The sequence below is a fragment of the Homo sapiens genome, chromosome 14 (genome assembly GCF_000001405.40).
Source record: "Homo sapiens chromosome 14, GRCh38.p14 Primary Assembly".
In the NCBI taxonomy this organism is placed as follows: domain Eukaryota; kingdom Metazoa; phylum Chordata; class Mammalia; order Primates; family Hominidae; genus Homo; species Homo sapiens.
In genome coordinates, this window is record NC_000014.9 from 24398401 (window position 1) to 24537951 (window position 139551).

The window sequence follows — 139551 nt, forward strand, 5'->3', positions numbered from 1 at the left end:
CTTCAGGAGGGTCTGGGCTGCCCGCCAGCTCCAAGCTGTCCCTAGACTTCAGTGGGGGGTGGGGAGTCAGTGCTGTTACCCTTTCCTTCCTGCTTGGTCTCCAGCCCAGAGTTTCCTTAGGCCCCGGCCTCCCTGGGCTCCCCACCCTACTCTACCTTAACCCTTTCCTCCCAGGGAAGGAGTGGCCGAGGTCCCCGTTCTCTTGGGACGCCTGGGAGAGGCTGTTGGGGGTAGGGGGGAGGTGGGGGTAAAGGGGAGAGATCCTTGTTCCAAATCTCAAAAAAGGGTGCCGGAAACCAATCCTCCCCTCCTTCCTCTTCCCCGTCCTTCCACTAGCAAGAGGGGAACGTGGAAGGAAACTAACTTTGACCCCTGGATTCTGGCTCTGGGCCCAAAACTTGGGTGGAAGGCAGAGGCCTCCGGGACCCTCCCCGCCCCCTCCTCCCCCCCGCCGGCTCCCCCGCCCTCTCCTCCGCGCCCCTTTAAGCTATCCAGCAGACGGAGACAGAGTTGATCCAGGAGGGGCTGGCAGAGTGCTGGAGGGGGAAGGCTGGGGGCGGAGGGAAGGGCGGCAGGAGCCCGACCGGTCCCACCCCTAGCTACAACCCCGGGCAGGAAGAGCTCGTCGCGGTAGCAGCGGTCGAAGGGGACCAAGCTCCAGAGGGCGGGCGCCCGAGCCGTGCGGGGTGGGTCCCGCCGCCTGGAGGAAGGAGGCCGTGCGGGGGGCGCGCCGCGGGGAGGAGGGGGCGTGGCTTAGGCGCCTGGGGCTGGGGGCTGGGGCGCCTGCCGCCCCGAGACCCGGGTGACACTATCGTCTCCTTCGTTCCAGGAGCGGGCGGGGCAGCCATGCTCCTGTCTGGGGGCGATCCTCCGGCGCAGGAATGGTTCATGGTGCAGACAAAATCGAAGCCTCGGGTGCAGCGGCAGCGGCTGCAAGTGCAGCGCATCTTTAGGGTCAAGCTGAACGCCTTCCAGAGCCGCCCGGACACCCCCTACTTCTGGCTACAGCTCGAGGGGCCCCGAGAGAACATGGGCAAAGCCAAGGTAAACAGCTTCTCCCCACCCCCACCCATCTCTTCCAGCCAGATCACTCTCTCCCCTTCCCCTGGGGAGATGGTGGTCCGCAGAGACACCACCCACCCTGCCCCCGCCTGGATTTGGCAGTGTGGCAGGCAGGTAGTGGGCCATCCTCCTGCCTCGCCAGATCAGCCTGCGCTCCTTCCATGCCCGCTTCTTCCCTCTGGTTCCTTCCTTTCCTGCCCCACCCCTTCCCTACGTGTCACCTCTGTCCCTCAAGTGCACTGAGAGCACCTCCTCGGTGTGTGTCCCCCATGAGACTTCCCTGGCCAGGGCCCCAGCATCAGCAGTCCCACTTTTCCATCTGGGGAGCAACTCAAGGCGCTGTATTTCTGTGGCCTCTGCAACACACCTCTTTGTTCTCCACCAAGACTGAAAGGCCCAGGTCCTTCTGTCTCCTTTTAAGTCTCCTTAAATCCTGGGCTGCCCCTTGGAGCCTCTGAGTACTAGGACTGGAGGGGCCTTTAGAGATGCTTCTAGAGTGATACTGGCATTTTACAGATGAGGTACTGGTGGCCAGAGAGGGTAAGGGGCCTGGCTGAGTGCTCAGAGTCAGGTAGGTGAGGTGGTGGGGGTTGGACCAGAACCCAGGGCTCTGGGCTCCCTGCCCCACACTCTTGATGCCACTCAGCTTCTTGCAGGGGTTCAGAGTGGGGTGCAGCCCTCTTCCCAGATTCCCAGCCCTTGGAGATGGGTGGGAGTCTGGGAGGAGGGCTATGGGTTTTCAGATGAAAGGGCTTGCTATGTGGGGCTGGACCTTGGACAGGCCAGATCACAGTGCGCCTCTCTTGCAATCTCCCTGGCTTCTCTCACAAGCTTTTCCTCCCCTTGGGCCTGTCAGATTCCACTGTCCCCCAAGGTTTACCTCTTCCCTTAGATTCCTTTATCTTACTTCTTCTTTGTAGGAATGCCACAGCCTCCCTCTGCCCCAGACCACCTTCCCCTTCACCACGCACACCTACTGCAGATGGGTTTATACCTATATCTTAATTGGTCAAGGCCATGGGTGGGGAGGCCCAGAACTCGGCCAGCCAGCCTGGTAGGCAGGCAGGCTGGGAAGTTCCTCCCTCAACCCCTCTGTGGAGCTGCTAGGTCAGCAGTTTTTCCAATTTTGACAGAGGTGCTAGGAGGGGGAAGGGGTGTCTTCCCAAAGAACATATGTACTGGAGGCCTTGAGAGGAAGACATTTAGAAGCCGGGGTAGGGTAGGCTAACAAGAGGAGTGTTTTGGGTTCTTTGGGTTCTTAATCTTTTTGTTACTTTGAAAGGCAGCAGCTCACCCTCTTAGGGGACTCACACTTTCTTTTTCTTTTTTTTTTTTTTTTGAGATGAAGTTTCACTCTGTTGCCCAGGCTGGAGTGCAATGGCGTGGTCTTGGCTCACTGCAGCCTCCACCTCTGCCTCTTGTGTTCAAGTGATTCTCCTGCCTCAGCCTTCTGAGTAGCTGGGATTACAGGCACGTGCCACCATGCCCAGCTAATTTTTGTATTTTAGTAGAGATGAGGTTTCACCATGTTGGCCAGGTTGGTCTTGAACTCCTGGCCTCAGGTGATCCACCCGCCTTGGCCTCCCAAAGTGCTGGGATTACAGGCATGAACCACTGTGCCGGGCCAGGACTCACACTTTCGGAGGTACCCCCGCCACCCCCTCCTTGCTCAAATCCTGGATTGGCTTCTCCAGGCCTACCTGCTCCGTCTCCCTCTGCTGCTTCAGGGTTCTTCGGACCGCAGATCTCACACCTCAGGCTCCCACTGTAGGCCCAGCTAATGGAATCAGTGGCTCCCTTGATTCCTAGCCCTGTTCCTCCACTCCCCCTTTGTCTTCCCTTTGGGAAAGGCATTGTTGAAAAGTGGGAACCCAGCGTGAGGGGATTCTGGGTAGCTCCCTGCCTTATTTTACACAATGACCATAAAGGAGACTTTGTTGGCAATTTGGAGAAGGAGGACAGGGAAGGTGAGGGGCGGGGGGGGTTAAAGTTTTGTCTCAGGGGTTAGGGGATCTGGGTTTGATATGCTGTCACCAAGTTACAACCAAGATAGGAGGGGTATGGTGAGGAGAGTTTGAGACTGGGGTTTGCTACCTGTTAACTATCTGAACTGGGTGATCAGATCAAATAATTTATCCTCTCTTGAGCCATTTCCCTCATCTATGGAACAGACTATAATAATACCTGGTTCATGAAGAGTTTGTGAGAGTCTGCTGAAATCATGCATGTTACAATACTGTTATAAAATGTGGAGAGCTATAGAGTATAGATGTTAGCTACTATTGTTTTTGACTAGCTGCGTAACTTTGAGCAAGTCCTTTTCCCTCTCTGAGTCTCGATCTCCCTGTTTGTAAAGTGGAAGTCTTGGATTAAATGCTGTCTGAGGTCCAGCGATCTGACACATGAACATTTCCCAAGTGTAAGGATGTCTTGTGGTTCTCATAGGGAGGCAGCGTGGCTGGCCCCAATCTCAGCTGTAGGGACACAGAATCATGCACTTTGTTAGTGGCATACTGAACATAGGCCAACAGGCAGAGAGGACTCTGGGAGACTACAGGTTGCAGGACTGGGGGAGGGCTGATGGTGAGGGTGGCTTGTTGGGGTCTGAGGGGAGGAGGGGTCGAGAAGGATACAGGCTCATCTAGAGAAGGGCCTGAGTGTGTTTCTATGTGGTTGGTTTCTCAGGAAAATCTCTGTAAATCTTGAGTGCTTTAAAATTGTTTTGTTGTGGTGGGATTAAAGAACACTGAAGACATTACTGTGAAACACATACCCAGGCAGCAAAACAAACACTGGGGAGGCCTCTCTGAGGTGAAATCAGTGAGTGGAGAGGCGGGTTTTAGTAATGATCAGAAGAGGCCCGGGACAAGCCCTGCTCCACCCTTCTCCCCTTTGGCAGTGAGGTGAGGATGGGGTGGGCGGCAGAGAAGAGAGGTGACCACTGCGGGAGGTGATGGGGAGCCTAAAGGCAGTGGTGGTGGGCAAGAGTACCTTCTGGAGACTGGGTTCTGGAGCTCTGGGACAGGGTGTGGCCTGCTGACATCTGGCTTGGCTGTCAGATGGAAGTTGAACTATCTTTGCTGCACACTAACTGTGAGCAGTACCCTGAGAGTTGGTTGCGGTCAGTGCCTGGAGTTGGCTCCTATGGACCCACTGTTAAAATTTCGGGAATTGTGCAAGTGAGTGGAGGAGTATTTACAGCCATGGTGGGAGTATTTATGCCACAGAAATTGGCAAATGCGACAAATCAAGGTTACCCCCCACCCCCAGCTGATTGTTAAACATTTACCAGGACACCTGCTTGTGTTGTGGGCACTGAATACTTCTTTTTCTTTAAACTTAAATTTTCTTTTATCAAAGTAATACACATTTGAAAAGTCCAATTTTACCAAAAGGCTTAGAAGAGCACACAGAGGTTCCCTGCCCCGGCCCTCCCAATTCCTCCTTCAGTAACCATCCCCACTGACAGTATTTGCTCTGGCATTTACGCATCTCCACATTTCTAAAAGAATATGTAGACACTATTGTCTTTTAATTAATTGACGTTTGCTGCTATCTTTTTTTGGTCCCATTATCGTATGTGAGGATTGAGCTCCCTTTCACGGCCAGCCCCTCTTCTCAAGATAGTTCTGTTTCAATTACCTGCTAAATCTACGTTTAGCATTGCCTCATTATGCCTTGCACATAGCGTTCACATCGAAGCACTGAAGTGTACTATGATTTTGTTTTCTTTCTTACTTTTTGGGTTTTACTGAGGTCATTGAGGTTAAGCACTCCTTGTTTTTCAATTTGCCTTTCTTTGTACCTATTGTTAATTCTTACCACTTCCAGTAGCCTCTCAGTACAGTTTTCTACAAGGTCAGTCTATCAGTTCAAGGTGTTCTTTTGGTTCTAAATTTTTTCTTGGCGCCGTCTCTCCTGTCTGGTCAGTTGCTTTCCAGGCTGACACAGCTGTCGTTCTTGGCATCCTTTGCCTTTTTTCTTTGCTAGATACTCATGTCCTGGACCTTGAAACTTTTTCTTTCTTGGGTTGATGGAACACATCCCTCTGTAGCCTCAAGTTAAAAAGATGGTGCAGCAGCAAAGTGTATGCAGATGCCTGCTTTCAACATGCCTGTCTCTTGAGTCATACCCTCCAATCTGAACTAGCTGTCCTGTGTAATGACCATTGTCACCCTAAAACAGTGCCTGGCATGTAGTCAAGAATTATTTGTCGAATGGATGAATAAATTCTGAGATTTCTCTTCACCGTCATCCTGGAGATGGTCTTTGCTTCTTTCTTACTTGGTTTGCTGGAAAACTGCTCTCCAGTGGCTTCCCGGGAAAAGTTTTACAGGAGGAAAAATGCTGAGGTTGCATGTCCACGTTGCATAGCCAAAGGATATTTGATTGAGAGCTTGGCTGATATTGAATTATAAAAGGAAAATTATTTTCCTTCAGAAATGTGAGGGTTGTGCTCCATTTGGAGGAGCCTGAAGCTGTTCTGGTCCCTGGTCATTTGTGTGAGATGTTTTTTTCTCTGGAAGTTGTCAGTTTTCCCCAATGTTCTGCAGTCTCCCAGTGAGGCCCCTTTGTGCGGTTCTGTTTTCCTCCATTGTCAGGCACTCTTGTTGTACTTAGGGGGCCTTCTATCTGGACACTCATGTTCCTCAGATCTGGGAAATGTGGGGAAGTATTTAGTCGATGATTTCCTCTCCTGTGCTATCTCTGTCCTCTCTTTCTGGAAGTCCTCTGCTTTTCTTATGTTTTCTCCTCTTTTTCAACTTTAACTTTTTGTTCTGCTTTCTGAAGATTTCCTTAATTTTATCTTTGAAGCCTTTTCTTGGGTCTTTCATTTCTGCCATCAAATTTTTAATGTCTAGAAGTCACTTATATTCTCTCTGTTAAAAAATAGTATCCTACGCTTTTTAAATCCAATTTGAAACGTATGTATTCTATTCTTGTTTAGTGTCTACCATATTCTTTGTTACCTCTCTGAGGATAGAAATGATAGTAAGCTTTTTGAAGTTTTCTTCTCCCCCCTAGTTTCTCTTCTTTCAGGTTGCTTTTTTGTTTTCCTGTATGGTTTGTCCTCTGTGTTTCACATTAGAAGTTTTCCTCACAAGCCTGATAATCCTTGCATGATAAAGAGTGAAGGACAAAAAGCTGATTGGGAGTGGAGGCTGTGGGCAAGACTTGTTGGTTTTGAGCTTGATTGTACAGAGATTTGCAGGTGCTGTTGGTTAGGGACCCCGTTTTGTGATCTTTAAGTCTCTGCTCTTGGGCTGGCCAGGTTTTCCAGAATGTATGCCTGCTTCCCTGGCCTGGAGGGTCAGGGTCTGGCTGCCAAGCAAATCTCTGAGTGGGAAGAATGAGTTTCTCTGCGTTTAGCTTGCATTGTATACATCATTCTTTGGCCCTCCTCACTCCCTCCATGTTTTTTTGTGTGGTGCTCACACCTTCGATTATGCTGATCAACCTCGACTCCTAAGACCTTGTTTTGTACTCCCTGGAGAACAGCCCTCCAGTGAGCGGGAAGCTACTTGCCAAGCCTGTGTGTGTGTGTGTGTGTGTGTGTGTGTGTGTGAGAGAATGTGTGTGTGTGAATGTGTGTGAATGTGTGTGAATGTGTGTGTGTGTGTGTATGTGTGTTGGGAGTGGTTGGGCTCCCAGATCTAACTGCTCCTCAAAGAACCTGGTTTTTCATGTTCCCCTTCACTTCCAATTCCAGAGTTTCTTGTTGTTGTTTTCTGAGCCTTTTGAGTATCCTGCAGTGTAAATTGGGGTGGTTCTGGAAAGTAGACAATGAATGATAACTGACTTATGAGAAAGGAGAACCCTAAGTTAGGTGTTAAGTAATAAAGCACCTTGACAAGTACAGAATAATATTAAAATATGTCATATAAATGCTTTTATTTAACTTACAAGTTGACTAACGACCTGTGGGTATTGGACAATATATTCTTACAAATACAGTGCTCTTTTTCTGTGTCCTTTTCTATTCTTCTGTATCATCTTTCTACCTAGTTGTTAGTTGTTCCTGCCTCTTCTTCTCTACTTTTTCTCCTCTTGGAGGAAGAAGGTCTGGGTTGGCTTTAGGCAGGAAAGCTGTTCAGGTATTTTCAGGCTGTAAATGCCTGTTGTTTCCTTATCTTCTCTCCCTCTACAGTATAGACGGCATCATGGTGAAGACCCCCGACTGTGGAGCTAGAGTGCCTGAGTATCCCAGCCTACTAACTGTGTGATCTTGGACATATGGCCTTCCTTGCTCATCTAAAATGGGGATAATAGTATTTCCTTAAAGGGCAGAGAGAGGAATAAATAAGATAATGTGTGCAAAGTGCCTGACACATAATAAGCTCTCACTAAATATTAGTTCATATTTATTATTTTAAAAATTATCACAGTTCCTATATATTTCTTAATTTTAAAATATCGGGCCGGGCACGGTGGCTCATACCTGTAATCCCAGCACTTTAGGAGTCTGAGGCGGGTGGATCGCGTGAGGTCAAGAGTTCGAGACCAGCCTGACCAACACGGCAAAACCCCATCTCTACTAAAAATACAAAAATTAGCCGGGCATGGTGGTGCACATCTGTAATCCCAGCTACTGGGGAGGCTAAGGCAGGAGAATTTCTTGAACCTAGGAGGCGGAGGCTGCCGTGAGCTGAGATCACTCCAGTGGAAAAATTCTGGTATCAGAGCCTCTAGCTGTGCCACTGTACTCCAGCCTGGGTGACAGAGTGAGACTCTGCCTCAAAAAATAAAATAAAATAAAATAAAATAAAATAAAATAAAATAAAATAAAATATTGGACAGTTGATGGAACCATAAATATTCTAAGCTCTCTGCAGAAAGAGAAAGAAGCCACCCATAATCTTCTTCCCCAGCACATCTCTCCATTTTTCATGTTGTTTTCCGGTCATTGAAATGGGGGTGCCTGGGGTGGGGGAATATTTGTTAAGGTCTGAGACAGCCCACACCTGCTCAGATTTAACCTTGCTAGGCAGTGGGACCAGATGAGGTTGGGGTAGGAGGGGTTGGCTTGGGATGTCCATCAGGTTTTGAGCTGGTTTTGAACTGATTGAAAAGGGGTTAGACATGTATTTCAGGCTCTGAGGAAGAAGTTGCAGGTCTGTGGCCTCGGCCAGGTGGAAGAGGGACACGTAGGCCTGAGCCGGGAAAGATGGCCCGGGGACTGAGCAGAGGCACCTGGGTGGTCTTCAGGATCGCTGCTGGAGATCCAAAATGGAGTATGGGACTGCCAGGGGAAAGCAGGAAGAGGGATGAGAGGGATGACTATCAAAGAAAGGGGATGTGGAGGGGCATGGGGGCATATGAAGTCCACATGGGGTGGCTGATTGGAGCGAGAGCTCATGGGACCGCACAGATGGAACTCAGCCAGAGTGGAGAAACCCCAACCTCGCCCACCCCAGCCACTGCTAAAGATGGCAAGTGTGTGCCCTGTGAGCTCTGTGAACTCTAGGACTTGGTCTGCCCAGAAAGCCAGAGTTCTTCCTTCTCTTTAGCTATTGTGTGTATGTGCGGGTGCAGGGGTTCCCCTGGACACTGGCCCAGTGGCTTATCTCCTGCTCTGTTGCCTCTGGGCAACAGAGTTACTATGATTAGGGGTACAGGTTGTGCTAGAGGCATTCTGGAGGGGGATGAAGCTCGAGTCTCACATGATTACCCTGTAGTCACTGTGGTCTGCCAGAGGAGGTGGAAAAATTTCTAGTATCAGAGCCTCTAGCTGTGTGCCCTTGGGCAAGCTGCATAGCTCTTCTCAGCCTGCAAAATGGGAACAGGCTGTGCCAGGTGTCATCCTCAGTACTTTCTGCGTATTAATTCACTGAAGCTTCAGAGTGGCCCAATGAGGCAGGAACTATTACTGTTCCCATTTTACAGAGGAGGAACTGCAGGCACGGGGGCAGGCGTGTTGTGTGATTAATAACTTGCCACAGGTTGCATAGTTCCTAGCTTATGGAGGGTGCCCAGTAGTGTGCAGCCACTTTCTCCCCAGCTGTCACACAATTCAGGAATGCCAGACTGGGACTAGACCTCAGGAGCATCCAGTTTAACCTTTCTTTTTCTTGGTGAAGAGACTGCGGTGCTGAGAAGGTGATAGATGCCCCACAATTAACCTAATCAGTTGAGGTCGAGTTGGAGCTGCAACCTGGGTTCTTTCCCTCCTCTCTCCCAGGCTTCCCTGTTCTGTTGGTGTTCCCTGGAAAGAAATGGGTGTGTGAGGGTGCAGGACCAGGGAGAGAGTGGCTGGCCATGGGGGAGTCATTTGGCTCATGGTGGATGGGGGGTGGTAGTGGTGGGGCCACATGGTTAGTGAGGGGCTGGCCTTTTGGGTGGCGAGGGCAGATCCAGGGGCAGGCCCCCAACGGGCTGACTTCATTGTGTTCTCCCCATTGTGCCCAGGAATACCTGAAGGGCCTGTGCAGCCCAGAGCTGTGGAAAGAGGTTCGCTACCCACCGATCCTGCACTGTGCCTTCCTTGGGGCCCAAGGCCTCTTCCTGGACTGCCTCTGCTGGAGCACCCTTGCCTACCTGGTGCCTGGCCCCCCTGGCTCCCTGATGGTGGGCGGGCTGACTGAGTCTTTCATCATGACACAGAACTGGCTGGAGGAGCTGGTGGGGCGACTGCGCTGGGGCCCTGCCCCTCTGCTGACCCCCCGGGGGATCTGGGAGGCTGAGGTGACCCGGGCCTTTGGGGCCCTGGTCTGGATCCGTGGTGACCAGCATGCAGGGGACCTACTGCAGCTGCCCCCAGCGGTCCAGGAGCTGCTGCTGAGCCTGGTGCGGGATGCTGCGGGCAAGGAAGACATCATCGAGTGGCTCAGCCGCTTCGGCATCTCTGACTCCCACTCCGATCCGGAGGTTCTAATCTGCCCTCCCCAGCAGCAGAAGGAAGCCCCAGCCATGGTGTCCGTGGGAGAGAGTCCTGGACCCTTTGTGGACATGGGGACCCTCCAGAACAGGGGCCCAGAAAATTCAAAGAGATTATCTAGCCTGGGAGCCACTGGGTCCCTGATCACAGCCCAGAGCACACCGCAGGAGGCAGCAAACCAGCTGGTACGGTAAGTTCTGGAGAATGAGCCTGGCTTCTCTGATCCTACCCCTGCTCCCCTACCCTAAGGAAATAGTAATAGTTTGGGACCAAACTGGCCTTCCACCTTTTCAATGAACTTGGGCTTCCTCCAGGGTCGGTTCCAACAACCAAGATGGTATGGACAGTGCTCAAGAGGAAGGGACAGTGCAAGCCACCAGCAGCCAGGACTCCACGAACCACACACAAGCCTTGTTGAAGCAAAGGCAGGTCCAGAAGATAGAAGATAAACTCCTCTTCCAACCTCCAGTATCAGCCCTGGGTGTGTGCCCACCCTGGAAGGCCTGGACCCCGGGGCCAGCCTTTGGGCCATTGTGGCCGGGGGCTATTGCTGCAACCTTCTGGAGGATCAATGAGCTGCATTCTCTACATCTGGCCTGGCTCCTGTCCCAGGCGTGCTTCAATTTCCCCTTCTGGCAGAGACCTCTGGGCCCCATTCAGTTGAAGCTGCCAGGGCAGAATCCTTTGCCCTTAAATCTGGAGTGGAAGCAGAAGGAGCTGGCTCCTCTGCCTAGTGCAGAAAGCCCAGCTGGTAGACCAGATGGGGGGCTGGGAGGAGAAGCAGCCCTGCAGAATTGCCCAAGGCCAGAGATTTCCCCAAAAGTTACGAGTTTATTGGTGGTCCCTGGGAGCTCAGATGTAAAAGACAAAGTTAGCTCGGATCTCCCACAGATAGGGCCACCCTTGACCTCTACACCCCAACTACAGGCTGGAGGTGAGCCGGGGGATCAAGGGAGTATGCAGTTAGATTTTAAGGGACTGGAAGAGGGACCCGCTCCAGTGCTGCCAACAGGGCAAGGGAAGCCCGTGGCTCAAGGGGGGCTGACAGATCAGTCAGTACCTGGAGCTCAAACAGTGCCTGAAACTCTCAAAGTGCCCATGGCTGCAGCAGTGCCCAAAGCTGAAAATCCCTCCAGAACTCAAGTGCCATCTGCAGCTCCCAAACTGCCTACATCTCGAATGATGCTGGCAGTGCACACAGAGCCTGCAGCTCCCGAAGTGCCTTTGGCTCCAACAAAGCCAACAGCTCAACTGATGGCCACAGCTCAAAAAACAGTTGTGAATCAACCAGTGTTGGTAGCTCAAGTGGAACCCACAACTCCAAAAACTCCCCAGGCTCAGAAGATGCCTGTAGCAAAAACATCACCTGCAGGTCCCAAAACACCCAAAGCTCAAGCCGGGCCTGCAGCTACAGTTTCCAAAGCACCTGCAGCTTCCAAAGCACCTGCAGCTCCCAAAGTACCTGTGACCCCCAGAGTCTCCAGAGCTCCCAAAACACCTGCAGCTCAGAAGGTGCCCACGGATGCAGGGCCAACCTTGGATGTAGCCAGACTTCTGAGTGAGGTCCAGCCTACATCAAGGGCTAGTGTCTCCTTACTGAAGGGCCAGGGGCAGGCTGGAAGGCAGGGTCCCCAGTCCAGTGGCACCTTGGCCCTCAGCAGTAAGCACCAGTTTCAGATGGAGGGGCTCCTGGGGGCTTGGGAGGGGGCCCCAAGGCAGCCACCTCGCCACCTGCAAGCGAACAGCACAGTGACCAGCTTCCAGAGGTACCACGAGGCCCTGAATACACCCTTCGAGCTGAACCTGTCAGGGGAACCTGGAAACCAGGGGTTGCGGCGAGTGGTCATCGATGGCAGCAGTGTGGCCATGGTGTGAGTAGTCACGGGCGTGGGGTGGGCTGGGGATGCTGTGGACCTGGGGCAGGGCATCCCTGGGGGACAGAATGTGGGCATCCCTTCCCAACCTTCCTATGGGCGACATGGGGAAGAGATGGGAGGGAAGTGGTCCATCCATGTTGAATGGCTCCTGCGTGCCAGGCAGTGTGCATGGAATCCTCATAGCAGCCCTCAAGGGCAGGTTTCTGGTTTCCCTGTCTGATAGATGCTGAAGCAGGCTCAGAGGTGGGAAATCTTGCCCAAGATCCCTGAGCCAGCAAGGGGTCCAGCTGGCCTTTTGGCTCAGATGTGTCCACTGCCAAGGTCCATGCCCTTCCCAGGCCAGCTTTTAAACTTTTAGCCCAAACTTCAAGGCCCAGCACAGATTTCTTTTCCTGACTCTGCTGGCCCTTAGCGATTGCCCTTCCTCCACAGTACTTACTGCTGTAGAGGTGTTAGCATAAACATGTGCATGCCACATAATTTGCCACATGATAGAGTAGTTATCTGTGCAGAGCACACTCCCAGCACACTGTCGGTGGCCAGGGAATTTTTGTTTGCTTTAAGCCCTCAACTGAGCTCTCTGAGTGGAGGGGCTGCCTTCTTCCTCTTGCCCTCAATGTCCCTACACACATGCGTACACACAGGTACATGCACACACACACACACATGCACGCGCACACACACAGAGTTTCTGGCAGTGCCCTGCACCAAGTAGGTGCTCACAGAATGTCTGAGTATGGAGGGAAGGGGAGAGGGCATCATTGGTGTCCTTGGTGCTGGCATTGCTTGCTTGCTGCCCCAGGGCTGGCTCTGAGGGAGGAGTGGTGAGGCAGGGTCTTTCCTTGTCCCACGACCCCACAGGCATGGCCTGCAGCACTTCTTCTCCTGCCGAGGAATTGCCATGGCAGTGCAGTTTTTCTGGAACCGGGGACACCGAGAGGTCACTGTGTTTGTACCCACCTGGCAGCTGAAGAAGAACCGGAGGGTGAGAGGTGAGGTGTCCCCTGCCTGCCCAGCCTCCACAGTGTCACCAAGCTTTCTTCTCTCTGCCTTGCTGCCCCGACCCTCTGCCACCCCAGAGTGGCCATTTCCACTTAGCCCTCCCTTGACCATTTCTGTCTTCTGCCTTTCACCCCCAGAGAGCCACTTTCTGACGAAGCTACACTCGCTCAAGATGCTTTCAATCACACCCTCCCAGCTTGAGAATGGCAAGAAGATCACCACCTACGATTATAGGTGTGCCGGTCCCCAGGCCTGCCCTCCTGGGCTCAGGGAGTTGGGCCTGGCTGGTGTGTCAGGTGGAGTCCGGCCTGTCTTCTCTGGGGAAATGGAGGCAAACATGTTGGGGGTGTCGGTTGTGCAGAGGGTGGGGTGGAGCACGGGCATCTGTCAGCAGAGGGATGGGCACATTGAGGAAAGGGCTTGAGGTTGGCTCTCCCCAAGCCCGGAGTTGTTTCTGACTTTGGGACTCTGGAGTCCGTCTGCCTTAGCTAACAGGCATTCTTCCCCCATGACCTGTGAACATCAGAGAGGTTCCCCAGGGTTTTGGGTGCCCGTTTCGGTTGAGGCTCATGTCTCCAGACTGCTTTAGTCTTTTCCTCCCTCGGAGCCCCGGCACTGGTGGAGGTCTGTGCATGGCTGATGTGGATGGAGCCCTGGGCAGGGCTCTGGAAAAGGAGAGCCCTGAATGCCTAAACCCTGAATGCTTGCCTGCTTGTCAATCCTAAGCGCCCACCCCTCAGCATGGCTGCAGGACCTCTGTGCTCAGGGGAAGCCTGTGACCCTGCCTCTCTTAGGGCAGGGAAGGCCCTGGCATAGTCACTGGTCCTGGGTTGGAGTTGATGCTGGGCGGACAGAGATCTTGGTTTCACATAGGCAACTCTCATGCCAGGCAGGGAGAAGTTCTGTTTCTCCACACTCTTCCCAAGACCTGGCACCCAACCAGGCCTGGGAAGGGCTGGGCAGAGAACCTCACTCATCCCTCCTTGTAGAGCTGGTCCCCTCCATTGAGTCTTCAAGTGCCTTTAAGTTCAGGCGTGGGTTTGATGGAAGATGGCTTTTCCGCAGACCGTCCCTCTGCTGGGCACTTGAAGAGTAGCATGCTTTGGGGAGCCCGAATGGAAAGTTTCAGGGACTACTGAGAAGTAGGTAGCCTTTGCTTTCTTTCCTGGTCACAGCCCTCTTTAGAGGAGAGGTGATCCTTGGAAAAGTGGATTTGTTTATTCAGGTATGTGTGCTTATATGTGTTAGCGTATATATGTCTGTATGTCTTGGCATGTATATGAATATTATGCATTGGTGAAGCATTATAATGGAATATTTGTGTGTGTGCTGTGTGGCCGGCACTTACCTAGACACTTAAAAGTATTATCTCATTCAGTTTAATCCTCACAGCAACATGGGGTAGGTATTTTATCTCTGTTTTACAGATGCAAAAAACGGAAGCAGTAAATACACCTGTGTGAATGTGGACGAATGTGAGTTTCTGTGTCTGTGCTTGTCTATGTATGTGCCTATGCGTATAACAGGGGTGTGTGTTTGTATATACAGCTGGGAATGCGTGCATCCAAGGTCACCCTTGGATGACCTTGATCCCTATCAGTGATCTCACATGGCTGCATAGAGAAGGGGATGGGCTCGGGGGTCCTGGATTTCTGAGTAGGAAGGGCAGTGTCTTTGTCTGACACACCTCAATGTGAAGCTGCAAGTTTATTTTCCCAGATGACCCAGGAAGTGAGGGGGCTAGTTACTGGGTCATTAGTGACTTCCCCTCTCCCTGCAGGTTCATGGTAAAGCTGGCAGAGGAGACAGATGGCATCATTGTCACCAATGAGCAGATTCACATCCTGATGAATAGTTCCAAGAAACTGATGGTCAAAGATCGGTAAGATGGTCCCCAGAGGCTTGAGCCATTCCTTCCCCTTGGATGTCAGGCAGCCCCTGGCATGGGAGGGATTAGGGCTGGAAGAGAGGCCTTGGAGTAGTGCCCACCAGCACCTGCCAGGATGTGGGTCTCAGCGCCATGGAGAAGCCAGGCGACAACAGGGTGTGGGTGGGTCAAGGGCTCACAGTGACTGTGCCTCTTCTCCCCCTGGGCCCAGCTTGCTGCCTTTCACCTTTGCGGGGAATCTCTTCATGGTGCCTGATGACCCCCTGGGCCGTGATGGCCCCACCTTGGATGAGTTTCTGAAGAAGCCAAACAGGTAATAGGTCAGACCTCCCCAGCCTCCCAGGCCCTCCTGGGGCTGATCGGAAACTTCCCCTTAGTGTTGGCCAACATCTAGTGCGTAATAATGATCAGAGTGATCTGACTTTTTCATGTCTTTATACTTGTGCCACATGTTTATGTGTTCATAAACCACTTACAGTAGGTTTTAATACATATATGAAAGCACATATGTAGAATGTAGTTTTAACATTCTACATGCATCCTTCCAAACTGGCATTTGTGCTCAATGATTTATTAGTTTTTTCAGATGTATCCTATGCTAATTCATGTAGCTCTGTTTAATGGTCATATAGTGTTCCATTACATGAGTACCCAATAGATTTTTCTGTTTTCTTGTTGAGGGCCATTTGACCACTTCCATTATATGCTGTTGGGTCCGAGGCTGCAGTGAACAGCCTTGCTCTTATTCTTTGTATCCAAGGGAAGCTGTGTCTAGAGTATTCACCAAGTAGGATTTTTTTCTATGTTTATCGTCTCATTCGATCCTCACAACTTGAGTTATATGTAAATGACCACTGTCTTCATTTTATAGATGAGGAATCTGTGACTCAAGTGACTTTTCCAAGGTCACATTGCTGGTGCCAGCACAATTGGTTTGCAGTAACTTGGATCCTCTGCTGCCCACCTGCCAGTTCCCTAGGCCCAGCAGGGAACCTTTGTCAGGATCTTCTGGGCAGAGCTCTGCTTCCTGGGGCCAGATCCCCCAGTCTTACCTTGCCAATTTGGAAAAAAGTGATGTGGATGAGGTTTGTCTGCTGTGTCCTCACAAGCTCCTTGTCAGGCTCTCCTTCACTTTGGTGACACTGCCCCCCCTTTTCCAGGATTGCTCATCCTGGGTTAGGCTGGAAGCCGCCAGTCATCTCTTATCAAACCACTGGCTTACAGCTAGTTTAAATGTTACTTGGTCAGTGAAGTTTTGATTGGATGAGTCTTCAAGGCACAAATGAACCTCTAATACTGGGGGTCTGGCCCATGCATGAGGTAGAGGAAGTGTTTATAGGCAGGGGCCCAATTGTGCCTATGCCATGCAAGTTGTTGGCACTTGGCCCAGCCTCAGGACACTTTGGAATGGGGTTTCCACAGAGGTGCTTTCCCTTTGGAGGATTGCTCACGATGGGGCTGCCCTTCCCTCTTCCATCTGTTTTGGTGTAGGTTGGACACTGACATTGGCAACTTCCTGAAGGTGTGGAAGACCCTTCCTCCCAGCTCAGCCAGTGTCACTGAGCTGAGTGATGACGCTGACTCTGGGCCCCTGGAGAGTCTGCCGAATATGGAAGAAGTCAGGGAAGAGAAGGAGGAGAGGCAGGATGAGGAGCAGAGACAGGGGCAGGGCACACAGAAGGCGGCTGAGGAGGACGACCTTGACTCTTCGCTGGCGTCAGTGTTCAGGGTGGAGTGCCCGTCCCTTTCGGAGGAGATCCTGCGGTGCCTCAGCCTCCATGATCCCCCTGATGGGGCCCTGGACATCGACCTCCTGCCAGGGGCAGCTTCTCCCTACCTGGGCATCCCCTGGGATGGAAAGGCTCCCTGCCAGCAGGTTCTTGCCCACCTGGCCCAGCTCACCATCCCCAGCAACTTCACCGCACTCTCCTTCTTCATGGGCTTCATGGACTCCCACAGGGATGCCATCCCTGACTATGAAGCCCTAGTGGGCCCCCTGCACAGCCTCCTCAAGCAGAAGCCTGACTGGCAGTGGGACCAGGAGCATGAGGAGGCCTTCCTGGCCCTGAAGCGAGCCCTGGTGTCTGCCCTCTGCCTGATGGCCCCCAACTCCCAGCTGCCCTTCCGCCTGGAGGTGACCGTGAGCCACGTGGCCCTGACGGCCATCCTCCATCAGGAGCACTCAGGGAGGAAGCACCCCATAGCCTATACCTCAAAACCCCTCCTCCCTGATGAGGAGAGCCAGGGCCCCCAGTCAGGGGGTGACAGCCCCTATGCTGTGGCCTGGGCCCTCAAGCATTTTTCCCGCTGCATTGGAGACACCCCGGTGGTCCTGGACCTTTCCTATGCCTCCCGGACCACTGCGGACCCTGAGGTGCGGGAGGGCCGCAGGGTTTCCAAAGCTTGGTTGATCCGATGGTCCCTCTTGGTTCAGGACAAAGGCAAGAGGGCCCTGGAATTGGCCCTCCTCCAGGGCCTGCTGGGGGAGAACCGCCTGCTCACCCCCGCGGCCTCCATGCCTCGCTTCTTCCAGGTTCTGCCGCCTTTCTCTGACCTGTCCACGTTCGTCTGCATCCACATGTCGGGCTACTGCTTCTACCGTGAGGATGAGTGGTGTGCTGGCTTTGGTCTCTATGTTCTATCGCCCACCAGCCCCCCTGTCTCCCTTTCCTTCTCCTGCTCCCCTTACACGCCAACCTATGCCCACCTGGCAGCCGTGGCCTGCGGCCTGGAGCGCTTTGGCCAGTCCCCACTCCCAGTGGTTTTCCTCACTCACTGCAACTGGATCTTCAGCCTCCTGTGGGAGCTCCTGCCCCTCTGGAGGGCTCGGGGCTTCCTCTCCTCTGATGGGGCTCCACTCCCTCACCCAAGCCTGCTCTCCTACATTATATCCCTCACCTCTGGCCTCTCATCCCTTCCGTTTATCTACCGAACCTCCTACCGGGGCTCTCTGTTTGCTGTGACAGTGGACACCCTGGCCAAGCAGGGTGCCCAGGGGGGTGGGCAGTGGTGGAGTTTGCCAAAGGATGTGCCAGCCCCTACAGTGAGTCCCCATGCCATGGGCAAGAGGCCCAATTTGCTGGCATTACAGCTGAGTGACAGCACCCTGGCCGACATCATTGCCAGGCTGCAGGCTGGGCAGAAACTGTCTGGCTCCTCACCGTTTAGTTCTGCCTTTAACTCACTCAGCCTCGACAAGGAGAGTGGCCTGCTTATGTTCAAGGGAGATAAGAAGCCCAGGGTCTGGGTAGTCCCGACGCAACTCCGGAGGGATCTGATTTTCTCTGTGCATGACATTCCCTTGGGGGCCCACCAGAGGCCCGAAGAGACCTACAAGAAGTTGCGTTTGCTGGGGTGGTGGCCTGGGATGCAGGAGCATGTGAAAGATTACTGCAGGAGCTGCTTGTTCTGCATCCCCCGAAATCTCATAGGCAGCGAGTTGAAGGTTATTGAGTCCCCATGGCCCCTCAGGTCGACCGCCCCCTGGTCGAACCTGCAGATCGAGGTGGTGGGCCCGGTCACCATAAGTGAGGAGGGCCATAAGCATGTACTTATTGTGGCTGACCCAAACACCAGGTGGGTGGAGGCATTCCCCCTGAAGCCCTACACACACACGGCTGTGGCCCAGGTGCTGCTTCAGCATGTGTTTGCAAGGTGGGGTGTTCCTGTGAGGCTGGAGGCAGCCCAGGGGCCCCAGTTTGCCCGGCACGTCCTTGTGAGCTGTGGGCTGGCCCTGGGAGCCCAGGTGGCCTCCCTGAGTCGGGACCTCCAGTTCCCCTGCCTGACGAGCTCAGGGGCCTACTGGGAATTCAAGAGGGCCCTCAAGGAGTTCATCTTCCTGCATGGGAAGAAGTGGGCGGCCTCCCTGCCTTTGCTGCACCTGGCCTTCAGGGCCTCCTCCACTGATGCCACACCGTTCAAGGTCCTGACCGGGGGTGAGTCAAGGCTCACGGAGCCCCTGTGGTGGGAGATGAGCAGCGCAAACATTGAAGGGCTCAAGATGGACGTCTTCCTGCTACAGCTGGTGGGGGAGCTGCTGGAGCTCCACTGGAGGGTGGCTGACAAGGCGAGTGAAAAGGCCGAGAACAGGCGTTTCAAGCGGGAGAGCCAGGAGAAGGAGTGGAATGTGGGTGACCAGGTCCTTTTGCTGTCCCTCCCCAGGAATGGCAGCAGTGCCAAATGGGTGGGTCCCTTCTATATCGGGGACCGGCTGAGCCTGTCACTCTATAGGATATGGGGCTTCCCAACCCCAGAGAAGCTGGGGTGCATCTATCCCAGCAGTCTGATGAAGGCCTTTGCCAAGAGTGGCACCCCGCTGTCCTTCAAGGTCTTGGAGCAGTGAGCGGGAGCAGCGGGGGTGCCCCCTGCCCCAGGGCCGTGGGTTTCTGCTGCTAGGCCTCCCCCTGTCCCAGCAGTGCTCTCAGTCCACTGGGGGCCCTCAGTTGTGCCTTTTGTAGAGAACTTGCTTCATAAAGCTTTGCTGAATTGCCTTGAACTAGGGACCAGCATCCCCATGGAAACATCCCCAGTTTGGGGTACTTGGAGAATTTGCCAAAGGCTGTCAGATATGGGTCCCTGGCAGTTTTACACTGGGAAATGGAGTGCTCCTCTAGGCTATACCAGGCTCAGTGTCTTCTCCCCAAGTATCCTCTTTCCCCTTCACATGTAGGTGTGTGGTGGTGTGCACACACACTCACGAAAGAATCTATCTTGGCCATGAAACTGTGGCTGTTGACCTTGGAATTGGAACCACAGTCCTTTCCCATACAGAAACCCCAAATGTGGGCTCCTCCCTCCAACCTGTTCTTTTGGGGACCCTTTGCCCTTAGAGCTGTCACAGATGACATAAGCCTGGGCAGGCTGTGGGGAGGCCGCTGCCTCCTAGCCTCACGGTCAGCTTTCTCAAGCCAGGTGTGGCCTGCACAGCTCTCAGGGCAGGGCTGGCCATCCTCCCAGGCCTCAAGGGCAGTGTCTTGGAGTGGGAGGATGGCCAGCCACAAGCCACCAGCTTGTCAGCATGGGAAGGGCAAGGGGGAAATGGGTTGGCCTACCTCATTTGACTCCAGCCAATGGAGACAATTCCTGACCCCTGCTTTGATGGTGTTGACCCCACAGGAATCAAGGATCTTGATGCCAAGTGTGGCATCTCTATCTGAAGAGCTGCTTCTGTTAGACCCAGGGGCCCCGGCCTCTGTTTTAAGGGGGCAGGGCGTCTGCAACAGGAGTGGCACACGGTGAAGTGCTGGCATGGCTCTACCTCCCAACCCCTCCCAACCCCATCCCAAAGCCTACAGTCCTCTGCTCCTTCTACCTCCACTGTATCCTGCATCCCAGACCCTACAGATTGTGTGATTGCTTCATCTGTATCACCCCCCGAGTCCTGTGGACCTGCCTTCTGTGTAGAGCAAAACCCAGGCTCCCTCACAGCCATTCTTTGCAGAGATCACCCTTGCAGTGAGTGTGAGTTCCTTCCAGGTGTGTGCGCGTACACTCACCCTCTGAATTGCTGCCGCTGCCAAGGAAGTGGGCTCCAGGTGAAGGCCAGTGCCACGTCACTCTGGCTGGCCTTCTTAGTAGTTTCATTTCTCCGGAAGCTGAGCCAGTCTCCTGGTCTAGCCCAGGTTGCCAGAACGCTTGGCATTGCAGAGTGCTAGAGCCAGTGGAGAACTTGCCAACTTGATTGTTTTACAGCAGAGGAAAGAGGATCACAGAGGGAAAATGATTCACCCAAAGTCACACAGCAAGTTCATGGCTGAGCTGAGACCAGGATTAAGCTTCCTGACTCCCAGTTCACCATGAAAAGGGTTCTGGCAACAGGTTCAAGCTGGAGAATCCTTCAAAATGCTACACCCACATTCTCTCCAACTCTTCATCTCCCTGATCTTCCAGACAAACTACCTGGATGTTGCCCTTAAACCATTTCTAGCTGTTAACCCTGTCCAGAAAAATGATTGAGTGATAGCTGAGAAGTGGAAAGTGTGGGATTTTTGGCAGGTGCTCTCTTTCCTCCGCCCCCCGCGCCATTCTTTCTCTTCCTCCTCTCTGTAATGGTATGTCCAGCCTCACTCTCCCTCCCTGGTGCTGTATGCGTTCCCCCTGTTAGCTACATTTGTGATCACATACCCTTCTTTTAAGTGAATTTTTTTCATTTGATTTGTCAATAAACGAATCAAACTGGAGCTGATGTCCAGTTCTTTGTTTAGCTTCAGTCTCAATTGTGGGAATGAGGAGTGTGGGGCAGTCATGGGGTATGGCTGCTATATGTTTCCCAGATAAACTTGCAGATTTGAAGAAAAGTACCTTTTCCAGACCATCTGCCCCAAGCTCTTACTGTACAGATGAAGAGACCAGGGCCCAGAGGGTGATATGCTTAAGGCTCCATAGCTGCTTCATGGCAGGGCTGGAAGGAGAGTCCCACCTCTGGGCTTCCAAGCTGGTACCCTTGGCAGTTAATGTCTTGGAAGTGGGCAGGGTTGGAATGAAAACGAGTGATGAGGCAGGGCACGGTGGCTCATGCCTGTTATTCCAGCACTTTGGGAGGCCGAGGTGGGTGGATCTCTTGAGGCCAGGAATTCAAGACCAGCCTGGCCAACATGGCGAAACCCCCTCTCTACTAAAAATACAAAAATCAGCTGGGTGTGGTGTCAGGCACCTGTAAACTCGGGAGGCTGAGGCAGGAGAATTGCTTGGACCCGGGAGGCGGAGGTTGCAGTGAGCTGAGATCACACCACTGCACTCCAGCCTGGGTGACAGAGTGAGACTCCATCTCAAAAAGAAAAGAGAAAGAAGGAAAGAAGGAAAGAAGGAAAGAAGGAAAGAAAGAAAGAAGGAAAGAAGGAAGGAAGGAAGGAAGGAAGGGAGGAATGAAAGAAAGAAAATAAATGAATGATGAGAGAATGGTGTTAGTGCTGAACCAGCTTCATTTTACTGGAAAAATTATAGACCTAGGTTTGCATCTATATTTGCTACCTATGCAGGCTGTTTCCTGAGGTCTCAGTTTCCCCATCTATAAAACACAGGGTAACAATTCCTAATTTATGAGATGGTTCAAGGATTACATGAAATAATCTGTTTGAAGAGGCCAGTATGGCTTGGGATGGAATAGCATTCATCATATGTAGCTAACATTACTCTTCTTCCTGCCCTGGGAACTCTTGCTGGTCTCTCCCCTCAGGATCAGAGACCTTCTTAACCCAGGCCAAGCTTCGTGACTTTAGGCCTTTGCTTTTTGCTGCCTTTCTCACTTGCCCGGGGTTCTGCTCAGCACTGGCTGGCGTACGGGTTGGGGTGGGAACCATCCTTCCTGAGAACTCCCCAGCTCCTGTGCATACCATTGTTCATTCAGTATTTATAGGACACCTGCTATGTGCCAGGCTCTGCCTAGGTGTGGGATGGCTAACAGGTAACAGGAGTGACACGGTCTCTGCCTCTTTGCAGCCCACAGTCAGGTGAGGGAGACAGACAATCCAACAAACAAATACAGTTCAGGGTGGTAAGGGAAACAATGTGGCCTAGGAGCCCATGGTGCAGGGGCCTGGGGTCTCAGCCCACATGACAGTCAGAGAAGCCTTGCCTGAGCCCCTTCACCAAAAGTAATAGGATTTTGCCAAGCCACCTTTCCAGTCAGCCTTCCACTTTAGAGTGCTGACCCTTTCCATTGCTGACCTGTACTACAAACAATTTATTACTTTTGGTTATTACTTTTTACTCTAGATAACTTTAAGCAAGAATCAGATTTTACTCACGCTGGCTTCTAAGTCCTCTGACAGTGAGGTTTTTCTTCTTTGCTGTTCAACAATCTACCAGGTCTGAACAGAAGTTTGAGATTCCTCCTATTTTTGGAGGGGTGAATTAAAGAGTTTTGTCCATGGTAAAGCACCATGGACGCTCTAGGCAACCAGTCACTGCTTCTCTGGTTTACACCATCACAATTATTCCTTCTTATTTGGGCCCTGGCAGGAGGGCTTCCCCAAGTCTCTAACAGAGAAATTACAAAGTTGCCAGTATCCAGACAATCCCATGACATAAGCAAACAATAAAAATAAAGAATATTCCTATCCCGTGCCCCTGTTAAAACTTACATAAGCTATCTGGTGAAGTTGGGTCCACCTAAGCCTTGCTATACCATGCTTTCCTAGCAAGTATTTACTAAGTCCATGTGTTCATGAATGAAAGTGAACATACCTGGAAGACAAAAGCTTTGTAACAGGTAAATGGCTACAACAAATAAAAAATCCTACCTGCTTTTAAAAGACTGTCCAAGAATCCCTGGGACAGGTCCAATTTTTAACTTGTTTACTAAGTCATCTGATAACAGTAACTTACATATACTGAGTACTTGCTCTGTGTTGGGTACTGTTCTAAGTGCTTTCCAACCCTGTGGGGTGCATACAATTAGTATCTCCATTTTATAGGTGGAAGAAAATGAGGCACGGAGAGGTGAAGTAACTCACTGAAAGTCATGTACAACCACTGAGAGGCTGGATTTGAGCACTGACTCCTGTGCTCACCTTCTTTTCTTTTCTTTTTTCTTTTCTTTTTGTCTTTTCTTTTCTTTTTTTTTTTTTTTTGCAACAGAGTTTTGCTCTTGTTGCCCAGGCTGGAGTGCAGTGGCACGATCTCGGCTCACTGCAACTTCCGCCTCCCGGGTTCCAGGGAGTCTCATGCCTCAGCCTCCTGAGTAGCTGGGATTACAGGCGTCTGCCACCACGCCTGGCTAATTTTTGTACTTTTAGTAGAGACAGGGTTTCACCACGTTGGCCAGGCTGGTCTCGAACTCCTGACCTCAGGTGATCCACCTGCCTCGGTCTCCCAAAGTGCTGGGATTACAGGCATGAGCCACCGTGCCCAGCCTCTGTGCTCACCATCTTAACCACCATACTACTGCTTCTGACACAAGTGCATTCATTTTGTTGTTAGAATTAGTCTCCCCTCGCTTAATCTGTGGTCTCTCCATCTGTTATTAATGCACTACATAGAGTCCGCTAAGATGTCTCCATTAAAGTTTGGTCCTCAGTAAGATGATTCACAAACTAAAATGGATTTACCTCCGTTGGGTCCAAGAACTATTCTCTTGGTCCTGATAAGTTTTGACTGAAATGCTGTACTCTCTTTTTCCAAAGAGTGCCATTTCCCCTCAGCTAATAAGTGGTGATATTTCTTAGGTCTGTACATTCTTGCAGATGGTGAAAAATGAAGTAGTGGAGATTCTGGGAGCTGAATTGTGAGGGATCTCGAAAACCATGTTAAGAAATATGGATTTCATTCTGAGGCCCACCTGGAGCCCCCAGAGGGCCTTAGGCAGTGAAGTTTATTTACACAGATCACTAAGGCTACCGCAGTCTGGAGAATTGAAGGGAAACCACAGGACCAGTTAGGAAACCACAGGACCAGTTAGGAGGCTTTCATAGAAATCTAGCTAAAAGATTGTTAGTTTGAGCCAGGGCAGACGGAAAGAAACGAATGGAACTGATGGATGTGAATGACTAGATATGAGGGTTATGGGAGAGGGAAGAATTAAGGATAATGGCCATTTTTGGTTTGGGCAACAGGGAAGTTCCGTTTACAGATATAGAGAACAAGGGCGAGAGAACAGATTTAGGGAGGAAAGACTATAATTTCAGGTTTTAGCGTGTAGACTTGAAAGTGGAATATTCAATGTATGAGTCTGAGTTTCAGAAAGGGCGATCCTGGATAGAGATAACATTGTCAGCATATGGATGGTCATTTGTGCCTTTGAGAGTGTCTTAGGACCAAAGAATGCTAGGGCAGAACCTTGATGAAAATCAGCACTTAAGAGATGCAGGGCACAGGCAGAGAGGTGGAGGAAAACCAGGGAGCGTACAGTCAGGGAAGTCGGGGCAGAGTGCTTCTAGAAGGAGGGTATAGTCAGCAGGGTCAAATGTTAGAGACAGACTGAGTGACAGGAGGACTAGGAAGTGTTCACCAGCTTCAGTAACACGGAAGTTATGAGCCATGGCTGAGGGCAGTTCAGGTGGAGCAGTGGAGGCCATAGTTCACCGGTGATTACGAGGTGTGCAAATCGAGAGTGTAGACATTTGTACTACAATATTTTGCTTTAAGGAGGAGATGAGCTGACGCCAACTACCTGCAGGAATAGATAGAGCTGAGGATAACTATACCTATATCTACAACTACTTCCATGCCTATCTTCTCTTAGATTTAAGAGACTTGAGCTCCTAAACTTTAAGAGCTGCTGAAGGGAAGGAGTGAGTAGAAAGGAGAGTGACAGATGACAGGATGTCTGGAGGAAACTGGATCCAAGACTGGTGGATGAGGATAGCAGCCTTGACAGGAGGAGGAACTCGTCTCCCACCGAGACAGGCAGGAGGAAGCAGAGATGGGGAGGAAGGTGAGTTTGTAAGTGTGGTGGTGGGCAGGGTCCTGCTTGGAGTTTCTGTGTTCTCAGTGAGGTGGAAGGTGAGGCTGTCTGCCGCTGACCATGGGCCATGGGAGCAGAACTGGTGGGGCAAAAGGCTTAAGGAGGGAACAGAAGCTGGCAGTGGATTCTGGGGAAGATGAGGGGCAGCTGGCAAAGGAAACCAGTGAAGAGTTAGAGGATTGAGGATTATAGGATTGAGGACCAGATGTGGCTGGAGGCCATGGATTTAGATCCACATTGAATCCTTCATCAGTGGGACTTCTCTGTAGGAATCAGCTGCCAGGGCATGGGCATAGGGAAGGTGAATAGTTGGAGTCTGTTGTTAGGATCCTTAAAGTCTGAGGAGCTTTTGGTACCTGGAGAGGACCACACACCATCACCTGTGCTTTATTTATTGTTTAATCTATTCACAAACCTACTGAAGGAAAAATTGTCTAAATATTTGAACACGATTTCTATAACCAGCAAATCAAAATCTATACATTTAACAAGTTAAATGATTTAAACGTTGATTAAAAACAATCAAATCCTCCTAAATATTTCAACTGAATCACTAATATGTCAGTTTCTCTAAAAGCTTCATTTTGGTAAGGGACACATACCATTATAAGGATTATAAAGTTTATAACACCTATGCTTAAATCCACTATAAAAATGGGTGGTAGACCTGAGAGACATTATCTCAGCTCAGGGCAATTTTTGAATTTAGATATCTAAAATAAAAATATATCTCAATGTAGATCAAGTTTTGGATTATTAATCAATGAATTTTTGGTTGGGACCTGGGAATTGGTTCACCTTCTAAAATGATTAAAATCTGAGCTGGTATTTATCTTGTATATATCATGGGAAATTTTCAAGCCCATACGTTTTCCATGCAGTGGTATTGTAGCTGCATGCCTTTTCTCTACATGATGCCATCTTTGAGTTTAGTGACTCTGATATGCAGATGTCCTGAAGATGTCCATGCCTTAATCCCTGGAACCTGTGAATATGTTATGTTACATGGCAAAACGAACTTCAAATATGCAATTCAGGTTGTGGACCTTAAAATAGGGAGATTATCCTGGCTTATCTGGGTGGGCCTAATCACACGAGTCCCTAAACTCAGAGAACTTTCTACACTGAAGTCAGAGAGATGTGGTAGAAAGGTAGGCCTGAGAGATTTAAAGTGTGAGAAGGACTTGGCTTGCAGTTGTTGGCTTGAGAATGGAGGGGGCTAGGACCTAAGTCCTACAACCGTAAGGAACTGAACTTTAAATGAGTTTAGAAGTGGATTCTTCCCCTCCAGTAAGGAAGGCTGCCCTGCTTATACTTTGCTTTTGATCTTGTGAAACCCTGAGCAGAGAAGCCAGTCACGTTTTGTTGGACTTCTGACCCACAGAAACTGTGAGGTAATAAACAGTTGTTTTAAGCCACCAAGTTGGTAGTACTTTGTGGCCAGATGTGGTAGCTCACACCTGTAATCAGATCACGTGAGGCCAGGAGTTTGATACCAGCCTGGACAACATGGCGAAACCCCATCTTTACTAAAAATACAAAAAATTAGCTGGGTGTGGTGGCTCGCACCTGTAATCCCAGCTACTCGGGAGGCTGAGGCATGAGCATTGCTTGAACCCAGGAGGTGGAGGTTGCAGTGAGCTGAAATTGCACCACTGCACTCCGGCCTGGTCGACAGAGCATGACTCTGCCTCAAAAAACAACAATAAAAAACAACTTCTAGTTGTCTTCCCCAATAGCTAATTTCCCCTTCTTCCTTGTTATAAAACTCCCAACTTCTGGCTGGACATGGCTGCCTGGAATAAACACTGTAGCTCCTAGCCAAGCTCCCTGGCTTGGTGAGCCCGGGTGACTAAATTCTACTGAGACACAATCAGAAATATTGGTGCATATTTCAGAAAGCTTCTTTCAAGGAAAGAGATGTGTTGTTTCTTCCTTCCTCCTTCCTGTTAGGCTGATGTAATGTCTGGAGCTCAGGGAGCCGTCTTGGGTCATGAGGTGGCAAGCTAAGGATGGTAGAACAAGACAGAAGACTGGGCTTTCAAATGATCATAAGGCTGCCATCCATCCCTGGACTCTTATTTACAGATTTTTCTATGTGAGACAAAAATGATTTCCTATTTTGTTTAAGCTATTCTTATTTTGGGTTTTACTGTTACAGCCAAACCTACTCTTAATCATTTTGCCTAATTAATATCTCATTATAATTAGTGGGGTAATACAGAGGATCCATTTTCTAGGAGATGAACGATCAAGCCTGAGCAGTGAACAGTTGTCTTTTGGACATCTGACTAATCCATTGTCTTATAACACGCCATTGGACTGTTTTTCTTCTTAGTTGCAAAATATACTCAAATAGTTCCACCAGTATCTTTCATTCTTGGCACAGTGCCAGATCTTCTTGGAATTATTCACAGTTCTCTGTACTCACCCCTCCCTACTTACATAGATAAAGAAAAACAAATGTACCTTGCAAATAGACAAAATGCCTACTATATTTATGTTCTTGTACTTATCACGACTCACTAAAAATAGCCTATATTCACTCTTCTTCACTCAGCATATTAACTACTTTTTGTCACACTTTATAGTGACTTCTTCCTTTTTGAATATCATTGCAGGTACATGGATTTAAAAAATTCACCTTGTTCCAATTAACTGTATTATTTTCCTTTTGATAATCAAATTGTCAAAGCATGTCAAGTGGGAGCTTCTTTAAATTGATTCCTTTGCCTTTTCAGCTTTACTTTATACATTTAAAAAGTATCTTTGCTTTCTGTCATCAACAACATGTTCTGGGCCTGGAGTTACTTAAGGTGTGCAGCTATTCTCCAAGGAACCTGAGGGTTTTTGGTATTTTTTTTTAATGGTGACTAATATCTGAAGCAAAGATCCAGTTTCTAAGAATGGATATCAGATTGTTCCTGATGTTGTTTTTAGGATTAGTGACAGTTCAAAAAGTTATTTCTTTTCAAAACCACAAATTCACCTTGGTATTTCCTATTTAACTCAAACATTATTCAACTTTTAAAATGTAATTTTAGTATACAGTTTGATATTTATTTTCCTCTGCAACATACCTACTTGTACCTGTAACACCCGATCCAAACTCCAGAGGCATCTTCTCCTTAGTAATTCTATAGTGTCTCACTGACCACCATTCTCTAGTTGTTTTATTGATAGATTCATCCAGGCTGGGCCAATGGGACAGCGGGATAAGAAAGAGAGAGGGAGGGTTTAGCATACTGGCAGGAGAGGGTCTGAAGGAATGAATCATGGAATCCCAGGTAATAGGAAGCCTAAGGAGGAGAATAAGACAGCACAGATCAGGAGAAAGAGAGATAGTGGGGATATGCTGGAACAGGTACAGTGAAGATAACTCAGTGAGAGAGCTGGGAGGAAGGAGGCAGCAGTCAGAGTGTGGAGGGACTAAAGTTCAAACTTCAAAGGTGGAGCAGTTTCAGGAGGTGGCCAAGCAAGAGGATGCATGGTTATCGATGTTTTCCATGGTCCACTTCCAGCTCTGTATACCTGCTCTCAGCTCTGCTCTCAGCCAGAGCAAACACACTCACCCTAATCTCAGGTGGGGAGGTAAGGGCCAGAGTCCATCTGGGATCCAGCATAGAAGGACAGCCAGGATTGCTACCTGCTGGCTGCTCTGCTATACATGCAGAATGTGTACCATGTTCAGTCTAGACAATACACCCTCCTTCCTTCCTCACCAGCCACAGACTCCAGGCCCTTCCCACCCTTCTGCCTGTGGCTGAGCCTCCCACCCTAGCCCATACGGTGCTGGTTCAGCTTCTGACGGTGCTGGCTGAGATCCGTGATGCTGGCTTTCCTCACAGGAAGAAGCCTGCAGGGTACGCTGAGGCTTGTCCATCTGGGCTCCTGTGGGGGCCTGTCAGGCTCACCTGCGCCACCTGTCCCTGATCAGCATTGAGCAGGAAGCTGGGGTGGGGGAACCGGAGGAGCAGAGGCCGCAAAGTAGTGCAGATCTTCCTTCTTGCCAAACCTTGCCCTGATCCTAGGGCTGCAGGCAGGAACAGATGCAGCAGGTGGCTGGGAGGGTAACTGGGGGTGGGTGGGTGGAAAGGCCTGGTCTGGAGATGCCACAGCTCTACTCTTCTCTTAAACTTGGGTGTTTGGCACAGGGTCCCATGCAAAGAGGTGGGATAGGAGCCAGAGGGAGTCTCTCTCCTGCCTCTGCTGTTTCTGGGGCAAGAGAGGGCAGAAGAAAGTTGTCAGGGGCTGGATTCTTGTGCTTGAAAGACTTGGGTCCTCAGAGAGGGAAGATGAGGAAGCCAGAGAAACTTGAGTATTTCCAACCACCCAGTAGATTCCCCCGACGCAGGCGCAGAGACACTCGGTCCCCAGGGTCCAAGGGCAGTAGCACAGAGCTGGTGGCTGCCTCCCGGGTCACGTCAGGATCATTGGCAAAGGCTGAGATGACAGGCCACGTGTTCAGCATCAGGCTCACCTGGGGAGGGGAGCCCAGTTAGCCCCCATTCCCCAGCCCTTAGCTCAGGACCCCCCACTTTCCCAGGAGCTTCCTCTTGGGAAGCTGGGTTTTAATGGGCTCTCCCGGGAGGGCTGAGGGGCGGCCAGCATTGGACTCTGCACATCCTCCACACTCAATGCAAGGCAGGCCCATTCCTCCCCTGGTCCTGGCCTCCAGGACACAGGTCAATGGAGAGTCCACCCGGAGGTCAGCTGGGCTCCCCTTCTTCCCCCTCCCCACCCTCCTGAGCCGGGGATGGGGGCCAGTGCTGAGGTCACCTGGACAGTTTGGCGGTTGTACACCTTCACCACATGGAACCGGAAGCTGTAGACACCCCGGACAGGGGCTACGAAGGAGCCAGAGGCCCGGTCAAAGCCACCGCCCTCGTTCACCAGGACCTGGGGGAAGCAGAGCCTGCTGAGTGGGGCTCAGGAAATGCCCATGGCTCAGGGGTACCATGGGGACTAGGGGCAGGGGCAGTGAGTAATGAATAGAAGGAGTGGCAAGTAGGAGTGAATAGGAGTGAACAGATTCAAAAGAAATGGTGAGAAGGGGCAAGGAGAGGGCTGCGTATGGGTGGAGGGAGGGGAAACCGTCGGTGGGGTGGTGGGGCAATAGGCCAGATTAGTGAAAGATGTAGGAAGCTGTTTTCTTAAAGCCTCAGAGACAGCAAAGTGGGCTTGGACAGTTGCTTCCAGGTCCTTGCAGGGTCTTTCCAGGTCCCCTGGACAGGGGTAGGGGGATTACCTGGTCGAAGTAGATGGCCCCACTGGTGCCATTGCCGGTTTCCCCTGCTGGCTCATGGTGGTGGCTTCGGACCGCAGCAAATGCCACTCGCCCAGGGGGTGCCTCTCCCAGGGCTGCTCCCCCGGGCCCCCCTGCAGCAGCTCGGCCAGGCTCACAGACCACCAGGCACTCCCCCTCCAGCAGGACGGGCTCTGACCCCTCCTGGGCCCACCCGGCCCCCAGGGCCAGAAGCACCAGAACCAAGGGCAGCCCGGGACTGTGTAGGGGACCTGGTAGCCAGTGTGGCTTGGCTCCCAACATGGCTGAGGGGCTCTGCAACCCACAAGTGCCCCGGTCTTCTGCCCCTCTTCTGTTTCCGCTCCTCTCCCTGGATTCTCACCGCCGGCACCCTGATCGTCTGCCCTCTCTAGGCTCGCTGAACCCCCTCTCCATACCTGTGTCCCAGCTCTGTCCTGCCTCCCACTCTTACTCCTGCTGTCACTGCAGTTCCCTCCTCCTTGGCAGAGCATGCAGTGACAGCAGTTGGGCTTTGGGAGAGAAAGGAGGGATGAAGCCGCCTGCCCACTGGACGGGAGGGCTGCAGCCAGAGCTTCAGGGCAGCCCTGCTGGATGGGACAGCACTGAGGGCTGGACCTGGGGGGATGGAGAACATGGTATGTGTGTGTGACGGGTGTGACAGAATGTGTGAGTGTGTGCATATGCCAGAGGCAGCCCCTCAACCCCTTCCTCCTACTCTTCCTCTCTTCAAAATCCCCCACAAATCAACAGCCCTTCTTCGTGGCATCTTTCCGTTTGTTGGAAGAAAGGGGTACTCCACCACGGGTACCCTCCGCCTCCCGCCTCCCGCCTACCCCCTCCGCCACGATTGCTTTGGTGGAAAGTGCTTGGGCCTAGAGCACCAGTGGGCCAGTCACGCTGCCTCTTTGGTCGGCCACATCTTTATTCGCGGGAAACAACTTTCAACGCATGGTTCCCCTTTCCGAGAAGTAACTGCGCAGAATGCGCGAGGACCCTGAGGGCCGGGAGACAGACGGGAGGGCTGGTGAGAAGCGCAAGGGGCGAGCCCTGGAGCCGCCGAGGGGACTAGGCCGAGCGGGCCCGTCGGGGCCTCTGGGCGCGGCGGCGGGGTTGGGAGGAGGGCGCGCAGCCGGGAGGAGCTGGGCTGACTCCGCCCCAGGCCAGGAAGTGACTCAAGAAACAGTTTGCGTGCGATGTGGACAAGAGAGGTCCCCGCTGGGTGAGGAACCCGGGAAGGCCCGCCCAGATTCGGGCCCCCTGCCCTTGTCCCCTGGGCTGGGGGCGCGGGCAAAGCGGGGGCCTGGCGGGCGCTGAGAGGACCTGAAGCCGGCGCGGGCGGCGGAGGCGGTAGGCGCGCCCCTCCACCGCGCCCGGGAGCGGGGAGCGGGGGCCGCGGTGCGGAGTAGGCCCGGCCCGGGGTGGCTGCCCCAGTCCGCGGTGGGCGGGCCCGGCCCGGCCCGGCCCCTGGGCCCTGGGCGGTGCTCCTGGCCCGACGGAGAGGGGCAGCGGACGGCTGGGGGAGGGGTGGGAGTGGCTTGAACCTTGGAAATGGCAGACCAGGGCCCCCAGAGGACAGCCTAGTTCAATCCCCTGCTGAGGATTCGTCCTTAAGAAGCTTCAGAGTGCCCCAGGAGACTCCTTCTGGCCTCCAGGCCGAGCTGGAGCCCCCCCACCCTTCTTGCTCCGGACTGTGGTCATCCTTTTCCAAAGCCCAGACGCCCACTCTCGATAGACAGCCTTGTTTACCGGGACTTCCTCTCCGGAGAGGCCTGCGTGACATACACCCTCCCTACCTCCAGTGGACTCAGATGCTTGTCACCTCCTGGGGCTGTTTACCAGAGCCTTAACTAGGTGCGACCTGTTGATAGCTGGTGTAGTCCCAGGAACCAGGATTTGGATGGAGGGTACAATGAGGCTCTGAGCTGCCTTCTCCCCTTCCAGGGCTGGGGGCAGCAGCCATGCCTACCTGGGGGGCCCGCCCCGCGTCCCCAGATCGCTTTGCGGTGTCTGCGGAGGCTGAGAACAAGGTTCGGGAACAGCAGCCCCATGTGGAGCGCATCTTCAGCGTGGGGGTGAGCGTCCTTCCGAAGGACTGTCCGGACAACCCCCACATCTGGCTGCAGCTGGAGGGCCCCAAGGAAAACGCCAGCAGAGCCAAGGTGAACGCCTTCTCTCCCCCATCCCTCCAGGCACCAAGGACGCTTTCCCCCAGGGCGGAGGAGAGCAGGGCCGAGGAGAGCAGGGAAGAGGAGGGGCCTGGGGAGGATCTCCACTTCTTGGTTGTCTCACTGGCAACCTCAGTGCCCCTGAGTTTTGAGGGACTTTCCAACTCTATATTTGTTTTCAGTTTCAGCTTAATTTCTTCTGTGATGGCCCAGGCTGGCAAAAATCATTCTGTGCTCTTTGGGAGAATAGAGATATCTGGCTGAACAAGTTGGCCCCACCAAGGAATGCACTGTGGGGTGGGAGGCTGGGCCACATTGCTTCCTTTGGGATTAGGCTGGGGTTCCAGGATGGCTCAATCATGTACCAGCTTTGTGATGGGAGTCTCAGTTTCCTTATCTCTAAAATGGGAATAACATCATGTGGATACTCCAGACATCCTGGAGCTCAGGAGCGAGCAAGGAGCCAGGAGGGGTGATCTGGGCCAGTTAGTTTACTTTTCCTGACCTTCCCTTCCTCCCAACCAGGAGTACCTGAAGGGCCTCTGCAGCCCAGAACTGCAGGATGAAATCCACTACCCGCCCAAACTGCACTGCATCTTTCTGGGAGCCCAGGGCTTCTTCCTTGACTGCCTGGCCTGGAGCACGTCAGCCCATCTGGTGCCCAGGGCGCCAGGCTCACTGATGATCAGTGGCCTGACTGAAGCCTTTGTCATGGCTCAGAGCCGGGTAGAAGAGCTGGCAGAGCGGCTGAGCTGGGACTTCACGCCAGGACCATCTTCCGGAGCCTCTCAGTGTACTGGAGTGCTGAGAGACTTCTCTGCCCTGCTGCAGTCCCCGGGGGATGCCCATAGAGAGGCTCTGTTGCAGTTGCCCCTGGCTGTCCAGGAGGAGCTGCTGAGTCTGGTGCAGGAGGCGTCTAGTGGGCAGGGGCCAGGAGCACTGGCTTCTTGGGAGGGGCGGAGCTCAGCCTTGCTGGGTGCTCAGTGCCAAGGAGTGAGAGCTCCCCCTAGTGACGGCAGGGAGTCCCTGGACACTGGATCTATGGGACCCGGAGATTGCAGGGGAGCAAGGGGAGACACTTACGCTGTGGAGAAGGAGGGAGGGAAACAGGGTGGTCCCAGGGAGATGGATTGGGGGTGGAAGGAGTTGCCTGGGGAAGAGGCGTGGGAGAGAGAAGTGGCCCTCAGGCCACAGTCAGTGGGTGGAGGGGCAAGGGAGTCAGCACCCCTGAAAGGGAAGGCCCTGGGGAAGGAGGAGATAGCTCTGGGAGGAGGAGGGTTCTGTGTCCACCGTGAGCCTCCCGGTGCCCATGGCTCCTGTCACAGGGCAGCTCAGTCCCGAGGAGCCTCCCTCCTCCAGCGGCTCCACAATGGGAATGCCTCTCCTCCGAGGGTGCCCAGCCCTCCACCTGCACCGGAACCCCCATGGCACTGTGGAGACCGGGGTGACTGCGGAGACCGGGGAGACGTGGGGGACAGGGGAGACAAGCAGCAGGGCATGGCACGGGGTCGGGGGCCTCAATGGAAACGAGGCGCCCGAGGGGGCAACTTGGTGACTGGCACACAGCGTTTCAAGGAGGCCCTGCAGGATCCTTTCACCCTGTGCCTTGCCAATGTGCCTGGCCAGCCAGACCTCCGCCATATTGTCATTGACGGCAGCAACGTGGCCATGGTGTGAGTACCTGGTGGGGCTAAGGGCCTAGGAGAGGGAGGATATGTCCTGAGGGGCTGGCATTGTAGCCAGGGTGCCAAGCCCCTCCTCTGGCCGACCCCCTCCCACTACAGGCATGGCCTCCAGCACTACTTCTCCAGCCGGGGCATTGCCATTGCTGTGCAGTACTTCTGGGACCGTGGTCACCGTGACATAACTGTCTTTGTGCCTCAGTGGCGCTTCAGTAAGGATGCCAAAGTCAGAGGTGAGTTGGGCCTGGTCTTCAGTGTCCCAGGATAGGCTCTGTTTCCACTTTGAGGAGAACCCTATTATGTTCTTTTTCAATAGAGAGTCACTTCCTGCAAAAGCTGTATTCCCTCAGCCTGCTCTCCCTCACACCCTCACGAGTCATGGATGGCAAGAGGATCTCCTCCTATGATGACAGGTACTTGCTCCTCTCCTGGCCCCAGGCTTGATATTGAAGGAGCCCTATGGAAGACTGAGGGAGAGAGAAAAGCTCCTGGTGGTTTACGCTGTTTCTAAGCCTTGGTGGTGGGTAAGGGGCCAGTTATTCCTCTGTGTGCCTTATGATTGGGTAGGTAAACCTGCCCTGCAGGTGTGATGAGATGAACTGTAGACAACCATGTTTGTCTATTCATCATTCATCAAACAAAATGATACCTTGTATTTATATAGTGCCTTACTGTCTAGAAAATACTGGTTTAGTGGAAAGGTGGGAAAGCTGGTTACATAAGTAGCTGACAGATGTCTTCTTATAACCTGAATTTCCAAACATGCAGAGAAATTTCCCTAACATTCTGGAAAAACCAGAGTAAAGGTCAAAATAACAAGTAAAATGGAGAAACACAACGCATGAATAATAGGACTGTACAAAACATGGTATAATAGAAAGATCACTGGATTTAGAATTGGAAGATCTGAATTTGAGCCTCAAGTAGCACTACTCATTGACTTTGACTGTGGAACTTTTCTTAGTGAATTAACCTCTTTGTCTCAGGGTCCTCCTCCATTCATTTACCCTCCTTGTGAATATACGAAAAAGATAAGGTATGTGCTTGCCTTGCTCAAGGTGCTAGGCAAGAGTACAGTGACATTCCATCCTAACTTTGCACAGACCTACTCAAGTGTGGCAGCGGGTATATCTCCAATCTACAGTCGTGGAGACAGAGGGTCAGAGTGGTTACCTGTCTTAGCAAAGGGGAATTAGACCTCAAAGCTGCCAGATGGTTTGAATGAAAATACAAGGCACACTTCTACCATAGTCTGCCTAGGTGGTGTGAGAAATGAGCAGATTTTAGAAAGCCAAGTTAAAAAATTTACAAGTTCTTTATTCTCTAGGACATTATACAGTTTTTAAAAATTAGTTTTTCCAAACCATAGTGATTATATACTTTGTCTTTTCAAACACTTACCTTCTATTCCTTAACAAGCAAATGGTATTCTACAAAAAAGCAGTTTACGTTCTCCCAATGTTATTCTATTTATATCTAGATGTCACAGATTACCCAAGATATGGAATCTTCTTTCCACACCTGCATTGAAACAGAATTGAAACTGAAGATTGAGTTCGTTTTAATGAATGTTAAAGGCATGTGTCTGCCCAGTTGTGTGGGACCTGGTTGGCAGATAACATAATATAAATTGGGAATTCGCCCAGTAACAGTGAATAAGCACAGTGGTACACAGCGTAGGCATACGGAATGAATGTTGCTGAACAACATACTGTGTAATGCGATCATAGTAAAATATGCTTAACTGGAAAATACCATTTGCATACCATAAGTGTACCATATAATTTTTTTTTGGTTTGTTTTTGAGACGGAGCCTTGCTCTGTCGCCACGCTGGAGTGCAGTGGCACGATCTCGGCTCACTGCAACCTCTGCCTCCCAGGTTCAAGTGATTCCCTTACCTCAGCCTCCCGAGTAGCTGGGACTTCAGGTGCATGCCACCGTGCCCAGCTAACTTTTTGCATTTTAGTAGAGATGGGGTTTCACCATGTTGGCCAGGGTGGTCTTGATTTCCTGACCTCATGATCCGCCCACCTCAGCCTCCCAAAGTGCTGGGATTACAGGCGTGAGCCACCAAGCCCGGCCATAGACATTTGTATGTCATTCCCTTAATTTGTTTCCCAGACAGAAGCTCAGAGCCTGATATCTGTCACACCTAATCCTGACTCCCAGTTCCCCCTATACCACACTATCTTTCAAATACTGACTGCTCACTTAGTACTAGGTGCATGGCCTGCAGGAGGAGGTGGGAACACTGGGAACAAGATCTGATTCTTGACTAGAGAGCCGAAAGAAACCATAAATCAAACACTACAGGAACTCAGAGGGAAAGGAGCCCCATTCTGGCTGGGGTTTTGTGGGAAAGGAGAGATTTGTGAGTTTTTGTGTTGAGAAGACTGGGATGGGTTGGATCTCTGTTTCTAAATCTGTTAAAAAGACCACCACCCATCACTTCATGAGTCCTACCCTGTCTTGTGGAATCAGAATTACTGAATGGAGCCCAGGCATTTTTTAAAAAAGTTCCCTTGGTAATTCTGTTCCTTAGCAAGTCTTGGGAAGTGCCTTCCAGATAGAGGAAATAGTTGGAGAAATATGGAAGTCAGCATAAGACATATGTGGAGAGCAGAGTGTAATCTGATTATTGATTTTAGCTGGAGTTGAGAGTGGGTTAGGGAATATTGGGAGAGATAAGGCTGTAAGGGTGATTTGAGCTGGCCTGTAGAAGGCCTTAGCTGCCAGGCCTGGGTGTGTGGACTTTATTTGGTAAATAAAGGGCAAGTGTGGAAGAGTTTTGTGTAGGTGATAAGCATGCTTTCTTGGGGCAGGGCAGGGGAGACTGGAGGGTGGGTGAGTGGTCAGAGGCGGGGACCCCCTTGTTAGGAGGTTATGCATAATCTCAGTTGCAATATCTGAATTACTGGGGTGGTAATGGTGGGCCTGGGAAGGAAGGGAGCAGAGCACAAGGCTTTTCAAAGGAAAGGCATGTTGGATTTGCAAGGGATTGGTTGGGCAGGGTGGAAGACAGAGCTAGATCTTACTGTTTACTAACGAGGCACAAAGTGTTGGGTGAAGGACTATGGTTGGCAGATAGGATGCTACTGGGAGACCACCTTGGATTCATCTTTGTTTCCTCTCTAGGCCATGGCACTTGCATCTAGTCAGTTGCCTGTAGCTGGGTCAAGGTGAGGTAGGGGGCCAGATCTCCATCACCAGAAGTGGCCTATGGGAGACAGTAAAACTTCTGGGGTTGGGGCCTTGGAGAGTCCCAAATGGTTGCTGTGGTTTTTACTTTTATTTTTGTAGATTTGGGGGATACCAATACAGTTTTGCTACATAGATATATTGCATAGTGGTGAAGTCTAGGCTTTTAATGTAACCATGATCCAAACAGTGAACATTGTACCCAGTAGGTAATTTTTCAACCCTCTCTCGGTTGCTGTGGTTTTGGAGACAGGTTCATGGTGAAGCTGGCTGAAGAGACAGATGGGATAATTGTCTCCAATGACCAGTTCCGGGACCTGGCGGAGGAGTCTGAGAAGTGGATGGCAATCATCAGAGAACGGTGAGGGAGCCCTCCCGCTGAGAACTGGGCACAGATGCAGATGTTTTTCTAAAGCCAGCTCTGCTCTGGCCATGGGGTGAAAACTCTGGGAAGGAGGTGAAGTTTTCTTGAAGGATGGAGCCAGCAGCTTCTGGTGATACTGGTCTCGGTTGTCTGGGAGGTGGGCAAGGGCCCCCTCTGTGACCACACATTATCTTTCGCCATCCAGCCTGCTGCCCTTTACCTTTGTGGGAAACCTCTTCATGGTACCTGATGACCCACTGGGGCGAAACGGCCCCACCCTGGATGAATTTCTGAAGAAGCCAGCCAGGTAATCAATCCCCTAGACTACTTACAGGCAGCCCCCACCCCTGGCCCTCTCTCAGCAGGCCCAGAGACTTGGGTGGAAGTGTGACCTCAGTTTGGGCCAGCTTAATTTTGCAGTGGTTTGAGTTGCATTGGCCTTGGCCTTTATAAGCTTCCCAGGGGATCCTGACATAGAACCTCCTTGCTGGGAGGGAAACACCTGCTTCCTGTTTCTCTTAATCAGCATGTTTGATGGAGTTATTTGGAAAATGGTTGCTTATACTGACAGCCAGTTGTATTCAGCATGCCTTCTGCTGACCATTACATAAGTGATTCATTTAGGACTAGAACTAGATCATAATAGTGGCAGAGTTCACCCTGTTTCTAAAAGAACGGCCCATCTTCCCTTCAGAAGTGGGTTGATACTGCCACTCAGTGGTCAGCTTCAGGAACTTCAGGATTTCTCCCCCAAAGCCAGGAATAGGCAGGACAATTACGAGAGGGGTGCCCACTAAGATCTAATTTCCCCCCCAGGATGCTCATCAGCTCTTTTTGGTCTGTTTCTTCCCAGGACACAGGGGTCTTCTAAGGCTCAGCATCCTTCCAGGGGCTTTGCAGAACATGGTAAACAGCAGCAGGGGAGAGAAGAGGAAAAAGGTAGTGGTGGCATTCGGAAGACCCGGGAAACAGAGCGGCTCCGGCGGCAGCTGCTGGAGGTGTTTTGGGGTCAGGATCACAAAGTGGACTTCATCCTGCAGCGGGAGCCATACTGCCGGGACATCAACCAACTGTCTGAGGCCCTGCTCAGTCTTAACTTTTGAGCCTCACCTGCTTGAGTGGCTGCCGCCCTGTCAGCTCCAGCCGCCTCCAGCTCAGCCCTTTCTGTGAGAGTCCCTCTGCTGCTCACTCTGATCCAGAGGCACCCTGAGTTGGTGCTTTGGATCAGGGAAGCCACTTTGGGACAGGTCCATAAAGTGAACTGATCTTACCGAGTCAGGACCTCAGCCAGCTCTCAAGAGGTTCTGCTCAGCCTTAACTTCTCAACTTTGCCTTAGCACAGGGTTTCTGTAGGGAGTGGGGGCTGCTAGAGGGGATTAGTTCCGGAGACTGAGACTGTTGGCTCCACCTCCAAGCTGAGCTAGGGTGGAGGGCAGGGTGGGCAGGAAGTGACAGGAAGTTAAGCTGTTCCTCTCCCTGGCTGCTGCTCTGGATGGCCAGAGAACAAGATGCTCCCTTGCTGAGCTCCTGGGAGCGTGGAAGGAGATGCTAGGCCCTGGCACAGTGTTATGTGGACTGGGCCACGATAGGGTGGAGTGAGCTAGTGAAGAAGGCAGAGGGAGACTTGGCTTCTGGTCTCAGCTATGCCTGTTTTGTGACCTTGATTGAGTTGCTTGGGCTTTACTTCTGCCTACAAATCAGGGGTAAAAATACCTGTTGGGAGGAGAAATGAGAACATAGAGGAAAGCCTCTTGGAGGAAAGGTGCTTGGACCAAGTCTCAGGTGTGTCTGCCTGTGGCTGCACAGGCTCTCTAACCGAAACCTCACTTTCAGAGAGATGTGGGTCCTTTGTCTCCAGGATCCACACCCTAGATTTTAACACTGCATTCTCACTATAACGTGCCCTATAATGGCTGCATCCCTTTTGAGCAACCTCCAAAATCTACATTTACACAGTAGGTAAATTAGGGATGACTGCATTATCAAAATACTCTCAGGGTTCCTATAAATGGCAGCTCTCCTGTTGTATTCAGGTGTTGTTTACAGACTAACAAATGTGTTGGCAAATCCCTGGTTAGATGCACTTCCTGGTGTTGAGATGAACACGTCGATTTTTCACCAATCGATGAAGCCATGCTCTGCAATGACAATATTAATGTGATCCGACCCTAACATTTTCTCTATGGAAGACGTATGTTGCATAAAGCAAGGCACACTTCTGCTTTATGTGTGTGTGTATGGGGATGGGAGGACTTAACGGAAGTTGAACCAGTTGGTTCTAGATGAACCAATTATCTGGAAAATGAAAGAACCAGAGTTGGAAGGCACTTGACTGGCCACCAGACCAACTCTGCTGTTACTGACATGCTTTCTTCACCCTGATTCCTAGAGGTCATTGCCCTGGATCTGCTTGAAGTCCTCCTGTGCCAGGGAATTTACTATCTCCAGGGTAGCACATTCCCTGTGTAGACGGTATTAATCAGTACTCCTTACTTTAGTGCAGCCTAAAGTATGCTTTTCTGTTACATCCACCTTTGAGGCTGGTCATACCTCCAGGAACAATACAGAGCCAGTCAACTTCCTGGAATCCAAGACCAGATAAAGAAGTAGGACAGGTGCCCCTGGGTTCTGTTCTGTGTGGGCCTGTGGGGAGTCTCTAGACAAGATCTTTTCCAGGCCCTGACTTCTGCCTCCCTCTGAGTGGCACAGGGAGTTGAATACTGCATGGCGAGTGTAATGATGATGGGGAGGGTCCTTGTGTCCTCACCCCTTCCTTTTTGGTGATTTACACCACTGTACCATACTGACCCAGGCTGGGGGCAGGTGTGTTGGAGACAGGCTGGTCAAAGAGGTGACAATGATTAAGAGATAACCCAGCGGTCCCTGAGAAGAGATTGGTTAGTATGGCCTGAACTGGTGGCTGGGGGAACTGTGTCTGGTCAAGTTATGGCAGATGTCACAGCTTTAGGTAGGTAAAAAGGGTCCTAGATGAAAACCTTGGAGTTTTTTTTTTTCCTGATAGGGTTGTTTATACTTCTTGATTGGTTTCTTGCCATTTTCACTTTCAGTGATGGTGGGTGTGCAGTAGACCAAAAGTGTCTTCTGCCCTTTTGTGCTAAGGGCCCTGGTTGACTGAGTGGCCCCAGTCAGATGAGAGGCAAGTCCTAAGCTTCTTATAGACAGGGATGTTGACTTTGTTCTGCTGCAGCCTGATAAACTGGGACCACTGTGTGGTTAGTAATGCACTTGCCATTTGGTGACACAGACTGAAGGCTATCCTACACCTGGGCCTTACCTCTTCCTCTACTGGCATCCTAATGGCACTCTGACAGCATCCAGGGTGACTACAGGGCCCATTGGAAATGGATCATCATTCTCTCTTCTAGTGTCTATCTTTATCATAACCTGATGTCCCAAACTTGTGACAAGTTCTTTTGGCAACTGAAGGACCAAGAAGGGAAACGGTGATGAGAGAGACTGCTCATTGTAACTTTCAAAACCCCGTCTTTGGGGAAGAATCATCTAGGGTGACATTCCTTGAAGTAAATCCCAGGAGAATCTAGGCCAAAGAGATGAGCCAAGGTTAGTGAGACAATTTATTTTTATTGCCTAAACTGCAGAGCATTCTCTACACAGCGTAAAGGAGAAGTGGGGCAGCTGCAGGACATGTAGAGAAACCAAACTGGGAAATCTTACAAGGAGTTGAAAAGATTAATGTCCCAACCTGATGAGATTACGGCCTTGAGACAATAAGGTGGAGCAACAGAACAATGGGAAAGAGGACTGGGAGAGGAATCTAAGAACCAGATGGCTTCAGCTCTCTAGAGGAGCTGAGCCTATTCACAGTGCCTAACCTGGAAGCCTGTGAGGAACAGGCCTCAGGCCCTTGCCACGACCTACTTAGGCTACAATTTCCTTTAAGGCAGCCCCTAGCTCTGGGAAGGAATACTGGTAGCCAGTGGCCAGTGTTCGCTGTGGGATCACCTTCTGGCCCTCCAGCAGCATGATGGCACGCTGTCGCCCAAAGACAGCTTGCACCACAGCGCTGGGGAGAGGGATGAAGGCTCGGCGGCCCAGGGCAGCACCCAAGGTCTGGGCAAACTCAGCATTAGTGGCGGAGGATGGAGCCACTCCATTCAGGACCCCGTGCACGTGGTTTGCTTCAAGGGCATGGGTCAGGATTCCTGCCAGGTCCCCGATGTGTATCCAGGGGAAGAATTGGTGGCCTGAGCCGATGGGGCCCCCCAGGCCCAGGCGAAAGGGCAGCAGCATGTGGCCCATGGCACCACCCCCACGGCCCAGCACAACCCCTAGAGCAGGAAAGAGGGAAGGTACAGGGGTCCTCTCAGCCTTGAAGGAGCCCACTGCTCCTCCTGGTTTCTGTTTCCCCTTCCTCACTCTCCCCATGCTGACTTGGCTCTGTAACAGAAGTGAGCAGTATGGCTGTCTTTAAGACCTCACACCTTCTCATCTGCAGGTTGGCTAGAAGTGGTGGCATCCTCTCACTCTGTAATTGTAATCTCAGCTCTCCTAATCCCATCACTTCCCCAGCCCAGAGAAGACATTCCAACCCTGTCTGATACCCAGGCCCGTTTCTCACCTGAGCGCACCACCACCTGGCGTGTAGAATCTCCAGGAAGCCTGGCTGCAGCTTCCCATTTGGTTACGAGGTTGGAGAAAAAGTCAAAGTCCCCTCCTGGGCTGTCTTCATCATACTCCGCAGTCAGACTGGGCTGGTAGTAAGCTGCCGGTGGAACACAATCATTTGCCCTGGGTGTCCTTGGTCCTGCCTGGCTCTCTGTAGTGGAGGCTCCCCTTGGCCTCACCTTCTCTGGCCCTTAGGATCTCCCCATTTGGAGACAGAGCCATTTGGATATTTTCCCCTTGAACTTCTCCATGACCTGAAGCGTTCCTTCCCTGGAGGAACTCTGGTTGCAGGGCTAAACTTAGAGGCTGCTAGAGTGTAGTGGTTAAGAACAGGAACTTGGGTACCAGGCGCCTGAATTTTAATCAGCTCCCTCATTTATTAACTCTCTGACTTGATGCAAGTTACTTAACCTCTCTGTATAGAATTTTCACATCTTTAAAATGGGAATAATAGTACCTACCTCATAGGGTTGTTGTAAGGAATAAATGATAATAAGCATAAAACACTTCAAATAGTGGCTGGTGTGTATAATTGTTTGCAATTACTTGGTCCCAAAGGTGACCAGGAACTCTGTTCCTAAAGAACTATGGTGTGAGAAGTAAGGGACTTTGGGATAGGTGGACTTTTCCCTGGCATTGAGTGATGCCACTCCCCACTGTTTTTTCAGGGTCTCAATTTCTTAGTGAAAGTACACAAAGGTTAGGAGAAACATGCATGGATCAAGGGCCTAGGAAGTCATTTTGCCTGGAAAAGACCAGTGCTCTGGTGTGTGCATAGCTACAGAGGTCTGAGTTACCCCGTTCCCCTGGCGAATATAAGGGGCTGGTGATTTGGGGGGCGTACCTACACCTGTGACTAAGACCCAGGCCTTGGGGGGTTGTGGGGCTTTGGTGATGGCTTTAGCCAGCAATTGGGTGGTCTCTAGGCGGCTGCCGATTACCTCTTTTTGGAAGGTTTCATTCCATCTGCAGGAGAAACATGGGAAATAAAAAGCCACTAAATACATAAGTGCACATATCCCTCTCTCTGTCTTTTCCTGGGAGCTATTTCATACCAATTTCTTGTAAAGCCCTGAATTTCGGCTTAAGAGAAACAGTCAACGTCTCCTGTAGAGGGAAAGGGCATTCATTTCCTGGGCATCCTGAGTTATACGTGAGGACTTAAGCCAATTGGCTGACTGGGTGGAGGAGCAGGTGGGGGTGGAGGAGTGGAGCAGAATGAGTAGTCTGGGATATCGGTTTAGTTCGGAATCTGGGAGCTCCATTACCCATAGCTCACAGGTTCTCATCAGTGGGGCACTGTCCTCCCTGTGCTCTAGTGGGTATCAGCTTTAGGGCCCGGGCTGACCTTCGGAGAGGGTTGAGGATGTTCTCTCCGGCCAGGTTGACGGCGGCATCGCAGCTCGGCAGCCCCGATGCAGCGAGCTCATCCTGTCGGAGAAAGCACACAGTGCCCCTGCCCCGCCCTGCGCCGCCCAACTCTGCCCTCCCACCCGCTTCCAGAGGATGGACTTACCCACGTGATCCGGCCGGGCCCGGGCTTTCGGGAGACCAACGTCACTTCGTGGCCTCTGGCATTCAGCAGCTGGGTTAGGGCTGTCCCAATGAAGCCTGTCCCGCCACCTGATCGGAAAATACAAATTGTTTATATTCCCGTGGAGTTGGGGTGGGGGCGCCTTCCGTCCCCGCTGTGGCACCCTCTTCCGGCGCCATCCCATCTGACACCAGGCTTCTCCCCACTTATCCCCCTCCTCGCGATGCAGAGGTGACACAGGTCACAGGGATTAGGGAGATTCGGCTTCTCGGGCTAGGAGGCCAAGGCCAGGTTGCCTGTGCACTAGACAGTGCCCTCCCGGAAGCGGATTCCCAGTCCTCAATCTCCGACTAAGCCCGCCCAGCACTCTCCCTTTCTGCCCTCCCTCACCCACAAGCACACGCATAGCGACTAGGACCTAACGCGCCTGCGTAAAGTTTAGAGTTTACCTCACCTCAGACGCGACTACGACCTCTCTGCGCATGCCCCTTTCGGGAAGCGCGTTCCAATCGAGGTCGCAATCCTGTGCGTGACCCTTCTCGGCGACCCGGAAAAACTTGTAAATATAGGCTGGGTGTTTCAATAGCAAGCGAGGTGGGAGGGATTAGACCGATGGACCCGGAAAGGGCGGAGGAGGGAAGGCTTTAGTGTAGAAAACCAACCAAACCAAACCCAAACCAACAAAACCCTTCACCTAAAACCCGAAGCTACCCAGACCTCAGAATTTTGGATGTCTATTAAGTTGGCGGGTCAGTAATGCAAGAGAACCCTTCCACCGGTAATCTGGATTTCTTTCCACTCGGCCAGTTTTTTCTTCTCTCTCTTTCCGCTGGAGCCTTTCTATCAACATTTAAACATTCCAAAGATCCCCCTATATTAAAATAAGCCTTCTCCAGACCTGTTTTTCCTCCAGCTAATATTCTTTTTTTTTTTTGCCTTCATAGCCAAACTTCCCACAAGTGTGGTTTCCATTTTCTACTTCTTACTTCACTCCTATAGGGTTTGTGCCTTTATCATTCATTTCCTCACTCTCCAAGAACATAAGTTTCCCATGTGTCACCAAATCTAATCCCTAGTTTTCAGTTAGTTTTCTTGACCTCTCAGTATCAATGGGCACCTGCTGATTCCTTCCTCCCTTTGAAAATGTTTGGCTTCAGTGAAAGACATTCTCTTCTCGGCTTTCTCGTACCTTTTTTCAGTCTCTGATGCTTGCTCCACCTCTGCTAAGTTCTTAAAATATTGGTATTCCTCAGAGCTGGATCCTAGGACCTTCTCTTTCCAATCTGCACTTTACCCTAGGCATCTATGCCTTGAATTCAGTTACCAGGCTTTAACAGAAGACATCCCAAATCTCCTATGCAACTCGGATCTCTCCTCTGAGCTCCTAACCCCTATAAAAACTTTTCACTACACATCTCTTCTTGGACGTCTGAAACCCTGTTGATTTTAAATACTGAATCTCTCCCAGATTTATCTAAGAGGGGTCTTTGAAAAGTTCATGGAAAATGTGTATTATGCTAAAAAATACATAGGTTTCCAATTTTTTTTTTTTTTTTTTTTTTTTTTTTTTTTTTTTTTGAGACGGAGTCTCGCTCTGTCGCCCAGGCTGGAGTGCAGTGGCGGGATCTCGGCTCACTGCAAGCTCCGCCTCCCGGGTTCACGCCATTCTCCTGCCTCAGCCTCCCAAGTAGCTGGGACTACAGGCGCCTGCCACTACGTCCGGCTAATTTTTTGTATTTTTAGTAGAGACGGGGTTTCACCGTTTTAGCCGGGATGGTCTCGATCTCCTGACCTCGTGATCCGCCCGCCTCGGCCTCCCAAAGTGCTGGGATTACAGGCGTGAGCCACCGCGCCCGGCCCCAAATTTTTTTTACACCAAAATAAACTTGTACTAACTTGTTATATAACATGTCTGAACAGGATCTGACGCACTAAGAAGGCTAGACAGTTTGAAAAGAGCCCCTATCAAAGCAACCTGAATTCTGCTAAAATTGAAGCAAGAACAAACATGGAGTTTCTGGTGAAGAATGATGAAATTGATGCCTTATGAAAAGTTTATGAGGACAATGCCCCAAATAAATCATCAGTCTACAAATGCATAACTCATTTTAAGAAACGAGGAGATGGACAAGCATGGTGGCTCATGCCTGTAATCCCAGCACTTTGGGAGGATTATGCACGAGCCTCTCTCAAGCCCAGGAGTTTGAGACCAGCCTGGGCAACATAGCGAGACCTCATCTCACTAAAAATTTAAAAATTAGCCAAGTGTGGTGGTGCACACCTGTAGTTCCAGCGTCTTGGGAGGCTGAGGCAGGAGGATTGCTTGAGCCCAGCAGTTCAAGGTTGCAGTGAGCTATGATTGCACCACCGTGCTGCAGCCTGGGTAACAGAGTGAGAACCTGTCTCAACAAAAAGGGGAGGAGATGATGTTGAAGATACAGATAGTGGCAGACTATCCACATCACTTTGTGAGGAAAAAAATTCATCTTGTTTGTGCCCTAATTGAAGAGAACTGACAACAGCAGAAACAATAGCCAACACCATAGACATCTCAGTTGGGTCAGTTTACACAATTCTGACTGAAAAGTTACAGTGGAGCAAACTTTCAACTCGATAGGTAACAAAACTGTTGTACCCAGATCTGCTACAGTTAAGAGGAGAGCTTTCAGTGGAAAGTTTAAACAAGTGGGGTCAAGATCCTTGATATGGCTTTGTGACCTCACCCAAATCTCATCTTGAATTGTAATCCCCAGCTATTGAGGGAAAGACCTGGTGGGAGGTGATTGGATCATGGGGGCAGTTTCCCCCATGCTGTCCTCATGATAGTGAGGGTGTTCCCATGAGATCTGATGGTTTTATAAGTAGCAGTTTCCTGTGGGCTTTTCACTTACTGTTTTTCCTGCCACCATGTGAAGAAGGTCTTTGCTTCCCCTTTGCCTTCCACCATGATTATAAGTTTCCTGAGGCCTCCTGGGACATGCGGAATTGTGACTCAATTAAACCTGTTTTCTTTATAAATTACCCAGTCCCCAGCAGTTCTTTATAGAAGTGTGAAAACAGACTAATACAATCCTGAAGCATTTCATCAAAGAATTGTAACAGGAGATGAAATATGGCTTCACCAGTATGATCCTGAAGAAAAAGCACAATCAAAGCAATGTCTATCAAGCGGAGGAAGTCAAAGCAAAGCAGACCAGTCAAGAGCAAAGGTAATGGCAACAGTTTTTTTAGGCTACTCAAGGTATTTTCCTTGTTGACTTTGTGGAGGACCAAAGAATGATAACATTAATTTGCCTATTGAGAGTGTTTTGGGAAAGTTAGCCAAAGCTTTAGCAGAAAAACACCTGAGAAAGCTTCACTAGACAGTTCTTCTCCACCGTGACAATGCTTTTGCTCATGTCTCTCATCATACAAGAACAATTTTGTTAGAGTTTCAATGGGAAATCTTTAGGCATCCACCTGATTTGGCTCCTTCTGACTTCTTTTTGTTTCTTAATCTTAAGAAATTCTGTCAAGGGCACCCAGTTTTCTTCAGTTAATAATGTAAAAAGGACTGTATTGATGTGGTTAAGTCTCCAGGACCCTCAGTTCTTTAGGGTGTACTAAATGGCTGGTGTCATTTCTTACGAAAGTGTCTTGAAGTTGGTGGAACTTATGTTGAGAAATAAAGTTTATATTTTATATTTTTTAATCTTTTAATTGATTTTTCCACAACATTTTGAAATTTCCTCATATTTCCCTCTGTCTCTGCCATCACAATCGTCTTATGAGTTATTCTGTCTTGTGTAAATATCTGCAGTAGTCTCCTAGTAGGTCTTCCTGCTTTTGCATGTTTCTCCTCTCCAAACTATTTCACACATTGCAAGCTGAGTGATCTTTGAAAACCATATGAGGGGAACATTATAGTGGCACGTATAGTTTAAAAAACTCCCAGTTTAAAATTCCTGGATATGCTGGATAAAATTAAACATACCTCCATTTAAATGTATTGCCAAGTTAGCTAGAAAAATAAAAAAATCCCAGAAGCCAAAAAATGAAATGTGTCTTGGGACTGAGGTTATGACAAAGATTATTTGCTTGGCCAAACTTTAGTCAGGCTTCTGAACCTTCTAGGCTCATTTGTACACCTCTTTGTAAAATCCAGTTTTCGCAAAGAGCCTTGCTAAGTCAGTTTAGCAAGAACCCCCTCAACCCTTGATATCTGATCACTCTCAATCTCTGATCAGGCCCCTCATCCTTCATCCCCTAGGTGATGTCTGATCACCTTGGCCTATCTTCACATGAATCCCGTTAGTTTGGGTTAGCCAGAATCCCTCTTACCCTTGATATTTTTCTCTTACTAATTTTTCATCCACTGACCCCCACCGTATTCGTTGGCTATAAATTCCCACTTGCCCATGTTGTTTCATACTTGACCCCAATCTCTCCCACTGCAAGACCACATTGTAGTGGTACCTGTACCTATTGTGATGGAAAGTCTTCCTTACCTTACTCTATCAAGTGTCACTGAATAATTTTCTTTAACAGGTATTTTGTGACTTTTAGTTTCAGTAACCCAGAGGCTTGGGTGACAGGAGACCATGCCTGAGATCGAAGCAAATTTGGGACTGAGACCCCTGGATAAAGCCCTTGGGCTGTGTTCTCAGATAAAAAGTAAACTTTAAAAGTCCACCTGGTATCAAAGAACATGGCCTGGAAACTTGTTTCTCTAGGCTTTGCTCTTGTCTAGGATTGGTTGTCAAAAAAATTACCGTTCTTTGAGAAGTTGTATCTATTGTCCTGTCCGCCTGCATATTTGTGGTTTGAATTAATTGTTACCTACTTGGCCTAGAAAGCTCTAACCCAAGAATTTAAATTAAGTGTTCCAGATAGAAGACATAAATCTTCCCTTGGTTTGGTTTCACAGGATTTCAATAGATAAAATCCTGCCAAGCATAAACATACAATACAAAATTACAAAACACACAAGGAAACAAAGCACTCTGAGGGTGTCAAATAAAATCAAACCAAACCGAAACAGAAAACAGCAGATTTAGACAAAGATTTAAAGTGTTAGAATTTAGAGGTATAGAATATAAAATTACCAAAGTTTAAAACGTTTAAGAAAGAGAAGAAATTAAAAACATGAGAAAGAGACAAGATGCTATCAAAAAATACCAGCAGAATTGATAAAAGAACCAACCTGAACTTTGAAAAATTAAAATTTTTTTAATTCAAAAAATTTTTTATTGTACTTTAAGTTCTAGGGTACATGTGCACAATGTGCAGGTTTGTTACATATGTATACATGTGCCATGTTGGTGTGCTGCATCCATTAACTCATCATTTACATTAGGTATTCCTCCTAATGCTATCCCTCCCCCCACACCCACCCCACAATAGGCCCCGGTGTGTGATGTTCCCCACCCTGTGTCCAAGCATTCTTATTGTTCAGTTCCCACCTATGAGTGAGAACATGCAGTGTTTGGTTTTTTGTCCTTGCGAGAATTTGCTCAGAATGATGGTTTCCAGCTTCATCCATGTCCCTACAATGGATCATCCTTTTTAATGGATGCATAGTATTCCATGGTGTATATGTGCCACATTTTCTTAATCCAGTCTATCATTGATTGACATTTGGGTTGGTTCCAAGTTTCTGCTATTGTGAATAGTGCCACAGTAAACATACATGTGCACGTGTCTTTATAGTAGCATGATTTATAATCCTTTGGGTATATACCCAGTAATGGGATTGCTGGGTCAAATGGTATTTCTAGTTCTAGATCCTTGAGGAATCACCACACTCCCTTCCACACTAGTTTCCACTCCCACCAACAGTGTAAAAGTGTTCCTATTTCTCCACATCCTCTCCAGCACCTGTTGTTTCCTGACTTTTTAATGATTGCCATTCTAACCGGTGTGAGATGGTATCTCATTGTGGTTTTGATTTGCATTTCTCTGATGGCCAGTGATAATGAGCATTTTTTCATGTGTCTGTTGGCTGCATAAATGTCTTCTTTTGAGAAGTGTCTGTTCATATCCTTCACCCACTTTTTGATGGGGTTGTTTGATTTTTTCTTGTGAATTTGTTTGAGTTCATTGTAGATTCTGGATATCAGCCCTTTGTCAGATGGGTGGATTGCAAAAAATTTTCTCCCATTCTGTAGGTTGCCTGTTCCCTCTCATAGTAGTTTCTTTTGCTGTGCAGAAGCTGTTTAGTTTAATTAGATCCCATTTGTCTATTTTGGCTTTTTTTGCCATTGCTTTTGGTGTTTTAGACATGAAGTCCTTGCCCATGCCTATGTCCTGAATGGTATTGCCTAGGTTTTCTTCTAGGGTTTTTATGGTTTTAGGTCTAACATTTAAGTCTTTAATCCATCTTGAATTAATTTTTATATAAGGTGTAAGGAAGGGATCCAGTTTCAGCTTTCTACATATGGCTAGCCAGTTTTCCCAGCACCATTTATTAAATAGGGAATCCTTTCCCTGTTTCTTGTTTTTGTGAGGTTTGTCAAAGATCAGATGGTGGTAGATGTGTGGTATTATTTCTGAGGGCTCTGTTCTGTTCCATTGGTCTATCTCTCTGTTTTGGTACCAGTACGCTGCTGTTTTGGTTACTGTAGCCTTGTAGTATAGTTTGAAGTCAGGTAGCATGATGCCTCCAGCTTTGTTCTTTTGGCTTAGGATTGTCTTGGCAATGCGGCCTCTTTTTTGGTTCCATATGAGCCTTAAAGTAGTTTTTTCCAATTCTGTGAAGAAAGTCATTGGCAGCTCGATGGGGATGGCATTAAATCTGTAAATTACCTTGGGCAGTATGGCCATTTCGATGATATTCATTCTTCCTATCCATGAGCATGGAATGTTCTTCCATTTGTTTGTGTCCCCTTTTATGTCATTGAGCAGTGGTTTGTAGTTCTCCTTGAAGAGGTCCTTCACATCCCTTGTGAGTTGTATTCCTAGGTATTTTATTCTCTTTGAAGCAATTGTGAATGGGAGTTCACTCATGATTTGGCTCTCTCTTTGTCTGTTATTGGTGTTTAGGAATGCTTGTGATTTTTGCACATTGATTTTGTATCCTGAGACTGTTGAAGTTGCTTATCAGCTTAAGGAGATTTTGGGCTGAGACGGTGGGGTTTTCTAAATATACAATCATGTCATCTGCAAACAGGGACAATTTGACTTCCTCTTTTCCTAATTGAATATCTCTTTATTTATTTCTCCTGCCTGATTACCCTGGCCAGAACTTCCAACACTATGTTGAATAGGAGTGGTGAGAGAGGGCATCCCTGTCTTGTACCAGTTTTCAAAGGGAATGCTTCCAGTTTTTGCCCATTCAGTTTGATATTGGCTGTGGGTTTGTCATAAATAGCTCTTATTATTTTGAGATACATCCCATCAATACCTAGTTTATTGAAAGTTTTTTGGCATGTAGGGCTGCTGAATTTTGTCTAAGGCCTTATCTGCATCTATTGAGATAATCATGTGGTTTTTGTCTTTGGTTCTGTTTATATGATGGATTACGTTTATTGATTTGTGTATGTTGAACCAGACTTGCATCCCAGGGATGAAGCCAACTTGATCGTGGTGGATAAGCTTTTTGATGTGGTTTGCCAGTATTTTATTGAGGATTTTTGCATTGATGTTCATCAGGGATATTGGTCTAAAATTCTATTTTGTTGTTGTCTCTGCCCGGCTTTGGTATCAGGATGATTCTGGCCTCATAAAATGAGTTAGAGAGGATTCTGTCTTTTTCTATTGATTGGAATAGTTTCAGAAGGAATGGTACCAGCTCCTCTTTGTACCTCTGGTAGAATTTGGCTTTGAATCCGTCTGGTCCCGGACTTTTTTTGGTTGGTAGGCTATTAATTATTGCCTCAATTTCAGAGCCTGTTATTGGTCTATTCAGGGATTCAACTTCTTCCTGGTTTAGTCTTGGGAGGGTGTATGTGTCCAGGAATTTATCCATTTCTTCTAGATTTTCTTTTCTTCTTTCTTTCTTTCTTTTTTTTTTTTTTTGAGACGGAGTCTCACTCTGTCACCCAGGCTAGAGTACTAGAGTGCAGTGGCACTATCTCAGCTCACTGCAAGCTCTGCCTCCCAGGTTCATGCCATTCTCCTGCCTCAGCCTCCTGAGTAGCTGGGACTACAGGTGCCCGCCACTATGCCCGGCTAATTTTTTTGTACTTTTATTAGAGACTGGGTTTCACCATGTTAGCCAGGATGGTCTCGATCTCCTGACCTTGTGATCCACCTACCTCAGCCTCCCAAAGTGCTGGGATTACAGGCGTAAGCCACCGCGCCCGGCCTAGATTTTCTAGTTTATTTGTGTAGAGGTGTTTATAGTATTCTCTGATGGTAGTTTGTATTTCTGTGGGATCAGTGGTGATATCCCCTTTATCATTTTTTATTGCATCTATTTGATTCTTCTCTCTTTTCTTCTTTATTAGTCTTGCTAGCGGTCTGCCTATTTTGTTGCTCTTATTGAAAAAAGCAGCTCCTGGATTCATTGATTTTTTGAAGGATTTTTTGTGTCTCTATCTCCTTCAGTTCTGCTCTGATCTTAGTTATTTCTTGCCTTCTGCTAGCTTTTGAATGGGTTTGCTCTTGCTTCTCTAGTTCTTTTAATTTTGAGCTTAGGGTGTTGATTTTAGGTCTTTCCTGCTTTCTCTTGGGGGCATTTAGTGCTATCAATTTCCCTCTACACACTGCTTTAAATGTGTCCCAGATATTCTGGTATGTTGTGTCTTTGTTCTCATTGGTTTCAGAGAACATCTTTATTTCTGCCTTCATTTCGTTATTTACCCAGTAGTCATTCAGGAGCAGGTTGTTCAGTTTCCATGTAGTTGAGCGTTTTTGAGTGAGTTTCTTAATCCTGAGTTCTAGTTTGATTGCACTGTGGTCTGAGAGACAGTTTGTTATAATTTTTGTTCTTTTACATTTGCTGAGGAGTGCTTTACTTCCAACTGTGTGGTCAATTTTGGAATAAGTGCGATGTGGTGCTGAGAAGAATGTATATTCTGTTGATTTGGGGTGGAGAGTTCTGTAGATGTCTGTTAGGTCAACCTAGTGCAGAGCTGAGTTCAATTCCTGGATATCCTTGTTAACTTTCTGTCTCGTTGATCTGTCTAATGTTGACAGTGGGGTGTTAAAGTCTCCCATTATTATTGTGTGGGAGTCTAAGTCTCTTTGCAGGTCTCTAAGGACTTGCTTTATGAATTCTGGTGCTCCTGTATTGAGTGCATATATATTTAGGATAGTTAGCTCTTCTTGTTGAATTGATCCCTTTACCATTATGTAATGGCCTTCTTTGTCTCTTTTGATCTTTGTTGGTTTAAAGTCTGTTTTATCAGAGACTAGGATTGCAACCCCTGCTTTTTTGTTTTCCATTTGCTTGGTAGAACTTCCTCCATCCCTTTATTTTGAGCCTATGTGTGTCTCTGCATGTGAGATGCGTCTCCTGAATACAGCACACAGATGGGTCTTGATTCTTTATCCAATTTGCCAGTCTGTGTCTTTTAATTGGGGTATTTAGCCAATTTACATTTAAGGTTAATATTGTTATGTGTGAATTTGATCCTGTCATTATCATGTTAGCCGGTCATTTTGCTCGTTAGTTGATGCAGTTTCTTCCTAGCATCGATGGTCTTTACAAATTGGCATGTTTTTGCAGTGGCTGATACTGGTTGTTCCTTTCCATGTTTACTGCTTCCTTCAGGAGCTCTTCTAAGGCAGGTCTGGTGGTGACAAAATCTCTCAGCATTTGCTTGTCTGTAAAGGATTTTATTTCTCCTTCACTTATGAAACTTAGTTTGGCTGGATATGAAATTCTGGATTGAAAATTCTCTTCCTTAAGAATGTTGAATATTGGCCCCCACTCTCTTCTGGCTTTGAGAGTTTCTGCTGAGAGATCCACTGTTAGTCTGATGGGCTTCCCTTTGTGGGTAACCCAGACTTTCTCTCTGGCTGCCCTTAACATTTTTTCCTTCATTTCGACCTTGGTGAGTCTGACAATTTTGTGTCATGGGGTTGCTCTTCTCGAGGAGTATCTTTGTGGCATTCTCTGTATTTTCTGAATTTGAATGTTGGCCTGCCTTGCTAGGTTGGGGAGGTTCTCATGGATAATATCCTGAAGAGTGCTTTCCAACTTGGTTCCATTCTCCCTGTCAATTTCAGGTACACCAATCAGACGTAGATTTGGTCTTTTCACATAGTCCCATATTTCTTGGAGGCTTTGTTCATTTCTTTTTCCTCTAAAATTCTCTTCTTGCTTCATTTCATTCATTTGCTCTTCAATCACTGATACCCTTTTTTCCACTTGACCGAATAGGATACTGAAGCTTGTGCATGCCTCAGGTAGTTCTTGTGCCATGGTTTTCAGCTCCATCAGGTCATTTAAGGTCTTCTCTATGCTGTTTATTCTAGTTAGCCATTCATCTAGTCTTTTTTCAAGGTTTTTAGCTTCTTTGTGATGGGTTCAAACATCCTCCTTTAGCTCAGTGAAGTTTGTTATGACTGATCTTCTGAAGCCTACTTTTGTCAGCTCGTCAAAGTCATTCTCTGTCCAGCTTTGTTCCATTGCTGGCGAGGAGCTACATTTCTTTGGAGGAGAAGAGGCACTCTGATTTTTAGAATTTTCAGCTTTTCTGCTCTGGTTTCTCCCCATCTTTGTGGTTTTATCTACCTTTGATCTTTGATGATTGTGACCTACAGATGGGGTTTTGTGTGGATGTCCTTTTTGTTGGTGTCGATGCTATTCCTTTCTGTTTGTTAGTTTTCCTTCTAACAGTCAGGACCCTCAGCTGCAGGTCTGTTGGAGTTTGCTGGAGGTCCACTCCAGACCCTGTTTGCCTGGGTATCACCAGCGGAGGCTGCAGAACAGCAAATGTTCCAGAACAGCAAATGTTGCTGCCTGATCCTTCCTCTGGAAGCTTTGTCTCAGAGGGGCACCTGGCTGTATGAGGTGTCATTTGGCCCCTACTGGGAGATGTCTCCCAGTTAGGCTACTCAGGGGTCAGTGACCCACTTGAGGAGGTAGTCTATCCATTCTCAGATCTCAAACTCTGTGCTGGGAAAACCACTGCTCTCTTGAAAACTGTCAGACAGGGACGTTTAAATTTGCAGAAGTTTCTGCTGCCTTTTGTTCAGCTGTGCCCTTCCCCCAGAGGTGGAGTCTATAGAGGCAGGCAGGCCTCCTTGAGCTGTGGTGGGCTTCACCCAGTTCGAGCTTCCTGGCCACTTTGTTTACCTAGTCAAGCCTCAGCAATGGCGGACGCCCCTCCCCCAGCCCGGGCTGCCGCCTCACAGTTCAATCTTGGACTGCTGTGCTAGCAGTGAGCAAAGCTCCATGGGTGTGGGACCTGCTGAGCCAGGCATGGGATATAATCTCCTGGTGTGCCGTTTGCTAAGACCATTGGAAAAGCACAGTATTAGGGCGGGAGTGTCCCAATTTTCCAGGTACCGTCTGTCACGGCTTCCCTTGGCTAGGAAAGGGAATTCCCCGACCTCTTGTACTTCCCGGGTGAGGTGATGCCCCACCCTGCTTCAGCTCACACTCTGTGTTCTGCACCCACTGTCCAACAAGTCCCAGTGAGATGAACCCAGTACCTCAGTTGGAAATGCAGAAATCACCCGTCTTCTGCATCGCTCACACTGGGAGCTATAGACTGGAGCTATTCCTATTCGGCCATTTTGGAATGATCCACCCATGATGATTCAAGTTTTAAAATTCAGTGAATGTTTAAACATCAGGGAATAGATTTAGGCATTGGTTAAGAGAGGATTAACTAGATGTGAAGAAATTACCCAGAATGCAACAGAGAAAAAGAGATAGAAAATGTAAAAGAGAGGGTATGAGATGAGGATGATAAACTGAGAAATTATAATTCTTCTATTTGGTGTTCCAGAAGAGAGGAGTCAGAGAAGAGAACAGAGAAAATATTTGATGAAATAATAGCTGATTGTTTTCTAGAATTAAAGAAAGATATGAATCCTCAGATTCAGTAAACAAAATGAGTTTCAAGTAAGATAAATAAAAACAAACCCATACCTAGTTTCATCATAGTAAAACTGGAAAAACAAAGAGAGATGTTAAAAGTAGTCAAAAAGAAGACAGATTATCTATAAAGAAATGCCTTTTTTTTTGAGATGGAGTCTCTCTGTTGCTCAGGGTGGTGTGCAGTGGCAGGATCTCAGCTCACTGCAACCTCCACTTCCTGGGTTCAAGTGATTCTCCTGCCTTAGTTTCCTGAGTACCTGGGATTATGGGCATATGCCACCAAAGCCAGCTAATTTGTGTATATTTAGTAGAGATGGGGTTTTGCCACGTTGGCCAGTCTGCTCTCCAACTCCTGACCTCAATTGATCCACTGCCTCAGCCTCCCAAAGTGCTGGGATTACAGGCACGAGCCACCATGCCCAGCCTAAGAAATAACAATTAGACACCTGACACATCAGCTGCAACAATATCATCTAATGGAATAATATCTCAAGCTTGAAGAGAAAATAATTACCAACCTAGAATTGCTTACCAACACATTATTCAAGAATGAAGGTGCCGAGACCAGCTCGGTCATGGAGACCCTAACCTGGCGGCACTAGAGGAATTAAAGACACACATACAGAAATATAGGGTGTGGAGTGGGAAATCAGGGGTCTCATAGCCTTCAGAGCTGAGAGCCCTGAACAGAAATTTACCCACGTATTTATTGACAGCAAGCCAGTGATAAGCATTGTTTCTATAGATTATAGATTTACTAAAAGTATTCCTTATGGGAAACAAAGGGATGGGCTGAAACAAAGGGATGGGCTCTGGCTAGTTATCTGCAGCAGGAACATGTCCTTAAGGCACAGATTGCTCATGCTATTGTTTGTGGTTTAAGAACACCTTTAAGTGGTTTTCCACCCTGGGTGGGCCAGGTGTTCCTTGCCCTCATTCCAGTAAACCCACTACCTTCAGCATGGGGGTCATGGCCATCACGAACATGTCACAGTGCTGCAGAGATTTTGTTTATGGCCACTTTTGGGGCCAGTTTATGGCCAGATTTGGGGGCCTATTCCCAACATGAAGGTAAAACAAGGATACTTTTTAGACAAGCAAAAACTGAGAGCATTTGCCACCATCAGACTTAATATACTTTGTCAGGAAAAAAGGAAATGATCTGAAAAGGAAAATGTAAGATGCAGGAAAATAGTGATCAAAGGAATTGATAAAGTTGATAAATATAAATATTTACTATATTAAGCAACAACAATAATGTTTAATTTGTGGGTAAAAATTAAAAATATTAGTCACCAGTAATAGGTAGTAAGAGAAATATTTGACTGGAGTTGAATTGTTATGAAAAATATAGCAATACTGAATAATGTTAAACTTTGTTAAATGTAAATTTAAAAATTAAGGCTAAATATTGCATATTAGAAGTAAAGTGTGCACTTCTAAATCAGTAGAGGGAAACAATTGAATAAGATAATCTAATCAATTTAAAAGTTATCAGGAAAAGATAAAAAGAGGATGCTTAGAAAAAACTAGAAAGGCCAAAATAAGATAACAGAAATAATCAGTAACCATAATAAATTTAAATGGAGTAAGAAATTAAATTAACTAGATGTATCTGGAATTACAAATTTCAAAAGAAGTGAATCTCACAACTATAATGTTAAACAAAAAAGAAGTTGCAGAAAAGTACCTACAATATAATGCTATTTACCAAGAGATTAAAAGTATGCAAAATTATACTTTTTTTTATTGAGGGGCTAAATATATTTGTAGTTAAAATAAAAAGAAATGCAAGGGAATGATGATGATGGGTAGAATAGTAATGTGATCAAGGAGGAGTACCCTGGGAAATTTAACTTCTTATTTCTTAGGGTGTATTCATTTTATTTTTGGTATATCTGAAATATTTCACAATATACAAAAATGTGTAGTGGATTTAAGATATGTTGTCATATTTCAGATGTATGGAAAGATAACTTTATTTTCTGTAGTTGAACACAACTTGCTCATAAACATTTCTCATTGGAAGTGGTATAAACTTAAACTCATCCAACAAAGTTAATTATCATTTCTAGTTTAAAACTTCTCATATACTCAGTTTTCTCTGGGTAAATTCTTAGTCTTTCAGCATGCCTTGTCCCTTTTCTCCTTTCCTTCTCCTAGCTAGACACCCAGGTGTAGCAGGCCCTTTGGCAGGCACTGTTATGTAGTCCTCAGTGCCTGCTTGGAAGGGTCTCATCTCCTTTGGCCTTTGGATCTTGCCTGCTGAGATCAGCTAAGGCACAGCTGGTTAGGCCAGACCTCTGGGCAGTGTTTTGGCCACTGCTTCTGATACCCATGGCTCTTGCCTTGATATCAGAGTTCCACAGCATCTGCTGGATGATGAAGAAACACTTGGCTTGCCTCTGGCCAACAGAATGGGATGCATGGGCCTTGATGAGGGTCCCCTCAGGCTCACCTCTTGGTAATTTTTCACAGTCATTACTGCTCAGGCACCTTATTGTGAACTAGTTATATGTTGCTGTTAACAAATTATCTCAAAACTTAGTGGTTTGAAACAACAATAGTATTTATTATCTTTTACAGTCTTGTGGGTTAGGAATATGGTAGCAGTTTAGCTCGGTGGTTGTGAGGTGTGGCTCACAGTCTCTCATGAGGTTATACTCAAGATATCAGCTAGGGCTGCAATCATCTGGATACTTGACTGGGGCTGGAGGATCCTCTTTCAAAAAGCCTTGCTCACATGCTGTTGCAGGAGGCTTCATTCCTTGCTGATTGTTTCTCACCATGTGGACCTCTCCACATGGCTGCTTGAGTATCCTTATGACATGGCAGCTGGCTTCCCTGGAGTGAGTGATTCAAGAGAGTGAGAATGAGGAGAAAGCTTCAATACCTCTAATGACTAATCTAATCTCAGTGTAACATACAGTTACTTTTATCACAATCTATTTGTTAGATGTGAGTCACTGAGTTGAAGGGGTGAGAAATTTGGCTGTAAAACTTTTAAAGGGAATAGAGTCAAATAATTTGTTGGCACATTTTAAAACCAACACAAGCTCTGTGCTGCATTTAGGGCTTCTCTGAGATGCTTGTAGACTCTCTCAGTTGTGCCTGGGAATTGTGGTACAATCCTTGTTATTTTTAGATGCCTCTTTTACCTCTCCAGGTTTTCAAGCATCTCTCCTTACCTCCCTAGCTAGGCTCCTTCTCAGAGAGTTCAGGCAGCATTTATAATCTAGTTATGTTCTCTCCAAATCTTTTAGCTCCTTCCCTAAGCCCAGGGAAAGCTAGGTAATGGGCAACTGCTCTGACATCATAGCCAGTTTCTTTCCTACCCTCTGATTTATAAAACAAATTCCATGCTTGGTCTTCTCTCAACAAAACCCTTGCTCTTGAATTTCCTCCTTTCCAGGCTATTAGTTAGATATGGAATAAAACAACTTGCTTTTGAGAGTCAAAACTAAGGCTTGTCGGATTTGTTCCCTTACACTGCAGAGGGAAAAGGAAGTACTGAGAGGGAAAATACGTTGGGTAATATTGCAAAGCAAACTGGCTTTATACATGGCTAGATCCAGGTGCTTACATAATGTCATCAAGGATCCACATCTTTTTAATTCTCAGCTCTTATTTTTTGTTGGTTGACTTCATTCTCAGGAAGATTTTCTCCCTTTAGAGTGAGAATGAATTCTTGGCTTCTATTTCCAGCAGAGTAACTATTTCTCTTAATTCCATAAAGAATGTCAGAACTGACTCTTCTTGGACTGTTATGGGTCTCGTGCCATCTCTGAACCAACTATTGTGGCCAAGTATGGAGTTTTCTGCCTGGCCAGGCCTGAGTCGTGTGTCTACTGCTGGACCAGGGGTGGGGTAGCCCCACTCACTGTCCTCCACTGTGGAAACCCAGCTGAGCCCCTGAGGTGTTAAGGAACTCCTCCTCTCTTCAACAACGTTGACATTCCTTCCTTTCTCTCCTGGCTATGTCTTTCCTTCCAGTGAGCTGGGAGTTGTGCTGTAGAAGGTGAGAGGTGAGTGGGAGGGTTCCACTAAATTACATGCCTTTTAGAGTATAGATTTAAGAGGGTGGATGTCCATCAATATCCTCAAGGAGGTGAGATGGAAACCTCCTGCAGAGCTTTACACCCCTTGCGAAGAGGAGGTACATAGGGACAGAGCTCCCATTGCAGCAGCCAGCCCCTCATCTCCAGGGAGGCTGATGGAGAGCAGGCTCTGTCTGAATGTGTTCAGCTTTCCATCCAACCTCCTTAAAGCTGTCGTTCTTCTGGGTTCTGGGGATGGGTGGGTCAACTTCTCTCATCCTCCTCAGCCTCTCCTTTAGCAACTGAACTATTTTAGTTAAACTTTTTGCAGCTCTCAGAGTCCATCTGACACTTTGGAGGTTAAAACATTCAAACCTTAGACAACAAGACATGAGAAATTTTCATCTGCACATCTGGGCTTAGGGGCAAGTGCAGCTGGCTTTCCCTTTGGGAAGAAAAGGCTTCCTCCTGGGTCTGCAGCAATCACAAGTACTTTGAAATGGGACTGTTTTCCTCACAGCTGCTTCCTGAAACAACAAAAGGAGCTGAGCTCAGTCAACCTCTGGGGCATCAGGCCAGCCCTGCGGGGCAGGATAAAAAGTCAGAGAAGGATCCTGGCTGCTTCTTCAGCTTGGGCCAAGGCAGAGTGGGATGGGGGATTTGCTGGTGACAAGTGCCTCTGCCCCTTCCCAATGCCACCTGTGTGAATGTTCCCTGCTTCATTTTGTTGGAATAGATTTTTGTGACTTCTCTCAGGCTCTGAGATGTTACTTGCCAAATGCTATTCACATAACCATTTTACATATTTCTGTTACTGTATGGTAGAACCAATCAACTAACCAATTAATCGACCAACCAACCAAAATCCTAATTCTGGAGACACATTGGATAAAGGATCCTAGAAATCTCCCTTCCTTTTTATAAGATAGTCTGCTCTGACCTCAGGGTCTGGGGCCACAGGAACAGCATTCCTGAACCTCGATGTCTGTGGAGATGCCAGGTCTTCTCCAGGGGCTGCACCTTGTCTTCTTCTTTTTCCCTTCCACTAAGACTTTTAGATGCCCCCATCCCTAGTCTGACCCCTAACCAGACATCTGTTCCCAGTGGGACCTTTTGTAGGAGCTGAGAGACCTGGCCAGCCTCCAGCATCAGCTCCGTACCCTCCGTTGTTGGCCAGGACCTGCTGTGGAGAACAAGTGCCCTTGAGGTCTCTCTGCTCTTAGTTTCCAGGGCAGTGAATGAGAAATGCCCTCTTACATACTCTGACAGTGCTGGGGAGAGAAAGCTAAATAGATAGATAGATAGATAGATAGATAGATAGATAGATAATGATGTTAGTCTTTGGCCAGGCTGGACCTGAGAGGAACTGTTTAGCATGAGCAGCTCTTCTTGCACCACCAGAGGCTTCACCAGCCCAGCAATTCCATTTCCTACTCACTCAGAGGAAGGGCTACTGGCTGCAGTCTCTTGCCACTGTCTGGCTCTGTGCTGTAAAATGGCCACTGGGAGGCTTCTCCTGGGTCTGTTTTCCCCTGGCCCCAGCACAGGCCCTTCTGAAATTAATCTATGGAGAATGTATTTCTCCATCTCCACTGTGGCTGTGGCCCTTTCCCTACAGTCTACTCAGCCCCACATGAGTTGGGGGTAGTGGGAGGCTGGGCTCTGGGGAAGGGACCCAGGGAGATATGAGCAGGTGCTTGCAGGGAAGGTCAGCTTTCTCCAGCTCCTTTCTCATGGTAGACACTCAATTACAGGGCCTCCCAGGTGCTGGATAGCTCTGTGCTGGCAGAATGCTACTTCTCACACCCCTCCGCACAGCAGAGATGATGAGGGCTGGGCCTGATTTTCTCCCTGCACTCTGATATAATAAAGTTGTTGTCACTAGGACCTATTAAATCAGGCACTCATGGTAGTAAATGTGGAGATCAGGCAGCTTGGAAATCCTCAGGCACATGTGCATGTGGATGCGTGTGTGTGTCATGAAGACACAGGATAAAGTCTGTTGTCTGTGGCCCTGGGGGATTGAGGCAGTGATCACCAGAGCTGGCTTTATCTTTGCGTTCATGCGTCTTCTACCCACTCAGCTCACATTTCGTTATACCATTCAGCAGTTGGCAACCTGAGGGGTTCCTAGGGAGGGAGATGTAGGCTAGTCCATCTTCTCCTCCATGGATCAACATAGGCCAGACCCAGCTACAGGAGGCTGGACCACAACCAGCATGAAATTTTTGCTGAGTTTAGACAGAAGGTCACTACGTCACTGAGGTATCTCATTGAATACTTGATTAGATAGAGAAGGAGATGATGGAGAAGAAAGAAAGATGACAGGAGAGGATAAGGGGGTGGCCATGACAACAGAGGAAGAGAGAGGACTCAGAGGTTGTCCCCAAGGCTTAGACTCTAAATAATTAAGAGACAGCCCTGGGCTCAGTATCCAGGTTAGATCTGTGTAGGATCCCTGGGGCACTGAAGTTGAGGATGTAACTAGTGGCTTGAAGGTGGAGTTGAGAGGTTCAGGGTGCCTGGTGTGGATTGTGGGGATGAAGGTTACAACCAGGACCTTTTATGGACTGTTCACAGGACTCCACATCCAGGCAAAGGCCAGAGTATTGATTCTTAGATGAAATGCTGTTACACAGCATGGGGACTTCACTTTTTTGAGACTGAAGAACTTTGAGGGGAAATAAAATCTCTGAAGAGAAGCTAGGTTCCATCTACAGAGGTAGCATGGCTTAGTGCCTCTCATCCATTCTGTTGAAACAGCTCTTGTCAGTGACCTCTATGTTGCTAAATTCATTGATCTCAGATCACCACATACTTTGCCTCTCTGCAACATTTGTTTCAGTGGAAACACTTTCTTCACTGGTTTCCAGGACATGATTTGTCCTCCTCTTACCTCATTAGCCACAGCTCAGTCCCCTTGGCTGGCTTTGACTGTCACCTGATCTCTAAACATTGGCATACTGCAATCTTTGTCTTTGGGCCTCTTCTCCATGTAGGCTCACTCCTTAGTATGAATCTCAGGTTTTTGAATAGTGTCTAATGAATCCCAAGTTTCTGACTCCAGCCTGAATATTTTTCCTGAATTCTAGGCTTAAATATCAAACTACCTACCCAATGTTTGTATGTGGATGACTAATAGCCATCTAAACTTAACACACCCCATACCATTCTCTTGATTTCCATGGCCCCAAACTTGTTCCTTTGCTGGTTCTCCCAGTCTCAGCAAATGGCAGTGTAGTTTTCCCATTTGCTCAGGTCAAAATAAAAAACTTGGAGTCATCATTAACTCCCCCTGATCCATGAGCAGGAATGGTTGGATTTATCTCTAAAAGAAATCCATACATGCAATAAACCCATAATTAGGTATCTCACCATGTTCACTACAGCTACCATCTGGTACAAGTTAATGGCATCTTTGTCTGGATCATCATAAGGGCCTCCTTACTGGTTTTTCTGCCCTAACTCTTGCTCCCTTAGAATTTATTGTTCACTTGGTAGACGGAGCGATCCCTATAAAAACTTAAATCAATCATGCCACTCCTCTGCTCAAAGTCTTCCAATGGATTCTGGTTTCAGAATAAAAGCCAAAGATCTTATAAGATCTCAGGGGACCCTTGAGACCCCCAGTGATTTTGTCCTCACTTGTCTATATGACCTCACCTCCTGCCTGTCCTGCCCAAGTCACACTGGCTTCTCAGTATAGCGTGACAAACTTGCTTCTGCCCAGGGCCTTTTTGCTATTCCCCTGCTTGAAATGCCATGCCTCCAAATAGCCACATGGCTCTCCCAGACCTCACTTCCTTCAGGTCTCTAATCAAATGTCTTATTAGACATTATTGACCAGCATATTTAAAATCGGTTTTCTTCCTCACCTTTGGAACTTTGTTTTTCCTTCATCCTGTCTTATGTTTCATACCACTTATTATCGTCTGATGTATTGTGTATTTACTTGTTTGTTTGTTACCTGTCTCTTCTCACTAGAATGCAAACTCCACAAGAGCAGAGATTTTATTATTATTATTATTATTATACTTTAAGTTTTAGGGTACATGTGCACAATGTGCAGGTTAGGTACATATGTATACATGTGCCATGCTGGTGTGCTGCACCCATTAACTCGTCATTTAGCATTAGGTATATCTCCTAATGCTATCCCTCCCCCCACTCCCCACCCCACAACAGTCCCCAGAGTGTGATGTTCCCCTTCCTGTGTCCATGTGTTGTCATTGTTCAATTCCCACCTATGCGCGAGAACATGCGGTGTTTGGTTTTTTGTCCTTGCGATAGTTTACTGAGAATGATGATTTCCAATTTCATCCATGTCCCTACAAAGGACATGAACTCATCATTTTTTATGGCTGCATAGTATTCCATGGTGTATATGTGCCACATTTTCTTAATCCAGTCTATCATTGTTGCACATTTGGGTTGGTTCCAAGTCTTTGCTATTGTGAATAGTGCTGCAATAAACATATGTGTGCATGTGTCAGAGCAGAGATTTTATCTGCTTTGTTCACTCTTCACCCCAGAATTTTGGAGAGTACCTTCATTTTGTAGATGCTCAATTAGTATTTTTTGAGTAAATGAAAGAATGGTGGTTGAGAGTGCAGGTCCTGGAAAAAGATTCCCTGAGTTCAAAGTCCAGATCTTCTCTTTAACAACTGTGTGATTTTGGGCAAGTTTCTTAACCTCTCTGTACCTTAGTTTCCTTACAGTAATTGAGGATAACAAGTACCTGCCTCATAGAATTGCTATGAAGACTAAGTTAATACATTTAAATCTCAGATAAGTCCACAGCACATAGATTTGATAGATGTCAATCATCATCATCATCATCATCATCATCATCATATGAAATTATTAGCTGGGGTGTTAGAAATATAAGAAGAGACAGAATTTTAGAAATCTGGGAGAAGTGAGAGGATGCAGAACATACGGATGGGATTGGTGGAAGCTTTGTGTGGCAGATTGTATTTTTCGAAGACACCTGCAACAATATCTCAGTTTCACATGCTATTCTGGAAACTTTTCACTCCCTATCAAAAGGTAGAGCGTATGTACTTTCCCTTCAAGTCCAGATGGGTATTTATGACTGCCTCAAGTGATGTAACTTCCAAGACTAGGTTATAAAAATGCCACACACTTCGAACTTGTTTTCTTGAAATGTTCACTTTTAGAACCACCCATCATGCTATGAGAAAGTCCAAACTAGCCCATGTAGACAGACTACATAGGGAGGCTATATGGGTGTTCCTGCTGACAGCCCAGCTGAGGTCCTTGCCAACAGCCAGCATCAACTGCCAGATGTGTGTATGAAGATGCCTCTAGATGACTCTGGTCCTTGTTGAGTCACCCCCAGCCTTCAGGTATTCCCACATGAAGCACCAGGCTTCATGGAGCATAGCCCAGGTGTCTCTGCTGTGCTCTGAAATTCCTGGACCAGGCAATCGATGAGAATAATCCTGTGGTTGTTTTATGGCACTAAATTATGGAGCAGTTTGCAGTACAGCAACAGCAATAGGGTACTCAGGTTCAACTGTCAAGAGACCAGTCAACAGTGTAGCAAATAGATAACAGGCAAGAAAAGCCACACAAAACCAGGTGTGAGAAGTGGTCCTATTTCATTGCTTGGTCACGGATTACTGAACAGGAGATTTGAAACCCTTAACGGCATATCTGATCAGCAGGGGTTTAATGGGAAGAAGATGATTGGAACATAATTCCAGAGTAAAAGAAAGATATATGAACAAGCAGATGAGGGTAAAGTGGTCCTGTATGTGAGGAAGGCATAAGTAATTTTAAAACAAAAATTTATAAAATATCTATGGGAGGAAATTACATTTTCATGTGAATCTGAAAATCACACTCACATATAATAAAACATTTGCGATTTGATGATGCAATATACTCTTGGAGGTTGCTTGAGAAGGCAGATTGTCAGATGAAGTAAACTTGTGTATTTATTGGCTTACTAGAACATATTTAGCATCCTTTTTTGGGAACCACTGAGTGAGTGAATGAGGTGGTAAAGTATACTTTTATTTTTCAAGATTGAATGGATAAAACAGTGAAACATGAGTGTAAAAAAGTGGAGGTACTCTTTTTTCCTTTTTCTCTTAATATATATGTATTTTTTTTTCTTTTTCTTTTTCACACCTGGCGAACAGGAAATAGTGGTGCTCTTTATTGTAGATCACCTGACTTGTCCCAAAGACTGAGTAAAAAATGAGATGATAGAAGCTGTTAATTGAATGCAAACAGTACTACTTGATGAAACAAATGGTGGAAAATGCCTTATTATGATGGAAATTAAAGGTGATGTTTTTAAGATCTGGGGATATAAAAATAGACTGGCATATAAACCAGGCCAGGTGTTAGCTATAATTCTTTTAGCAGTGGTGTTTATGCCCAGTTAAATTCAATATCCTCATGGGAGAAGGGAGATAACTGAGATAAAATAGGCAAATTAGTTAATGAAAAATTGAAAAATAGAATATGAAAAGGTAATAACCCATATGAGCCAGGTAAATTACAGACACAGTGGAAGTTCAAGAAATAACCATTTCTGGATCAATATTTTCATGTACTTAATATTTTTTCCTTGGTGATTAATAGCATAATCAAAGAGGCTGTTATGGGTAAAAATATGTCTCTTAAAATATGGTAAAATTGACAAGGTGAGGAAAAAATGAGGTCACTGAAAAGTGTTAATTATAAATTAGGAAACCAAAAATTCTCACAGGGACTGAAAACCAACTTAAAAAAAAAAAAACCAACGTACCAAACTTTTTTTTTTTTTTTTTTTGAGACAGGGTCTCTCTTGCCTAGGCTGGAGTGCAGTGACAAGATCACAGCTCATTGCAACCTTGACCTCCTGGGCTCAATCGACCCTCCCACCTCAGCCTTCTGAGTGCCTGGGACTACAGGTGCACCCCAGCATGGCTGGCTAATTTTTGTATTTTTTTTTTTTGTAGAGATAGGATTTTGTCATGTTGCTCAGGCTGGTCTCAAACACCTGGCCTCAAGCGATCTATCCTCTTCGGCCTGGAAAGGTGCTGGAACTACAGGCATGAGCTACCATGCCCAGCTCAAACCAAACTTTTAATTGCAGCATGGTGCTCTGCTAATGTAACTCAGTGAGCAATCACAAAGTGAACACATCCCTGTTACCACCACCCTAGTCAGGAAATAGGACATCACCACATCAGAGGCCCCCCGACAACCATGTGCCTCATCCTAATTCTTAACATCTCCACCCTCACCAAATGTGACTGCCATCTTGACTTTTAACACCAAAGATTAGTTTTGTTTGTTTCTGTTCTTTATATAAGTGTGCTGACACAATAGGTCTCCTTTTAAGTTTGGCTTTTGCTCCCCTTAACATTATGCTTGTGAGATTCATCAATGTCATTGTAATAGCAGTTAATTTTTGTTGCTGGGGAGTATCCTATCGTATCACTGTACCATAATTTATATGAATAAATAAGTAGTATTTATTCATTCTACTGTTGAAGGAATTTTGGGCTGTTTCACATATCATGCTATAATGAATATTCTTGTTCATGCTTTAGGATGCAGAGATTTCTTTTGGGTGTGTTCTTAGGCATGAATTGATGTCATAGGATATGTGCATTTTCAGTTTCTCAGCTGATACTGAGAAAGTGAAAAGTGACGGAGCTGTTAACGGCACTTCCTCTAATAGTGTAGGAGAGTTCCAGTTGCTCTCCTTGTCAATATTGATATTATCAATCTTTCTAACTTTAGCTATTCTAATGAGTGCATGCTGCTATTGCTCATGGTTTTAATTTCTAATTTTTTACTGATGAGGTTAGTACCCTTCATATATTTATAGTTCAGTTGGTTATCTTACTTTTGTTAACTTTCTGTTCAAGTCTCTTATCTGTGTTTCATTGAGTTGTCTGATGTTTTTTCTTATTGATTGATAGGCACAACTTGTAAGTTCTGCATGTGAGCCCTTTGTTGATATATGTGTTGCAAGGATCTTCTCCCATTCTACGGTTTGCCTTTTTCGCTCACTTAAAGGTGTCTTTTCATGAGCAAAAGTCCTTCTTGTAGTCTCATTTTTAAAATCGTTTTTCCTTTAAGGCGATAATTCTCAATGATAGGGTGAGTATTTTTCAGGCAATATTTGGGACATACTGAGTATCTATCATCTATCTATCTATGATATCTTTCTATCTATCTAATCTATCTAAGATATCTATCTATCTATCTATCTATCTATCTATCTATCTATATGGTTTTTTCCTTGTTGTTTATCTGAGATTCTAATTGAATTTGGCATCTTGTTTTTTCCTCCTAAATCTGGTAACCATACCCAGGGGACATTGGAGAATGTATTGGAGAAACTTTGTTGTCATAACTGGGAAGTGGTGGTGGGGAATCGGTTGGTATCCCATGGGTAGAGGTCAAGGATGCTGCTGAACGTCCTACAATGCACAGAACAGCTCCCCACAACAAAATTGTATCCAGTTTGAAATGTCAATAGTGCAAGGTTGAGAATCTTGCTTTAAAGTTAGTGCTTTTTTATGTGCCTTGAAGAAATCTATCTAAACTCCAAAGTTTTAAAGATATTTTTCTATTGTATCATCTCAAAGTTTTATTGTTTTACCTTTCCCATGTAGATCACCTGGAATTAACTTTTGTGTGTCTGTGAGATAGGGGTCAAATTTCATTTTTGCTTCTAGATATTCACTTGACCCAGCAATATTGATTGAAATGACCATCCTTCCCACTTCTCTACAGTTCCTCCTTTGTCATAAACCAAGTGTTTATGGATAAAGGTGTTTGTTTCTGGTCTCCATTCTGTTCTATTGCTTTAATTGATTGTGTTTGCATCCACACCATATTTTACTAATTACAGTAGTTTTAAATAAATCTTGGCATCTGGAAGCAATCTTTTTTTTTGGCCTTTAAAACATTTATATAAATGTCTGGGGTGCAAGTGCAATTTCATTACATGCATATATTGCATAATGGTCAACTCAGAGCTTTTAGGGTATCTAGTACCCTAATAACCTACACTGTACCCATTAAGTAATTTCTCATCACGGGAGTATCTCGATTGGATTTCCTCAGAAACAGACCCTGATACAAAAATTTGAGTGCAAATAGTTTGTTTGTGATGTGATTCCTGGAAGCACTGATGGGTGAGTGAAGAAGTGAAACAGAGAAGGAAAGAAAATACAGGGTGTTTCAATGAGCAAATTACCTCTGTGGGCACCTGGGGATTTATCTCACCCAGGACTTTTGGAAGATGGTGTGGGACATGTCTCAGCACTGTTCCACTAGAAGGAACATGAATGAAATAATGAAACTGGGTTATTTATCCAGCAATTCTCATCCATAATGGGTTAAGGCAACTTTAGGGGCATTAACTCTCTGACATTTCTTGTCTGCTGTGTAGTCTGGCTGAGCATGCTCTTGTGGCCTGAGAAAGCTTTTGGGGAGAGTTGTGGAAGATTGGCATAAGAAGCTTTCTGTAGAGGCTCACTTTGGTGAGCATTGATGATACGTTGGCAGGACACCAACAGTATCACCTACCCTCCACCTTTTGAAATGGTCTGATCCAGTACCTCACATTGAGTTCATTTCATCTTGTCACTGATTGTTCAAGGGGGTAGCCATTTCAATTTATAATAAAACGGTCTTATAAAGGGAAGTGTATTACTCAGGGTTCTCTAGAGAAACTGACCCAATAGGATAGATATTATTTGTAATACACAGAGAGAGAGAGAGAGAGACAGAGAGAGAGAGAGGAGAGAGGAGAGAGGAGAGAGAGATTAAAGAATTGGCTCAAGCTGTGGAAGCTAGCAAGTCTGAAATCTGTAGGGCAAGCCAGCAGGCTGGAAATTCAGATAAGAGTTCAAGAGTTGATGCTGGAGTCTTGAATCTGAATTCCTCAGGGCAGCAGGCTGGAAACTCAGGCAGTATTTCTATGTTGCTGTCTTGAGGAGAATTCTTTCTACTTTGGGGAACCTCAGTCTTTGCTTTTCAGGTCCTCAACTTATGGGATAAGGCCCACCTATGTTATGGAGGATAATTTGCTTTACTTAAAGTCTACTGATTTAAATGTTAATCACACAGATTCATTGCAATCCCTATAGAAATACCAGTGACATTTTTCACAGAAATAGAAAAAAATCCTAAAATTTTTATGCAACCACAAAAGACCTCAAATAGCCAAAGTAATCTTGAACAAAAAGCACAAAGCTGGAGGCTTCACACTACTAGACTTCAAAATATACTGCAAAGTTGAAGCAACCAAAATAGCATGGTACTAGCATAAACAATAGACACATAGACTGATGGAACAGAAATGAGAGCCAAGAAATTAATCCACGTAACTACAGCCAACTACTTTTTGACAAAGGCACCAAGAACTCTCATTAGTGAAAGGACAGCCTCTTCAATAAATGGTGCTGGAAAAACTTGATATCCATATGCAGAAGAATGAAACTAGACTCCCACCTCTCACCCTATATGAAAATCAACTCACAGTGGATCAAAGATCTAAATATAAGACATGAAACTACAAAACTACTAGAAGAAAACATAGTGGAAACACTTCAGGACATTGCTCTGTGAAAAGATTTTATGAATAAGACCTCAAAAGCACAGGCAACAAAAGCAAAATAAACAAGTGGGATTATATCAAACTAAAAAGCTTCTATACAGCAAAGGAAACCCTACACAAAAGGAAAAGACAACAGAGTAAAAATACAACCTACAGTATGGGGGGAAATTTTTGTAAACAATTCATCTGACAGAAGATTAATATCCAGAATATACAAGGAACTAAAAATCTCAATAGCATAAAAAAACCCACCCCAAAATGATTAAAACATGGGCAAACGATCCAAACACAGACAGTTCTGAAAAGAAGACAAACAAATGGTCAACAAATATTTAAAAGATACTCAACATTGCTAATCACCAGGGAAAGGTAAATCAAAACCACAATGAGGTATCATCTCACTGCAGTTAGAGTGGCTATTACCAAAAAGACAAAAAATAACAAATGCTGGCGAGGATGTGGAGTAAAGGGAACTCTTATATACTGTTGGTGGGAATGTGAACTAGTACAGCCACTATGGAGAAAAGTATGGAGGTTCCTCAAGAAACTACAAACAGAACTACCACATGATCTAACAATCCCACTACTGGGCATTTATCCAAAGGAAAGGAAATCAGTATATTGAAGAAACATGTGCATCCCTAAGTTTATTTCAGCACTATTCACAATAAGCCAAGATATATAATCAACCTAGGTGTCCAACAACAGATGAATGGATAAAGAAAATGTGGTATATGTACACAATGGAATAAATTCATCAAGCCACATTCAGCCATAACAAAGAATGAAATCCTTTCATTTGCAATGGCATGGATAGAACTAGAGGACATTATGTTAAGTGAAATAAGCCAGGAACAGAAAGTTAAACACCACATGTTCTCACTCATTTGGGAAGCTAAAGAAAAGTTGATCTCATAGAAGTAAAAAGTAGAACAAGAGGGTACTAGATACTAGAGAAGGGGGTGGGGAGAGGAGGAGATTTGTTAAAGGATACAAAATTAGAGCTAGATAGCAAGAATGAGTTCTAGGGTTCTATAGCACCATAGGATAACTATAGTTAACAATAATATATAGTTTCAAATAGCTAGAAGGAGGATATTGACTGTCCTCAACACGAAGAAATGATGTTTTAGATGATGGATATGCTAATTACCCTGACCTGACCACTATACATTATATGTATCAAAACATCACCATGTATGTACTCCATAAATATGTACAATTATATATCAATAACAAAATTTAAAAATGAAAATGTCATACAAATATTAATAGCATCTTAAAAAATATTTTTATAGGGACAAGCTACAGTCCATACTTTTTTTCATAATTTTATTTTATTTTTATTATACATTAAGTTCTAGGGTACATGTGCACAATGTGCAGGTTTGTTACATAGATATACATGTGCTACGTTGATTTGCTGCACCCATTAACTCGTCACTTATATTAGGTATTTCTCCTAATGCTATCCCTCCCCCTGCCCCCCACCCCACGACAGGCCCCTGTGTGTGATGTTCCCCACCCTGTGTCCAAGTGTTCTCATTGTTCGATTCCCACCTATGAGTGAGAATATGCAGTGTTTGGTTTTCTGTCCTTGTGATAGTTTGCTCAGAATGATGGTTTCCAGCTTCATCCATGTCCCTACAAAGAACATGGACTCATCCTTTTTTATGACTGTATAGTATTCCATGATGTATATGTGCCACATTTTCTTAATCCAGTCTATCATTGATTGACATTTGGGTTTGTTCCAAGTGTTTGCTATTGTGAATAGTGCTGAAATAAACATAAGTGTGCATGTGTCTTTATACTAGCATGATTTATAATCCTTTGGGTATATACCCAGTAATGGGATGGCTGGGTCAAATGGTATTTCTAGTTCTAGATCCATGAGGAATCACCACACTCCCTTCCACAATGGTTGAACTAGTTTCCACTCCCACCAAGAGTGTAAAAGCGTTCCTATTTCTCCACATCCTCTCCAGCATCTGTTGTTTCCTGACTTTTTAATGATCGCCTTTCTAACTGGTGTGAGATGGTATCTCATTGTGGTTTTGATTTGCATTTTTCTGATGACCAGTGATGATGAGCGTTTTTTCATGTGTCTGTTGGCTGCATAAATGTCTTCTTTTGAGAAGTGTCTGTTCATATCCTTTGCCCACTTTTTGATGGGGTTGTTTTTTTCTTGTAAATTTGTTTAAGTTCTTTGTAGATTCTGGATATTAGCTCTTTGTCAGATGGGTAGACTGCAAAAATTTTCTTCCATTCGCTACAGTCCATACTTTTACAGTGAGTCCTGAGGTCATTATTAACAGTCATTATCTTCCTTTAGCACCTTTTCTGCATTCCCTACCCTAACTCCCTGGCAAGCACTTCTGATGGTTTAGGTTGTTTATTCAATAAGGCAAATCGGATCTTTATCTCTAAGGTTACCGTGCCATTGTTAAGGCAGGATTTCTGCAATTGTGTGTTATAGTTATCACTGGGTAGAAGCATCAAGAAGTGTCTTGTACTGCTTTCTGGGCCACAATTACATTGTTTTGTGGCAACAACTTGATCTCTTCATGATAACCAGGGTCATTTAGTAACTTCACTGTTGCCTAGAGATCTACTGTCAAAAGAAGCTTGACATGACAGTTGGCAGCCGTAACTTTATTTTTTAGTGAAACCCTTATTGTATCCCTGGCCCTGGTGAAAGCAAATCCCCCACTCTGTGCTTGGAAATGAGGACCTTTATTAAGTGGGACCTAAAATTGTAGGGACAGAAAAGCCAAATTTACCACGTTGGTCCCTAGGAGTGCTTGCCTTATACTATGACTTGGTGGTTCTGATATGATTCAGCTCATGATGGACAGCTGTGATCACACAGTCACCCTTATGTCCCATGGTCAGATATTCAGTGTCTGCTAGGGCCCAGTAGCACCCTGGGAACTACTTTTCATATGGTAAATAGTTCTCTGCTACATATGGCATAACCTTACTATGGAACCCTAGAGGTCTGTGCTATAATTCACTTATGAGGGCTTGTCAGTCATTTCAGAGGTGCCCACCCTTATCTGTCATGGCTACCTTTAGCACCCATGGAATCTGCTGGGTCATATGATTACGGGCCAGGGCTGCTCATACAGCAGGATGAACATGCCGCAGGACTCTCTTGTTTTGGGAGATCCTCTGAAAAGCTGACAGCAGCCTTCTGAGAAAACCCATTAAATGGGCTGGAGCAGTATTCCCAAGAGTGTTATATGCTATGTGCAAAATCCAAAGAGGCCTGCCGGGCACTGTGCCTCTTTGTAGTCCATGTCGTCAATATAGCGGATCCATCTGATGATCTGTGAAATGTCCAGATGCAAAGGTCTCTTTGGACTGTGTTGAGAGAGAACCGGAGGTTTAATATAGTGCTGAGATGAGACTGCTTTCCATACTGGGTGAATGCAAACTGTTCTGATCCTTCCTCCTGACGGGAACTAAAAGAACACATTTGCCTTATCAAAAGTCACATATCAAATGCTAGAGGCTGTGTTGCTCTATTCTAATGAAGACACAACATACAAAACTGCAGTAACCGCTGCTCCACCACTTGGTAGAGTAGTCTGCTATCATCTGCTAGGGTGTATTTGGTTTTCCAGGTGACCATTTCTGTATCATTTAAATCTTTGAGGCTACCACCAAATTCTGCCATTTTACCTGGAATGTTGTATTGTTTCTGATTTGCCATCTTGGCTAGGTTGTGGACAACTAAAGCCTTTTTTACCGTAATGCCTCTTATTTTATAAGTCAGGGAATCATGAGAGTTCCATCAGCATTTAAGTGCTGCCTATACATTAAAAGTATGCACTCAGGGACCAGGGTATTTACCAAAGGGTAGGTTCAAGGACCCAACTGGCCCACTGTGGGATAGATTTAGGATAGGGCTTCCTTTATCATTTGGTGCCTTTCAAGTGCAACTCTAACAGATGGACCACAACATATTTTGGGTTCCCTAGTATTAGTGAGAGGTGACAGCGTGCTGGCAGCCCTGGCAGCCCTTGCTCACTCTTGGCGGTGCCTTGGCCTTGGCGCCCACTCTGGCCATGCTTGAGGAGCCCTTTATTCTGCCGCTGCACTGTGGGAGCCCCTCTCTCGGCTGGCTGAGGCTGGAGCCGGCTCCCTTTGCTTGCGGGGAGGTGTGGAGGGAGAGGCGCAGGTGGGAACCGGGGCTGGGCGCGGCACTCGGGGGCCAGTGTGAGTTCCGGGTGGGCGTGGGATCGGCAGCCCGCACTAGGGCTTAGCACCTGGCCAGCAGCTGGGGAGGGTGCACCGGGTTCTCTAGCAGTGCCAGCTGGCAGGTGCTGCACTTGAATTCTTGCCAGGCCTCAGCTGCCTCTCCGTGGGGCAGGGCTCGGAACCTGCAGCCCGCCATGCCCAAGCCTCCCCACTGCCCTGGGCTCCTGCGCAGCCTGAGCCTCCTCGACAAGCACTGCCCCCTGCTCCAGGGCTCCTGGTCCCATCAACTGCCCAAGGGCTGAGGAGTGTGGGCGCATGCGGGACTGGCGGGCAGCTCTGCCTGAAAGGTCCTGGTGTAGGATCCACTAGGTGAAGCCAGCTGGGCTCCTGAGTCTAGTGGGGACTTGGAGAACCTTTATGTCTAGCTAAGGGATTGTAAATACACCAATCAGCACTCTATGTCTAGCTCAAGGTTTGTAAACACACCAATCAGCACCCTGTGTCTAGCTCAAGCTTTGTAAATGCACCAATCAGTGCTCTGTGTCTAGCTAATCTGGTGGGGACTTGGAGAACTTTTATGTCTAGCTAAAGGATTGTAAATGCACCAGTCAGCACTCTGTGTCTAGCTCAAGGTTTGTAAGCTCACCAGTCAGCACCCTGTGTCCAGCTCAAGGTTTATAAATGCACCAATCAGCACTCTGTATCTAGCTAATCGGATGGGGACTTGGAGAACGTTTATGTCTGGCTCAGGGATTGTAAACGCACCAATCAGCACCCTGTCAAAACAGACCAATCAGCTGTCTGTAAATCAGACAAATCAGCTCTCTGTAAAATGGACCAATCGGCAGGATATGGGTGGGGCCAGATAAGGGAATAAAAGCAGGCCGCCCCAGCCAGCAGTGGCAACCTGCTCGGGTCCCCTTCCACACCGTGGAAGCTTTGTTCTTTTGCTCTTTGCAATAAATCTTGCTGCTGCTCACTCTTCGGGTTTGCACTGCCTTTATGGGCTGTAACACTCACTGCGAAGGTCTGCAGCTTCACTCCGGAGGCCAGCAAGACCATGAACCCACCAGGAGGAATGAACAACTCGGGACAGGAAGAACGAACAACTCCAGATGCGCCACCTTAAGAGCTGTAACACTCACTGCCAAGGTTTGCAGCTTCACTCCTGAAGCCAGCGAGACCACGAACCCACCAGAAGGAGGAAACTCCGAACAAGTCTGAACATCAGAACAGACAAACTGTGGACACACCATCTTTAAGAACTGTTAACACTCACCGCGAGGGTCTGCGGCTTCATTCTTGAAGTCAGTGAGACCAAGAACCCACCAAATTCTGGACACATTAGTACCAGCTCAGATCCTATACACAAGACCTCTCAAAAGTGCTGCATATTTTGTAGGTTCCTTTGGCAAAGGATTGGAACAATATTTTCTGAAGGTCAGATGAAGCATAGTGGAAGGACCCAAAGTCACCAGTTCTCTCAGATGCAACTGGGGCAGTGAGAAACTAAAGAAAATATTCATAAAATGGTATACAAGTAGGGGCAACACACAAGGTAGAAGAGATGTCAAATGTTTGCTCTCCTGAAACTGTTAGCTGAGCTTTGATGAGTGTCACTCCATGTTTCCTGGCATAGGTGAGGGTTCCCTCTCTCTGAAAGGGTGGTGGGATCCAGGTTACATCCCTGTTCGTAGGAGTCAGGGTTAGAAGTTAATTGTTATGGAGTGATCAGAAGATGTTTCCCTGGCTCCTGCAATGCCTCCGACCCCCTTGGTGGCCTCTGTTACATAGGGATTGGAAGACTCCCTCTTGAGGGGTGTGGCTTCAAAAAAGGAGCATTTCCTATCTCCAGGAAATGGAGACATGACAGTATACTTTTTGGCCTGCTTGTTTTTTTTTACCAAAAACAATTTTAGGAAAAGCTTGAGAATATCTAAGGCTCAGTGATGTGACTTTTTCCTTTTTCTTCTGTCGTTGAAGAGGAAGAGTTGAGGAACCTCCTTGGATAGAAGGGGTATAGCTTATTTTAGGACTTCAACCAAAGGCACGGGAGAGAGAACAGGCCAAAGGACTGTAAGGAAGGTTATCTCAGGATTGGGATCCGGCAGGAAAAAAGCCCTGGGTCGTTATTCTCCACTTACCCCTCCATGACAGCGCCTCACCTTGCTCTGGGGCCTACTTTTGAGGGCGGCTTCAAAAGCCACTCTGTGCTCTGGCTGGCAGTTGGGGTTGGCCAGTGGAAGCACTGGCAGGAGGTGGAGGCAGGAAGAGAGAGAGGTGGTGGAATTTGTTCACAGAATCTCTTCCTGCCAGACCACCAGTTGGCTGTGGGTCCTTCCTCTATTGCAGCCCACAGCTCCTGCCCTATAGCTGCAATTGGCACCATAGAGGTAGAACTTCCACTCTCTTCCCAGGTTTCAAGAACCACTCCTTCTCCAGGCCCCTTCCTGCTGGTAGGCAGTGGTGGCTTCTCACTCTTGCTAGCTCTGGGGCACATCACCATGCCCTACTGGTTTTCTGTAACTCTGCTTCTTTTGCAAATATTCCCTCTGTTGAATTTTCCCTACATTACCCTGCGTGATTGTGCCATTGGCCACTGCTGGGATGTGACAGAAAGGCCATTTGAGGATAAAGGACCAAAGAACAGGTCAATGTGATTATTTCAGAGCCTGAGGTGGGGTTGATTACAGAAAACTCACAGCTGGTCAGGGTGCACTTTTCAGAGCCAGGGGGCCCAGCAAAGATACGGTCATATACCAGATGCAAATCAGAGAAGATTTTCATCAGGAAAACTATCACGAAAATTAGCAAAGATCTTAGCTTCCTGGCTACTCTTACCTAATGATGTAATTACTGATGAGAAAATGAACCCAAAGTAATGCAGCCAACTCCTCTTCTGGGGAGTGGTTGCGTTTAATTGCACTAAAGCCACGTAACAAAAACAACAGCAAAACCCCCAAACACTTAAACTACCCAAACAAATTGAAAGTGCTGAAAAGTTGAGTGAGGACAGAAGCCTCTCATCATTTAATCCAAAACATAGACTCACTAAATAATAACCCCAGCCACAAATCATGTAATCTAGAGAGAGATCTATGAGCTCTTTCTCTGTCTCTTTCTGGCCTGGCAGACTGAGAGATCCAGTGCACAGAAGATCCAGTGCACAGAAGGGCAGCCTCATATGGTTTGTATGGGGAATACTTAGTCTTGGGATATTCAAAGGGAAAAGAGGAAAAGTCCAGGGTTTTTCCTGGAAAAACCAGGCTTGCCTTAGAGCTCTCATACTGACAAACCCTTTAATTACATGTATTGTGCTGTGTATTGGCATGTAGTCAGTGTTCAGTGTTTTTTGGAGTTGTTTTTTGCTTTTTTTGTTTTTATAGACAGAGTCTCACTCTGTTGCCCAGGCTGGAATACAGTGGCACAATCATAGCTCACTGTAGCCTCGAAATCCTGGGCTCAAGCGATCCTCCTGCCTTGGCCTCCTGTGTAGCTAGGATTACAGACCCACACTACTGGGCCTGGCCAGCAGTGTGTTTTGACTTGAGCAGCCTTGGCTTCTTTCTCTTTCCCTCAGCAGCGGGGACTCAGCTTGGCCAGTGCTTGTGATGGGCAAGCCAGGGGCATCCCCTTCTCATGGGTTGGGTGAAGCCTCTAGTGCTGAAGGACAAAGCTCACACAACTCCCCACTTTTGGCTGTCAGCACCAGCCAGACAGGAGCAAGAACCAGGAACAACTCCCAGCATCTCAGAATCAAATCTCCACTCCTGGATGCTCTAGTCTTTCCTGATTACAGGCCCACATGGAGCCTGTTTGAAGGGGTCGCTGCCATGGGCTGAGTCAGGGCATTGAGGCCTGGATGTCAGGGCCCAGCAGTGTCCAGTTTCCAGGCCTCATTACAGCTGCTTCCATGAGGGGTTCCCCCAGCACTGGGCCTGGAGAGTTATGAGTCTCTCCTGCAATTTCTGCTCTGGGGACCTGGTTCCACAATCTTCCGGGAAGGTCTTTCTGGTGTATGTGCTCTGTTTCAGTTTATATTCTGGACTCCTATGAAGATGTTTCAGCAAAGTCTTTTGCTCCTTTTTGTTTTATGTTTAGTTATGTCTGTTGTAAAAAATCAATGTAATAAGTTTATAATTAATTAAAAAAAACCCAGTCACTTCTAATCTCACAAACAAGTGTGCACCTATTATCCCATTGTTGAAGATATGGTACATATAATTTTTTTCTTTGCCTCAACATTACATTATATTAAGACTAAAGGCTGGACAATGGCTCCATGTGGTGGAGGGGAGGGGTTTCAGAAGCCTGGTCCTCATCTTGTCTTTCTTTTTTTTTTTTTTGAGACCAGGTCTTGGTTTGTTACTCAGGCTGGAGTTCAGTGGTGTGAACACAGCTCACTGCAGCCTCAATCTCCCAGGTTTAGCAATTCTCCCACCTCAGCCTCCTGAGTAGGGTAGCTGAGACTACAGGCATGTGCCATCATGCCCAGCTAGTTTTTGTATTTTTTGTAGAGATGGCATCTCACCATGTCACCCAGGTTGGTATCAAACTCCTGAGCTCAAATGATCCTCCTGCCTCAGCCTCCTAAAGTGCTGGAATACAGGCATGAGCCACTGTACCAGCCTCCTCTTGTTTTATACAAGGGAAGAATCCTATTTCAAAGTGAAAGGAGGAGTTCATCTTCTTGTATTGGATCCTGTGTCAGAAATATTTTTAAAAGATTTTATTATAAAAGTTTTCAAATGCATACAAAAGTAGGAAGGATTGTATAGTGAACTCAATGTATCTGTTCCTCACCTTCCATCATAATCAATACATGGCCAATTTAATTTCCTTTACACCTTCCATTCCTTGCCTTATGCCAACCTCCCCAACCCCTCAGATTATTTTGAAGCAAATCCCAGACATCAACAAATACTCTTCTACACCATGAGTATGGGTCTCAAGTTAGGGAAGTGATCTGGTTCTAATTTGTATACTTGGCTTGCCCCACTCCTCCAGTGGCCTGAGGAGTCATGGGTAGGGCAGGGGGCCTTGCCTCCTGCTCTTGCATGTGGTCTTTCACAACAGCTGAACATATGGGGGACCTGTCCCAGGAAAGCGTCAACCCTGGACCCTGAGGGATATGTCCAGAGAAGTGAGGAGGCTGGAGGAATGAGAGCTATTAGTCAGAGAAAGAAAAGACCTGGAGAGGTATGACCATTGTCTTTATATGATTGGAGGGTGGTTTGGATTTGAAGTGTTAGATTTGTTTTACTTGTTCAGGTGTGAACACAGAATGCAAATGAAGGCCCTCTGGGCAGAAATAACCAGGAAGCAGATTTTTAGTTCAAGAACTTTCTAATCATCTGAGTGGTCAAAAAGTGGAGTAGGTCACCCAGGCTAGGGGATCACCAGGTGAAGACGAGGTAGCAGAATTTAAGCAATGGGTTAGGGTGGTACATGAGTAAATTAACTAAGTTCCTTTAAATGAATTTTCCAGTTTCTAAGAGAATCAATGACACACTTGGTTAAGAGTCAAGAACTTTGTGTGACCACAGAAGTCCTTTTACCTTATTGGGTCCTACTCATACAATTAGGATTTTGGATTATGTGATAGCAATAATAGCTAACTATGTTGAGCCCTTATGTGTTTTAAGCAAGTATTAGCTTGCTTTCAATAACTACATAAGATAGTGTATTAGTCCAATCTCACACTGCTAATAAAGACATACCCAAGATTGGGTAATTTATAAAGGAAAAAGGTTTAATTGACTCAAAGCTCAGCATGGCTGGGAAGGCCTCAGGACACTTACAATCACTGCAGAAGGGGAAGCAAACATGCCCTCTTCACATGGTGGCAGGAAGGAGACGTGCCAAGCAAAAGTGGGAAAAGCCTCTTATAAAACAATCAGGTCTCTTGAGAACCCACTCACTTTCACAAGAACAGCAGCATGGGGGTAATTGCCCCCATGATTCAATTACTTCCCACCGGGTTCCTCCCATGACATGTGGGGATTATGGGAACTACAATTCAAGATGAGATTTGGGTGGGGACACAGCCAAACTATATCATTCCACCACTGGCTCCACCCAAATCTCATGTCCTCACATTTCAAATTATAATCATGCCCTCCCAACAGTCCCCCAAAGGCTTAACTCATTCCAGCATTAACTCAAAAGTCCGAGTCTAAAGTCTCATCTGAGACAAGGCAAGTCCCTCCTGCCTATGAGCCTGTAAAATCAAAAGTAAGTTAGTTGCTTTCTAGATACAATGGGGGTACAGACATTGGGTAAATACACCCATTTCAAATGGGAGAAATTGGCCAAAATGAAGGGGCTACAAGCCACATGCAAGTCCAAAATCCAATAGGGCAGTCGTTAAACCTTAAAGTTCCAAAATGATCTCTTTTGACTCCATGTCTCACATCCAGGTCACACTGATGTAAGAGGTGGGTTTTCACAGTCTTGGGGAGCCCTGCCCCTTGGATTTGCAGGGTACAGCCCCAACTTCTAGCTGCTTTCACAGGCTGGCATTGAGTGTCTGTGGCTGCACATGATGCAAGCTGTTGCTGGGTCTACCATCCTGGGGTCTGAGGACAGTGGCCCTCTTCTCACAACTCTACTAGGCAACGCCCCAGTGTGGACTCTGTGTGGGGCTCCCATCCCACATTTCCCTTCCACACTGACCTAGCAGAGATTCTCCATGAGGGCTCTGCCCCTGCAGCAAACTTCTGCCTGAGCATCCAGGCATTTCCATACATCTTTTGAAATCTAGGCAGAGGTTCCCAAGCCTCACTTCTTGATTTCTCTGCACCTGCAGACCCAACACCATGTGTAAGCCACCAAGGCTTGGGGCTTCACCCTCTGAAGCAAAGGCCTGAGCTGTACATTGGCCGCTTTTGGCCATAGCTGAGATGCAGGGCACCAAGTACCAAGACTGCACAAAGCAGCAAGGCCCTGGGCCCAGCATATGCAGCCATTTTTTTCTCCTCAGCCTCCATGTCTGTGATGGGAAGGACTGCTGTAAAGACCTCTGACATGCCCTGGAGACATTTTCCCCATTGTCTTGGGAATTAACATTTGGCTTCTCTTTACTTATGCAAATATCTGCAGCTGGCTTGAATTTCTCCTCAGAAAATGGGTTTTTCTTTTCTAGCACATCACCAGGCTGCAAATTTTCTGAACTTTTATGCTCTGCTTCCCTTTTAAACATAAATTCCAACTCCAAACCATATCTTCATGAAAGAATAAAACTGTGTGTTTTTAAGAGCACCTAAGTCACATCTTGAATGCTTTGCTGCTTAGGAATTTCTTCTGCCAGATACCCTGAATCATCTCTCTCAAGTTCAAAGTTCCACAGATCTCTAGGGCAGGGGCAAAATGCCACCAGTCTCTGTGCTAAAGCATAACAAGAGTTACCTTTGCTCTATTTCCCAACAAGTTCCTCATCTCCATCTGAGACCACCTCAGCCTGGACTTTATTGTCCATATCACTATCAGCATTTTGGTCAAAGTCATTCAACAAGTCTCCAGGAAGTTCCAGACTTTCCCACATTTTCCTGTCTTCTTCTGAGACCTCCAAACTGTTCCAACCTCTGCCTGGTACCCAGTTCCAAGGTCTCTTCCACACTTTTGGGTATTTTTACAGCAGTGCCCCACTACCTGGTACCAATTTACTGTATTAGTCCATTCTCACACTGCTTATCAAGACATACCTGAGGCTGGGTAATTTATAAAGGAAAGATGTTTAATTGATTCACAGTTCAGCAGGGCTGGGGAGACCTCAGGAAACTTACAATCATGGCAGAAGGGGATACAAACACATCCTTCTTCACATGGTGGCAGGAAAGAGAAGTGCCAAGCAAGAGGGAAAAGCCCCTTACAAAACCATCAGATCTCGTGAGAAATCACTCACTATCATGAGAACATCAGCCTGATTCAATTACCTCCCACTGGGTCCCTCCCATGACTTGTGGGGATTATGAGAACTACAATTCAAGATGAGATTTGGGTGGGGACACAGCAAAACTATATCAGATAGGTACTATAATTATCTGTATTTTGGATATGGAGAAACTGAGGCACAGAGACAGTATGTATTTTGCTCAAAGTCACACAGCTATCATATGATAGAGCTGGGATTTGAACCCAGGCAGTTGGTTTCAATGCTAGCATGCTTAACCACTATGGCACAGTATATTTCAAAGATAAGTTTGAGTGTTTCAGCTCTAATCATACAGTGATTCTAGGATGAAATGAGATAATATATGTGACCTTGCATTATTCTACACAAATGACACCACTTCACATCTTATATTTTTCTCAAAACAAGGATATTACAATTTCTTTTCTCCAACCAGATCTTGGACAAGCTGTGCTCCTCTGAGACAGTAACATCAGACAAAAGTCTCATAGACCGTGATCTCTGACAGGGCGAGTACTGAACCAGGCGTATTCACCTTTGAAAGCCTGGGACGATGTAGGCCCTCAGGAGGATTTGTTTATTGATTGATGGCAGGACTGTGGCCCAGAAAACTTTTCACTCGAAAGGTGCCATGTTCCAGGTGGCCAGCTGGGGGAGCCTTAGCCCAAAGGCAGGGCAGGCTGAAAGTAGCAGAGGCTGTGTTGTGATTGGCGGTCAGCGGTCCGGAGTCCACCGAGGGCTGGGCTGGATGTGAAGGGTTGAGTTGCCTGTGAGGAGAGGCCTTGCCTGTCCCAGAGGCCTGGTCCCGCTCAGCCAGGTCATGGGACAGTGGAAAGGCCCCGCTGGAACCTAGGAGGAAGTTGCGCTGGTCAAGACGGTCTTAGGGGACAGGAGCTGGTGGCGGGAGGGGAGACAGCACTCCGAGCAACCTCAGCGTGCCTCGAGGGGGACAGGCATCCGGGAGGCCAGAGGCTGAGCTGGGTTCTGGGCGCTGGCAGGTCAGCAGGGCAGGGAAGAGAAGGTCATCGAGGGTGGGCCTGGGGGCTTCCCAGCAGCCAGCCCCTGTGACTGGGAGAAAATCCTGCCCCTGGGCGGAAAGGCCCCCATCTCTCCCTAATGGTGAGAGGGCAGGATCCCGAAGGGGCCCCAAACCGTACCTCTCAGTGTGCGCCTCCTTCAGGCGATTTCCCACCCCATCCCCGTCTTCTCTGCCATTCAAAGGGGCAAGGGTGTGTAGGAGAGGAGGTAGGGAGATTCCTCTCTCCCGAGGATCCCTGGCAGAGGGGCCTGGCACTGCAGGGGTGCATGCGAGAAGTGGGTGCACGTCCGCAGAGCTTGGGTGGGCAGCAACGAGAGGGCTTGGGTGGGCGAGAAGAGAAGGCATGGGCTGCTTGCACTCATTTTATTCCAACCCCACAGAATGCGGCTCAACCACGAGGTGAGTTGCTGAGGCTGGGCGAATGCTCTGCTCCCATTTTACCCAGGGAAGCCAGATGGAGACCTGAGAGAAGATAGGAGGAAGAACCCGGAACCCCACTCTTATGGGAAGTGGACTTGGACCAGAGACTTTCCTCTTTATGTTTTATTTTATTTTGTGTTTTTAGAGACAGGGTCTCACTCCATTGCCCAGGCTGGAGTGCAGTAGCACCATCACAGCTCACTGCAGCCTCAACCTCCTGGGCTCAAGCAATCCTCCTGTCTCAGCCTCCTGAGCAGCTGGGACCACAGGTGTGCACCACCATGCCCCACTAATTAATTTTTTTTATGGAGGTGGGGTCTCACTATGTTGCCCAGGCTGGTCTCAAACTCCTGGCCTTAAGTGATCCTCCCACTTCAGCCTCCCAAAGTGCTGGGATTACAGGTGTGAGCTGCTGTGCCTAGTTCCTCGTTTTTTAACTCTATTTCCTCTTCCCCAAGGAAGGAGATGAAGGAGAGGCCTCTGTTTGCTGCTAGTGTGAGGTTAAGCTGGGAGGATGGCCAGAGGCTGAGTCACAACTCCTGAGGCCCCTTTAGGTGCTGCGGTTTCAGTAGTCCAGCCTCCTACCCTCTTTAGGCCACTTCAGCCCCAGGTTCTAGCACCTTCACCCTGGTGCTTTTCCCTCCCAGGGAGTCTCATGAACTATTTCCTTTGGGGAAGGTGAAGAAAGACCAGTTTAGCTTGGAGGGGACCATCTCTACTACTCAATGCCCCAATAGAGGACTTCCCAGCTGTCATCTCGAAATTTCTCATTCTTGGCACTTGTGGGAAAAGTCTAATTCTAGAGCTCCCCAGAGTCACTTTATCTCCTGGGGCAGTAAAAATCTGCCCATGGCACTGATCTTGGAGGAGACCTCTTATCTTCAGGGACACCGCATCTGCTAGAGGTGGCAGAGGCCCTGCCATTGTTTCTTTCCGCCTTTGAGCTGCAGCACCTTTTTCTTGGCTGGTCTGAAGAACCCCTCTACCCACACTGCAGGCTGGAGGTCGCCTTGCATGCTCCGGCTCCTAGGCTGGGTGAGCCTTAGAGCCTTTGGGTGGACTGCTGCTTTAGCAGCTTAGGAAGGCAAATGCTGGCTCCTCTTCCTCTCCTCACTTGGTAGGACTCAGAGCAAAGAAAGGATGGCTTTTCTCCAGTCCTTCTCCCTTTTCAGACAGGCGGCACAGCTAGAGAAATATGTAAAGATCAGGGGAAGCCTGTTTTGCATAGTGAGAGTCTTGCACGCTTGGGACATCAGGACAGCCTCCAGGGGTTCTAAGTGTGTGTGGACTATTCTCAGGGAAGAAATGCTGGAGGGCCTTGGGCTGACATTCTAGCTCCTCCACACTGCTCTTGACATCCTAGAATAAAAAGGGAAGGCCAAGGTCACCTTTAGGGCATTCTTTGAATGTGGCTGGCCTGGGGCTGGAATGGGAGAATATAGTGCGGTCCTGGCTCTGAAAAACCACAGTTACTCTGGGTCTGTGCCTTAAAGCTGTGGTTTCATGAGGTCAGATTTCCTCTCAACAGCCAGGAGTAATCAAGATAGAGAACCATTTAGGCTTGTTCCTTCCTATATGTCAACAGCTATTCTACCCCAGGGCTCAGATTTAGAGCTAGTGTCCTGTTCTCTTTAGCAGAACTGACTCCTCTCTCCTCTGTGCCTCTGTGTGATTGCTGACCTGGCCTTAAGCACCGCCTCAGTGGTTAAGTTTTGCAGAGAGGGCTGGTTACTTCCCTGGTACCTCTCTTGTTATTGAACCCTAGTTTCCTATTGACTATCTATCTTTTCTTCATTTACTCCTTATTTTGTCATGTCTAGCTCCCAGCAGTTTTCTGAGAAAGGGTACTTGGAAAGCCATTTTTTTTTAGACTTTCAACGATGGAAATAGATTTATTCATTCCTCACAGTTGATTGATACACTGTCTGCTTAAGCTTTTTGAGGGTCAAATTATGTTCTCTGGTATCAGTAGTAACTGTGAGCTGTGAGAGACCTTTCTGTTTCATGATAGACAGATACAATATGATGGACTCTTGGAGAAATCGCTGGTCACAAGGGAAGAAGGTGAGGTCTCTGATGACCCTCCCAAAATACACATAGCCAATAAACCAAATCATATCTGAGCCCAGTTTACTGGAGCTGTGGATTGGGGTGGCCAAGAGCTTTGTCATGCGTATGGTAATAGCTTATAAGTATTTATTCCCAAATGGCTAAGAAATTAATTGAGCACCATTTATTTTACCATAGTTTCTGTGTTTACTATATACTAAATGTTTTCTATAGGCTAGAGCCATTATCTGAGCTCTCTAGTCAGTTTCATGGATCTATCTGGTCAATTCTTGTAGCATCATATATATTTTAAAGTTTGTCTTCTCTTTATGTATTTATTTTATTTATGAGGTGTCTTAAGAAGAAATCTCAAACTGTCAAAAGGCTCTGATTTTATTCTTGGGCTACCTAGTGCTTTTGACAGCCTTGGAAGATGCAATGGAAAGCATGTCCATCAATGCTAAAAATGTCATGAGTTGGCAGGAATACACAAAACCCAGGAGAGCAAAGTAGCAGTCTAAAAAGATTCTGCTAATGATTTATTAAAGTCTCAAAAGATTATATATATATATAAATATATATATATATTTTTTTTGAGACAGAGTCTCATTGGGATTACAGGGATTACAGGCATCTGCCACCATGCCCAGCTAATTTTTGTATTTTTAGTAGAGATGGGGTTTCACCATGTTGGCCAGGCTGGTCTCGAACTCCTGACCTCAGGCAATCCGCCTGCTTTGGCCTCCCAAAGTGCTGGGATTACCGGCATGAGCCACTGCACCTGGCCTATATGTATATACTTAAAGGATAGATACAGAGTCTCTCATTTGGTTTAAAGACCAACTGCACAAGAATAAAAGTGAATATGCATGCCTTAACAGTTGTGTATGTCAAGAACACACGGGTTTCACTTGGATGCAAAGTCAGCTTGAGGCTGCTCTACTCTGATCAGATAAAATACCTACAGGAACCAGGATGGTAACTGCACTAGTGAAGTGGACTGTTAATTTAACTATATTACATTATATTTAATTTAATATGTACATGTTAAATTAATATGTAACTTTATTTACATAATAAACATTAAACTCATAGGAAGAATCTTTATTTCTACAAAGCCGTGTGTGCTCTCCCCACTTTTTTTGAAGCACATGGCCAGCTCTCTCCATCTATATTTATCATTCTCCATGTTCGATACAGAAAAATTTCAAGAAAAATTTCATTTTTCTCCTTACTGCGAGAAAAGCAACAGCATAACAGCAATGATACATGGAAACGGACACTCTGTGCTGGGGAAGCAAATAAGGGGAGGTGGGATTTCCTGTGTGGGAGTTAGATGGTTGCATGCTCCTTCTGAACTGAGCAGCCATCAACTCCAACTGATTCTTGCCATACAGGAGTATGGGTCAATGATTGCCAGACCTCATGTTCAGGAGATGCCAGCAATCTGGATTTTCCAATGAGATTTCCTGATTTTAAAAATTTTGGCAACCATGTTTTTATTTTATTTTTTATTTATTTATTTATTTTTTTCAGTGTTGTGTGCATTCTTTATTTTTATTATTATTTTTTTTTATTATACTTTAAGTTTTAGGGTACATGTGCACATTGTGCATGTTAGTTACATATGTATACATGTGACATGCTGGTGCGCTGCACCCACCAACGTGTCATCTATCATTAGGTATATCTCCCACTGCTATCCCTCCCCCCTCCCCCGACCCCACCACAGTCCCCAGAGTGTGATATTCCCCTTCCTGTGTCCTTGTGATCTCATTGTTCAATTCCCACCTATGAGTGAGAATATGCGGTGTTTGGTTTTTTGTTCTTGCGATAGTTTACTGAGAATGATGGTTTCCAATTTCATCCATGTCCCTACAAAGGACATGAACTCATCATTTTTTATGGCTGCATAGTATTCCATGGTGTATATGTGCCACATTTTCTTAATCCAGTCTATCATTGTTGGACATTTGGGTTGGTTCCAAGTCTTTGCTATTGTGAATAATGCCGCAATAAACATACGTGTGCATGTGTCTTTATAGCAGCATGATTTATAGTCATTTGGGTATATACCCAGTAATGGGATGGCTGGGTCAAATGGTATTTCTAGTTCTAGATCCCTGAGGAATCGCCACACTGACTTCCACAATGGTTGAACTAGTTTACAGTCCCACCAACAGTGTAAAAGTGTTCCTATTTCTCCACATCCTCTCCAGCACCTGTTGTTTCCTGACTTTTTAATGATTGCCATTCTAACTGGTGTGAGATGATATCTCATAGTGGTTTTGATTTGCATTTCTCTGATGGCCAGTGATGATGAGCATTTTTTCATGTGTTTTTTGGCTGCATAAATGTCTTCTTTTGAGAAGTGTCTGTTCATGTCCTTCGCCCACTTTTTGATGGGGTTGTTTGTTTTTTTCTTGTAAATTTGTTTGAGTTCATTGTAGATTCTGGATATTAGCCCTTTGTCAGATGAGTAGGTTGCGAATATTTTCTCCCATGTTGTAGGTTGCCTGTTCACTCTGATGGTAGTTTCTTTTGCTGTGCAGAAGCTCTTTAGTTTAATTAGATCCCATTTGTCAATTTTGGCTTTTGTTGCCATTGCTTTTGGTGTTTTGGACATGAAGTCCTTGCCCATGCCTATGTCCTGAATGGTAATGCCTAGGTTTTCTTCTAGGGTTTTAATGGTTTTAGGTCTAACGTTTAAATCTTTAATCCATCTTGAATTGATTTTTGTATAAGGTGTAAGGAAGGGATCCAGTTTCAGCTTTCTACATATGGCTAGCCAGCTTTCCCAGCACCATTTATTAAATAGGGAATCCTTTCCCCATTGCTTGTTTTTCTCAAGTTTGTCAAAGATCAGATAGTTGTAGATATGCGGCATTATTTCTGGGGGCTCTGTTCTGTTCCATTGATCTATATCTCTGTTTTGGTACCAGTACCATGCTGTTTTGGTTACTGTAGCCTTGTAGTATAGTTTGAAGTCAGGTAGTGTGATGCCTCCAGCTTTGTTCTTTTGGCTTAGGATTGACTTGGCGATGCGAGCTCTTTTTTGGTTCCATATGAACTTTAAAGTAGTTTTTTCCAATTCTGTGAAGAAAGTCATTGGTAGCTTGATGGGGATGGCATTGAATCTGTAAATTACCTTGGGCAGTATGGCCATTTTCACGATATTGATTCTTCCTACCCATGAGCATGGAATGTTCTTCCATTTGTTTGTGTCCTCTTTTATTTCCTTGAGCAGTGGTTTGTAGTTCTCCTTGAAGAGGTCCTTCACATCCCTTGTAAGTTGGATTCCTAGGTATTTTATTCTCTTTGAAGCAATTGTGAATGGGAGTTCACTCATGATTTGGCTCTCTGTTTGTCTGTTGTTGGTGTATAAGAATGCTTGTGATTTTTGTACATTGATTTTGTATCCTGAGACTTTGCTGAAGTTGCTTATCAGCTTAAGGAGATTTTGGGCTGAGATGATGGGGTTTTCTAGATAAACAATCATGTCGTCTGCAAACAGGGACAATTTGACTTCCTCTTTTCCTAATTGAATACCCTTTATTTCCTTCTCCTGCCTGATTGCCCTGGCCAGAACTTCCAACACTATGTTGAATAGGAGCGGTGAGAGAGGGCATCCCTGTCTTGTGCCAGTTTTCAAAGGGAATGCTTCCAGTTTTTGCCCATTCAGTATGATATTGGCTGTGGGTTTGTCATAGATAGCTCTTATTATTTTGAAATACGTGCCATCAATACCTAATTTATTGAGAGTTTTTAGCATGAAGGGTTGTTGAATTTTGTCAAAGGCTTTTTCTGCATCTATTGAGATAATCATGTGGTTTTTGTCTTTGGCTCTGTTTATATGCTGGATTACATTTATTGATTTGCGTATATTGAACCAGCCTTGCATCCCAGGGATGAAGCCCACTTGATCATGATGGATAAGCTTTTTGATGTGCTGCTGGATTCGGTTTGCCAGTATTTTATTGAGGATTTTTGCATCAATGTTCATCAAGGATATTGGTCTAAAATTCTCTTTTTTGGTTGTGTCTCTGCCCGGCTTTGGTATCAGAATGATGCTGGCCTCATAAAATGAGTTAGGGAGGATTCCCTCTTTTTCTATTGATTGGAATAGTTTCAGAAGGAATGGTACCAGTTCCTCCTTGTACCTCTGGTAGAATTCGGCTGTGAATCCATCTGGTCCTGGACTCTTTTTGGTTGGTAAACTATTGATTATTGCCACAATTTCAGAGCCTGTTATTGGTCTATTCAGAGATTCAACTTCTTCCTGGTTTAGTCTTGGGAGAATCACCAGCTAACATCATAATGACAGGATCAAATTCACACATAACAATATTAACTTTAAATATAAATGGACTAAATTCTGCAATTAAAAGACACAGACTGGCAAGTTGGATAAAGAGTCAAGACCCATCAGTGTGCTGTATTCAGGAAACCCATCTCACATGCAGAGACAAACATAGGCTCAAAATAAAAGGATGGAGGAAGATCTACCAAGCCAATGGAAAACAAAAAAAGGCAGGGGTTGCAATCCTAGTCTCTGATAAAACAGACTTTAAACCAACAAAGATTAAAAGAGACAAAGAAGGCCATTACATAATGGTAAAGGGATCAATTCAACAAGAGGAGCTAACTATCCTAAATATTTATGCACCCAATACAGGAGCACCCAGATTCATAAAGCAAGTCCTGAGTGACCTACAAAGAGACTTAGACTCCCACACATTAATAATGGGAGACTTTAACACCCCACTGTCAACATTAGACAGATCAATGAGACAGAAAGTCAACAAGGATACCCAGGAATTGAACTCAGCTCTGCACCAAGCAGACCTAATAGACATCTACAGAACTCTCCACCCCAAATCAACAGAATATACATTTTTTTCAGCACCACACCACACCTATTCCAAAATTGACCACATAGTTGGAAGTAAAGCTCTCCTCAGCAAATGTAAAAGAACAGAAATTATAACAAACTATCTCTCAGACCACAGTGCAATCAAACTAGAACTCAGGATTAAGAATCTCACTCAAAGCCGCTCAACTACATGGAAACTGAACAACCTGCTCCTGAATGACTACTGGGTACATAACAAAATGAAGGCAGAAATAAAGATGTTCTTTGAAACCAACGAGAACAAAGACACCACATACCAGAATCTCTGGGATGCATTCAAAGCAGTGTGTAGAGGGAAATTTATAGCACTAAATGCCTACAAGAGAAAGCAGGAAAGATCCAAAATTGACACCCTAACATCACAATTAAAAGAACTAGAAAAGCAAGAGCAAACACATTCAAAAGCTAGCAGAAGGCAAGAAATAACTAAAATCAGAGCAGAACTGAAGGAAATAGAGACGCAAAAAACCCTTCAAAAAATCAATGAATCCAGGAGCTGGTTTTTTGAAAGGATCAACAAAATTGATAGACCGCTAGCAAGACTAATAAAGAAAAAAAGAGAGAAGAATCAAATAGACACAATAAAAAATGATAAAGGGGATATCACCACCGATCCCACAGAAATACAAACTACCATCAGAGAATACTACAAACACCTCTACGCAAATAAACTAGAAAATCTAGAAGAAATGGATGCAACCATGTTTTTAAAACCTTGTGCAGGACAGGCTCAATGAGCAGGATAGGCTCAATGAGCAGGATGCTGGATTGTGCTGTCTCAAACATTGTAGCCAGCTCTAAGTACTTTATTTTATTTTATTTTTTTGAGACGGAGTCTTGCTCTGTCGCCCGGGCTGGAGTGCAGCGGGGCGATCTCAACTCCCTTCAACCTCCACCTCCCGGGTTCAAGTGATTCTCCTGCCTCAGCCTCCTGAGCAGCTGGGATTACAGGCATGCAACACCGTGGCCAGCTAATTTTTGTATTTTTCGTAGAGACGGGGTTTCACTGTGTTGACCAGGCTGGTCTCGAACTCCTGACCTCAGATGATCCACTTGCCTTGGCCTCCCAAAGTGCTGGGGTTATAGGCGTGAGCCACTGTGTCTGGCCAGCCCTGAGTACTTCAAAGTAACGGTGACAAACTACAGCACATTAAAATTGTGAGAGAAACTAGAAGCTTGGGAAAAGGGTGGAAGACCCAGGGATGATGCTTCTGAGAAAAGAAAGCTCAGCTGAGATTTGATACCAGACTTCTGGTTGTGTATGAACTTCCCTGTTAGGGACAGAACATTTTTTTACTGGAGACAGGAGGAGCGATGGGATCAGGTCTAGCATTCGAAGGTATTTTGGAAGCAGCTGTGAGATCTATATAAGCAGAACTAACAATCAGCTACTTTAGGACATCAGGACATATGTGCCTGGGAAAAGCAGTGAGTTTCCATCATTGGAGATGTTCAGGCAGCATCTTCAACCAGTTGGGGACATCATAAAGAGTACTGAAACACTGGAGGAGGGCATCATGTCCAGTCCTGATGGTCCTGTCCATCCCTAAGGGATTATGATTCCAATCTTCTTTAGCTACTGTGGAGCATTTGGGCTTTTCCTTTCCCTAAGCTCCCTTGCAAGTTGTACCATTCTTTTTGCTATTTAAGGCATGCAGTAGGCAATAATTCAATGTATGGGGTTCCAATCCTGGGTGCCCTGGCTTTTGCCCTTGGCAAAGCTTTATAGCATCTCTTAGCCTTACTTTATTTATAAAAATATGAGTGAATACAAAATATCAGTGTGAAGATTAATATGGCCCATGCAGCTCTTGTGAGAGGTCATGGAGATTGGGACTGTCGAATGGCCTTTAAAAAAAATTAATCCAATGGCCTTTAAAAAAAATAGTCTTTTAAAAAAATTTAGCTCTGCTGAAGGGGGAGGTTCCAAGATGGCAGAATACGAACAGCTCCAGTCTACAGCTCCCAGCATGAGCGATGCAGAAGACTGGTGATTTCTGAATTTTCAACTGAGGTACAGGGTTCATCTCACTGGGGCTTGTTAGACAGTGGGTGCAGGACAGTGGGTGCAGCCCACGGACCATGAGCCAAAACAGGGTGAGGCATCATCTCACTCGGTAAGTGCAAGGGGTCGGGGAATTCCCTTTCTTAGCCAAGGGAAGCCATAACAGACGGCACCTGGAAAATCAGGTCACTCTCACCCTAATACTGCACTTTTCTGATGGTCTCAACAAACGGCACACCAGATGATTATATCCCACGCCTGGCTTGGAGGGTCCCACACCCACAGAGACTTGCTCACTGCTAGCACAGCAGTCTGAGATCGAACTGCAAGTCGGCAGCGAGGCTGGGGGAGGGGTGCCCGCCATTGCTGAGGCTTCAGTAGGTAAACAAAGTGGCTGGGAAGCTCGAACTGGGTGGAGCCCATGGCAGCTCGAGGAGGCCTGCCTGCCTCTGTAGACTCCACCTCTGGGGGAAGCGCATAGCTGAACAAAAGGCAGCAGACACTTCTGCAGACTTAAACGTCCTTGTCTGACAGCTTTGAAGAGAGTAGTCCTTCTCCCAGCACGGAGTTTGAGACCTGAGAATGGACAGACTGCCTCCTCAAGTGGGTCCCTGACCCCGAGTAGCCTAACTGGGAGGCACCTCCCAGTTGGGGCCGACTGACACCTGATATGGCTGGGTGCCTCTCTGAGATGGAGCTTCCAGAGGAAGGATCAGGCAGCAACATTTGCCGTTCCGCAATATTTGCAATTCTGCAGCCTCTGCTGGTGATACACAGGAAAACAGGGTCTGGAGTGGACCTCCAGCAAACTCCAACAGACCTGCAACTGAGGGTCCTGACTGTTAGAAGGAAAACTAACAAACAGAAAGGACATCCACACCAAAACCCCATCTGTATGTTACCATCATCAAAGACCAAAGGTAGATAAAACCACAGAGCGGGGAGAAACGAGAGCAGAAAAGCTGAAAATTCTAAAAATCGGAGCACCTCTTCTCCTCCAAAGGAATGTAGCTCCTCACCAGCAATGGAACAAAGCTGGATGGAGAATGCCTTTGATGAGTTGAGAGAAGGCTTCAGAAGATCGGTAATAACAAACTTCTCCGAGCTAAAGGAGGATGTTCAAACCCATTGCAAAGAAGATAAAAACCTTGAAAAAAGATTAGACGAATGCCTAACTAGAATAAACCGCATAAAGAAGACCTTAAATGACCTGATGGAGCTGAAAACCATGGCATGAGAACTATGTGACACATGCACAAGCTTCAGTAGCCGATTTGATCAAGTGGAAGAAAGGGTATCAGTGATTGAGGATCAAATGAATGAAATGAAGTGAGAAGAGAAGCTTAGAGAAAAAAAGAGTAAAAAGAAATGAACAAAGCCTCCAAGAAATATGAGACTATGTGACAAGACCAAATCTCCGTCTGACTGGTGTACCTGAAAGTGACGGGGAGAATGGAACCAAGTTGGAAAACACTCTGCAGGATATTATCCAGGAGAACTTCCCCAACCTAGCAAGGCAGGCTAACATTCAAATTCAGGAAATACAGAGAACACAACAAAGATACTCCTCAAGAAGAGCAACTCCAAGACACATAATTGTCAGATTCACCAAAGTTGAAATGAAGGAAAAAATGTGAAGGGCAGCCAGAGAGAAAGGTCGTGTTACCCACAAAGGGAAGCCCATCATACTAACAGTGGATCTCTCAGCAGAAACTCTACAAGCCAGAAGAGAGTGGGGGCCAATATTCAACATTCTTAAAGAAAATAATCTTCAATCCAGAATTTCATATCCAGCTAAACGAAGCTTCATAAGTGAAGGAGGAATAAAATCCTTTACAGACAAGCAAATGCTGAGAGATTTTGTCACCACCAGACCTGCCTTAGAAGAGCTCCTGAAGGAAGCAGTAAACATGGAAAGGAACAACCGGTATCAGCCACTGCAAAAACATGCCAATTTGTAAAGATCATCAATGCTAGGAAGAAACTGCATCAACTAACGAGCAAAATGACCGGCTAACATCATAATGACAGGATCAAATTCACACATAACAATATTAACCTCAAATGTAAATGGACTAAATACCCCAATTAAAAGACACAGACTAGCAAATTTGGTAAAGAGTCAAGACCCATCAGTGTGCTGTATTCAGGAGACCCATCTCACGTGCAGAGGCACACATAGGCTCAAAATAAAGGGATGGAGGATGATCTACCAAGCAAATGGAAAACAAAAACAACAGGGGTTGCAATCCTAGTCTCTGGTGAAACAGACTTTAAACCAACAAAGATCAGAAGAGACAAAGAAGGCCATTACCTAATGGTAAAGGGATCAATTCAACAAGAAGAGCTAACTATCCTAAATATATATGCACCCAACATGGGAGCACCCAGATTCATAAAGCAAGTCCTTAGAGACCTACAAAGAGACTTAGACTCCCCCACAAGAATAATGGGAGACTTTAACACCCCACTGTCAACATTAGACAGATCAACGAGACAGAAAGTTAACAAGGATATCCAGGAATTGAACTCAGCTCTGCACCAAGCGGACCTAATAGACATCTACAGAACTCTCCACCCCAAATCAACAGAATATACATTCTTCTAAGCACCACATCACACTTATTCCAAAATTGACCACATAGTTGGAAGTAAAGCACTCCTCAGCAAATGTAAAAGAACAGAAATTATAACAAACTGTCTCTCAGACCACAGTGCAATCAAACTAGAACTCAGGATTAAGAAACTCACTCAAAACTGCTCAACTACATGGAAACTGAACAACCTGCTCCTGAATGACTGCTGGTTACATAACGCAATGCAGGCAGAAATAAAGATGTTCAATGAGAACAAAGACACAACATACCAGAATCTCTGGGACACATTTAAAGCAGTGTGTAGAGGGAAATTGATAGCACTAAATGCCCACAAGAGAAAGCAGGAAAGATCTAAAATTGACACCCTAACATCACAATTAAAAGAACTAGAGAAGCAAGAGCAAACACATTCAAAAGCTAGCAGAAGGCAAGAAATAACTAAGATCAGAGCAGAACTGAAGGAGATAGAGACACAAAAAATCCATCAAAAAATCAATGAATCCAGGAGCTGGTTTTTTGAAAAAGATCAACAAAATTGATAGACCACTAGCAAGACTAATGAAGAAAAGAGAGAAGAATCAAATAGATGCAATAAAAAATGATAAAGGGGATATCACTACCGATCCCACAGAAATACAAACTACCATCAGAGAATACTATAAACACCTCTATGCAAATAAACTAGAAAATCTAGAAGAAATGGATAAATTCCTGGACACATACACCCTCCCAAGACTAAACCAGGAAGAAGTTGAATCCTTGAATAGACCAATAACAGGCTCTGAAATTGAAGCAATAATTAATAGCCTACCAACCAAAAAAAGTCCAGGACCAGATGGAATCACAGCCGAATACTACAGAGGTACAAAGAGGAGCTGGTACCATTCCTTCTGAAACCATTCCAATCAATAGAAAAAGAGGGAATCCTTAACTCATTTTATGAGGCCAGCATCATCCTGATACCAAAGCCTGGAAGAGACACAACAAAAAAAGAGAATTTTAGACCAATATCCCTGATGAACATTGATGCAAAAATCCTCAATAAAATACTGGCAAACCGAATCCAGCAACATATCAAAAAGCTGATCCACCATGATCAAGTGGGCTTCATCCCTAGGATGCAAGGCTGGTTCAACATACACAAATCAGTAAACATAATCCATCATATAAACAGAACCAATGACAAAAACCACATGATTATCTCAATAGATGCAGAAAAGGCCTTTGACAAAATTCAACAACCTTCATGCTAAAAACTCTCAATAAATTAGGTATTGATGGGACGTATCTCAAAATAATAAAAGCTATCTATGACAAACCCACAGCAAATATCATACTCAATGGGCAAAAACTGAAAGCATTCCCTTTGAAAACTGGCACAAGACAGGGATGCCCTCTCTCACCACTCCTATTCAACATAGTGTTGGAAGTTCTGGCCAGGGCAATCAGACAGGAGAAAGAAATAAAGGGTATTCAATTAGGAAAAGAGGAAGTCAAATTGTCCCTATTTGCAGATGACATGGTGGAATATCTAGAAAACCCCATTGTCTCAGCCCAAAATCTCCTTAAGCTGATAAGCAACTTCAGCAAAGTCTCAGCATACAAAATCAATGTGCAAAAATCACAAGCATTCCTATACACCAATAACAGACAAAGAGAGAGCCAAATCATGAGTGAACTCCCATTCACAATTGCTTCAAAGAGAATAAAATACCTAGGAATCCAACTTACAAGGGATGTGAAGGACCTCTTCAAGGAGAATTGCAAACCACTGCTCAATGAAATCAAAGAGGACAGAAATAAATGGAAGAACATTCTATGCTCATGGATAGGAAGAATAAATATCTTGGAAGTGGCCATACTGCCCAAGGTAATTTATGCATTCAATGCCATCCCCATCAAGCTACCAATGACTTTCTTCACAGAATTGGAAAAAACTACTTTAAAACTCATGTGGAAACAAAAAAGAGCCCGCATTGCCAAGACAATCCTAAGCCAAAAGAACAAAGCTGGAGTCATCATGCTACCTGACTTCAAACTATACTACAAGGCTACAGTAACCAAAACAGCATGGTACTGGTACCAAAACAGAGATATAGACCAATGGAACAGAACAGAGCCCTCAGAAATAATACCACACATTTACCACCATCTGATCTTTGACAAACCTGACAAAAACAAGAAATGGGGAAATAATTCCCTATTTAGTAAATGGTGGTGGGAAACTGGCTAGCCATAGGTAGAAAGCTGAAATTGGATCCCTTCCTTACACCTTATACAAAAATTAATTCAAGATGGATTAAAGACTTAAATGTCAGACCTAAAACCATAAAAACCCTAGAAGAAAACCTAGGCAATACCATTCCAGACATAGGCATGGGCAAGGACTTCATGTCTAAAACACCAAAAGCAACAGCAACAGAAGCCAAAATTGAGAAATGGGTTCTAATTAAACTAAAGAGCTTCTGCACAGCAAAAGAAACTACCATCAGAGTGAACAGGCAACCTACAGTATGGGAGAAAATTTTTGCAATCTACCCATCCGACAAAGGGCTAATATCCAGAATCTATAAAGAACTGAAACAAATTTACAAGAAAAAATCAAACAACCCCATTAAAAAGTGGGCAAAGGATATGAACAGACACTTCTCAAAAGAAGACATTTATGCAGCCAAAAGACACATGAGAAAATGCTCATCACCACTGGTCATCAAAGAAATGCAAATCAAAACCACAGTGAGATACCATCTCACATCAGTCAGAATGGCAATTATTAAAAAGTTAGGAAACAACAGGTGCTGGAGAGGATGTGGAGAAATAGGAACACTTTTACACTGTTGGTGGGACTGTAAACTAGTTCAACCACTGTGGAAGACAGTGTGTTGATTTCTCAGGAATCTAGAACTAGAAATACCATTTGACCCAGCGATCCCATTACTGGGTATATACCCAAAGGATTATAAATCATGCTGCTATAAAGACACATGCACACGTATGTTTATTGCAGCACTATTCACAGTAGCAAAGACTTGGAACGAACTCAGATGTCCATCAATGATAGATTGGATTAAGAAAATGTGGCACATACACACCATGGAATATTATGCAGCCATAAAAAAAGGATGAGTTCATGTCCTTTGTAGGGACATGGATGAATCTGGAAACCATCATTCTGAGCAAACTGTCGCAAGGACAGGAAAGCAAACACTGCATGTTCTCACTCATAGGTGGGAATTGAACAATGAGAACACTTGGACACAGGAAGGGGAACATCACACACTGGGGCCTGTCATGGGGTGACGGGAGTGGGGAGGGATAGCATTACGAGATATGCCTAATGTAAATGACAAGTTAATGGGTGCAGCACACCAACATGGCACATGTATAGATATGTAACAAACCTGCACCTCGTGCACATGTACCCTAGAACTTAAAGTATAATAAAAAAAGAAAAAAAAATTTAAAAAGTTTTTCAAATTTTAATTTTTTCAGTTTTATTTATTTATTACTATTAATATTTATTTATTTATTTGTTTTTGAGACAGAATCTCACCCTTTTGCCCAGGCTGGAGTGCAGTGGCACAATCTTGGCTCACTGCAGCCTCTACCTCCCGGGTTCAAGCAATTTTCATGCCTCGGCCTCCCAAGTAGCTGGGACCACAGGCACCCGACACCATGCCCAGCTAAGTTTTGTATTTTTAGTGGAGACAGGGTTTCACCTTGTTGGCTAGGCTGGTCTCAAACTCCTGACCTCAAGATATCTGCCAGCCTCAGCCTCCCAAAGTGCTGGGATTACAGGCATAAGCCACTGCACCCAGCCAATATTAATTTTTAAATTGACAAATACAAATTGTACATATTTACAGTGTACAACATGAAGTTTTGATACACATATGCATTGTGGAATGACTAAATCAAGCTAATGAACATATTCATTGTCTCACATGCTTATCTTTTTTTATGGTGAGAACACTTAAAATTTATTCTCTTCATGATTTTCAATTATTAAAATGCATTGTTGTTAACCGTAACCAGCATGTTGTACAATAGGTCTCTTGAAATAGGCCTTTATTGTTGTTAACTTCCTTCCTTTAATTATGTTTTGCTCATAAGACTTTTTCACAGGTAAATGATGAGTTCACCCATTGAGTTGAAACCCTTGTCAGGGAAGGTCAGGAGTGCATATATCACGTTTTGGACCTCTCCCATGACACCAGTGAATTACAGGTGTGCAGTTTGCAGGCCCTCACTATGTCCTGCTTTACACAGAGGTTTTCATCCTGACTTTATTCTGCTTCACCCATGGGTTTGCTGAGCTCTCTTTACCTAGGTTGTTGAGGACTAGATAAATCATTGTTGATTTGACTATCAAATGGCCGTGGAGAGACAAACCTTGGCTTATAAGAATGTATATGTTTGCAAGAACTTTTCTTAGGGAGGGGCAGAGGCTGAGAAGAATTCAAGTTTGTTGGGCAGTGTGTGGAGAGAGGAGTGCTATGAAGCTGTCAGAGCACAATATTTACAAGCATCAGATGTTCCTGAACATTCTGGAGCTGTACTCTATACAAGTTCTGACAGTAGGATAAGGCTTCTTTGTTTCTCTTTTCAATTTCTTTTTGGTTATCATTTACCATATAATCACTTTAGAATAATTTGACACATATAAGGGAAATCTGTTTCTCTATTACCCCTTGCTCTATATCAAGTAGGATTGTGAGTGTACAAAGTAGTTAAGGGAATTGGAATGGAGGGAGGGGAACAGCTTTCAGTATCTTAGGTGAAGGCTCAGCTTTGGGTCAGGGTCAGGGCCGGGAGTCAGGGGTGTCCCTGTTTGGCCTCCTTACTTCTGTCTCTGCCTTTTCTGCAGAACCCAGGGAAACTGGGCTGTTTTGGACTATAATTATCCAGTGTTTGTGTTGGGCAGGTCCCTTCCCATGGCATGGAGAAAAAACCCCTCATATCTGGGCTAAATCTGCAGATGCTGGAACATTTTTCTTCCCCTTATCAGAACCTAGCCTCCATTAACAGGGTCAGTGTCACTCTCTGAATCACTGAATCAAATCTGCAATGATGGCTGATATTGTCTTTTATGGATGGGCTGGTTGAAGAGGCCAGTGTGGCACCAACAGCTCTTTCCACACTCCTTGCCCAAGAGGAAGTTGTCTTCTTTGGGTTCACACTACAGGGCAGACCCAGCCACGGGCCTCAGGGCATCCTTAAAGCTTTTCCTAGGTAGTTCCTCCCAGCTCAGGCTCTGGATGATCCTGAGGATGTCCTCCTCACTCCCTATCTTCTGCCCCAGGCGACGGGGTACCATGTCCTGTGGTTTCCCTGCTTCCTGGGGAATGTGCTCTGTATGGGAAAAACAGAAAATAAGACCATTTGCTGAGCATCTAAGCAAATGTTTGAGAAAGCCCTCCTGCATTTTTGTGTTTCTTCATTTTTTTTGTGATTTGTGAAAACAAAAACAATTTTAAGGAGAATAAAAAATTAGAATAAATAAATAAAAAAGCCATTCTTTAAGTTACAATTATGAGAAAATTACCTCTATTTTTGAAGGATTCTTTCCGCTTTTCCCTAAAATATATAGTTTTCCATACTGTTGCAATCAAAGTATGTGTACATTTTTGAATATTCTTTTTTCTTCAATTCGCACTATATTGTACTTATAACTAGATTTGGAGTTGGGATTCCCAAGCTCTGAGGCAAGCAGGGAGGGAGCTGTTGGAGGCCCCTTGATGTTTGCGCCTTTGGAGTAGCATGATTGTGAAAGCAGTAGAAGGACTTCAGAACCAGGAAGGTCATCTCCTCCTGTACCTCTCCCTTACCCCAGGCTCTGGTAACCACCATTCTACTTATTTCTATGAGTTTGGCTTTTAAGAGTATATGACCGAGATCATGCAGTATTTCTCTTTGTGTGCCTGGTTTATTTCACTTAGCATAATGTCCTCCTGGCTCATCCATGTTGTTGCAAATGACAACATTTCTTCTTTTTAAGGATGGATAATAGTATTCCACTCTGTGTGTGTTTGTGTGTGTGTGTGTGTGTGTGTGTATGTATGTGTTCTTTATCCATTCATCCAGTGATGGACACCTAGGTTGATTCCATATCTTAGTTATTACGCATAAACACGGGAGTGCAGATATCTCTTTGACATACTGATTTCAGTTCCTTTAAATATATATCCAGTAGTGGGATTGCTTGATCATATGGCAATTGTATTTTTAATTTTTGGGTAAAGCTCCATACTTTTTTTCATAATTTACATTGCCATCAACTATACTAATTTACATTGCCATCAACAGTGTACAAGTGTTCTCTTCTCTACATCTTCACTATCAGTTATCTTTTATTTTTTGATAATTGCCATTCTAATAGGTGATATCTCATTGTTGTTTAATTTGCATTTCCATGGTGATCAGTGATGTTGAGCATTTTTTCATATACCTATTGGCTATTTGTATTTTTTGAGAGAGGTCTATTAGGTTCTTTGCCCATTTTAAAATTGGGTTATTTGCTTTCTTGCTATTGAGTTGACTTCTTTATTTGTTTTGAATATTAAACCCTTATTAGATGTGTGATTTGCAAATATTTTCTCCCATTCTATTGATTGTTTCTTCACTCTGTTGATTGTTTCCTTGGTTGTGCAGAAGACTTTTAGTTAGATGCAATCCTATTTGTCTATTTTTGCTTTGTTGCCTGTGTTTTTGGGATAATATCCAACAATTCATTGCCCAGAGCAATGTCATGGAGTTTTCACCTATGTTTTCTTCTAGTAGTTTTAGAATTTCAGGTTTTATATTTAAGTCTTTAGTCCATTTTGAGTTGATTTTTGTATATGGTGTGAGACAAGGGTCTAATTTCATTCTTTTGCATGTGAACATCCAGTTTTCCCAACACCATCTATTGAATAGACTGTCCTTGCCCTATTGTGTGTCCTTGGCAGCCTTGTCAAAAATCAATTTGGACATCTATTTTGTGTGGAGAGAAGTGGCGCAGGGAAAGGATACATGTTAGCTCATGGCCATGGATATTGGTTAGTGGCTATCACTCACAACAGCTGGGGAATGGGTACATCACCTGCTTAAGAGGTCCTGGGAAGGGCATCAACAATGTCTACTAAAATCCATTCCTTGCACTGTTCAGATTCACTTGTTTCTGGCCTTCAGGTGGGTAGTTTTTATTTTCTCATCCACATTGGTGTTACCTCCTCAACCCCCTCCTTTACTCACTCTAATAGATGACATTTACATACATAATTAGGTCCACTGTTGACAATATACCTTTGCTCAGAATGATCTAATTATCAGCAGAACAAAGGTGAGCTTGTTTATGGAGAGTCCCAACTACATCTCTGGGTAAGGACCAGTGCACCTGGTCCAGTTTATACACCACTCCAGCTTCCCTGGATTCCACTTGCATTGACTGCTTGCTTTGCTTTTAGGTTGGAGTGGCTCTGGTGACAACTCACTCTGTTCTCATGGTCACAAATCCCTGCTCACTGCTGCCACTGCTGCTGCCACCACAGACCAAGAGCTCCACTTGCACAGTGCTGCTGGCTAAGAAGAAGTTGCTGTACCTGAGCACTGGACCACATGGACTCACAGAGACTCCCAACCAAGTAAAGGGGTGATATGGCTTGTGGATGTCAACCATATTCTCTTCTTGATCACCTCGCTGCTGGAACAATGGGCCATGGTCAGAGTAGAGTGGTCATGGAGGTTGAATAGATGCCATGAATGGGTCCAAGAACATGGACACTCTCTTTCACCAAAATCAATTCGGGTCTTGCCACTGTTAATCACCTAACTTGCCAACAGCAGAGACTATCGCTGAGTCTTTGAGATGGCACTGCTCTTGGAGAGATCAGGCAGCCATCCAGTGAGAGGTTGACCCCTCTGCTTTGGAGGGGATGGACATTCATCCTTATCACCATTGATACTTGCTCTAGACATGAGTTTTCCTTCTCTGCCTGAAATTCCTCTGCCACTACCACCATATGAGGGCTTACAGATTTCCCAATCCATCAACCTGCTTCTCACACACATTAGCTCAGAGTAAAGGACTCATTTTATGGCAAAGAATGTAAAATGATGGGCTCATTGGTCTTATTATATACCATGCCACCCAGAAGCAGTCAACCTAGTGGAATGATGAGCTGGCCTGTTGAAAGCTCAGCTAAGGTGCCAGCTCAGAGATGACACCCTGTAGGGTTGGAAGTTGGAGCACTGCTTTCCAGGATGTGATACATATGCTGAATCAATACCAATCTATGGTTCAGTGTCCCCACATAACTAGAATATATGAGTCCAGGAACCAAGGGATAGAAGTAGAATTGATCCCTTCAGTTATCACTCCCAGGGACTTACTTGTGGAATTTGTATCTTACTGTTCCTGCAAACTTAAATTCTGCCAGTTTAGAGGTCTAAGTTTCCAGGAAGTAAATGCTTTCTCCAGTGGAGGTGGGAAAGGCTCCAGTGAACTGGAAGTTGTGACTATCACTCAGCTGTTTGGGGCTCCTCATAACAGTGGACCAGCAGGCAAAGGAAAGAGTTGCCTTATGGCTAGAATAATTGGCCTTGATTACCATGAGAAGCTAGGGTTGCTGCAATGCAATGGGAGAAGATAAGAGTATGACTGCAACCCACGGGATTTGCTGGAAGTATCCCCCATACTTTTGTGCTCACTGATGATTGTAAATGGGCAGTTACAACAACCCAAACCTAACAAATGCAAAGCATCTAACAACTCAGTCCCCTCGGGGTAGAGGTCTGGGTCACTCCATCAGACTACAGCACAGACTTACTGAACTGCTAGATGGTTGTTGGGGGACACCTAGAGTGGGTGGTGGAAGTGAGATGCAAAATATCAATTAGGACTCTGGGATCAGCTGTGGCAGTGGAGATTTTCAGGAGATTGCAATTGGCCATTGACACCAATTGCCAGGAAAGACTGCTCACTAACCTGAGGGAACCTGTAGGGCTTAGCTTCTCTGGTAGCTTCCTGAATGGGCTGAGTGACGCGACCTGGAAATGGAAGGATGCTTTGTTCCCATGCAGAAAACCCTGAGCAATGGAATTCTGAAGATGGTTATATGTGCTTATCCACTGGTGGAGCCATGAGTAGTGCTGCGTCCTCAATAGTTAGAATACATGGATGGGGCTTGGAGCCAGCATAAAGACAAAATCAGAATAGCTATTAATCCCATCCTGTAGACATAACCCCCATAATTATTTTGATGTAATTACTTCCAATTTTTTCCTGTGCATATATAAAATATATAGCTACAAAAGTGAGATTCTACTATAGGAAGATTTTCATATTGCTTTGTAAAAGCATTACATTATATTGAATATATTGAATTTTCTTGAATTTTTCCATACTAAATGTTTTTAACACAAATTTTCATGAATTCAGAATATTCAGTCATACAAGTTTATCATAGAAGCTTTTCTCCATGTCTGGGATTCCAGATTTTTGTTATTGAAAATGCTGAGATTCAAACTATCACAAGGACAAAAAACCAAACACCGCATGTTCTCACTCATAGGTGGGAATTGAACAATGAGAACACATGAACACAGGAAGGGGAACATCACACACCAGGGCCTGTTGTGGGGTTGGGGGGGGGTAGGGATACCATTAGGAGATATACCTAATGTTAAATGAAGAGTTAATGGGTGCAGCACACCAACATGGCACATGTATACGTATGTAACAAACCTGCACGTTGTGCACATGTACCCTAATACTTAAAGTATGATAAAAAAAAAAGATAACCAAGAAAAGAATGTTGAATTTATAGACAGCAATTGTCCTTTTTGTAGAAAAATATTGAGCTCCTGTATTTCAGGTTAAAATGCATGTCAATTTTTCAGATGAAGTAACTGAACATATCAAGTAGTATCTTTAAGTCATATAGCTGGTAGAAGACTTGAAACTAGAAACCAGAGCTGAAATGAAGTCAAAAGTTCTCACTTTGGTATGGTTTCATGTTTCTGAAAAAAAAAATCAAGTCATACAGTGCATTAAAAAATTTTTCTGATATCTAAGACTATGATAGAAATTTCATATGTATATATGTGTGTGTGTATAATAAATCACTTTTTTAATACCTTTGATATATTAAATGCAAAGCAGAAATTATTTGGAAGATGAAATATATAGGAATAAATTATAAAAAGTAAAAGCATAAATAAAAATGCTGAGATTAAAATTTTTATGCATGAATCTTTTTGTGTGTCTTTGATTCTTTCTTAAAGATAAACTCCCAGCAATAGTTCACTTGGCCAAAGGTGTTCAGTACACCCTCAGAAATGATGGGTGTTGCCAGCCTCAGGCTCTGGCTGTCCTGTCCCTTTCCTGCCCTGTTTTCTCTCCTCCAGTCAGTCTCCCATGACAAGGGTTTGTGTTGAGCAAGCTCTAGGTTTTGGTCTTCCTGCTGGTTTGGGTGAAGCCATTTGTGGATGGGTGTTGCTCATGCAGACCTTGTAGTGCTGTCTCTCCTCTAATCTGCTCTCAGTATCTGTTTGGTAACAATGAGTGAGTGGGAGGCAGTCTTCTCTGCATATCAGATGAAAGCTTCACAGAGGGAAGATCTTTTCTTATCGATGTGGGCTATGAGGAGGGCCCTGTGTGGCATCAGCTGCCTTCTTTATATCATGTATCTAAACCATGGTCTTCAACGAAAGAGAGCCAGTGGTCTTCAACGAAAGACAGTGATCTTTCTTTCCTCCTCCCTCCCTCGCCTGGGGACATTTAGCAATGCCTGGAGACATTTTGGTTGTCACAACTTTGCGGTGGAGAAGGGGGTGTTGCTTCTGGCATCTAGTAGGAAGAGGCCAGGGATGCTGTAAACATCTTATATCTTGCTTATAATTGAAAATGTTCTTAGTGCTTCTGAATATTACTAAAGATAAATCAGAATTGGTATAGGGTTGATGATTAAGGCAAAGAAGGATTTGGTGTCTTTTCTTAAGCTGGAAATATGGATCCTGCCTTTCCAGGGAAAATCTCTTCTTTTTCCTCATTTTTTTTTCTTCATTAATTCCTCTCTATTTCTCTCTCTCTCTCTCTCTCTCCCTCCCCCCCCATACACACACACACACACACACACACACACACACACACACACACAAACCCCTTCCAAATCCTTGGGTGCTTGGGCTGGGAATCAGGTCACTATGTGCAGGGAGAAGAGAGCAGCAGAGAGGGGACACACACTCACGACTAGAAGCTGTGTCTTCACTGAGGTTTATTGAGAGTTCTGTGACCTGTAGGATACTTCTGGAGGCTTAGGGTTGTGGCTGAGGGACCAAGGGTAGACCAGAATGAGTGGCACACACTTTGCTGCTCAGGTCCAGTTCCAGCTTCCCTTTCAGGCTGGCTCAGGATCCAGGATTAATTTGCCTGCAGGATCTGGTTGATCCAGGGCCGGTAATGGGAGATTCGGGTGAAGACAGCAGGGGGCTTTGCATCCGACCGTCCATAGGATACGATGCCCTGGGCCACCCCAGCACACAGAAGAGGGCCCCCAGAGTCTCCCTGTAGGGGGAGGAGAGAGAGAAGAAGGTGAGCCCGGGAAGTCCTCCACTCCTGTCTGCCAGCCAGCTTGGAGTCACAGTGAGACCTAAAGTCAGACGCAGGAGGTGGAGCTCCTCACTTATACATCTAGTTCTGATGCCCCTTCTTCCTTTCTTGGGACCGTCATCCACATTCTCCACATCACCCCATGCCCCCAGTGCAGTAGACTGGAATGGATGGTCAGAGGCTGTCTTGGACCACGGGAGGACAGCAATTCCTGTGATGCTCACCCTGTCACTGACTGACAACCTTCTGACCCCATCTCCTTCTAAGAGCATTCTGGTCCCTGAACAGTGAGTTTTGGAGAGGAAACCTAGTTGGAGGATCACCTTAAATGCAGATTTTGTCTTCCTGGGATTGCCCACACACAGCTGAAGATTGTGGTCAAAGTCTCTGAAGTGGCTGCAGGCCTGGGGATCCATGAGTCTCAGCTTCACCTCTTGCAGAGTGTCTGAGCCCGGCTTCAACACACCTGTTCTTCCCCAGCCAGCCACCCGGCACATTCTCCCAGGTGGGACAAAGTTGAATTGGGATGGGAAGGGGAGTGTCCCCACAGCCAGGGTCAGGCTGGCTTTCTCCTTCAACTGTGAAGGGAATGAAGGACTGTCAGTCCTCGAAATGGGCTCTGGACAGTTGGAGGTGATCAGGGAGGGACAGGGTGAGTAGCTTCATGTTATAGCCAAGTCCTAAGAAAAATTCAGGGCAATGAGGACCTGAAGGAGAAGCTTAGGAGAATGGGAAGTGGAAAGGGAGAAGAGAGGTGTTGTCACCTTTAGTAACATGATATCGTGGTGAAGAGTAGAAGTGTTATATTTTGGATGACGGAATTGCTTTATAACCTCAAGCTTCTGCCATGTGTCTTCTTCCTCTGTTATGTTATGGGCTCCAAGGGTGACTGTTATAGACCTGTTGTGAGGAAGAAGGAAGGAAAAGGAGCGACAGTGATGGCTTGGGGTTTCTTCTGAGGTGAGCTCATTCTGAGAAAAGAGGACTAAACTCTGTCACTGGGTCGCCGGACTCTACCCATCTCCCTTTTCATGGGCCACTTGTGGCATTTGAGGGCTCAGGCTTAACTCATGAAAGAGCTTTCTCAGGAAACAGACACAATTTCTACGACCCCTGGAATTGCTGGGGACTGAACAGGCCAGGGAGGACTCAGGGGACAGGGTTCACACTTCCTAATTCAGGGAACCCTGCATGAGGGCCAGCCCCTGAAGCAGGAGATATCAGTTAAACGGGAAAGTGGGGGTCTCATGTAGACCCTGTTCTCTGCCTCCCATAAAATGATGGGTTCAGGACCCTGAGAACTAGAGGCCAGTGTTCTTGAAAAGGCCATAGAGGAAGTGGCCCTGAGACTGGGTGGGGCCCTGAAAAGTGAGCCGTGTGTCTTGAGTTGGGTAGGGGTGAGGGGTGCTACTGCAACAAGAGGGACCTTGGACAGGACCTCCTTTTCCTCCGAAGGGGAGCTTAGCTCACAGTGACTGAGGCTCAAGGAACTATTCAAACACAGACTAAAGTCTTTCAGCCCAAGTCTTCCCTCTCCTGAAAGTTGACAAGACCCAGGACCCCCTCTTCAGTCCCCAGTGCAGGTGTATTCCTGGATGCTACTCTGGTTGTTCATCTCCCATTTGGAGATAAATAGACCCTGTTGTCTCACCTTCCTGCACAATGAGCAGCCGTCAGCACAAAGTTCCGTCTTATAAGGAAACCACCACAAAATTTTGAGGGACCGTTGGAAGTTACAATTTCCAGGTAGGCCATGTAGGGGCGGGAATGTGGCTTGCATTCTGTGCCCCCGATGATCTCCCCTGGAACAGAGCACCCCAGGGTTTGAACACGGCCATAGATACTCTCTCCAATGAATGGACAAATTGGGTTAAAGCTGAGCTAGGCTTCCCTGGAATCTCATTCTCACCCTGTGTTCCGCCCATCTTCCCTCTCCTGTCTCCTGTATTTCGTATCTTTCCCCACCCATAACCTCCCAGGTGAAATCTCATTCTTGCCTCTGCTCCATTCTGATGTTTTCATCTCAGACTTCTCCCACTCCCACCTTGCCCTGGCCCACCCTCCTCTGTCTCTGTGTAGGACCCACTGTCCAGGTTCCTGTTTTAGATTTCTCCATAGCTCTTGAGCATGGTCACAGAGTGAGAAAGTCACAAAGTAATGGGTAGCCCTGATGCTCAGAAGATTAAGAGGACATGTCTGTTTTCCTGGGGATACCCCTTTTCCTTCCACTTGCTCTGGGCTTTTCTACAATTGAGGTGAAATTCCTTGTTCCTGGGGGCTGTCCTAGGCTGTAGAGAATGGCAGTGGGTGGGGGTGGGGGTGGGGTGGCACACATCCCAAGTGGAAATTTCCCTCTGGGACTCTTGAAGAGAGATCTTGGAACCCTGTTTAGGAGTCAGCTATTTTCAGACTAAACATCTTTGTTTCAGGAGCTGATACTGCAGATTTCAGAGGGAAGAACCCTGATACTCACCAGCTTCAGCTCTGGAGCACAAGAGAAAGAGCAGCAGGGGGAGAGGAAGAAGCAGCATCTTCCCAGAGAGGCTGCCTGAGCAAATGCTGGTTTTCCTTTCCAGTCTTGGGTTTTATAACTCCCAGAAGGCAAGAGAGGGGCAAGGCTGGTAACCACAGGAACTGCATGGTCACGTTTTCTTCTCTCACTCTGAATTGGCTGTTTCTGATCAGAAGTTCCCCTAGAATCACCCAGTGTTTTTCTAGAAAGGAACTTGAGCCCTGAACTCCCAAGTGCTGGCTTCTCAGATGTACCCTCAACTATGGTGACTTTTCTGGAGTTGGGGGCAGGAAATGGAGGGACCATGTTTTTCTTTCCCAATTAGGGCAGCTTGTGAAAGGCCCACTGAACGTTCAGTGCAAAGACTTTTATGGCTATGTTCCATAGTCAGAAATGCATATTGCAGAGTCCCAGTGCATGCACATATGTATGTGTGAGTATGTAAGCACAAATTAAAGGTTTCAGGAAACAATCTTTATCTTAACCATGTGCAGTGTTTTCTGTTAGTTTCCATTCCACTCCACTCCACTCCATTCCACTACACGTCAAAACTTGAGCAACAACCCCATTTAAATGATAATTCCTTGTAATTTGAAAAACATTGACCTGGATCTCTCTCCTCCTCTGAACCACATGTTTTTGACAGAAGAGAGATCCAAGGAGGGTAGATGTGGGAAAAGAACAGACCCTAGGACAGAACTTTATGCAAAGAGCAATTGGGATTGGAATTAGCATTTTCTGAGAGTCTAGGTGTATCATATATTGTCACAACTCTTAGATATATTATTACTTTCACGGCAACCCTATCAATATGTATTACCATTATGATCATTATCATGTCATGATAGTCAATTTTTTAAATCAGCTATCATAGCTTATGGTTCAGAAATAGATTTTCCTGATATCAAATCAAGGTCCCTTTCTGCTCTAGCACTAGAGAGAAATAGAGGAATAGAGTCCTGCCAATGTGCAGGGGAAGTAAAGATGTAGAAGGGTGTTTGCTCCAGAGAGGTTGGGGTTTCCTACTGTTGCATTAAGAATCAAGCTTTCCACAACAACCTGGGGACACACCATTACTGTCACTTTACAATTGTAGAATTGATACTCAGACCCATTAACATGACAAAGATCACACACCTTATAATATCAGAAGTGGGTTTCAAGCACATAGCTTTTATTTTCCCTGGACTTACAGAAAGCAGTCCACATGGTGGACTGTCATTTCTCTTGGAGATTTATAAGGCATTTAGTTCAAAGACGGGGATGAGTAGTGTATAAGTGCCTTTCCCAAATCATCTCACTATGCCCTTGGTCTCAGGTTGGGCTTGTGACCAGAGTGATCCACTCCTTAGTATATATTGGCCAGGTCCTCTGTTGCTTTTAACTTAATTTCCCAAGTTCTACCTACAGCTCTAACTCTCTCTAGAATAAGACATTTAAACACATCCGTAATGTCTTTTCAAATCTGGTCTTCTTAAGTGTCCTTGTACCACTTTCTTCACTCTCTCGGGGGTTGCCAGAGAATATTCAGAATGCCCAGTTAAATTTGTATTTCAGATGAACAACAAATCATTTTTTAGTTAAGTATGTCCAAATATTGAATGGGACACACTAATACTAAAAAATTGTTGTTTATCTAAAATTTGAATTTAACTGGAATCCTGTATTTTTTATTTGCCAAAGTTGGCAACTCTTCTCTGGGCATTTCACCATTAACAGAACAGAAGAGAATCCGGAGCTGGAGAACTCTTGTCTTGTGGTCTTACATCAGTTAGACCAAAAAATCAGAGGCTTAAACAAATCAAAGCTGTTTGCTTTCACTGATATAATTAGAAATTGAGAGGCAGGTAGTCTGGGGCTAGTAAGACAGCTCCACAGCATCAAGATTCAGATCCACCAAGACTTAAGTTTTGCTCCACCTGCCTGGCTGAGGGTGAGGAAATGGAATAGGTATAGCCCCAGTCAGGGGACCAATTTCAGAAACGAGGACTGCGCTATCTGCTCACATTTCCTTCTTTGCTTTGTCATATGTATACCTGTGTATTTTAAGAGATTTCCTTTTTCTCTTTCTTCTTCCCCCTTTGGTTATTTTATATATAGCATGTTGGTAGTGAACTTTATGGTTTAGGGTACAGTTATCAAGTTGGGAGACTAGAGAATATCAAATTGAAAATGTGACCAAACTATTGTTGGAGCAGGTATCACCTAGAGACACAGTACTTGAAGTTAAAAGCAGTAACTGTTGAGACTGGGTTATTTCAGTTCTGCTGAGTCAAGTCTAATTTTCCTTTATATAAAAGATGGTAAAGATTATGTTCAGTGGGATAATTTTTGTTCTTGGAAACTTTAAGTGTGGCAAAAGAATGAATGTTGATGTGGGGCAACCAAGTGATGGATTGTAGTGGACATTTTCCATTTATATGGCTCCTTAATGTCTCTGGAACACCCTTCCTGTATTAGAGGAATTCCCAATGATAACTTTGCCTTACTAAGGTAGAATCCACAAACTTCCATTCCCAGTTTCTCTTGCATTTAGGTCATGTGACTTAGACTCTGTTAATCAGATAAAGGGGTGTACAATTTGACTTAGAAGGGAGTAACATGAGGGAGCTATTATCATGTGGAATTAATTCTTCTAGTGAGGGTGACTGGTAGAGGGGTCAGGGTTTGTGGAAATAATTGATGATTCAGATATCCAGTGCTGCCTAGAATGTTTGGGCCAAACAAGTGGTAGTAGGACCTTTGCTGCACAGTGTTATGGTGTATTTTGGACATTGCTTCTGGCTAGTTTGACTCTAGACATAATCCTACAGCATCTTGGGAAGCAGCTGTTGAGTATGTATAAGAAAGGACTTACTAACAATCTGTTGTTATAAAATAAATGTGTGGTTAGTGGAGGTAAGTGATTTCTCATTGCGGCAGATACTCAAGTAGAGGTTGAATCAAGTCTTGATTCACAGTTAGTAGGACAGAAAATTTGGGCCTGATGTAGAAGCACTGGCATTTAAATAATGGCAATGATTCCTTAGTAACTATAATGCAGAGGGATCATTCCTTCTCTGAGTTTCCAAACATTGTATTAACTGTGCTAGTATTCACTTTGACATTTAAGGCATGCAGTTTGCTCTGCAGTTAGATGGGGTGAGTTTGAATCTTGGTTCTGCCACTTAGCTATGTGTCTGAACTTAGGAAAAATTTTAAAGTTCTCAGCCTTAGTTACTGCATCCATAAAATATGAAGAATGATACAGTACAAGGATTTTTTTCAGAATTAAATATGATGCTCAATGTGAAATGCCACATGATTGGTTCTTAATAAACGTTGGTTTTATTCCTTTGTGTTTTACCTTGTGCTGCCATATCACCACTTGATGGATAATTGATAGATATATCCTCATTGGCTATAATTTTTTTGATGAAAGAATAAATCTTATACTTCCTCTAAATTCTCCTAAACACATTACAGATTAACATCTGTTATGGAATTTGGTTATTTCATGCTTTGCATGTAACATCTTTTTTCTATTCATTCATGTGCTGCCAGGCTGTTTATTATTCTCTGAGTAATGACTGTGTCTTTCTTGATTGAGCATTTCTATGCAACTTGTTTTAACCCTCGAGTTGGCAGGTATAAAACACCTAGAAACTTTTGTTGCAGTCTCTTCTAAAGAACTCCTGTGGGTCAGGGACAGCTGATGGCATGGGCTCATACTGAGCAGTAGTGCAGTGGAGCAGACAGAGTACATCCTTCATGGCACTGGCAGATTTTCCTGAAGCAGGCTGGAGCTCACTCTGTGTTTGCCCTCGCAATAAGTCCTGCCTGTTTCTATAGTTTCTGAATGACCAAGTTTTTCTGAATTTAAGGTTTATGTTTAATAGCTGCTGGCTTACATTAAACATCTATAAAGCAATTTAAGAGAATTACTTTCAAATTGATTTATTTTACGATACTCTTGCCTTCACTCCTAACACAATAGCTCACTTTTGAATTACTGCACTCTGCACAATATTTCTGAGTGGACAGTGTATCCAGGAGAATGAGATATGTAGAGATCCTTGGAGATTATTCCCAGTGTTGGGGCAGGAGGAAGATTTCTCAGCGTGTGTGTCCTTATTTCTTTTCCAGGCTCTTCAGCACAAACCTAAAAACATTTTGCTTTTTTAAGGGGTTCTTCCTAAGATTTCTCTTTCCACTCACCATTTCTGCAATGGGCTAATATTAAAGTAGGGAGAGTCTCTGAGGGTGCCCTTTATCATAAGTTTGGGCAAAGCTCTTTATGTGGATGGTTTCTGCTGTAGTCTCTGAGATGCTACTGCTCCCATTATCACTCTCAGCTTCACTCAGGCAGGCCTACTCCTTGGGTCATCATCTTCTGTAACACTGTAGCCATGATGATTTTATCTTTTCTGTGTGGGCTGTGGGGGAGGTTGATAAGGCAACAACTATTCTTTCCATCCCAGGGGTCCACAAGATGCTTGTTTAATCTGTGGTTGGTGTCAGTGGTGGAGCTGGTGCTCACAGGCTCAGCCCTGATCCTCATCATCTTCACTTCTGGTTCCTGTGAGCCAAGCTGTTAGAGTATAGTTCCTGGATTGAAAGGAACTATACTCTAGTTGTATTCTAGATGGTCCTGCAATGGCTTGATAGCTCCTTACTGGGATTACCATATTGTGGGATTTCTATATTGTGCTGGGGCCTTAAAGGGTGTCTCATTGGTCTAGTCATTCTTGGTTGCAAGGAGATTCCTTAGTCTCTTGAAGGGCAGATGCTGCCCAGGATGCAGGTATGGTTTTGGTAAGGCTGATGGGGTAGATAGTGTGAAAGGGCAAATTATGTGAGACTCATGAGGCAGGTGGTATCAACAGCATGTGTCCATGGCTACAGGGTAGAGCCAACCCTGCAGGGGTCGTTTAGGGATTTTTCAATAGTGCTTCTTTCCAACCACATTTGGAAGCAAGGGCAGAGGGAGCAAATCAGGACAACGGACAGCTCCCAGCCCTTCACTTTTTTTTCTGGGAAATGCCAGGTTTTTCAAAGAAAATGAGTTGGCCTCTAGGGAAGGTAAGGAGGATGGAAATGCAGGTCAAGAATGGCAAGATACAGGGGGAGTGGACATGGAGAGATGTATTAATAAATTGCATATTGATTATGTATTAACTGGGATCCCTGTTAGGAAACTCCTCTCCCCCAACCTTTTTTCCCCCCTGAAACTTGAAGTTCTTTTTCAGAATTTCAAACATTCCCTTTAGTGATCTTTAATATTACCAAAGGTGGAGAAATCAATATTTCACTATCAGTTAATGACTGAAGTAAGGAAGTGGCACTGGCTGCTCAGGGAATGGGTCAGTGGGCAGTAGAAATGGCAGCCACACAAACAGGCCTTCAATGTGTGTTTTTAAGGGGACTTTTTGGGCATACCCCATCACCTAAGTGCATCCCTAAAGTCTGGTCAGGAGCACAGGTCTTCTGTATGACCTGGCTACAGAAAAAAATGGCTTCTCTCTGGTTATGGTCCATGTTAATTTTTTTAAAATTGAGAATCATAACATACATACATAAGAGTGAAAAAAATTTTTTCTAACCAGCTTGATTTGTCATTTCCTTTAGACATTTCATCATGTCCTTATCCTGCCCTCTTCAATATGAGAGAAGGGCCATGGATAAGAATTGGGGGCATTTTGAGCAAAGCAGGTTAAGGGAAACTTCCAAAGCCAGTTTCTGATTCTTTCTCCACCCTACTCTTCTTGTCCCTGGGACACTGTCATCAACTGTGGAAAGTATATGACTCTTCTAGGTATAGCTCTCCCTTTGGAACATATGCAAAGATATCCTGCAGCATTATTTTAGGCTCTTCTCTGACCCAGGTTAATGATTTTGGAATAGGGGCTGAGGACTTACAGGACAGGAAGTTACACCCTAGACTCACCAGATGTGGCTTCAGGAGGCAAGAGGAAGACCAGCAAAATGATCAGGGCCTGCATTTTCCCTGCGACATTGCCCATACTGACCATGGCTAGTTCTGTCACCCCTTCACTGGGCCCCGCTTTTATAGCCCTAGAAGTAGAAGAAAGGGGATGGCTTGAAGCCACAGAAACCACCTGATCTCATTTCTGTCTTTCATGCTGGCATGGTTATCTTCCTCATCAGAAATTCTCATGACTCTACTCTCTGCTCTGGGAGTGTAGAAGTTGTGGTGAGTTCTCAAGAGTCCTAGGAAGAGGGATGCACACTTGTCACTCAGAAAAGCTCTCTAGAAGTAGGTAGTAGCATGCATGGAGGGGGGAGTTTTAGGTGCTGTAGCACCCATTCTAAGCAGGGATTAGGGAACTTTTCTGTCAATCACCAGGTAGGAAGTACTTTCAACTTTGAGAGCCAAATGGTCTCTGTGGCAACTATTCAACTCTGCTGTGTAACACAAAAGCAACCATAGACAATTTGTAAACCCTGGATGTGAACATGTTGCAGTAAAACTTCATTTACAAAGGGAAGTGGGAGGCTGATTTGGCCTGCAGACCATAGTTTGCCAGACCCTGATCTAGGTATCAGCCCTTCTTTCAATTCTAATAATCAGAAGAAAGGAATGTGGTGGTGAGAGGAGGAAGGAAAAAGGGAGAATTTATTTTTTCAAAATTTTTCTTTCTTTCTATATTTTTATTGAAACATAATTCACATACCATAAAATTACCCTTTGAAAATATACAATTCAGTGCCTTTAGCAAACTTACAAGGTTGTGCAACCATCAACACTATTTAATCTAGGACATTTTCATCACCCCATAAAGAAACCTGTATTCATGAGTAGTCACTTCCATTGTCCACCTCCCCACAACCCCTGGCAACAAATAATCTACTTTGTCTCTATGTATTTTGCCTATTCTGGACATAAATGGAATTATATAATATTTGGCTTATTATGTCTGGATTCTTTCACCAAAAATAAAGGGTGAATTTACAATGTGTTTGGCACTGCTAGGACTTTACATGTATCTTCTCATTTAATCTTTATTAACAGTCTTTTGGGGTTAGTATTATTATACACAATTATGAAGCACTCAGTGGAAGTTCAGAATGTCACATAGCAGCACAGCCAAAATTTAATTTGTCTGGTTCTGAAACTCATACTTTTTCTATTCCACTAATTTGAGTAATAAGGGTTGTGGGAGGAAGAGTTAGTCCAATGAATGGAGAAAAAAATGGAATGTATAAAGGAGAATATTTGTGTTCTCTGGAGGGGTTGGGGTAACCCACTTGTGCATTGAGAGTCACACCTGGCTTGAGAATAAATTGATACCTGCAGCTGTCATTATTTGAAATTATCCTGGACTCTCATTACTTTATGTGCCACTGAGGAAGAATAAAATTGTTCTAAATTAAACAATAATGTGTCATTAATTATCAGGTTCATTTCTGTTGTGAAGAGGTTAAAATGAGAAATATTGTGCATCTTTTAACCTATGACACATGGTAGAGTTCAGGTGTGTGCTTTATCTCATTCACCCTCAAATCAACCCTGAGAAATATTATTGTGTTTATTTTACAGATGAAGAAACTGAGTCTCAGATAATTTGAATCACTCGAAAAAACTTTGTAAGCTATAAACATAACTAGGTATCGAACTTATATCCAATTGCATGATCTTTCCTTACATCATCCTGCTGTCCTGGACTGTAGAAGCAGAGCAAAACCAACAACAAACCATTTCCCTCAATTTTATAAGGCACAATCCATATTATTATGATTTTCAACATTATTTTTATTTCATTTTAGATTCAGTGGGTACATGTGCAGGTTTGTTACATGGATATATTGTGTAATGGTGAGATTTGGGCTTCTAGTGAAATATTGTACTCAATACGTAATTTTTCAATCCCTCTGCTTTGGAGTTCCTGGTATCTATTATTTTCATCTCCATGTCCATGTGTACCCATTGTTTAGCTCCCACTTATAAAAGAGAACATGCAGAATTTGATTTTCTGTTTCTGAGTTACTTCACTCAGGATAATGGCTTCCAGGCCCATCCATGTTGCTGCAATGGACATGATTTCATTCTTTTTTTATGGCTGCATAGTATTCCATGGTGTGTATATGTGTGTGTGTGTGTGTGTGTGTGTGTGTGTGTGTGTGTGTGTGATTAGATATTTTCTTTATCCAGTCCTCCATTGATGGACACTTAGGTTGATTCTATGACTTTGCTATTGGGAATAGTGTTATGATAACCATACAAGTGCAGGAATCTTTGAGATATAACGATATGTTTTCCTTTGGGTAGATACCTAGTAGTGAGATTGCTGGGTTGAATGCTAGTTCTATTTTTTGTTCTTTCAGAATCTCCATACTGTTTTTCATAAGAAATTTACACTCCCACCAACAGTGAATAAGCATTCCCTTTTCTCTGCATCCTTGCCATTATTTGTTATTTATTTTTTGACTTTTTATTAATAGCCTTTCTGACTAGTGTGAGATGGTGACTCATTTTGGTTTGATTTGCATTTCTTTCATGATTAGTAATGAGCATTTTTTCATATGCTTGTTGGCTGTTTGTCTTCTTTTCAGAAATGTCCGTGAATGTCCTTCGCTCTTTTTTTTTTTTTTTGAGGCAAGTCTCACTCTTTCGCCCAGGCTGGAGTGCAGTGGCGCTATCTTGGCTCACTGCAGCCTCTGCCTCCCAGGTTCAAGCGATTCTCCTGCCTCGGCCTCCCAAGTGGCTGGGATTACAGGCACCCACCATCACTCCCAGCTATTTTTTGTATTTTTTGTAGAAACAGGGTTTCACCATGTTGACCAGGCTGTCTCAAACTCCTGACCTCAAGTGATCCATCCACCTCAGCCTCCTAAAGTACTGGGATTACAGGCGTGAGCCACCATGCATGGTTTTTGCCCACTTTTTAAATGAGGTTATTTGTTTTTCTTTCTTGTTGATTTGTTTGGGTTTCTTATATATTAGTCCTTTATTGAATGCATAGTTTGCAAGTATTTTCTCTCATTCTATATGTTGTCTGTACTGTAGGTCTGTCTCATTCTGTAGGTTCTCTCATTCTGTAGGTTGATTGTTTTGTTGTGCTGAAGCTCTTTAGTTTAATTAAGTCCCATTTTTCTAATTTTGTTTTTGTTGCATTTGCTTTTGCGGTCTTATTCATAAATTCTTCATCTAGGCCAATGTCCAAAAGAGTTTTTTCTAGATTTTCTTCTAGGATTTTTATAGTCTCAGGCCTCACAGGTGAGGCCTCAAGTAGCTGGGACTATAGGTGCGCACCACCACGCCTGGCTAATTTTTTGAACTTTTAGTAGAGACTGGGATTTGCCATGTTGGTCAGGCTGGTCTTGAACTCCTGACCTCAAGTGATCTGCCCACCTCGGCTTCCCAAAGTGGTGGGATTACAGGAGTGAGCCACTGCACCCGGCCCTTATTTTGCTTTTTTGCTTCCATTGCAGATTCATTGCAGATCCGAGCACAGTTGGGTTTATGTTGTTTCCTGCTCTGTCTTACCTCCTTTCACCAGTCTCCCCGTTTATTCAGTGTTCATTCTAAGCAGTCCTTAAATCATCCCTTTCCCATGGGTTTGGGTAGAGACCCTTAAATCTGGGATAGTTCTTTCGTTAAACCTTGTGATGCTGCCTGTCCCTCTATCAGCTCTCAGCATTGGCAAGGCCAGCAATGGAAAGTTCCCTGCATCTTAGAATCAAATCTATCAACGGTGATCTCATATCTGGTGGGATTTAGAAGAAGTCTGTTATGTCACAAACTGTCCTTTTCACATGCTTACACGAAGCTCATTCGATTTGTGGTTGTTGCCAGGAATGGAGGCAGCCAACTCCTGAGGCAGTGTGGCAGGAGTCAGAGGGCCAAGCCTCAAAGATTCTTTTATGCGCCCCCCCTTATGTGTTTTCAGTTAGAGTGAGTACTCCCTTAATTGAGGGACTACTCAGGACTTCTGAGTAGTCCTGGATTTAGCCCTCCAGGATCTGAAATCAATGTTGTCCCAGATAATGATTCTGCCTTTCATTTGCTCTTTTTTCCTGTATTTCCTTATCTCTTAACACATACATCCAGGAAAAACTTTCTCCTTCCCCTAGAAGTTATGCACAACTGACACAGTTTTGAACATTTGGCTAGTTTATTGATGCTGCCATAGGGAAGTGCTCTAAGTATCAAGATCTCTTGTGAAAGACTGATTTTTCAGTCCCTGTAAGGGGAATGTCGTAAAGAGAAAGGAGCGGTGAATTTCTCAGGACAAATGTCCCTGATTAACAGCAAAGATTACATTGTTGAGACTTAGGAAAGGGTACATCTTTTTCCTACAAAAGCCTTATTCACACCATGCATTTGGGAACGAGGTGAAGTAAGTATTAAATACGTAGTTAAGAGCTCTGGAATCAGACTGCATTGGAATCCTGGTAGCACCCTTTATCAGCTTTGTGACTTTGGGTGCATTTCTTTATCTCTCTTAGCTCCCCACTTCCACATCTGTAAAATGGGCTTAATGATAGTGAGGATTAGATATTTTTTGGGGAAAGCATCAGGCATAGTAAGTACTCAAAGTTAGTTATTAATATTGACATTATTAGCCCCCAAGATCACTAACCTCTTCCAAGAGTTTGTGAACCAGAATTGTCTTCTTTTAAGTTATTCCAGGACTCTAAAAGGCCAAATAAATAAAAAGAGGACCTCTCAGCACTTGGAACAGTCTTCCACCTGCCTCAATCCTTATCAGAGGGATTCTGGGAGGCACCACTCTGTTCCCAGCCCCTACTGTGAGAAGCAGTGGTTCTGTGCCCTGGGGTTTCCCAGCCTTGTGAAAATGATAACATCCTTTTTGTGTTACGCTGGGGCAGTTAGTTGCATCCTCATTTTGTGCTGTGGGACCTCACGTGCCACTATTTCTGTGTATTCTTGCAGTTGCTCAGCTTCCCCTAATTTTTATAACCTTTTCTGTATGGCCTGGGTTCCTTGAGAACCACCTGATAGATGACTGGCACTATCTCACCCAGCCTCAACCTTCTATTCTTTTTCTCCTGCTGTCTTATGAGTTCTTTCAATGACAATATTTGTGTCAGCCTGGCTATCAAAATTCTCTATTCCTTCCAAGTTCTGGGTTTCTAATAAAATACCACTCACATTGATTTTGTATCCTGAGACTGCTGAAGTTGCTTACCAGCTTAAGGAGATTTTGGGCTGAGACAATGGGGTTTTCTGGATATATAATCATGTCATCTGCAAACAGGGACAATTTGACTTCCTCTTTTCCTAATTGAATACCCTTTATTTCCTTCTCCTGCCTAATTGCCCTGGCCAGAACTTCCAACACTATGTTGAATAGGAATGGTGAGAGAGGGCATCCCTGTCTTGTGCCAGTTTTCAAAGGGAATGCTTCCAGTTTTTGCCCATTCAGTATGATGTTGGCTGTGGGTTTGTCATAGATAGCTCTTATTATTTTGAGATACATCTCATCAATACCTAATTTATTGAGAGTTTTTAGCATGAAGCGTTGTTGAATTTTTTCAAAGGCCTTTTCTGCATCTATTGAGATAATCATGTGGTTTTTGTCTTTGGTTCTGTTTATATGCTGGATTACATTTATTGATTTGCGTATATTGAACCAGCCTTGCATCCCAGGGATGAAGCCCACTTGATCATGGTGGATGAGCTTTTTGATGTGCTGCTGGATTCGGTTTGCCAGTATTTTATTGAGGATTTTTGCATCAATGTTCATCAAGGATATTGATCTAAAATTCTCTTTTTTGGTTGTGTCTCTGCCTGGCTTTGGTATCAGGATGATGCTGGCCTCATAAAATGAATTAGGGAGGATTCCCTCTTTTTCTATTGATTGGAATGGTTTCAGAAGGAATGGTACCAGCTTCTCCTTGTACCTCTGGTAGAATTTGGCTGTGAATCCATCTGGTCCTAGACTCTTTTTGGTTTGTAAGCTATTGATTATTGCCACAATTTCAGAGCCTGTTATTGATCTATTCAGAGATTCAACTTCTTCCTGGTTTAGTCTTGGGAGGGTGTATGAGTCCAGGAATTTATCCGTTTCTTCTAGATTTTCTAGTTTATTTGCGTAGAGGTGTTTGTAGTATTCTCTGATGGTAGTTTGTATTTCTGTGGGATCAGTGGTGATATCCCCTTTATCATTTTTTATTGCATCTATTTGATTCTTCTCTCTTTTCTTCTTTATTAGTCTTGCTAGCAGTCTATCAATTTTGTTGATCCTTTCAAAAAACCAGCTCCTGGATTCATTAATTTTTTGAAGGGTTTTTTGTGTCTCTATTTCCTTCAGTTCTGCTCTGATCTTAGTTATTTCTTGCCTTCTGCTAGCTTTTGAATGTGTTTGCTCTTGCTTTTCTAGTTCTTTTAATTGTGATGTTAGGGTGTCAATTTTGGATCTTTCCTGCTTTCTCTTGTGGGCTTTTAGTGCTATAAATTTCCCTCTACACACTGCTTTGAATGTGTCCCAGAGATTCTGGTATGTTGTGTCTTTGTTCTCGTTGGTTTCAAAGAACATCTTTATTTCTGCCTGCATTGCGTTATGTACCCAGTAGTCATTCAGGAGCAGGTTGTTCAGTTTCCATGTAGTTGAGCGGTTTTGAGTGAGTTTCTTAATCCTGAGTTCTAGTTTGATTGCACTGTGGTCTGAGAGACAGTTTGTTATAATTTCTGTTCTTTTACATTTGCTGAGGAGAGCTTTACTTCCAACTATGTGGTCAATTTTGGAATAGGTGTGGTGTGGTGCTGAGAAAATGTATATTCTGTTGATTTGGGGTGGAGAGTTCTGTAGATGTCTATTAGGTCCGCTTGGTGCAGAGCTGAGTTCAATTCCTGGATATCCTTGTTAACTTTCTGTCTCGTTGATCTGTCTAATGTTGACAGTGGGGTGTTAAAGTTTCCCTTATTATTGTGTGGGAGTCTTAGTCTCTTTGTAGGTCACTCAGGACTTGCTTTATGAATCTGGGTGCTCCTGTATTGGGTCCATATATATTTAGGATAGTTAACTCTTCTTGTTGAATTGATCCCTTTACCATTATGTAATAAAAAAAAATACCACTCACTCACTCACTCACTTTATCAGTGAGAAAGTAGATGGATGAGCACTTCCTAGATACCAGACCCTGGTGAGACAAAGGAGATCACAGTCTGCAAGCTCATAACTACAGCACGAATAGCCACGTGCTTCAGTGGGAGGTGTATAATGTGCTGTGTGGTGGTAAGAGAAGCTCTCGTCTGTCCTGGAAAGGCAGTGACAGCTTCATTTGAGGTGAGATCTCAAGGATAGGTTAGATTTTATCATTGGACAAATTGAGACAGGGCTTTCTGTGCAGAAGTAGTGACCTATGCAAAGAGGGCAAGAGAAGGGATGGGTGTTTGCGGAACTACATAAAGTATCTAGCATAAAGTTGAGTGAAAGAGGGCAGGAATGGTGGAAGATGAGGCTGGAGAAGAGCTGGGTCAGGAAGGGCTTATGTGCCATGAAAGTGTAGAGTTTGTCCTATAGGTCAGTTTTTAAAAATTGTGGTTAAAAAAACACAAAATAATGGTAAAAAAACCCATAAAATTTACAATCTTGACAGTGTTTAAATGTACAGTACAGTAGTGTTAACTCTATGCACCCTGCTGTGCAGCAGATCTCTGGAACTCTCTTATCTTGCACAATTGAAACTCTATACCCATTGAATAATTCCCCATTTTCCCCTTCCCCAGCCACCATTCTGCTTTCTGTTATTCTTTGAGTGTTGCCTAATTGAAATACCTGATGTAAGTGGAACTATGAAGTTTAAAATTTTTTTTGCTTATGTGTGATTGGCTTACATCACCTAACACAATGTCCTCAAGTTTCATCCATGTTTTAGCATATGACAGGATTTCCTCATTTTTTAAGGCTGAATAATATTTCATAATATGTATATACCACATTTGCTTTATTCCCTCATCCATGGTCATTTAGATTGCTCCTCCCTCTTTTTTTTTTTTTTTGGGACAGGGTCTTACTCTGTCACTCAGGCTGGAGTGTAGTGGCACATCACAGCTCACTGCAACCTTGAACTCCTGGGGTCAAGCAATCCTCCTCCCTCAGCCTCCTGAGTAGCTAGAACTACAGGTGTTCATCACTATGCCTGGCTTATTTTTTGTTTTTAAATTGTGAAATATATCACCTATACAGAAAGGACTTACAGTTTACCCATCAGTTTAAAGAATGATTATAGAGCAGATGCTTGTATTACTATTACCTAGGTTAAGAAATAGAAACATAGACAGCTCCCAGAAGCCCTGTATGCTTCTCAATCACAATTCTATACCTCCACTATAGGTAACTCTTAGCCTGACTGACTTCTGTGATAATTCCTTACTTTTTTGAATCTATTTGGCTCCTGAGTTTGGAAAAGTGAAATAGTTACATTTTTACCATCTATGTATGTACCTCTATAAAATATAATTTAGTTTAGTCTATTTTGAATATTATATAAATGGGATAATATGTATGTATTATTTTGTAACTAACTTCTTTCACTGAATATTATGTATGCGGGATCTGCTTATGTTGTTGTGTGTAGGTCATTGTTTCCATTGTGTGAATACCACAATTTAACTATCAGTTTTACAGATGATGGACATTTTCTTCTGTCTGGTTTCTTTAAATTATGCATCTAACGCCAGGAAAAGCATTCTTGAACATGTATCCTGGTGCACATTTGTACATGTCTTTATGGCCTGTTATCCAGGAATATAATCATTTGGTCAAAGCATATGCATAGCTTCAACTTTAATAGGAAATGCCAAACTGTTTCCAAAATCATTGTACCAATTTATGCTCTTACCAGCAGCTTATGAGACTTCTTTTTGCACTACAGCTACACAAACATACAGTATTTTCAGGTAGTTTAAAATGAACTTTTTACTGAAGAATGACACAAGTATACCAAAGTGTACAAATCTTAGGTGTAGTCCCAACGTATTGTTACAAAGTGACACACTCATGAAACTGCAACCTAGATCAGACAATAGACCATTGCCAGCATCTCAGAATTCCTTCTTAGACGCTGCCTTTCTTTTCCTGAAATGTAACTTCTACTTTGACTCCCATTATCTTAGATTGATTTTACCTTTTTGTTTTAAAACTTTATGTAAATAGGATCAATCAATAAATACCCTTTTGTGTCTGGTTTCTTTTGTTTAACATTATTATTGTAAAGATTCATCCATGTGTTTGTGTGAAATGTTGTTCCTTGATTCTTATTGATGATTACTGTTCCATTAAATGATTATACTATAATTTATATATTAATCCTACTGGATATTGAAATTTGTCTTATTTCCAATTTAGTTGTTGCTATTGGGAATGGATCTGCTCTGAACTTTCTTATTCATATCTTTGGTACATAGATGTATGCATTTCTGTTTCGTGTATCTTTAGAAAAGAATTGTCGTGCTCAACATAAGCATACATTGAACAAAACATTTCTTCTTCAAAGTGATTGTACTACTCCCATCAGTAGTGTACAAAAGTTTTGGTATGGTTGGTATACTTTGGTGACACTTAGTATGTCAAAACTTTTTATGGTAGGCACTCTGGAGGTTCGGTAATGGTTTCTTATTGTGGTTTTAAATTTGCATTTATCTAAAGACCAACAGGGTTGAAAAATGTTTTACATATATATTGGCCATCTCAATATCTATTGTGCTAAGTATGTATTTAAAATTTTGTTCATTAAAAATTGCATTGTCATTAAGAGATATACCTAATGTTAAATGACGAGTTAATGGGTACAGCACACCAGCATGGCACATGTATACATATGTAACTAACCTGCACATTGTGCACATGTACCCTAAAACTTAAAGTGTAACAATAATAAAATTTTAAAAAAATTTGCATTGTCTGTATTTTTCTTACTGATGTGTAGCTCTTTGTATATTTGGATATGAGTATTTTGTCAAATACATCCATTGCAAATGTTTTCTTCAACTTTGTGATTTGTCTTTTCACCCTCTTATCTTTTGATGAACAAAAATTCTTAATTTTAAGATTAATTCACTTGTACATATAGATTTTGTGCATATATCAAACTAAATGAGAACATTTTTGCAAGTGTTCCATATAGAGGCAGCAGAGATATTCCAGGTCAGAAAGTGAGAGATGCATAACGCAGTGGAGGCAAGGCGCCGTCCAGTTGCATTGTGGGGAGCTGATTGCTATGGCAATGACTGGAGTAAAAATGTGGGCCAAGAAAATGTGAGACAGGGCACAAGTGGTGTTCAATATGCATGTAGATATTTTAATCTGCCTGTATATCAATAGAGGTGCCTGTCGTACAAATAGAGATGTGTTAAAACGTTCCAGTATGTTTGAGAATTTGTTTTGTTGATTACTGCTTTGTATATTCTGAAGTTATGTTATTAGATGCACATGGTTTAGAATTATCATGTCTTCTTAATGAATTTAACTTTTTAACATGATTAAATGTCTTCTAAAATCTCTAGTAATATTCCTGTCTTTAAAGTTTTCTTTGTGAAGTTAGATCAGCTTTACTTTTTGGTTAGGGTTTTCAAACAATCTATTTTTTCATCTTTTTACTTTCAACTTTTCTGTATCATTATATTTAAGACATTTTCCTTGTAAGTAGTGTATAGCTGTTTTTCAATCCAATATGATCATTTTGTCTTTTAATTAGATTATTTTTGGGGTGCATTTTAAAAAATAATATCTAATATTCATTGAGCACTTACTATACATTATACTAGTCACTGCATTAAATGCTTTTCATATGCTCTGCCATTCAATTCTTACCACAACTCTATTTAGGTAGTAATTGAAATAGTTGATGTAAAATCTACCACCTTACTACCTGTTTTCTATGTTTCACCTGTTATATGTCCTTTTTCTTTCCATTCTTATCTTCTTTTGGATTAATTTCTTAATCATTTAATTTGGCTTCTCTTTCTGCTTGCTAGTTATATGTTTTTTTAAATTCTTTTAATAGTTACCCTGGAGATGAAAAAATAAAGTCTTGACTTATTAAATGTAGTTTAAGTTAGTACTCTTTCCACTTCCTGGAGAATTCAAGAACATTAGAAGATTTTAACTTAATTAGTTCTCTTTAATCTCTTATGTTATCATTGCCACATATTTAAAACCCTACTAAGACATTATTGTTATTGCTTTAGATAGATAATATTTATTAGATTTACTCATGTATTTATCTTTTCTTTGCATTTGATTCATTCTTACATTTGAGTAATTTTGCTAAAAATATTTTATTAATTTGAATAACTTTATATAAATATTTTTCTAGTGGTTTTTTTGGCAAAGAATTCTGTCAGTTTTCTGTTTATTTGGAAATATTATTATTTCACCTCTAGCATTAAAGACTATATTCTTTAGCTATAGAATACTAAGTTGGTAACTATTTTAAAAAAAACCCTTTATACATATATGTTCAGCACCTTAAAGTACATTATATCATCTTATGGCTTCCATTGTTTTTATAATAAGAAACCAGGTGCCAGTCTTATTGTTCCTTTTTTACTTTAATAAATTGTTTGCAACATTTTACTATAATATGGCAAGGTGTGTTTTTCATTTTTCTTTTCAAAATTTATACTTTAAAAATTCTGTAGCTTGATATATTTTATCACTTTGAAAAATTCTTGGTCTTTAGAACTTCAAATATTATTTCTGCTTTATATTCTCTTTCTTCCTCTTTTAAGACTCGAATTTCATTTTACATTAGAATTTCTTGAGGTCGAGCCAAGATGGCCAAATAGGAACAGCTCAGGTATACAGCTCCCAGCTTGAGCGACACAGAAGACAGGTGATTTCTGCATTTCCATCTGAGGTACCGAGTTCATCTCACTAGGCAGTGCCAGACAGTGGGCGCAGGACAGTGGGGGCAGTGCACCGTGCATGAACCAAAGCAGGGTGAGGCATTGCCTCACTTGGGAAGTGCAAGGGGTCAGGGAGTTCCCTTTCCTAGTCAAAGAAAGGGGTGACAGACGGCACCTGGAAAATAGGGTCACTCCCACCCGAATACTGCGCTTTTCCTACGGGCTTAAAAAATGGTGCACCAGGAGATTATATCCTGCACATGGCTCAGAGGGTCCTATGCCCATGGAGTCTCACTGATTGCTAGCACAGCAGTCTGAGATCAAACTGCAACGTGGCAGCGAGGCTGGGGGAGGGGCGCCCGCCATTGCCCAGGCTTGCTTAGGTAAACAAGGCAGCTGGGAAGCTCGAACTGGGTGGAGCCCACCACAGCTCAAGGAGGCCTGCCTGCCTCTGTAGGCTCCACCTCTGGGGGCAGGGCACAGACAAACAAAAGACAGCAGTAACCTCTGCAGACTTAAATGTCCCTGTCTGACAGCTTTGAAGAGAGCAGTGGTCCTCCCAGCAAGCAGCTGGAGATCTGAGAACGGGCAGACTGCCTCCTCAAGTGGGTCCCTGACCCCTGACCCCTGAGCAGCCTAGCTGGGAGGCACCCCGCAGTAGGGGCAGACTGACACCTCACACGGCCGGGTACTCCTCTGAGACAAAACTTCCAGAGGAACGATCAGACAGCAGCATTCGCGGTTCACAAAAATCTGCTGTTCTGATGATACCCAGGCAAACAGGGTCTGGAGTGGACCTCCAGCAAACTCCAACAGACCTGCAGCTGAGGGTCTTGTCTGTTAGAAGGAAAGCTAACAAACAGAAAGGACATCCACACCAAAAACCCATCTGTACATCACCATCATCAAAGACCAAAAGTAGATAAAACCACAAAGAGGAGGAAAAAACAGAGCAGAAAAACTGGAAACTCTAAAAAGCAGAGCACCTCTCCTCCTCCAAAGGAGCGCAGTTCCTCACCAGCAATGGAACAAAGCTGGATGGAGAATGACTTTGACGAGTTGAGAGAAGAAGGCTTCAGACGATCAAACTACTCCGAGCTACAGGAGGAAATTCAAACCAAAGGCAAAGAAGTTAAAAACTTTGAAAAAAATTTAGACGAATGTATAACTAGAATAACCAATACAGAGAAGTGCTTAAAGGAGTTGATAGAGCTGAAAGCCAAGGCTCGAGAACTACGTGAAGAATGCAGAAACCTCAGGAGCTGATGCGATCAACTGGAAGAAAGGGTACCAGTGACGGAAGATGAAATGAATGAAATGAAGCGAGAAGGGAAGTTTATAGAAAAAAGAATAAAAAGAAATGAACAAAGCCTCCAAGAAATATGGGACTATGTGAAAAGACCAAATCTACATCTGATTGGTGTACCTGAAAGTGACAGGGAGAATGGAACCAAGTTGGAAAACACTCTGCAGGATATTATCCAGGAGAACTTCCCCAATCTAGCAAGGCAGGCCAACTTTCAGATTCAGGAAATACAGAGAATGCCACAAAGATACTCCTTGAGAAGAGCAACTCCAAGGCACATAATTGTCAGATTCACCAAAGTTGAAATGAAGGAAAAAATGTTAAGGGCAGCCAGAGAGAAAGGTCGGGTTACTCACAAAGGGAAGCCCATCAGACTAACAGCGGATCTCTCAGCAGAAACTCTACAAGCCAGAAGAGAGTGGGGGCCAATATTCAACATTCTTAAAGAAAAGAATTTTCAACCCAGAATTTCATATCCAGCCAAACTAAGCTTCATAAGTGGAGAAATAAAATCCTTTACAGACAAGCAAATGCTGAGAGATTTTGTCACCACCAGGCCTGCCCTAAAAGAGCTCCTGAAGGAAGCACTAAACATGGAAAGGAACAACCGGTACCAGCCACTGCAAAATCATGCCAAATTGTAAAGACCATCGAGGCTAGGAAGAAACTACATCAACTAATGAGCAAAATGACCAGCTAACATCATAATGATGGGATCAAATTCACACATAACAATATTAACTTTAAATGTAAATGGACTAATGCTCCAGTTAAAAGACACAGACTGGGAAATTGGATAAGGAGTCAATACCCATCAGTGTGCTCTATTCAGGAAACCCATCTCACGTGCAGAGACACACATAGGCTCAAAATAAAAGGATGGAGGAAGATCTACCAAGCAAATGGAAAACAAAAAAAAGGCAGGGGTTGCAATCCTAGTCTATGATAAAACAGACTTTAAAGCAACAAAGATCAAAAGAGACAAAGAAGGCCATTACATAATGGTAAAGGGATCAATTCAACAAGAAGAGCTAACTATCCTAAATATATATGGACCCAATACAGGAGCACCCAGATTCATAAAGCAAGTCCTGAGTGACCTACAAAGAGACTTAGACTCCCCCACAAGAATAATGGGAGACTTTAACACCCCACTGTCAACATTAGACAGACCAACGAGACAGAAAGTTAACAAGGATATCCAGGAATTGAACTCAGCTCTGCACCAAGCAGACCTAATAGACATCTACAGAACTCTCCACCCCAAATCAACAGAATATACATTTTTTCAGCACCACACCACACCTATTCCAAAATTGACCACATAGTTGGAAGTAAAGCTCTCCTCAGCAAATGTAAAAGAACAGAAATTATAACAAACTGTCTCTCAGACCACAGTGCAATCAAACTAGAACTCAGGATTAAGAAACTCACTCAAAACCGCTCAACTACATGGAAACTGAACAACCTGCTCCTGAATGACTACTGGGTACATAACAAAATGAAGGCAGAAATAAAGATGTTCTTTGAAACCAATGAGAAAAAAGACACAACATACCAGAATCTCTGGGACACATTCAAAGCAGTGTGTAGAGGGAAATTTATAGCACTAAAAGCCCCCAAGAGAAAGCAGGAAAGATCCAAAATTGACACCCTAATATCACAATTAAAAGAGCTAGAAAAGCAAGAGCAAACACATTCAAAAGCTAGCAGAAGGCAAGAAATAACTAAGATCAGAGCAGAACTGAAGGAAATAGAGACACAAAAAACCCTTCAAAAAATTAATGAATCCAGGAGCTGGTTTTTTGAAAGGATCAACAAAATTGATAGACCACTAGCAAGACTAATAAAGAAGAAAAGAGAGAAGAATCAAACAGACGCAATAAAAAATGATAAAGGGGATATCACCACGGATCCCACAGAAATACAAACTACCATCAGGGAATACTACAAACACCTCTACACATATAAACTAGAAAAATCTAGAAGAAATGGATAAATTCCTTGACACATACACCCTCCCAAGACTAAACCAGGAGGAAGTTGAATCTCTGAATAGATCAATAACAGGCTCTGAAATTGTGGCAATAATCAATAGCTTACAAACCAAAAAGAGTCCAGGACCAGATGGATTCACAGCCAAATTCTACCAGAGGTACAAGGAGGAACTGGTATCATTCCTTCTGAAAATATTCCAATCAATAGAAAAAGAGGGAATCCTCCCTAACTTATTTTATGAGGCCAGCATCATCCTGATACCAAAGCCGGGCAGAGACACAACTAAAAAAGAGAATTTTAGACCAATATCCTTGATGAACATTGATGCAAAAATCCTCAATAAAATACTGGCAAACCGAATCCAGCAGCACATCAAAAAGCTTATCCATCATGATCAAGTGGGCTGGTTCAATATATGCAAATCAATAAATGTAATCCAGCATATAAACAGAACCAAAGACAAAAACCACATGATTATCTCAATAGATGCAGAAAAGGCCTTTGACAAAATTCAACAACGCTTCATGCTAAAAACTCTCAATAAATTAGGTATTGATGAGACGTATCTCAAAATAATAAGAGCTATCTATGACAAACTCACAGCCAATATCATACTGAATGGGCAAAAACTGGAAGCATTCCCTTTGAAAACTGGCACAAGACAGGGATGCCCTCTTTCACCACTCCTATTCAACATAGTGTTGGAAGTTCTGGCCAGGGCAATTAGGCAGGAGAAGGAAATAAAGGGTATTCAATTAGGAAAAGAGGAAGTCAAATTGTCCCTGTTTGCAGATGACATGATTGTATATCCAGAAAACCCCATTGTCTCAGCCCAAAATCTCCTTAAGCTGATAAGCAACTTCAGCAAAGTCTCAGGATACAAAATGAATGTACAAAAATCACAAGCATTCTTATACACCAATAATAGACAAAGAGAGAGCCAAATCATGAGTGAACTCCCATTCACAATTGCTTCAAAGAGAATAAAATACCTGGGAATCCAGCTTACAAGGGACGTGAAGGACCTCTTCAAGGGGAACTACAAACCACTGCTCAATGAAATAAAAGAGGATACAAACAAACGGAAGAACATTCCATGCTCATGGGTAGGAAGAATCAATATGAAAATGGCCATACTGCCCAAGGTAATTTATAGATTTAATGCCATCCCCATCAAGCTACCAATGACTTTCTTCACAGAATTGGAAAAAAAACTACTTTGAAGTTCATATGGAACAAGAAAAGAGCCCGCATTGCCAAGTCAATCCTAAGCCAAAAGAACAAAGCTGGAGGCATCACACTACCTGACTTGAAACTATTCTACACAGCTACAGTAACCAAAACAGCACGGTACTGGTACCAAAACAGAGATATAGATCAATGGAACAGAACAGAGCCCTCAGAAATAACACCGCATATCTACAACCATCTGATCTTTGACAAACCTGAGAAAAACAAGCAATGGGGAAAGTATTCCCTATTTAATAAGTGGTGCTGGGAAAACTGGCTAGCCATATGTAGAAAGCTGAAACTGGATCCCTTCCTTACAACTTATACAAAAATTAATTCAAAATGGATTAAAGACTTAAACATTAGACCTAAAACCATAAAAACCCTAGAAGAAAACCTAGGCATTACCATTCAGGACATAGGCATGGGCAAGGACTTCATGTCTAAAACACCAAAAGCAATGACAACAGAAGCCAAAAATGACAAATGGGATCTAATTAAACTAAGGAGCTTCTGCAAAGCAAAAGAAACTACCATCAGAGTGAACAGGCAACCTACAGAATGGGAGAAAATTTTCCCAATCTACTCATCTGACAAAGGTCTAATATCCAGAATCTACAATGAACTCAAACAAATTTATAAGAAAAAAACGAACAACCCCATCAAAAAGTGGGCAAAGGATATGAACAGACACTTCTCAAAAGAAGACATTTATGCAGCCAAAAAACACATGAAAAAATGCTCACCATCACTGGCCATCAGAGAAATGCAAATCAAAACCACAATGAGATACCATCTCACACCGGTTAGAAAGGCAATCATTAAAAAGTCAGGAAACAACAGGTGCTGGAGAGGATGTGGAGAAATAGGAACACTTTTACACTGTTGGTGGGGCTGTAAACTAGTTCAACTATTGTGGAAGTCAGTGTGGCGATTCCTTAGGGATCTAGAACTAGAAATACCATTTGACCCAGCCATCCCATTACTGGGTATATACCCAAAGGACTATAAATCATGCTGCTATAAAGACACATGCACACGTATGTTTATTGCGACACTATTCACAATAGCAAAGACTTGGAACCAACCCAAATGTCCAACAATGATAGACTGGATTAAGAAAATGTGGCACATATACACCATGGAATACTATGCAGCCATAAAAAATGATGAGTTCATGTCCTTTGTAAGGACATGGATGAAATTGGAAATCATCATTCTCAGTAAACTATCACAAGGACAAAAAACCAAACACCACATGTTCTCACTCATAGGTGGGAATTGAACAATGAGAACACATGGATACAGGAAGGGCAGCATCACACTCTGGGGACTGTTGTGGGGTGGGGGGATGGGGGAGGGATAGCATTAGGAGATATACCTAATGCTAAATGATGAGTTAATGGGTGCAGCACACCAGCATGGCACATGTATACATATGTAACTAACCTGCACATTGTGCACATGTACCCTAAAACTTAAAGTATAATAATAATAAAATAAAAAAAATAAATAAAATAAAAAAAGAACTTCTTACTATTTTCCACGTGGCTCTTACACATCTTTTTGTATTTTATATATTTTTCTTTCTATGATTTAAAAAGCTTCTAGAAGCCCTACTTAACCATAATAGGTTCAGAAGAAAAATGGTAAACACATAGTAATCAGCGGTGCATAACAATGATGAAATCCCACTGGGCAGATGTTACAAGGATAAATCCATTAGCTTCTGTATCTTCACCCAGGGAAGGGCTTCCCAATGTACTGTTCTATAGGATCAGGTTCAGATGTCTTACCCTGCCCTGTAAAGGGCTTCAGAAAAGAAATCCAGCCCCCTTCTCCAATCTCTTCTTCAGTCTCTTTCCTTTAGGTCCTTCAGTACCTTTCCTCTTTCTCTCCCACATCATGCTCTTCTGTCATTTTTGGACCAAGGCTCATACTCCTTCTTCTGTCTGAAATGGCCCTCCCCTCTTGAGCTTTTTGGAAAGCTCTTCATCATTCTGCACAACTCAGCTCAACTATAACTTTCCTCTGACATTCATCTGCATTCTCCCTTCACTAAGACAGAGTAAATTTCTTATTTATGTTCTAACAGCAATTTACACCTACATCTATTGTACCTTTTACTGTATTGTCATAGATAACCCTCTGTGTACCCACTGCTTCTATGATAATTTGGGTGTCTCAATCAAGGACTAAATTTATCCTGTTTATCTTTGAATCTCTAGAACCTAGCAGAGTACTTTATACATGGGGAGCCCTCTATGACTGTGGTTGAATTGCACTGCTGAGTTTATACCTATAGAAGCTGCCTCTGACCATGTAATATAGGACCGCTGAACAATCTTCTCATGACCTGAACTGGATTGTGTGAGGTTGAGAGGTGATGAGAGTTAGTAAGAAAATCATTCCTGAAGACTTAGGAGATTAATATGGCTGTTGAAGTGTGTTAACTGTATTTTGCCAAGCTCCGAACATAAGGATGGGAAATACAGAGGAAGGTAGTAGGGCTATGGTAAGAGGTTAGAAATCAGGCCCCAGTTCTCCAAAAGAGTGTCCAGAATATGTTGGGTAATGGGGACATATGGTGATATAAACAAGATATAGGCAGGAGTTCTAGCTTTCAAGAATCTTGAGCAGACTCATAGCCAGGTAAAAGAAGGCTTTGTGAAGGCTTTGTTAAGTGAGCTACTGTGATGGCAGTGGAGTAACTCATTTAACTCTACCTCTCTTTGTCTTTTTTGTTGTTTTGGGCTTCCACAATGTAAATGAAATACTCTTTAAACATGCCTCTAAGCTGTGTAGCCAGTGGGGATGGATGTGTGAAGTCTGGACATCTTTTAAGGTGCAGTTTTTGAGGAGCTCTTAGTTCTGGTGAGCCCTGGGGGAAATCATTACTAGTCTTACTATTTGCATTTAACACATTTCTGGGTGGAAGTCATCAGCTTTCTCCAGGGTTCTTCTTGAAGTGGGGAGAATCCTGGGAGTCACTTGGAATTAGATGAAAAGCAGATAGGGATGTTGGTTGTTTCAAGTTCATCACTTTCTATTTATCAGCTTCATCAAGGCCATGGAAGGTTCTAAATTGGACGGAAGTGCTCCTTTTTCTATCCTGTCAGTCAGCTGTTTCAGAGAACTGATAAAAGAAGTCATGCTTTCCCCCAAAGGAAACATAAAACAGTCCCAAGATAAGGATGACGTCCCAGGCCTGAGACTCCTGTGTCTACCCTTTTCTTTCAGAGCTCACTGCATAAGAAGAATGGTGGCCATATTAGGAAGATTGGTCCCTTAGCTCATTCTTGGGCTGGATCCTTATTTGAGCTCCCACTGGGGTATAGAACATGCCTTTCTCCCAGTTATCTTCTTTGCTACATTGCTTGTCATGTTATGTCAGCATCAGCTGCACAAAATCCAAGAGGATCTCATCCTAGGACTTCATCCCTAAGATCTGGGGAGAGTTTCCAAAGGAGAAGGTCTTATGTGGTAAATGTACTCCCAGCTGTCTCATAGTGGGGACCAATGAAAAACTGAGAGGGGTGGAGAGTAGAGGTGTTTAACTCAGAACTCAGTAGAATTGCCCTGCATTGGGGATGGCGAAAGTGTGTGTGACAACTGTCTTTAAGCATTATACAGACCATTAGATGGCACATGTGTTCTTTGTACACATGGTTTTATGTGGGGTGTAAAAGGAAAATGGTTGAATTCTGTATATTATCTGTCCAGGTTTGCATCAGAGTAGCCAGATGTTTGCTTGACCAGGGTGGTTGGGATGAAAGCTATTGGGGAAGAAGGTGGCTAAGTGAGTTTGAAGGCCACTTGCTCCTCTGAAAAGTCACATCTCTGGGCTGGAAGAGCACCGGCCTTGCAGTTGGCAGACCAAGGTTTCAAACCTGGCTTTGCGGGTAACTCAGTAAAAGGCCATCTGGAGTCACTTTCCTTTCTGTGTCTTGGTTTCTTTATATCCCAAAGGAGGAAGTTGTTTTCTGTCAGTGGGTTTCAAAGCTGCTTACTTTTAAAAAAGTAAAAGGGACCTCCTTTTCAAAGGAAATTTCATACTATGCCTATACCTAAAAGAGACAGAGATATGCTCTTCTGATTGAAGAGAAGGACTGCGGGGCTGGGAATAGTTAACCTGTTGCTTTCCTCTTCCTTTCCACTTCCGGGAGCTCCACAGAGCACAGTATTGGAACAAGATGATAACTAAGCAAACAATCCTTTATTCTAGTGCCAATAAAATGTATTTCTAGGATCAACAAGGTAATTTAAGCTTTAAGTATAGTGTGCTTTACAAATGAGAGGCGTGGTAATTGTTCTGGAATTAGAAGGTTTTAAATTCTGGTAGATACCTAATGAGGTCTAGGCCATATGGGACTCAGAAGATGGGACACCCTAAATGTTAACTGTTAGTGAGAGCAGGGAGTGTTTATTCTGTGCACCACTGGATTTCCAGTGCCTAGCACAGTGCCTGGTATATGCTAGTTGCTCAAAATTTATTTAATAACTAATGGTAGGAGCATAGCCTTTCTGTTATTCCACAGAAAGAATCTCCTGTAACTCAAGAGGGGCTGGCAAGAGAGTCTTATCCTGGGAGCCAGGCTGTGGGCTAAGACTAAGGAAGAATAGGCTGAAAGGGGCTGAGGCCCTGATCTCATGGGGGATGCTGGGCTGGACATGAGAACTGAGCTGACTGTGCTTCAATGGACAGTGTGTCTGGGACTCTAGGGTCATTTCTCCTGCTCAATTGTCCAGGGACTTCTTGGTATAGGCAGTGGCTTGGGCTTTGGCCTCCTTTAGGGTGGCCCTGGTCTAAGAGAAGCAAGGGAGGGGCCTGAAGAATTTTCTGGTAGAGACAAGGCCCTGAGGGTTCCATGCTTTGGACTTCAGTCTCCAGGACTCCTCAGGTCCTTCTCTCATCCAAGTTGTGGCCCTCTGGGGATGATGATGGGGGAGAGCAGATACTCTGGATTGACCTAATGTAGGAGACACAGACTTTTTTGGCAGGTGCATCTAAAGGTTTCAGCTTACTCTGGAAAGAATCATTAATGTGTACCTGTATCTTTTAAAATTGTTAATAGTTTGCTATAGAGTAAGATTTGATTTGTGCAGGTCTGTTTTAGAAATTCAACTACTTCTGTTACCACACTGACCTCATTCTGTTACCACAAACTAACAGAATTTGACAGTAAAAAAGTTAGGTATATTCCACCCCTCCCACATCATACATTCACAAATTTTATCTTATTCTTATTATGTGTCCATTGCTCTTTTGTTGCTTCTGTATGAAATATTTTGGTCTTGTGGCAGAGTGAAAAACAAACAGGCAAGTCATGTGGTGGCTGACAGAGCTTCTTTGCAGAAGTGGAATAAGCCACTATGCTCACATGGCAATGGTCAAAATGAGTCACATGCCCTAGCTTGGCATCACTGGGGTGGGGACATACAATCTTCTCCTAAGGAGGCATACTATGGAGAGGAGCAGCACATATTTTGAAAGATAATTTAATCTACTAAAATAATTTGTTTTTATGGGTTTATAAGACGTATTAATTTTTATATGTTGACCTTTTATCCATCAATTTTACTGAGCTGTCTAATATGTGGATTGCTATCTAAAGACAGCAGTTGTTTCAACTTGAAACAGCAACTTATGTCTTCCTTTTCAATTTCCAAATCCTTATTTTTGTTGTTGCATTACTTAGGACATCCATACAATATCAAATAGTAGAAATAGTAATAGATATTTTTTAATGTTTCTTACTAAATGTAAATGCTTTAAAATATTACCCTTATGTAAGATATAATTGATATGATTTAGACAGTTTCCTTTTATTTTTGTCTTCCAAAAGACTTAAAAAAATTAATCATTAAGTGTTAAATATATAGAAGTCACCATGCTACAATGTGGTTGTCAGTCAGCTTTCCCTAGGTTATGCTGTGGGGAAGAACCAACCCCCAAATTACAGTGCTTTCGCCAACAATAAAAACATTTATTTCTTGTTTCTATTACATGTTGGCTGCAGATCTGCTGAGGCTATATTCTAGCTGGGTTTCTACTCCATGACTTCATAATTTTGGGATTATGGAATTATTTTATTTATAAAGTGAAGTCTTTTTCTTCCAGTGTGATAATCATAACCTTTTAATAGGAGTATTTATTTACTTGTAACATAGTTAATATCGTTGTGCTTAAATCTACCATCTTATTATTTTTTTCTATTGTCTCATATGCTCTTTGTTCCCCCCTCCCCCATTTTCTTGGATTTTTGGGATTTAGTTTTTTTGTTTGAGACAGGGTTTTGCTTTATCACTCAGGCTGGAATGCAGTGGCACAAACATGGCTCACTGCAGCTTCAACCATCGAGGCTCAAGTGATCCTCCTGTCTCAGTCCCCAAAGTAGCTGAAACTCCAGGCACCTACCATCATGCCTGGTTAATTTTTTTGTGGGGATGGGGTATCACCATGTTGCCCAGGATTGTCTTGAACTCTTGAGATCAAGCAATCCATGCTGGGATTACAGACATGAACCATGGTGCCTGGTCTAATTTGGTATTGTTATGATCCTATGTAATAATCACAAGTGGCTTGCAAACTGTACCTCTTTGTTTTATTCTTGTAACATTCTAATCAATTTTTTTTTAAAAAGATGAAGCCTCACTGAGTTTCCTAGGCTGGACTCAAACTCCTAGGCTCAAGTGATCCCCTAGCCTCAGCCTCTTATATATCTGAGACTACAGGCATGTGCCACTGAGTTCTGCTGTTTTATTCTTTTAAAATTGTTGTTCGAGGCACTACCCTTGCTGCCAGTGTGAATGTGCATGTGGAGGCCACCGGTCCTGTACCTGCCAGTGCTCTACCCCAGCTGATGAGCATGCATTCCGTTGTGTTACCACTGCTGCTGGCACATGCCAACAAGCATGAATCCCACTTCCTCTGCCCAATGAAGCCCTTTGGCTAGCACTATCCATGGGAATATTGTGGCCAGAGGTATGGGAACACCTTGACCTCTCCAGCGTAGCAAGTTCCTAACCTCTAGGGGCCAGAAAACAAAGCCAGGAGCCTAATACCAGCCCTCTAGAGTGAGAGCATGAAGCCCAGAAGTGCTGAGCAGAGCCTTGATCTCCTAAAATCTTCCAGAAATGAAGCCAGTTGACTGAACCCACCATCAAATCCCCAAGGACATTGAGGAAGATAAAAGCAAAATTAAAAAAAAAAAATCCAAAGGACAGCAGCTTCAAAGATTGAAGGAACATCAGCCCACACAGTTGAAAAAAACCAGTGCAAGAACTGTGGCAACGCAAAAGCCAGAGTCTTTGTACCTCCAGATGACTGCACTAGTTCCCTGGCAATGGTTTTTAACCAGGCTAAAATGACAGAAGTAGAAT

General features: G+C 44.8%; 5 protein-coding genes and 1 long non-coding RNA gene across 24 annotated transcripts, besides 12 other annotated features; 3 read left to right on the forward strand and 3 right to left on the reverse strand.

Annotated features, from left to right (window-relative positions):
- NYNRIN (NYN domain and retroviral integrase containing) lies at positions 603–20883 on the forward strand. Of its 2 annotated transcripts, NM_025081.3 has the most exons (9): positions 603–686; positions 830–1044; positions 9469–10127; positions 10252–11808; positions 12676–12806; positions 12954–13050; positions 14597–14698; positions 14916–15017; positions 16196–20883. In NM_025081.3, the coding sequence occupies exons 2-9, from the start codon at positions 847–849 to the stop codon at positions 19044–19046; spliced, it is 5697 nt and encodes a 1898-aa protein (NP_079357.2). In that variant the 5' UTR covers positions 603–686; positions 830–846; the 3' UTR covers positions 19047–20883. The 2 variants fall into 2 exon arrangements, with proteins under 2 accessions (NP_079357.2, XP_011535318.1); XM_011537016.2 differs by lacking the exons at positions 603–686; positions 830–1044; positions 9469–10127; ... (1 more) ...; positions 12676–12806; positions 12954–13050 and adding an exon at positions 13057–14291.
- Positions 657–746: a silencer, noted in NCBI's record as "silent region_5642". NCBI's record gives its function as "represses an Ori minimal core promoter by ATAC-STARR-seq in GM12878 lymphoblastoid cells {active_cell/tissue: GM12878}" and the evidence as "EXISTENCE:reporter gene assay evidence [ECO:0000049][PMID:35858748]".
- KHNYN (KH and NYN domain containing) lies at positions 24765–43443 on the forward strand. 8 transcript variants are annotated; one of them, XM_011536590.3, is made up of 8 exons: positions 24765–25076; positions 32314–32531; positions 33063–34210; positions 34322–34452; positions 34536–34632; positions 37672–37779; positions 37988–38089; positions 38636–43443. In XM_011536590.3, the coding sequence occupies exons 1-8, from the start codon at positions 24965–24967 to the stop codon at positions 38883–38885; spliced, it is 2166 nt and encodes a 721-aa protein (XP_011534892.1). In that variant the 5' UTR covers positions 24765–24964; the 3' UTR covers positions 38886–43443. The 8 variants fall into 8 exon arrangements, with proteins under 8 accessions (XP_011534892.1, XP_047287124.1, XP_047287125.1 ...); NM_001290256.2 differs by lacking the exon at positions 24765–25076 and adding an exon at positions 30886–31007; NM_015299.3 differs by lacking the exon at positions 24765–25076 and adding an exon at positions 31554–31719.
- CBLN3 (cerebellin 3 precursor) lies at positions 28145–31268 on the reverse strand. Its single transcript, NM_001039771.3, has 3 exons — positions 30355–31268; positions 29886–30005; positions 28145–29586 (listed from the first exon to the last, which is right to left on the reverse strand). The coding sequence occupies exons 1-3, from the start codon at positions 30652–30654 to the stop codon at positions 29389–29391; spliced, it is 618 nt and encodes a 205-aa protein (NP_001034860.1). The 5' UTR covers positions 30655–31268; the 3' UTR covers positions 28145–29388.
- Positions 31391–31930: a silencer, noted in NCBI's record as "silent region_5643". NCBI's record gives its function as "represses an Ori minimal core promoter by ATAC-STARR-seq in GM12878 lymphoblastoid cells {active_cell/tissue: GM12878}" and the evidence as "EXISTENCE:reporter gene assay evidence [ECO:0000049][PMID:35858748]".
- Positions 31961–32140: an enhancer, noted in NCBI's record as "active region_8217". NCBI's record gives its function as "activates an Ori minimal core promoter by ATAC-STARR-seq in GM12878 lymphoblastoid cells {active_cell/tissue: GM12878}" and the evidence as "EXISTENCE:reporter gene assay evidence [ECO:0000049][PMID:35858748]".
- Positions 32285–32848: an enhancer, noted in NCBI's record as "H3K4me1 hESC enhancer chr14:24899891-24900454 (GRCh37/hg19 assembly coordinates)". NCBI's record gives its function as "activates a minimal SCP1, AML or CMV promoter by ChIP-STARR-seq in primed H9 embryonic stem cells {active_cell/tissue: H9 hESC(primed)}" and the evidence as "EXISTENCE:reporter gene assay evidence [ECO:0000049][PMID:30033119]".
- Positions 32701–32810: an enhancer, noted in NCBI's record as "active region_8218". NCBI's record gives its function as "activates an Ori minimal core promoter by ATAC-STARR-seq in GM12878 lymphoblastoid cells {active_cell/tissue: GM12878}" and the evidence as "EXISTENCE:reporter gene assay evidence [ECO:0000049][PMID:35858748]".
- Positions 32849–33410: an enhancer, noted in NCBI's record as "H3K4me1 hESC enhancer chr14:24900455-24901016 (GRCh37/hg19 assembly coordinates)". NCBI's record gives its function as "activates a minimal SCP1, AML or CMV promoter by ChIP-STARR-seq in primed H9 embryonic stem cells {active_cell/tissue: H9 hESC(primed)}" and the evidence as "EXISTENCE:reporter gene assay evidence [ECO:0000049][PMID:30033119]".
- Positions 33411–33972: an enhancer, noted in NCBI's record as "H3K4me1 hESC enhancer chr14:24901017-24901578 (GRCh37/hg19 assembly coordinates)". NCBI's record gives its function as "activates a minimal SCP1, AML or CMV promoter by ChIP-STARR-seq in primed H9 embryonic stem cells {active_cell/tissue: H9 hESC(primed)}" and the evidence as "EXISTENCE:reporter gene assay evidence [ECO:0000049][PMID:30033119]".
- Positions 41366–44443, reverse strand: SDR39U1 (short chain dehydrogenase/reductase family 39U member 1). Of its 10 annotated transcripts, NM_001387323.1 has the most exons (7): positions 44354–44376; positions 43946–44052; positions 43778–43860; positions 43371–43395; positions 42609–42738; positions 42383–42526; positions 41366–42092 (listed from the first exon to the last, which is right to left on the reverse strand). In NM_001387323.1, the coding sequence occupies exons 1-7, from the start codon at positions 44367–44369 to the stop codon at positions 41683–41685; spliced, it is 915 nt and encodes a 304-aa protein (NP_001374252.1). In that variant the 5' UTR covers positions 44370–44376; the 3' UTR covers positions 41366–41682. The 10 variants fall into 10 exon arrangements, with proteins under 10 accessions (NP_001374252.1, NP_001374253.1, NP_001374255.1 ...); NM_001387324.1 differs by lacking the exon at positions 42609–42738 and having other exon boundaries at positions 43280–43395; NM_001387326.1 differs by lacking the exon at positions 42609–42738 and having other exon boundaries at positions 41366–41966; positions 43274–43395.
- On the forward strand, positions 44553–103797 carry LOC101927045 (uncharacterized). Its single transcript, NR_110032.1, has 3 exons — positions 44553–44741; positions 45884–47172; positions 103160–103797. It is a non-coding gene; the product is annotated as an uncharacterized LOC101927045 (long non-coding RNA).
- Positions 81523–82064: an enhancer, noted in NCBI's record as "NANOG-H3K27ac-H3K4me1 hESC enhancer chr14:24949129-24949670 (GRCh37/hg19 assembly coordinates)". NCBI's record gives its function as "activates a minimal SCP1, AML or CMV promoter by ChIP-STARR-seq in primed H9 embryonic stem cells {active_cell/tissue: H9 hESC(primed)}" and the evidence as "EXISTENCE:reporter gene assay evidence [ECO:0000049][PMID:30033119]".
- Positions 103798–106952: 3155 nt separating the features above from the next.
- Positions 106953–109865, reverse strand: CMA1 (chymase 1). Of its 2 annotated transcripts, NM_001836.5 has the most exons (5): positions 109778–109865; positions 108956–109106; positions 108069–108204; positions 107628–107882; positions 106953–107259 (listed from the first exon to the last, which is right to left on the reverse strand). In NM_001836.5, the coding sequence occupies exons 1-5, from the start codon at positions 109833–109835 to the stop codon at positions 107116–107118; spliced, it is 744 nt and encodes a 247-aa protein (NP_001827.1). In that variant the 5' UTR covers positions 109836–109865; the 3' UTR covers positions 106953–107115. The 2 variants fall into 2 exon arrangements, with proteins under 2 accessions (NP_001827.1, NP_001295012.1); NM_001308083.2 differs by lacking the exon at positions 108956–109106.
- Positions 108474–109673: an enhancer, noted in NCBI's record as "BRD4-independent group 4 enhancer chr14:24976080-24977279 (GRCh37/hg19 assembly coordinates)". NCBI's record gives its function as "activates an origin of replication core promoter dependent on BRD2, P300/CBP, MED14 and CDK7 cofactors, and independent of BRD4, by STARR-seq in HCT116 cells {active_cell/tissue: HCT116}" and the evidence as "EXISTENCE:reporter gene assay evidence [ECO:0000049][PMID:35650434]".
- Positions 114710–114910: a silencer, noted in NCBI's record as "peak2123 fragment used in MPRA reporter construct". NCBI's record gives its function as "represses an SCP1 promoter by STARR-seq MPRAs in K562 erythroleukemia cells {active_cell/tissue: K562}" and the evidence as "EXISTENCE:reporter gene assay evidence [ECO:0000049][PMID:32103011]".
- Positions 127310–127944: an enhancer, noted in NCBI's record as "NANOG-H3K27ac-H3K4me1 hESC enhancer chr14:24994916-24995550 (GRCh37/hg19 assembly coordinates)". NCBI's record gives its function as "activates a minimal SCP1, AML or CMV promoter by ChIP-STARR-seq in primed H9 embryonic stem cells {active_cell/tissue: H9 hESC(primed)}" and the evidence as "EXISTENCE:reporter gene assay evidence [ECO:0000049][PMID:30033119]".
- Positions 127945–128577: an enhancer, noted in NCBI's record as "NANOG-H3K27ac-H3K4me1 hESC enhancer chr14:24995551-24996183 (GRCh37/hg19 assembly coordinates)". NCBI's record gives its function as "activates a minimal SCP1, AML or CMV promoter by ChIP-STARR-seq in primed H9 embryonic stem cells {active_cell/tissue: H9 hESC(primed)}" and the evidence as "EXISTENCE:reporter gene assay evidence [ECO:0000049][PMID:30033119]".

What these genes read in the sequence shown, in the direction of transcription:
- CBLN3 (NM_001039771.3), bottom strand. Translation starts at nt 30,654, where the DNA reads ATGTTGGGAGCCAAGCCACACTGGCTACCAGGTCCCCTACACAGTCCC. An exon ending in GGGCCATCTACTTCGACCAG is followed by an intron (nt 30,006 to 30,354) that starts GTAATCCCCCTA and finishes TGCTTCCCCCAG; the next exon opens with GTCCTGGTGAACGAGGGCGG. An exon ending in ACAACCGCCAAACTGTCCAG is followed by an intron (nt 29,587 to 29,885) that starts GTGACCTCAGCA and finishes TCCCCTCCCCAG; the next exon opens with GTGAGCCTGATGCTGAACAC.
- SDR39U1 (NM_001387322.1), bottom strand. An exon ending in GGCCCGGCCGGATCACGTGG is followed by an intron (nt 43,861 to 43,945) that starts GTAAGTCCATCC and finishes TTTCTCCGACAG; the next exon opens with GATGAGCTCGCTGCATCGGG. An exon ending in TGCCCCACTGATGAGAACCT is followed by an intron (nt 43,396 to 43,708) that starts GTGAGCTATGGG and finishes TTTCTCCTGCAG; the next exon opens with ATGGAATGAAACCTTCCAAA.
- CMA1 (NM_001836.5), bottom strand. Translation starts at nt 109,835, where the DNA reads ATGCTGCTTCTTCCTCTCCCCCTGCTGCTCTTTCTCTTGTGCTCCAGA. An exon ending in GCTGCTCATTGTGCAGGAAG is followed by an intron (nt 108,205 to 108,955) that starts GTGAGACAACAG and finishes TCCTCACAACAG; the next exon opens with GTCTATAACAGTCACCCTTG. An exon ending in ACGATATCATGTTACTAAAG is followed by an intron (nt 107,883 to 108,068) that starts GTGACAACACCT and finishes TTCCCTTCACAG; the next exon opens with TTGAAGGAGAAAGCCAGCCT.
- NYNRIN (NM_025081.3), top strand. Translation starts at nt 847, where the DNA reads ATGCTCCTGTCTGGGGGCGATCCTCCGGCGCAGGAATGGTTCATGGTG. An exon ending in ATCACCACCTACGATTATAG is followed by an intron (nt 13,051 to 14,596) that starts GTGTGCCGGTCC and finishes CTCTCCCTGCAG; the next exon opens with GTTCATGGTAAAGCTGGCAG. An exon ending in AAACTGATGGTCAAAGATCG is followed by an intron (nt 14,699 to 14,915) that starts GTAAGATGGTCC and finishes CCCTGGGCCCAG; the next exon opens with CTTGCTGCCTTTCACCTTTG.
- KHNYN (XM_011536590.3), top strand. Translation starts at nt 24,965, where the DNA reads ATGTCTGGAGGAAACTGGATCCAAGACTGGTGGATGAGGATAGCAGCC. An exon ending in GGCAGCAACGTGGCCATGGT is followed by an intron (nt 34,211 to 34,321) that starts GTGAGTACCTGG and finishes CTCCCACTACAG; the next exon opens with GCATGGCCTCCAGCACTACT. An exon ending in ATCTCCTCCTATGATGACAG is followed by an intron (nt 34,633 to 37,671) that starts GTACTTGCTCCT and finishes TTTTGGAGACAG; the next exon opens with GTTCATGGTGAAGCTGGCTG.